Source organism: Anoplophora glabripennis, unplaced genomic scaffold (assembly GCF_000390285.2).
Source record: "Anoplophora glabripennis isolate ALB-LARVAE unplaced genomic scaffold, Agla_2.0 scaffold1072, whole genome shotgun sequence".
NCBI classification, from domain to species: Eukaryota; Metazoa; Arthropoda; class Insecta; order Coleoptera; family Cerambycidae; genus Anoplophora; species Anoplophora glabripennis.
The window spans coordinates 14,537-126,202 of record NW_019417159.1 but is presented as its reverse complement, the minus strand read 5'-3'; the positions used below and the strand labels follow the sequence as shown (position 1 = coordinate 126,202).

Here is a 111,666-nt window from a genome sequence, read left to right as displayed (position 1 = left end):
CAGTCATTATTACAGCCTTTCGCACGCATTTACCCATTGTTAGAGTCAGATCTATGTTAATAAATTTATATATATATATAACCTAACCTACCTCTTATCTATAAAAGAAAGGTAAAACGTCGCCCGGGCATTTATTTCTGACCCGCGGCAGACTCACATCACGGGCCAGCCCTATCACAAGTGTTAGATATAAGCTCTAGTGAAGTGCATCAAACTGCCCCTATAGTTATCAGAACTATATGAGCGTAGTGTTTACCTCTAGATATATATAATTATAAGAATTATATATACAAACTACCTAATCAACGGCTCTCATAGCCGCCTAAGCTCAAATATCAGAGATAGCGGGACGTATTGGCGCTTAAAGTCACTTTTCACCTATCTTTCCAATACCGATCCTATATCTCATATCATTCTTATCCAAATTCCCTTTGTTAGAGTCAAACCTCTCTTACATCCTATCTAAGGGAACGACAAGTTGTTACAAATTAGATCGCGTCCTCTCACCTAGCCATGCATAAGCGCAATATTACCAGGTTAGCTACATCTCGAGCAGAGTCCAGCGCGACAGCGCGAGAAGCATATAACATGTCCAGAAACCCTGAGAGCCGCAACCTAATGGTAAGTGCAACACGGGATGATGAGGTACGACGACATGGCGCCCAACGTGGGGCCTTTCGAGCTGAACATGAGCCGACAGAGGCACAAATCCGTCGTAGAACGATGTCGTTAGCCGATTTACACAGTCCGCCGACACAACAGGCGTTTTACCACAGTTTCGAATTGAGCAACGACGGTGCGTTCTACGAAGAAAACAGTTCACGCCGAGCCCCAAACAATAGCTCACGATTCGAAGAGACGAATCACGAATCCACACAAAACAACTTGTTTGACCCTCACGATGGGACTCGCCCCGAGCGAGATTTGAACTCCGGGTCCTCGCGGCCCACAACATCCACACTCAACGCAGAAGAGTTGCTCTGTCGAATGGCCGAGACCATGACGACCGCACTCAAACGATTCGCCGACGGGGAACAAAACCGCAGGCGTTGGAGAGGCACATCTCGTAGTTTACCATACAAATTTGCAGGTCAGGATCACGAAGATCCCGAGTGGTTCTTAGAAAGACTAGGCGAGTATTTCGCAGACACAGAAACGTACGACGATTCGGGCTTGGAGCTCTGTGCTGGATTTTGAGGTTTGGATTGGAAACATGGGTGAAAGTTTTACTTTTTCCTCTGACAGCGGCTTCGGCTTCAGAGTTAGAAACATTATGCAATTTAATGCTTTGCCTTCGATTTCTTACACTGGAAATCGGGCTTGGAGCTTGGTGCTGGATTTTGAGGTTTGGATTGGAAACATGGGTGAAAGTTTTACTTTTTCCTCTGACAGCGACTTCGGCTTCAGAGTTAGAAACATTGTGGAATTTATTATTTATAGCTTCGATTGCTGCTTGGACATCTCGCGCTGGAGCGTCGTCCTGGGCGTTGGAACTTGGATTCGAAAGATAGTCGAAATCTGAAGTTCGCTCGTTCAGATTATACGACAGCGCTGTCGTATAAAAAGACATTGAACAACCAGCGGTTTTTATCCAGCGCGTCGAAAGTCACATGCGCGATAATCGGATATCATTCAATAAATTTGCGCCTATTGTGCGGCGCGGTTTAGAGGGCGAAGCCCTAACGTGGTTTAGACGGGTAGAACGACCTGAACTCCCGTGGGAGGTTTTCAAAGCGGAATTCCTCGCGAAGTACGATTCGCTCGCAACGCGGGTAAGACTAAGAAAGCAATTGTATGGGCGACCGCAGTTCCAGGATGAATCGGCATATAGTTTCGCGATGGAAAAATGGGCATTATTCCGGCGTTTAGCAACCGAGACACCCACGCACGAATGCATGTCACTGATAGTAGAGCTTCTGAGACCGGCAGAGCGGGCTATTCTGCGAGGTCGGGTCTTCTCTAGCCTGGAGGCCTTGTTAAAAGCAGTAGGCCAAGTCGAAGGCGATGTACGAGAGGACCGCTCGCGGGGTCAGCCGCGAACAGCGCCACCAGCGCCACTTCCTAGAGAAGGACGAAGGCCACCACCAGGGACGAGAAACTGCTACAATTGTGGGGGCGATCACTTCGTTCGTGATTGTCCACAGCGAGGGCAGGGAAATGGTCCCGGGGCCGCGGTGCAGCCGCGCACCCGGCCCCCGAACCACTTAAATGGCAGTCCCAGTCAAGAAGCCGCGAGGGCGTCGCGACCAGATGGACCTCAGTAACGCGCGATGAATCAAGTATGAAAATTAACCCGGATACGACACACCTATTGCAAATCGAACGAGAAACTATCACAGAGATAGTGAAGAGGGCCCAGTTAGAGGATATATCAGTCGAACGGGATAAATTGAGGTTGTAAAGAATCCTTCTAGCTGGCCCACAAGACCCAGACGAAGAGCGTCAGACCACGGAATATATGGTGCGAGATGAAACGGGAGGGCGAATCGCTGAAAATGTACGTTCCTAAAGCAGCAAGAAGACAGGTCTTAGAGGAGTGTCACGATGCGGAGCTTGCGGGTCACCCAGGTAGCGAGGAGACGAGGAGGTCTGTCCGAAAACAATTTTGGTGGAGGAAGATGGACGAGGATATCAATGAATGGGTAAGGGCATGTGAGGTGTGCGCGGCGATCAAGATAGGGCGGCCAAGGAATAAGGCACCGTTGAGACCACGGACACCCCAGGCACCATGGCGAATGGTGAGCCTGGATGTCCTGGGCCCATTTGATGAAGTTGATAGGAATCATCGGTATTTGTTAGTGTTGACGGACATGTTCTCGCGGTGGCGCGATTCCGGACCAAAACCTGCGGATCAGGTATTTGATACGCCGACTACCTTGGTAAACGGCGTGGGTTCGAGCCGAGGCGCCGATTTTGGTCACGAAAATCAACTTGAAAAATTTGCGTTTCGCGATTCGGTTATAACGTGTCCCCAAACCAACACTAACGCGACGCCGCGACGAAGGAAGAATGAACAACCGCGCCGACGCCACGTACGAATGATAGCGCTTTCGCCACCACGATCGACGCCGCCCCCAGGAGCTGGGCTCCGTGAAGCCGTGGCCGATCGGTGTGCGGAAGCTAGCAGCAGTAATAGTCAGACGCGCGACGACATCCCGATTACGAAANCAAACCAACACCAACGCGACGCCGCGACGAAGGAAGAATGAACAACCGCGCCGACGCCACGTACGAATGATAGCGCTTTCGCCACCACGATCGACGCCGCCCCCAGGAGCTGGGCTCCGTGAAGCCGTGGCCGATCGGTGTGCGAAAGCTAGCAGCAGTAATAGTCAGACGCGCGACGACATCCCGATTACGAAATCTACAGCGATCTTTTCCCAATTGATGTCAGAACCTGGAGGTTCCCCAAGTAGTAGGAGCTACTCTCCCAAACTCCCGATAATAGACGAGCCTATGGTGATTGTAGGCGAGACGAAGGTTACCCAGGTACCCAGACCGATCCCTATGGAGATGCCGTCCATCCCAACCCGTAGCCCGGAAGCTACATATGAGGGATGCCGTCCAGGTGGCGGGTGCCACAGTCCTCCTTTGGCTGGCGTTAGGTTGCCAGCTATTGACCTGGAGGAAATTAGCATTGTTCCCGAGCCCGAGCAGCCAACTTCACCTTCCAATAGTAACCTGGAGGTTGCTTTTGTCAATGATGTCGCAGATAGCAGCCGCTATCTGGTGCGGCAGCGTGGCCGTGATGAGTCCCCCAGGCCACCCGAGAAGTCAAAGGAACTGTCAGATGACGTTAACTCCAGCACCCTGACACAACGTTTCCCAGACGAGCCAGCGCCCGCCAGAAGACGTTCACCTGGTACCCTGGCGTGGCGGGAGCGAGAGGTTGATGGTGAGTGCCAGATGAAGTCCACTGGCACCCTGGCACTCAAGCAGTGTGGTAAGGACGGGAATGCCGGACGAAGTCCACTGGCACCCCGGCATAGCGTCCCAGCGGAGAACGACGTCGACGTCGACATCGATGTACCATGGGGATGGTACTATAAGTCGCTGCCGAGGCCGAAATCGCCTCCCCAGGTGCCCCAGGACCAAGTGCGGTGGCCGCTACAATGGTAGCGAGCCTGAAGAGAGAATTTCGTTTTATTTTCGTTATTTTGTACCATTTGTGTTTATTTTGTATAGAGTTTTGAAGATTTATTTTGTGTTTTGTATATACCATTTAATCGTTTTATATTGTTCTAGTTTTGTTAACATAGGTTGAGTTGTACCAATAAATGGAGGTGCAACAGAAAAGCCCACACCAAAGCTTTTTTCGACGGGGGAGATGTCGCATAAGGTTGAGTTTTCGGTGCGGTGGGCGGAGCCTAGCTCTACCGCACCGAAACGTATAAAAGCGAGCCGTTGTACTCGCTTCTGTTATGTTCGAGCTCCTTGGGTTGGAATTTTTTATTTTGTTTTGTTTTATTTTGTTTTGTCTTGTTTTGTTTTATTTTATTTTGTTTTGTTTTGTTTTGTTTTGTTTTGTTTTGTTTTGTTTTATTTTATTTTGTTTTGTTTTATTTTATTTTGTTTTGTTTTATTTTGTTTAATTTTGTTTTTGTTTTATTTTGTTTTGTTTTTGTTTTATTTTATTATTATTTTTTTTTTTTTAAACAATGATGGCCTCTACTTCTGTAGTGGTGGAACCTCTGCTTCGGCGGTGGTGGAACGTCTGGATAACACTGGATAAACACTGGATACTTATTTCTAATATAGAAATAAAACTAGTAATTTTGTTTGTTTGTGATGCGGATGGCAGTAACTTGGAATTTTCGTTTGAATGAAGTTTCGAATTCTTTTTTGGATGTGAGATGTGATCTCGGTTGACTGCGATGATTTGGATACAGTGGCTGGACTGAGATGTGATCGAATTCTTTTTGATTGATCTGATGTCGAATTCTTTTTGGATGTGACGATGTCGAATTCTTTTTTTGATACAGTGGCTGGAGCGCGCTGTCTTCTTCTCAACCCCTCCACCGAAATCGCGATGAATGGATCGTCAGAATCCTCGCTGCTTCCATAGTTTACCTCGAAGCGTTTTCNGAGAAGTCAAAGGAACTGTCAGATGACGTTAACTCCAGCACCCTGACGTTTCCCAGACGAGTTAGCGCCCGCCAGAAGACATTCGCCTGGCACCCTGGGGGAGGGGCGGATTAGAACTCTCCGTCTTCTGATTGGCTGGGCCAAAAAAAGTGGTGGGGGGGTAAAATGGGGTGGGGGGGTGGATTAGAACTCTCCAACTTACACTACTGCCGATTATCTGCGTTAGTCGATACGGGGGCGTCAGAAAACTTTTTACGTACCAGCTGGCTTACGACGAAGGAGCGGCAAGCTATGTCAAAGGGTCACAATAATATCCGGTTAGGGTGCGTCGGGAAGATGGCCGCGGTGCGAGGGCGTATTCAACTTAATGCGTGTATCCAACAAGTTTTAACTCCAATGACGTTCACGGTGGTGGACGACCTACGCGAGGAGGTCGTGCTAGGTATGGAGTGGCTCAGGGCGAGCCAAGCGGTTATTGACGTTCAACGAGGATGTCTCTATTTTGGTTGTAACCCGCGGCAGATAGCTTATTGGGGCCAAAAGGTGGCCATACCGGCAGTCGAATCTCCGCCGGTACATTTAGTTGGACATTTGGAAAATCCGTGGCGGGAGAATTTTGCGCGGGTATTACGGAAGCACGCGCGGGCATTTAGCGAGATCCAGCGGCCGGCTACGACTTTGGCGGCACGACATAACATTATTTTGCGGGACGCAGTACCAGTGCGCAGTCCTACGTATAGATGCACGGAGGCAAGGAAACGGGCTATTAATGAAGAAGTCGCGAAAATGTTGCGATCCGGTATCATACGGAGGAGCGCGTCGGATTACTCCAGTCCGGTGGTGATGGTACCGAAGAAGGACGGAACTTACCGGTTGTGTGGACTATCGCGGTTTAAACGCCAAGACAGTGGCGGAGGTGAGCCACCTCCCGCCCATCCTTGACACGCTTCGGGAGCTAGGTGCAGCGCGCGTTTTTACCACTCTAGACCTGAAGAGTGGTTATTGGCAGGTGCCTGTGGCCGAGGAGGCTAAGCGCTATACGGCGTTCACCACTCCGGACGGGGCGTCCTTCGAGTTTAATGTGATGCCTTTTGGCCTCGCAGGGGCTCCTGGGACGTTCCAGAAGTTGATGGTGGGCGTCCTCGATGGCTACTTGCACCGGTTTGCCAAGGTTTACTTGGATGATATTATCGTTTACTCCAATAATCTGGAGGATCACGCGAGACACCTGGACCTGGTACTCGAGCGGTTGGGAATGCACGGGTTGGTGTGTGCGCCCACCAAGTGCGTGATAGCCGGTGGTCAAATCGAATATCTAGGACACGTAATTACGGAAAACGGGAATGTACCGCAACAGAAACACCTATCAAAAATCCGCGACTTCCCGGTTCCACGTAGTATGAAGGAGCTCCGGCAGTTTCTTGGCACTGCGAACTGGCTACGAGAATACATACCAAACTTCGCCACCTTAGCCGCGCCGCTGACGAAAAACTTGCACGCCGTCCGTAAGAAATTTAGGTGGACTTCGAGTGCGCAACAGGCTTTTGAGGCCGTTAAGTCCGAAATGTCGCGGCCATTGTATCTAAGTAGGCCGACCCCCGATCGCGATTTTCACCTGCAGACGGACGCCAGCAGTGTAGGTATGGCGGCCGTGCTGTTTCAACGAGACGATAGCGGCCAACGGAAGATCGTTTCTTATGCCTCTGCGAAATTCACGCAAACGGAGCTGAATTATCATATAAACGAGCAGGAGGTGCTTGCGGCAGTTTGGGCGATCCGCCGATACAGAATATGACAAGGCGAAACTAACCAGGTGGGCCATTATGCTGCAGGAATATAGTTTTGATGTTACCCACGTACCTTCTGCCCGTAACGAGTTGGCCGACTACCTATCTCGCCAACCGGAGGAGGAAGCGGGTGACGTTCAACCGCTGGATGATGAGCGAGCACATCCAGAAACAGCGCGACGCGATTTCGGACCGAAACCTGCGGATCAGGTATTTGATACGCCGACTAGCTTGGTAAACGGCGTGGGTTCGAGCCGAGGCGCCGATTTTGGTCATGAAAATCAACTTGAAAAATTTGCGTCTCGCGATTCGGTTATGACGTGTCCCCAAACCAACACCAACGCAACGCCGCGACGAAGGAAGAATGAACAACAGCGCCGACGCCACGTACGAATGATAGCGCTTTCGCCACCACGATCGACGCCGCCCCCAGGAGCTGGGCTCCGTGAAGCCGTGGCCGATCGGTGTGCGGAAGCTAGCAGCAGTAATAGTCAGACGCGCGACGACGTCCCGATTACGAAATCTACAGCGATCCTTTCCCAATTGATGTCAGAACCTGGAGGTTCCCCGAGTAGTAGGAGCTACTCTTCCAAACCCCCGACGATAGACGAGCCTATGGTGGTTGTAGGCGAGACGTCGGTCACCCAGGTACCCAGACCGATCCCTATGGAGATGCCGTCCATCCCAACCCGTAGCCCGGAGGCTACATATGAGGGATGCCGTCCAGGTGGCGGGTGCCACAGTTCCCCTTTGGCTGGCGTTAGGTTGCCAGCTAATGACCTGGAGGAAATTAGCATTGTTCTCGAGCCCGAGCAGCCAACTTCGCCTTCCAATAGTAACCTGGAGGTTGCTTTTGTTAATGATGTCGCAGATAGCAGCCGCTATCTGGTGCGGCAGCGTGGCCGTGATGAGTCCCTCAGGCCATCTGAGAAGTCAAAGGAACTGTCAGATGACGTTAACTCCAGCACCCTGACGTTTCCCAGACGAGTTAGCGCCCGCCAGAAGACATTCGCCTGGCACCCTGGCGTGGCGGGACCGAGAGGTTGATGGTGAGTGCCAGATGAAGTCCACTGGCACCCTGGCACTCAAGCAGCATGGTAAGGACGGGAATGCCGGACGAAGTCCACTGGCACCCCGGCATAGCGTCCCAGCGGAGAACGACGTCAACGTCGACATCGATGTACCATGGGGATGGTACTATAAGTCGCGGCCGAGGCCGAAAGCGCCTCCCCAGGTGCCCCAGGACCAAGTGCGGTGGCCGCTACAATGGTAGCGAGCCTGAAGAGAGAATTTCGTTTTATTTTCGTTATTTTGTACCATTTGTGTTAAGTTTGTATAGAGTTTTGAAGTTTATTTTTGTGTTTTGTATATATTATCTAATCGTTTTGTATTGTTCTAGTTTTGTTAACAGAGGTTGAGTTGTACCAATAAATGGAGGTGCAACAGAAAAGCCCAAACCAAAGCCTTTTTCGACGGGGGAGATGTCGCATAAGGTCGAGTTTTCGGTGCGGTGGGCGGAGCCTAGCTCTACCGCACCGAAACGCATAAAAGCGAGCCGTACGTAGGCTCGAGAGCTCAGTTGGCATCAAGGTATCGATGTGCATAGAGCTCCCCAGGGGCTTTGGTTGGGTTTCCTGGTGTACTGTTTGAAATTAAAGAATTCATTTTATTAGATCTGGGACCTAAGGGTAAATAATATTTTTCTGGATAGAAAAATAAGTTAAAGTTAAAAAAAGGAAAAAGAAAGTTCCTTGTAAAAAAATAAAGGCCAAAAGAAAAGAACAAAGGAAAAAAAATTAAATAAGGAAAAAGAAAGTTCCTTGAAAAAAATAAGGCCAAAAAGAAATACAAAGGGGAGTAAAACAAACTTAACACTCCCAGGGAAAAGATTAGCCCTAAACCTAGTAGAAAAGAGGCCATAGGCCCGAGTTTGAGGTTAGCTGGAAATAGCCTCACCCCCAAGTTATCCTAGGATAACTTAGTAAAGAATTCGGAAACTTGGTCTACATTAGAAAAAGAATTTCGATTTCGGGTTTCGCGTCTGACTATGGACCCAGAGTACATTGCGTCGTACGGCGTCGGTGGCTGCCACGCACGAGAGGGAGTTCTCACCGACTTTGGAGCTAGCGGGACACGTCCGATTGCGCCGGGGGTGGAACGTGCCACCCCCAATTTACGATTCAGAGGAGCGGCGGCGTTACAACGGCGGTTATTTAATGAATAGCGGTCGGACCGCGGACTGGACGTCGAGTGCGCAGCAGCCTGCTGTTCAAAAAGTCCCCTGGCAGAAAATCACGGGGCGCAATATTGGATTTTTTTGCGTCCCGTGACAATAATTTAAGCTGTTCACAATGTTCACGTATAGAAATTTAACAGACGTCAAATAATTTTTATACGCATTGTTTTTCATAAGGATGCCTGCCACCCTTAATACGGCTCAGGCATATATAAAAACATATAGGACTTTGTAGAGAGATAATTTAAGCTATTCGCGTATAGAAATGTAACAGACATCATCAAACTATTTTTATACGCATTTTTTTACATAAGGGGGCTGCCGCAATTATTACGGCCCGGGTATATATAAAAACATATAGGACTTTATAGAAAGAGATAATTTAAGCTATTCACGTATAGAAATTTAACAGACATAATCAAATTATTTGTATAAGCATTTTTCACATAAGGGTGGCTGCCGCCCTTAATACGGCCCGGGCATATACAAAAACATATAGGACTTTGTAGAAAGAGATATTTTATGCTATTCACTTATAGAAATTTAACAGGCATCATGAAATAATATATAAATTTACAATATTCACGTAAGGGCGGCATCAACCCTTACCTATGAGGGCTGCAAATATATACCCCGTATATTAATTCGATTTAATTAATTTTAAATTAATTTAATTCGAGTCATTTGAACCTATAAATGTTGAAAATTTTAACACCCCATGAACGAAAATCAGTATCTGAAAAAACCGTTGCTGGGAAACCGTTGCTGTATTCACACCCATATTTGTACTTCCACAATTTTGTACATAAAGCTAAAATAAAATTAATAAGGTTATGGATGGTAGATAAGTGTCGATGTTGTCACGTTCTCTATAAAGAATTAATGTACCACAGAAAAAATATGTTTTCTTTGTTTTGATGACATTTAAGTTACTCTGGCAACATTACACGTGTTATCCAGCCAACTTCAGATGTATGGTTAGCAATGATTGTTCGCGCGTATAAGATTAGATTATCCTTATACAGACCTGATCAGAATATCATTTTTGCTAGCAATATTGTTACCAGTTATAAGTTTAACAATTGCTACCATAAATATCGGCGCATGACAAAAGAACAGAATACGGCTGATTAACTAAAAATTACAACAATGTATTTAATGAAGATCAATGTAAAATGTTAATGAGCGATTCTGGTAGAGGCTATATTTGGTCTGAAAATACAATTCATAGTCTTAAAACTTTATATGGCTTATGGCACTAATGACTATGAAGAAATTCGACATCAAAAATTACCATACCCTGGCATTAGAACATTGCAACAGAGTTGAAATTTTGTCCAGGCATGCTGACAGATGTAATATTAGAAAATAAATAAAATGTCTTGAAATCTTCTGTATTAATTTTACTAACAATTGCTTAATTTATTTATATATTCAGACTAACATTATTTTGTGAATATTATTAATTATAGTTAAAAGTTAGGTTAGAACTGAATACAGTGAATATATGGTTGCATAGTTTGTGAAGGTAATAACTATACAGGGTGTCCCAAAAGTATGGAAACAGCACAATAACTTTCGAAAAATGCATTTTGAGGAAAAATGAATCAGACAAAAGATTTAGGATTTTTCCCTGGCTATTCAATGGTGACCCTAGATTTGACCTTGACCTTCAAGGTTATTTCAAGGTCAATTTAATTTTTTCAAATGAGATGCCCTACTTTTGACCCTGGAAATGAAAATAGCGGAAAATTTTACGTTCAGATATGTCCTTGACCATTTTCCGAATTTGACCTCTGGTGGTCATTAAAGGTCAAATCAAATATTCAGAAAAAGATTTCTGCAGTGTACTTTTAAGGACGGTAGCGCTATCTGGGTTAAAATGATGACTAATGTTATTAATTTCTTTATTCGAATGAATAACCGAATGATTAGTCAGTTCCGAGCTGAGTAGATGTGTCCCTGAAGTGAAGTGCAGTGCAAGGAGCAAGATCTACCTGCCTTTATTAAGGCTATCTGGAAAAAATCCCTTCCTTTCCTCTCAATTACCGACCTAATCCCGGCTTAAGCACAGAGGCCCTCGGCCGTTGTTACAGGTACCTGTGCCGGGGTTATGCCCAGGTAAGTCCCACTTTTACTTATTTATCAGTTATTTGCATTACTTTACAATACATTTCTTTAAAATTGCGACCCCCGACAAACAATATACCAGACAGACAAATTACACCAAGACACGTACGACGGGCTCCGGGCCAAAAAAATGGAACTCGTGGACATCTTGAACCGTCTAAACATAGACGTTATGGCTGTCCAGGAGACCTACCTCAGCGAGGCATCCCGTCGACCCGACCTCCATCCCTGAATATGACATATACAGACATGACAGAAACCGTAACGGGGGTGGTGTTGCACTCATAGTAAAGAAGTGCATCGACCACTATCTGCTGCAGTGGCTCCAAACTCAAAATACAGAGGCCGTGGCGATAGCGGTGAGATCGCTACGGAATGGAGACGTTACGGTGGTGTCCTGTTACCACCCACCCAGACTACCACTACTTGACAATGACTTAGACAAAATCCTTTCCTGGCCCCAGACAATTGCCATCGGGGACTTCAACGCGAAGTCCCCCATATGGCACAATGGGATGACGACCACAAGAGGTTGCATCCTGCTGAATTACCAAGAAAGACACGACGACTTGACGATACTCGGACCGACAAAACCGACACATTACGGACCCGTAGGACGAACCGACGTCATCGACATTACCCTCTTAAAATCTATACCGTTATATATATACCAAATATCCACCCAATACGAAGGGTCTTCCGCCCACAATCCAATATTTCTGGATCTGAAGCGAAGACAGAGATGTGAATATGACAGTGAACCTCCTTCACGAGGAGGTTCACTGACTGGGAGCGCTTCCGAGCAGTAATGCAAAGAAACATCGCGCTCCCAATCATCGAAACCACCCTTGATTTGGAGGCGGCATCCTCTCTCTTGAGACTGACATTAAAAACGCCCTGACTCAGACTACGACGGAGACTATTGTCCCCCGACTGACAAACCCCCGGGGCCCCCTCCCCGATGACATAAAAAACTTAATACGTGACAGACGACGTGCGAAACGGCTTGCCACCCGCACCGGCCTCCCCCGACTTAAACGTACTTAACAGACGGGTGAAGGCGGCTCTGGATGAACTGGCCCAGGACAACTGGGCTAGGCACCTGGAGTCGCTGGATCCACAAGACAACAGCCTCTGGAAAACGCAGAGGGCTCTGCGACAGACCGCTCGCCGTAAAATTCCTCCAATCCACGGTAGTGTGGGGGTGGTTTACACGAACCAGGAAAAGGCAGAGGCTTTCGCCGACAGTCTGGAACTGCAGTGTAGACTGCCTCAGCTGCCCGACGAAGACGAGAAATTCGAGACAGTGGCTGAGCGCGCGGCCCGACGCGTCAACAAAGACCCAGACAATGACATAATTCTCCGCGCAATACCTGACGAACTAGAACTGATAATACGCAGACTTAAAAACAGAAAAGCCCCCGTACCCGACAATATACATAACACGACACTTAAACGACTACCACACAAGGGCCTCATGGCCCTACTAAACATAACAGACGCGACACTCAGACTAAGACACTTCCCTACCCGCTGGAAAACAGCAAACATAATCCTTATCCCAAAACCCAACAAAGATCACACCTTCCCATCCAACTACCGGCCCATTAGCCTGCTCCCGGCTATGAGCAGTGGTAAAAAAATCATCCTAACTCGTCTAAGAACCCACTCCCAAGAACTGCGAGTCATTCCAGACGAGCAGTTCGCCTTTCGACCCAATCACTCCACTGAACTCCAAATCCTTTGCCTTACCGAGCACATCACGGCGGCTTTTAACAGGGGACAGTACACTGGTGTTGTCTTCCTGGACGTCGCAAAGGCCTTCGATAAGGTTTGGCATGAAGGCCTACTGATGAAAATGCTCACCATCCAATATCCCATATCCTTTACCAAACTCATAAAATCCTACCTACACTACCGAAAATTCCGCATCCAAATCCAAGACTCCCTTTGCACCACCCGTCCCATGGAGGCCGGTGTCCCCCAGGACACCGTCCTGTCCCCACACCTATACACCACCAAAACTCCTTAGACCAACTTGAAACCTGGTGCAACAGGTGGAAAGTCAAAATTAATCCCAACAAAAGTTCGGCTATCCTTTTTACCAAACGAAAAATCCCACAAAACCTCGATAGACCGACACTATCCCAGGAACCCATCTCCTGGAATGGACAAACACGATACCTGGGCGTGACGATGGACCAGCGTCTCACGTGGAAACCACACATCGTGGAGACGGTGGCGCGAGCGAAGACCACCAGGGCTAGGCTCTATCCCTTACTCAAAGGTGGAAACACCCTCAGTTTAAGGAATAAACGAACGCTTATCAAGGTGGTACTTCAACCGCAGCTAACCTACGTCTGCACGGCGTAAGAAACACTGACATATTACGAGACTTACAATACACAAACACTACACAGACAATAAGACAAAACGCGGAGAAAAGGTTTGACGTAGCCGCGAGACATGACAATCCCCTCCTTAGACAAGCCGTTGACTACGTACCCGACATGACCGACAAACACAAAATACCTAAACACCAATTTTTTGACCCTGGGTGACCACCCCAACGACATCCCCCCCCCCCTGCCCGCTAACCTTTTCTGTTTCAGAAACCGCCAGGATCAAGAAACGAAGACAACGACACACACACACATATACACACCCCCCATACCTCTTCCCTCCTGCGCTAGCCTAAGGGCCACCTTAGCAAAGCGCATCCCAGGCTGCATAGCCCCACTACCCTATCCAACCATACTACACATAAACATGACACTACCCCCGGGGTGTACACAGACGAGCCGGCGAAGCAAGAAGAGCGCCAGAAGGGCCCTAGCCGGCGGGGCACAGCCAGGACAAAAACAGGTCCTACAAAGCGCCTACAACGGCCGCATTTGCGGTCGGGGTAGACGACGGATGGGGCCCACCTACGAAGGCTGTCCAGGCCTACACGAGATGAGGCAGGATAAAAAGGGATAATCCCCCTCGATCCCAAATCATTGAGGCCAATTTCTAGCCATGGAATAATGGCGCGCGCGGCGCGAATGATTAGTGTTGGTGGTCATTTAAGAAAAAGTGTTTTCAGTTCGTTTTTTAAGTTTTACTCGAAAATCAGGCTTTTTTCGAAAAACATAAGAGAGTAGTAATTTGTACAAAATTGAAAGACGAGTCCGAAAATATCATGACTGTTATGCCCGTATGCATAGTCGATCGCCAAAGATTCGCCGTTCGCTGGACGAGATTTTCAATGTACAGTCGTTCGCCAGCTAAGTCAAGCATGCGCATTAGTGAAAGTTATAGCGAAGCGCCGGAGAATCGCCGGAGATTGCCAGTAGCATCTCCAGAAAGCAAGTAATCTATTTTCATTGTTTTTGAGATTGATCCAATAATGGATTGTGATTTTTGTGCAGTATTTTTCTCTATACGAGTAATAATATATGACTGATTGAATAATAAACTAATTATGGTTAACAGTGGACTGTATTTTGTATTTTGATGCAATTATATTACATAACAAACGTGGTGTCACTTTGACACTTCCTAGCCAACCAACATCTTAAGCTACAACAATTTTAACATGTTGTATAACGCAAACAGAGGTATTTCTGATATAGATATACTCACACCTATACAGGGTGATTCACAAACGGTAACCAAAAATGAAACCTAGTATTCTTTGGTGAATTTTAAGGGGAATCTATCGTATAAAGTTTTTATTTAGGACGCTTCGTTAAAAAGATACAGGGTGTTAAACTTAAAAAAACATTTAAAATTTTTTTTAATAATTTAAAAACTAGTAACTGAAATAATTTGAAATTGGGCACATGTATTTCTGTAAACATTGTCCAAAATCTGAGGCTTTTTCCGGCATATTTTTCTAAATTAAATCGTACGCCACTGCTTTACGGTCATCAATCATGATGTTTTCGAATTCATCTTTCAATTTTCTACTAATTACTACTCTTATGTTAATTGAAAAAAAGTCTGATTTTCGAGTAAAACTTAAAAATCGAACTGAAAACACACTTCGATATTTGAATAAAAAATTACATAATAGGTTGCAATAACAACTGAAATTCTGAGCAGTTCTAAAAAAGAATAAATATTGCTTTTCATCATATTCAAGCAACAATAAATTTCAAACAAATTACATTTTCGTTACTAAAAAGATGTCGCGCCTGTGTTCATCGAAATTGAGTACTTTTGAGCATTTACTAAAATAAAATCATTAAAGTCATGACTAATGTTATTAATTTCTTTATTCGATTAAATAATCGAATGATTAGTGTTTGTATGTTATTTAGGTAAAAGTGTTTTCAGTTCGTTTTTTAAGTTTTACTTGGAAATCAGGCTTTTTCGAAAAATCTGAATCTGAATATATTATGATTGTTACCATATAAACTGGCATACTATTTTATTTCAAAAAATATGTCACCGACACACTGTATCTACGTCACTGGGGAATCTAAATTTTAGAAAAAGGCCTCAGATTTTGGATAATATTCATATACTCAAGTAATACATTTCAAAGCACCATGCTATGCACAAACTCAGGTTAGAACAGTACGTATTCGATGTAAAATAGCATTGTGCATGCTTAAGCGCCTGAAGTTGAGACTATCACTCATCTGGCGATTCGCCAAAACGGAGATCGCCGGGCGAACGTCTATGCAATAGAAATTATGCGCCGTTCTTTCGCCAGCGACTCGCCAGAGATTCACCAGGTATAACTTCGGTGAGTCGCTGGCGATCGACTGTGCATACGGGTGTTGTTACCATAAACCACTGGAACATCTAAATTTTAGGAGAAGGCCTCAGATTTTGGACAATATTTACATAATGTACCAATTTCAAATTATTTCACTTACTAATTTTAAATTATTTAAAAAAATTAAAAACATTTTTTTTAAGTTTAGCACCCTGTATCTTTTTAAAGAAGCGGCCTAGATAAATTCACCAAAAAATACGAGGTTTTATTTTTGGTCACCGTTTGTGAATTACCCTCTATATTTTTTTCACCTGCACATCTAATGGCTCAATAAGTGACAGGACTCATAACGGGACACTGTCACGTTAGAAAACATCTAATAAGCTAATAGACGGAGAGCTAGCTACGTGTGGACTTCACTGATCGACTATAGTGGTGATTTTTTGTTAAAAGTTTCTTATCACATTGACAAAGCCAGAGCCCATCAGTCAGAAGTCGCGCTAGAGGTGGAGAGCATGGGCGGGCAGTTAAAAGTGTGAAGTTTTGTTAATAAAAAAATAATCGAATATAGTCATGAAAATTGGTACACTTATAGATTTTAAGTGGATAAACAGAAAAAATATTGTCAGAAGGCTAGGTGGTGGCTTAAGCGCTCTCAGAAGCGATAAAGTAGTAAATTGTGAATTGAAAAATAAATCACAATATATAGTTCTGACATTTTGTTTATTGTTAGTTTATAACACAAATAGACTATCTGTAAAGTTACAGAAGTTAAAAATGAGGCTAATAGCGAAAAAAACATTATTTATCACCGTGCATGCAAATTTTGCCGTGGCTGCTACGCCCGGCGCTTTTATTTTATTGTTGAGAAATGAATAAATATAGTTCTGGCATTTCACATAGCCACTCTTTACAGATATATATTTATGTTATGTTACGAAACAGAAATTTATTCCGAGATTAAGATTATGCCAGTCAAGTAAAGCGCGCAAAACAATAGCACAGGCCGACAAAAAAAATTATTTGTTTTTGCGACATGACCCTACCTATCTTTAGTAAAATTTTCCGCTGAATCCGAACCTGATAAAAAGAAAATTTTCTGATGTATGGATTTCCCTCACACACTCTCAATTCCCACCAAAAATTAAAAAAATCCAAACTGGCTATCCAACCTACCTATCTTTAGTAAAATTTTCCGCTGAATCCAAAATTGATAAAAAAAAAGTTGTGACATATAGATTCCTCCCACACTCTCAATTCCCCCTAAAAATGCAAAAAATCCAAACTGGTCATACAACCTACCTATATTTAGTAAAATTCGCTGAATCCGAAAATGGCAAAAATATTGTTTATTGGACGTGAGAGATGCCCCTACTCATTTGTATCTCTCACTTTCTTCTTTCAAAAATAAAAATAAATACAAATCAAATGTGGCAACCATTATAACTTTTATGAAAATCTGTCGATAAAACCAATACTAAAAAATATTTTTGAACTAAAAGTTCCCTTTGCTCGTACACTTAACCTCACCCCCAGATAGCATTTACAAATTACGGTGAGCATCCTAGCATTGATGAAATTTTTCACTGAAAGCTTACTGTTTTCCAAAATGTTTCAAGCTAGGTAGGTATTTTCTAAATCTAGGTTATAACTTACTCTGGGTTGTTAGATGCCTTGACGTGGCCCCAGGCCTTGTACTTGCATTTTAATTGAATGCGAAATTAAAATGCTAAAACGTTTTAGAAAATACCTTCCGTGTGCTACCTAGCTTAAAGTTACTTAAGAGCTTTTGGAAAACGGTAAGCCTTCACTGAAAAATTTCATCAGTGCTAGGATGCTAACCATATTTTGTAAATGCTATCTGGGGGCGAGGTTAAGTGTACGAGCAAAGGAAACTTTTAGTTCAACAATATTATTTAGTTTTGGTTTTACCGACAGATTCTATAAAAGTTATAACGGTTGCCATGTCGGATTTGTATTTATTTTTATTTTTGAAAGAAGCAAGTGAGAGACACGGATGAATACGGGGGATCCCTCATGTTCAAACAATTTTTTGCAATTTTCGGATTTAGCGAATTTTACTAAAGGTAAGTTGGATGGCCAGTTTGAATTTTTGGGAGGAATTGAGGGTGTGTGGGGGAGAGTCCATAAATTTTTCTTTTTATCATTTTCGGATTCAGCGGAAAATTTTACTAAAGAGGTTGGACGACTAGTTTGAATTTTTTTTAATTTTTGGGGGAATTAAGGGTATGTGGTCGGGAATCCACACGTAAGATTTTTTTTTATCATTTTCGGATTTAGCGGAAAATTTTACTAAAGAAGGGTAGGTTCACGTCTCAAAAACACAGGATTTTTTTTGTCGGCCTGTGTAGTCAGACCGTTATTCTGGCTTGGCTTTCAAAATAGTAACCAAGCGTGAATTCGCTTCCGATTTTCGCTCCAGTCACAGTTCTAATAGTGTTCACTACTTGTGCATTAGATTTTTCGTTAAATTGTGTTTTCAATTGCAGCTACAATGACAAAAAAAAATGACAGATGTAGAGTACAGCAGCGACGATGATACTCACAACGAATCATCAGATTGCGATTCAGAGTAAAGTGCACTGTGTATATTTCGGTAGATAAACCAATTTAAAACCATTGTGAAAACAAATATTACCAAATAAAAAAATTGTAGCAATTTATTCAATTGCACTTAAACTTATGTAGCTCTGGCATAGTCTTAACCTCTGAGTAAACTTCTTTTGTTTCGTTATAACAAACATATATAATATAAAGATTGGCTATGTAAAATGCCAGAACTGTACTTAATCTTTTATTAACAATAAAAGATCAAAAACGCCCGGCGTAACAGCGATGGCAAAATTTGCACATGCGATGATAAATAATGTTTTTTTGACTATTAGCCTCACTTTTAACTTCTGTAACTTTACAGATAGTCTATTTGCGTTTTAAACTAAAAATAAACATAATGCCAGAACTATATAATGTGATTTAATTTTCAATTCACAATTTACTACTCGCTTCTGAGGGCGCTTAAGCCACCACCTAGCCTTCTGACAATATTTTTTCTATGTTTATCCATTTAAAATATATAAGTGTACCAATTTTCATGACTATATTCGATTATTTTTTTATTGACAAAACTTCACGTGTTTAACCGCCCGCCCACGGTCTCCGCCTCTAGAGCGACTTCTGACTGATGGGCTCTGGCTTTATCAATGTGATAAGAAACTATTAACAAAAAATCACGACTATAGTCGATCAGTGCAGTCCACACGTCGCTAGCTTTTGGACTATAAAGCTTGTAGACAGTCCGGTCTGCCGAGGATGTGACTCGACGGATGAAACTTCTCTGCATACCCTGGGCCAGTGCCCGGGATTTGCAAGTAGTGGAATGACGCTCTTGGGGAGACCTTATTTGGAACCCAAGGAACTGAGAGAAGTGACAGCAAAGAAGCTTTTGGACAAAAAATGACAAAACTACTTGCTGAATAGGACTAATAGTGGGACGCACAATAAATCTAATTAGGCCGCGGTGCAATGGGACTTATTAGGACCAACCACTAGAAAGAAGGAGACGAAGAAGAATCGCTCAATAGCAACATCCTGTATATGTACTACAGAATAAGTTCTGAAGCCAGTGTCCTAGTTTAAGTAGTTATTTGTATAATACGAGTATATTGATAAGTCACTTTTATTATTATAGTACGCATTCTAATATAGGTCAGTAAAATCATGATTATAGTTAAAGAAGTAGACTAAAGGACTTCATCCAAGATTTTGATAGGGAGAACATGTATGTAAATATATTATAACATTCTAAGCAACATGATTATGTGCTTTAATACTAAGCACGGAACCTATATAAAATCCAAATAGCACAAAGCAAACCTGTACCGACCATAGGGTGTGGTGATCACATAATGTCGGACGTACACAATTCGACCTATAAATAGCAGCTTAATTGTGCCTTTTCACGAAAAATGTTTTAGATAATCAGATGGGATTGTAGTGAAAATTATGTCAATTTGACCATTTGACCATTCAGATATATTACAATTCCATCTGACTATCTAAAACATTATTTATTATTACATTACATTATTTTTGTTTAGCTTTACGAACTCGTTTATTGAAATTTATATGCAAAAAATGCAGAAATTATGAACTAACTGATTTTTTACGGAATACTATAAAGGATAAAGATCAAATAATAGATGACAAAAATGTAATTATTAATATGCTACAAGAAAAAGTCAAACAAGTTGAAGATAAACTTGCAAGTTTTACACAATTATCCTATGCATCTGTAACTAGTGCACCAGAGGTTAATAAAAGGAAAGAAAATCAGCCAAAGATCATTATTAAGCCAAAGGGGGAACAAGATAGTAGAAAAACTAAGTCGGATCTGGACAAATATATTAATCCTTCAGAATTAAAGATAGGTATAAAGCATTTTAAATCTACCAAATCAGGTTCTATCCATATCACTTGTCAAACAAAAGAAGAGACTGATATTTTAGAAAAAGCAGTAAAGGATAAACTAAAGGACAACTATTTAATTGAGCAAACAAAAATGAGAAAGCCAAGAATAAAAATTGTTAATTTTGATGGTAACATGACTGCAGATGAAATTGATAATAGTATTGCAGAACAAAATAATTTGGCAGGGGTCATTAAAACAACATATATTAGAAAAAAGAGTAGGGACCATCATACTATCTATTGTGAGTGTTCGGCTACTGCATTTAAACAAGTAATGGTTGACAGAAAATTATGTATTGGATGGGAAAGGTATTCAGTATATGAGGATTTGGATGTGCCAAGATGTTTTAACTGCCAGGGTTTTTATCATAAAAAGCAAGATTGTCGTAACAAATTAACATGCCCAAGGTGTAGTGAAGAGCATGAGGAAAATATTTGCCCTAAAGTGAAATTGTGTTGTAAAAACTGTGTTATTTCTAATGAAAAATTTAATACAAATTATAATGTTGAACATGCTGCCTCAGACCTGTCATGTGCCAGTTTAGAATTCCAAAAGTTGCTGTTACAAAGTAAAACGGACTATTCATTGGTATAATGGTACTACTCAATGAAGATTTAATTTTGCAAGAACTCGAATGCGTCGGAGGAAATCGCATGGGAAGATATGTTGGTATTAATGACAGTAAGGTACTGTTTGAAACAAATGCTGTTCTTAGGGTCTTTCATCTTAATATTCGTAGTATAAGAAAGAATTTTGATGAATTACTTGCTACTTTTGTAACCTATGAATTAGATTATAATTATGATGTTATTATCTTAAGTGAATGCTTTCAAGTGGATTCTATAGATCAGTTTAATATTCCTGGTTATAATACCTTTTACAATCATGCGGATTTTAATAAAAATGATGGAGTTATAATTATTGCAAAAAAGGGTCTTGAAACTTCAATCCATAATAAAAAGTTGGAAATAAGTGGGGTAACACTAAGCATTATGGAAATCAATATTGGTAATGTCCTTTTTAGGATAATTGCATTATATAGACCCAATCCAACTAATATAGGTGCTTTTATCAATGATATTGATGACTATTTAGACTTAAATAAAGCTGATGCCTGTTTTCAACTCATAGTGGGCGACGTTAATATCAATATATTAGAAGAAAATGAGTATGTGAACAATTATGTGTCAATGTTAGCTAAACATGGATTTGTGCCCTACATTCAATCTCCAACTAGAACTACAAAAGAATCTACTTCATGCCTTGATCATATTTTTGTAAAACGTAATCAGGGTGTCAATAGTTTTAAAATTGACTCCTATATACTTAAATGCTCCGTTACTGATCATTATGCTGTCATGATACATTTTAGTAAAGATTCTATAAGTTATGACACAATCAAGCAAATTAATACTAAAAAATTTTCTAAAATTAATATTAATAAATTCATTAATTTGATTAAAAATGAAAGTTGGAATCATGTTTTGCAATTAAATAATTCTCAACTTGCTACTAATATATTTACTGAAACATATTTAAAAATTGTATCTCAGAGTACTTATACCAAACCCACTAATAATAAAGTACCTAAGAAAATCAAACCTTGGATTACAATTGGTCTAACCAAGTCAATAATAATTAGAGATAAAATGAAAAAAAGACTGACAAATAGTTATTCTCAGGATTTGGAGATAGAGTACAAAACATATAGAAATAATTTAAATAAGCTGTTAAAAAAATGTAAGCATGAGTATTATAAAGATATTATTTTACTTAATCAAAACAATATGAAAAAAATTTATCAAGTAATATCTGAAGCTACCAATGAAAAATCTAAAAATAATGCATGTTCTTTTAATATTGCCAATGAAGATGGTCAACCATATGATAATAATAAAGATATGTCGAACTACTGTAATGAATATTTTGCTAACATTGGTATTAAAATGGCCAACAATATAAAGATACCTGATGACTTTTCTTCTCAAATACCGCCAATTAATAATTCATTGTTTTTAACGCCTGTTACAGAAAATGAAATAATATTACAAATAAATTCTTTGAAAAAAAATTCGGCTCCAGGTATGGATGCAATTACTGCCGAACTTATAAAGTCATCTCACAAGCAGATAGTTCAGCCTATTACACATATAATAAATTTAATTTTTGCCACTGGTATTGTGCCTTCTCAATTTAAAAGCTCTATCATTACTCCTGTATTTAAAAATGGTGATAATACGAGAATATCCAATTACAGGCCTATTAGCTTGATAAATAATTTTGGAAAAATTTTTGAGAAATGTCTTAAAACTAGGCTTGTAAGTTTTCTTAAAAATAACAATATATTGAGTCCACATCAGTTTGGTTTTTTGGAAGGTAAAAGTACAGAGGATGCAATGTATGAAGTAGTAAAGGAAATCACAGACAATCTGGATTCAAGTAGAAAGTGTGCTGCAGTGTTTTTAGACTTGGCTAAGGCATTTGATACAGTGCCTCATGACAAGCTTCTTAATGTGCTGCATAGTTATGGAATTCGAGGAAATGTGCTAAAGCTTTTTACTAGTTATTTAACTGATCGAATGCAATATGTTAGAGTTAATAATTGTCTTAGTGATCCCCAGGAAGTTAAAATAGGTGTGCCACAGGGCACTGTTTTAGGGCCCATACTCTTTATAATATATTTAAATTCTTTGTTATTCTTAAATACTAGTGGTAAAATACTGTCATATGCAGACGATACTGTAGTCATTTTCTCTGGTGATACCTGGGATACAGTTAAAGAACAAATGGAACGTGGCATAACTGCTATTAAAATATGGTTAGATGGACATCAGTTATCTCTAAATGCTGGTAAAACCAAATACATAGCATTTTCAATTACCAGCAAAAATAGGCCCAACTATGATAGGATTAATATTGAACGTTTCAGCATGGTAATAAATGAAGTATATTCCATAAAATATTTAGGTATCGTAATTGACAAAAACATTAAATGGGAGCAGCATATAAATAAATTAACAGCGAACACTCGAAAACTGATTTTTAGATTCTACAAATTAAGAGATATCTTAAGCAAAAAAATATTACTTATAGTTTATAAATCTCTAGTGGAATCCATTTATCGCTATGGTATTCTGGTATGGGGTGGTTTATATAATACGACTTTAAAACAGCTATCTGTTGTACAAAATTATATATTAAAAATCATTTTAAAAAAAAATAAATTATACCCGACCAGTTTACTTTTCAAGGATGGAATATGTAATATTAGATCTTTGTATTTCCATTCATTGTGTACAAATGTATTTAAAAATGAAAAACAGTTGATAATGAATGTTAGGGTAACTCGGAGTATGTCAAACGAAGCTTTACTAACACCTTTTAATAATAAAACCATAGGTTTGAGATTTGCGACACATTTAGCTCCCAAGACATACAACTTGTTACCCTTAGAAATAAGAAGAACCAAAAGCTTTAAAAAATACTCGCACCTCTGCAAAACATACATAAGTAACAACTATTTGTCTTTTTTGTCATTGATTGAATAATATCCTAGCTAATACGAAAGATGATAATAATAATTTGAATTTTACTCATATTATTGTATATACAGCATATACTTAATGGATTTTGTGCTTGCACAATACAAGTGTTAATTCACTTAGGTGCAATGTGTATAACGTTTTTGTTTCTTTTTTTTCTTCTTAGTGTTAATTTTAATATACTGTAATTGTACTTATTTAATATACTGTAATATACTTGTAATTGTTTTATCTGTTTTCTAAAAGTAGGCCTAACACCTAAGATACAACGTTAAATAAGATTTAACAAGTATTATTTTTTTATACTTAGGTTCCTACATGATTGACGTGTAAAAGTTATGTATGTGTATGTGTTTTAAAGTTAGCCACATTAAACAAAAACAAAAACAATAAACAATAAATTTGCGGTAAGGCACACTTAAATTGCTATTTAGGTATAGGTAAAGTTGTGTGCTTTCGACATTGTGTGATCACTGTAGCGCTTTCAGGATGGTAGGCTGTATTAATAAAATATTATAGAGCTGAAGAACTTGGCATCATTTGTTTGGCTACAACTACATACATGTACTTAGTATATAATTGTAGTACGCAAAAAGGGCACACCTTAATATATATTTTCCAATTATGTAAAGTGGATGGAAAGAAATATCAATTTATTCATGTTTGAAACCGGTGGGCTCATGTAATAAAATATAATAGCAGAACAGGTAATTATCTAAAATATTATTTTCAACTGGACAAACTAAAAATGCTATTTATAGGTCCGACATTGCATGATCGCCCCCGTTGTATTTTAGAGCAGTGGCCTACGTTAATAAAATACTACAAAACTAGAGAACACGGACTCATATATTTTTCTATAATTACATTCAGGTTGCAATAGTAATATGTAATTGGGCATGCCTGAACCTCCGTTTACTTATTAAATAAGGAGATATGAAAAAAAATTATGTCAACTTATTCTTGAATGAAGTTGATGGATGGATAAAAAAAATTAAATAAAATAGCATCAGAAATTGTTTACATTCTTCTATTCAAGAGATTATATTTAATCCAAAAAATGTTAGCAATCCTAGCACATAAGGCAAACCTAAGATGACATTTATAAGTCAACATATGCATTCTCAGCACAATGTGATCATTCTGTAGTAGTTTTAGGGTGGATTGATAATAAAATATTAAATTCATGGAAAAGATAGAAACATATGCAATACAGCACACCTGAAAATCTGTTACAGTAGATACTTTGTAGACCAAATGTTTATTTTGCGACAAATTATAGTCATTCAGTAGTAACTTCCATAGATTTGACCTCGGATATAACAGTTACTATGGATGAAGCCAAAGCCGACTTTCTGCGCCTTGCAGCTGTTTCAACATGAACAGCAAAAGTGGCAGAGATTGGCCCTAAGTCACGTGACCTAAGATACAAATCACAGGACATGAATTTTAAAAGAAATAATTTCTGATTATGAAATTTATTCTTTTTTGGTAGTAACGCAACAATTAAAAAAAATACTGCCAAATCTATATGTAAAATACGCAATACCACAAGTTACGTGATGTGAGGCTAGTATCATATGTCATCTCATTTTCCATCTTGACCCCTTGCCAACTCTCGATGGAACCAGCTCGGGAGATTTGAACTAACGGGGGAGGGGGTGGTGAAAGTCACTACCTACTACGAGCAATTTACCAATTTTCTTAATGACAATTTTTATTTTAGAAAGTCCGGAGAAATTATTGCATCCCGGGAGCTCAGGAGGTTGAGCATTATTCCTAGAGACTCCCAGGCATTCCGAGAGAGTTGGGAAACCTAGCCCTACCTTCTCTCTCTAAATTCCATCCATAGTATACTGTCAAATCTATGGTATAGTCTTTCCGATATTAATTGAAGAACTAAATCGTTGACAGTATGTACCAGGTTCAGTTACTGACGCAGCAACTTGGCATTGAAATATTTGAAAAACTTGTTCCCATATTTCTTTAGCCATACCCATATACAGGTCTGGTCAAACTACACGTGGAGGTGGTAGAAATGTATACGCCCAGTTGAAGAATGCGAGCGCAGGCAAACGAAATCTAATACAACTGTATTGGGCTATTGGGCAATAAATCTCAGCTTTTGACAAGTGGTTGACAAATTGCCCAGCAGTGCACTGCAGCAATGCGGAATTTGGTGTGATTTAGGTAATTTAAATTTTTTATAGGCACCTTCTATTTATATTACAATATTGTTGTTGACTATAAAAACAAACCATATACAAATTGTTGTTGATACAAAGATTTTACATAAAAGAACCTGCCTGTATAGTAAAATTTTAAATATATGACAAATTAGTGGTAGAAATTATTTATGAATTTTTGCGTTACTTAAAAACTAGTCTGACATTATAAGGGGCAATTGAACAAGAAGCTAGTAGCGATCCTATTGCATAATTTTGAAGAAAATATGTCAAAAAATTGTCCGTCAAACCCTGTTGCCGTTTCCTGTTTTTTAAACAAAAGTGACACTAGTGACAGCAGTCTATCAATTAAGAGTATTTGTGACAGTTATTAATAATTTCCTGATTGTAATGGATTCAACAAAATTTAAGTGGTGTTTTGTTCCACATTCCACATAGCCAATTGCATTATCTCCATAAGACTCCCGAACTGCACTATAATTTTCCATAAAAAAATATGTATTTTATAATATAAAATACCTATTTATATTATTTTTTATTTATTTTATTTATATTATAAATAAACACAATAAAATCATTCATTAAATATGTTGTTCATACCCGACTGCTTTTATACCTCTAATTTCGCCAATATTAAAATGGTCGTCTCTTTTTAAAAATTCAATTCATGATCATAAAAATATCAATTTTCAGTAAAATTTGCGAAGTAGCTTTCACAAATCCTGTTTCACACATTCTGCTTTAATTCTAAGGGAAGATATTAAATGATTATTACTAAATAATAATTTTACTTAATAAAAGAATTCGAAGATTAAGGAAAATAACTCGTAGACTTGAAAATATGAAAATGAAAATATTTTATGCGACAGTGTCACTAACAGACTGACACTACTGACAGTGTTGACAGAGCTTCATCTTCCAATATTTTTCCTTTACGCAATCATTTACACACAATTTCACTACAAAGTGCCCCTTATGATGTCACAGCCATTTTGAAATATTGTAAAAAAATCAGTTTTAAATAATTATTTTAAAACTGTTCCAACGCATTTCTCAATCTCTAATTGTGCATACACACTAATTAGTACGTGTAGAATTATATTATCTACTTTTTGAAATTTGGTCAACAACCCTATTGCAAAAGGGAGAAATAATATGGCATTTTGGAGACCTATTGAAACGGAACAAAACGAAATTTACCATCAATATAATAAAATTGTTTGAGGACATAAATAATTAAAATATGTTGTTGGTCAAATGAACATGTAATAGAAATTTTCTATACGTTATATACAAATTATTATAATGTTTCACCTTTTTTAGGGACGCCTATGAAACTCATTAAATTTGATTGCTCTGTTTTTTTATACATGTCCAACCGGCTTCGGAAAGACTCTAGCTTCGCATGTTTTATAATTTGTTTAAGTATCGTTAGAGACATCAATGTGCTATGTGCATCCTATATTTTGTCTTGACATGAGAGTTTTGTTTTGTTAAAAAATAATTGTTATTATTGATAAAAACGTGAAATGTAATCTTGTTTGTGTTTGTTTTGTGGAAAATATATTTTAAAAGAAAAGTACGTTGCGTTTATATAAAAGAGAACCTGAGTAGGAGCTGTACGAGCGGGTAGCTCACGTGGTTTCGACACAGAACAGGTATATTAATATAATTGTTTGAAGTGTTTTACCCCTAAGAGTCAAATGTAATTTGTAATAAATTAATAAAATAAAATCTAGGTTACCACTTATAATTAACTACGACCAAGGGTAATAAGGGTTTCTACCTGTTTCAAGAATCATTTCACCAATCTGTGAGCACCCCGTTAAATAGTTAAATGAAATATTTAAACACATTTTGCATAATTAATGGGACAAAACTAGGTTAAAAAGATGTAACTTACCCGAGGCTTCAGTTTTGTCTCTTCTTGTTGAAATTTTTGCAGGGTTCCTAAAAGAGCACCAAACATTCTCCTATTTCTTGCTCTAAATTTTTCATCTTTCTTCTGAGCTTCCAAAGCATCTTCTCTACTTGGAACTTCTCTTGAAGTAACAATAACTTTACTTATCAACTGCTTTTGTAAATTTTGATGTACATCTTCCTGAACTGCTGTCGACAATCTTTTAAATATTGAATCACTGTTTCGTCTCTTACTTACAGGTGTTTCTATTTCATATGTAATTTTACGTGCACGATTTAGAGTTTTTAAACCTGTTCGCACTTTTTCTTCAAACTGAGGTAATCTTTTTTTATTTAATTTTGACGGTAACTCCGAAGGATCTCTACCGATTATTTTTTTAATGTTATCATCCACACTCTTTAAACTATGTTTAGCCTCTTCCAGTTCAAATTGCAAATTACTAAATGACTTTAATACATCCATTTCTTCTATTTGGTTAATCATATCCGTTATCCCTTAATCGAATATGACTTTAAACCACAGATCTACACTTTATTAGATATCTTTAAATTATAGATTAGTATACTATGGACTATGGATGGAATGTAGAGAGAGAGAGAAAGGGTAATGGCATTTTTACGTGGTAAATTAATGGTTTATATTAAACACTACACCATCAACTTATTAAAAACTATTATCTATAACTAACTAATTACTGCAAAATACCCAAACAACTATGAAAGATTTACTTAAATACTTGGAAAAATGCAAAATTACTAGTTAAGTCGCATGTAAACAAACATGAATTCTAAAGGTTAGACATCTTGTGACGTAGTATAAGATAAGCCACGCCCATAATTTCTGTCTATTACTCGACCGTCTTTTTTATGGACCGTGTAGCACGCGCGATTTCTCATATCTATTAGATATTCGGCATGGTTATTAGGAACCGGAGTGACAAGAGTTAAGAGTAAAATCACGTGACTACCGTGCTAAAGGAGCTTTTTGTAAACGAACGGTCATAGCGTTTGGCGTTTTATGTTTTGTGATTATGTCATTGCCATTTCTCATTGCGTGGTCACTAGTGATGGGAATAATCGAATGAATTAAATAATCGAGAGGTTACCGTTCAAATTAATTTTATAATCGAATGATCATTCGAATGATATTACATATAATCGAATTTTTCACTTTGAAAATTTCCGGTCTATCTCAAATCATATGCGAAACATGTTGACGATAGGTAAATGAATGACTGTCGCGGATTGGGGCATTTTTTCCATATTTCTTCGTTGCCAGTTGAGTGGTTCAGCAGCATGTGTTTAAAATGAGTAGTCGCCGCCTAAAGAGGTCCATTGTTTGGGATTTTTTTGAAAAAAAAATATATAGAAAACATAATTTGGTATTATTTTCATTCATATGAATTTTTATCCCCGCTAAATAGAGCTCCCATCTAACCCCCCCGCGATACCTCTCATAAAATTCCTGCATACCTTTTTTCGTGTATGTCGGTGCGGTGATATTCGATTGTCTCATATATCCTCTCGGCCGTCTTATCTCGAGATGTTGTAGCTCGTTAGAGCGTTGGAACAATCGAAACATCTGCGCACTCGCTCGAGTAGTGCAGGTGTTAGTAACGCTGTGGCCACTGTCATTTGTATCCGAATTATCGAATGTTTCTATATGACCACTCGAGATATCTCGAGAGATTTTCATAATCGATATAATCGATAATTTTCATTCGAGTAGTCCCATCACTAGTGGTAACTCCTCATCAGGTTTTGTGGTTGTCTCCGATTTGGCCTGGAGATAAGCCATTAATTTGATTTTAAATTATAGTTCACAATATTAGAAATATTAGGATAGCTTGTTAGACCTGAACTTCCTTTTAGTATAAAAAGAAGGTGCTGGTCTAAGCGTGGGTTCTTTGCATTTATGAAATAAAACTCCTAGGAGAGTAAAAGAACAATCTTTTTTTTACTACTGGGGGTAGGATTGGTTCTGACGGAGCTTTAAGGTGAACCGTGATCCGAACAAATCAAGTGTTCTACTATTGCCATGATCTATGGTTGGGATTAATACAATAATCGATTTTAGTGACCTTCGCTGCCGGTTCGTGGTCTATGGTTGGTGTTGACAATAGTCAAAAGTACAGATGTCAGAGAAAATTATCTGCAGTGCTTATATATAAAAAAAACAAGCAATACTATCTTATATAATATTTTGTACAGTTAAGTGATAAATTTGTCAATCGGCGCTTTCCTAGGTACCTTGGTTTTCGCTTACAGAATGAGAAATTTACTTAAGGTAAGGATAATATTTACAATAATTAAAGTACTAAAGTAACCAGTTTTCACTTATTAATCTCCACTCTTTTTTTTCTTTTAGGTCTAGCCACGACAGCAGGGTAGCTGGGTAAATTATTTTACTTATTCTGGAAACTAGCCACAAGCATAGGGTAGTGCCTCAGAGCGATCATGCGTTAATGCTATAATGCTATTACCTAAACTAAAACATTGGTAGTAAGCCATGCAGTGAAACTAGCTATGAGGGCAGTGCACGGCAACAAGACTACAGCAAAGCAATGGGGAATAATACTATATCTAAATTGCCTGTATAGTTACTCGGACAAGTAACTATGTGTGATGTGCCCACGATGTAACAACTGAACTGCCTGGTGGATGTCTGGACCTGTCTGGTAGGTACGACTGCCGGGGTACTGGATAGCTAGGGCTGGAAGGGTACTTCGTAACCATATACTAAGGTAAGAGTTTCGGAAGTTTGATAACGGTGTATTTGTTGGCCTAAAAGGAATTTATCAATAAATTATTACACCATAGATGAGAGATATAGTTTGACTAAATGAGATTAAGGCTGGACTGGCTTACCGTCAAGATGTTGTGTGGCCAAGAAGTGTAGTCTTCTGACAAGGGCACACGGTGACAAAATTTTAATGCACAGAACCTCTTGATATCCAGCATATGCTGTTAAGTGCAGAAATGCTATCTGCCACTAAATGTGGTGCTAAATGCAATTTTCGTCGAGATTAGATCAGCTAAAGCTTGCTAAAGTACTTAAGTCTTTCTAGTTCAAAATGGTGCTCTCACCCAAAAGATAGAGTATAAAAAAACCCAGTCATAAAAACCCTTAAAAATCATAGAATTGGAAATATCAAATTTTAAACCATAGAAAATTGTATTATTTCAAACTCAAACTTCTATCTCTTTCTAACTTATTTATCTTAGGAGAGATACTTGGTGCAGATAATAACCATAGATTAACACCGTTTTGACAGTGGGACCAAAGAAAAGGTTATATTTACATATTTCTGACAATATGGGCTGTTATTTATTCATGTTGAGTATATGGAATTTCTTTCCTAAACAAAGCGATTTGTCTATTTCCACCACGATTGTACTGGCGCAGTACCTCTAACTTTTACTTGTTCCAGGCACCACCTGCGGGGAGGCCACTGGTTGGCCAGCAACAAGGAAAACATATGTGAACAAAACCAACAAAACTACACTAATCCAATCATTTGCAACCTACTATCTACTCTCCCCTCTTGGGAATGACCTTAAAGATGATAAGTTAGGCGCAATAAAATAAACCTGTAACAAGCTGATTCGGGAAGAATTGCTATTTTTGAATATGCTAGAAATATATTACAACATAGAACATATGTTAGAAAACATATTATAATCATTTAACATTTATAACCGCACTTTAAAAAAAGCTCCATTTGTTTTACCTAACGCAGGTTGAGCATACTGAGCGAACTCTTAATTAATCATTCTAGAGTACTCGAACGGCAACTAGTTAACTCTTTAGACTTTATATAGGCGAACGACAACTAAACCTTTGGGCAAAAAAGAGTGCACGGAACAGTGAAGCCGAACGCTACATACGTACGTGAACAGTGTTAGATTTGGTGATTATTCAATAAAAATTAAGTTTCGAAAAGTCCAACACAAATCTTTATTTCGTACAATTTACAATTTTCTGGCCGGTCTAACTCGAGCGAGCGTTCATTCAATAATAATAATCTCCTGTTGGAACCGCCACATCATATAGGGACCTAATCTTATAACTATAAACAATTAATATGTCTAAAGGCACAGTGAAGGCTGGCTATTCATGATATCATCGTCCCAGACCGTGGGTTTATTTGTTTTTTCAAAACCCATGAATGCTCACACGGCCAAACCTGATCCTTTAATTCGTTCTCGAATTAATTTTCTAATCTTGTTGGGAGTGATGACTTCGATCGATACTACCATTCATTCTTGGTAATTATCTGAAAAGAAAAACAATCACGGCATCAACTTCTTATTAATCATTACACGAAACATATTTTTTTATTACTTTTGCTATTGAATCATATTGCAAAGCGTTCTTTTGTCCTTTCAACAATTCACTCACACATTCATACAATACATTTTTACTATTGCAAAGCGTCTCCTTGTGCTTTCAACAATAGCTTCCTTTTTTTAATTTTATTGCAAAGCGTCCGTTAAGTGTTATTGAGTTATTTACATATAGATTTGAAGGTATTTTTTAATTGTTGTGGTACAACCGCCATTATTCTATGGCTAGAAGTTGGCCTCAATGATTTGGGATCGAGGGGGATTATCCCTCTTTATCCTGCCTCATCTCGTGTAGGCCTGGACAGCCTTCGTAGGTGGNCTCAGAGATGCTTCTCGTGGCAAGTCTCGACTGAGAGTGAGCTACCGAGGCAAAACTCGGCGATTATTTAATGAACAGCGGTCGGACTGAGGACTGAACGTCGAGTGCGCCGCAGCCTGCTGTTCCAAAAGGCCCCTGGCAGTAAATCACGAGGCGCAATGTTGGATTTCTTTGCGTCCCGTGACACTGAAAATTAAAATTTTTACTTCAAAGTTTCGACCAACTTTTAATGATTCATTAACTCTGTTGCGAAGTTTATTGATTAATAGTGCCTTCTTGATTATTTACGTCAAGGAGTCGATACAATATTTTCAGTTTCATGGTATCAAATTTATTCAACTTAGTGTATTGTAGCTGTAAAATGTATATCAGGAATAATCAATTAAACAAGAATTGCATGGAAAAAATATTTTATACATAAAACTTTATAAACACCTTAATGAACAAAGTTCTTAGGGCAACAACTTAAAATTATTAAAATATATTTACAAGTTTCTTTATAGTCTCATTTAGTTTTATTTCACCTTCGTCTGTCTTTGGACCTACTCTCCACCTTTTCCTCTTCTCTATGCCTAGATTTCTTATACCTGTCTCTGTCCTCCCTGGAATACTTGTCTTCTCTGTCTTTGTACTTGTCTTCCCTGTCATATTTGTCCTTTCTCTCTTTCTTCTCTTCGTACCTTTCCTTTTCGGAATATCTCTCTCTATCATCTTTGTACCTGTCTTTTTCATACTTGTCATTTTTCTCATATTTTTCATACTTGTCCACATAGCGGTCATTCTTCTCCCTCTCGTTGCTGTTCGACCTCGATCTTCTTTTGTCCCTGAATACACAGTAACATATAAAATGAATATTCATGAAAATATTTTTTTATAATACAAAGTGCAACTTTAAAAGGGTGTCAGTTTTTTAGGAATAACAGTATGTGTTACCAGAGTCTGAATATTTTTTTTTACATAAAAAAAATAGAGCTATAATTAGTTTTTAAAACTGCACTAGAACTCTACGTCACAGGGCAGCTCTCAAACTTGGTTGTATGAGAGTTCTTATCAGTGTAGCTCTTTTTAAATGAATTATCTGAAACTAAGGATGTGGCACAGAGCGAAACTGCAGTGAAAAAAATTCAATGCAAAAAATGCTCTTATATGAATTTGTGAAGTGTTATTTTAAAGTCACCATATTTTTTCTACATCAATACGGACATAGCAACATTCATAAGAAAAATTGAGTATTTCTGGAAAATGGATATATTTTATACCTTTCAATGTGAAATGTTAATTTTTACTGAAATCAAAACAGAATTTGTATAATGGTAATGTGTTTTATTAAGTCTAATTTTATACTAAAATTTAGTAGTACATATTTAGTGAAGTATAGTATACAGGGTCGAAAAGTCCCCATGGTTCATCGGCCGTTACGTGAGAGATAAAGAGTCATAGAAATCCGTGCGATAGAGAAAGATGGCTATAATGAAGGCGTCTAATAGTCACCGCCCATTTCGCCTTCATTATAGCCATCTTTCTCTATCGCACGGATTTCTATGACTTACTTTATCGCTCTCACATAACGGCCGATGAACCATGGGGACTTTGCGACCCTGTATAGGGCATTCTCTGTCAACTCGGCCACCCACATCCATTCTCAATTTTTGAGGTAAATAATTAAATTTGGACTTGAATATTTTGGTTAGACATCTACTTTTTAATGCCGTTTGGCGATTTTGACAAATTAAAGATGGCGGGACTGTATCAATCCATAAGGTATTTATTTTGAATACAAATAAGTACAAGTTTGATAACAAATATTTGAAAAGAATATAAATATGATTGTTTGTTAGTATGCTAGCGTTTTCTGGGTCACTTATCATGATTCTGAAGTCAAAATTTGAAAATTCAAGATGGCGGATCCAATATAGCGGCCAAAACCTTCGAAATCTGATTTTGTTGACGAAACTTGATGGAAATGAGTTCCTACAGGTTTTCGGGGTCGCCAATCACGATTCCGAAGTCAAAATTTGAAAATTCAAGATGGCGGGACCAATATGTGTGACGAAAAGGTCGAAACATAGAACTTTGTATGGATTGAAATTTGCCTGTTCCTCGTTACATTTTAACTTTGTTGCAAACTAAATTTTTGAAATAATGCATAAAATCTTGCAGATCTTTTATGTAGGTAACTTTGTTATCTTTGTAAATTCCATCGGCATTAGGATAAACGATATTTCAAAATGTCAATGCTTTTAATGGAATTGGAAGATATCATACAATTCTTACAAATTGCAAATAATATTAACAGCCGGCGAATGAGCACGAATTAACAAGATAGATTTTGAAAAATTAAAAGGCCTGACTACTAGATTGGACTCCTCAGAAAGAATCTAGTAGTCTTCCTTAGACGCCTACCAAGGAGCGGCTGAATAAATTGAACTAATTTGCTCTTTTGATGGAAGATGCAAGTGGAAGAGTCAGTTACTGCGCAGCTAAGCATCTCAAAGGTAGAAATCAAGAAAAAATAATTTTTATCCGAGATGGAATAAATCATATTTATTAAGAGCCGGTGAATGTCCACAGATTTACGAGATAACATAGATTTCGAAGGTTTTGGACACCATATTGGATTTGCCATCTTGAATTTTTAAATTTTGACTTCGAAATCGTGATCAACGACCCCGAAAACCTGTAGCAACCCATTTCCATCAAGTTTTGTCAACAAAATCAGATTTCAAAGGTTTTGGCCACCATATTGGATCTGCCATCTTGAGTTTTCAAATTTTGACTTTGGAATCGTGATCAACGACCCCGAAAATCTGTAGGAACACATTTCCATCCAATTTCATCAACCAAATCAGATTTCAAAAGTTTTGGCCGCCATATTGGATTTGCCATCTTGAATTTTTAAATTTTGACTTCGGAATCGTGATCGACGACCCCGAAAATCTGTAGGAACACATTTTCATCCAATTTCGTCAACCAAATCAGATTTCAAAAGTTTTGGCCGCCATATAAGATCTGCCATCTTGAATTTTCAAATTTTGAGTTCGAAATCATGATCAATGACCCAGAAAACATTAACATACTAACAATCATATTTATATTGTTTTCAAATATTTGTTATCGTATATGTACTTATTTGTATACAAAATAAATACTATATGGATTGATACAATGCCGCTATCTTTAATTTGTCAAAATCGCCAAACGGCATTAAGAAGTAGGTGTCTAACCAAAAATTTTAATCCCAAAATTAATTAATTATCTCAAAAATTGAGAATGGACGGTGGGTGGCCGAGTTGACAGAGAATGCCCCATATATTATGTGCATTTGTTTGTCATCACTGTTAAATTTCTGTGTAAAAATACAACAACAAGAACAAGTACAAATCAAGAAAGATGGGTTTGATAACAATGCATACCGCAGCTCTCAATTGGTTATGCTCTTGCAACTAACACGCACCTTTGTTTGAAGATATACTAGCCTATACTAGCGGCGTTGTATGAGATACTATATTAGTGATAAAAAAAATTCAATTTTCGTGACGGAATTTACAAAAATAATCTTATGTGTTTCTCATTCCAAGTTTTGCCCTATACAGGGTGTCCCTGAAAAGGATGGACAACGCTTGACCACAGGTTCCTTGGATGAAAACAAGACTATTTAGCCTAATTTACCTATATACAAAAGTGCACGCCTACTGAGATATAGCCTTCTAAATATAGAACAGATAACCTAGTTTTTTTCAAATAATTTAAAAACTGTTTTTCTTAGAAACTCCAAATTTGATACACATATTTTTTTATATAAGGGCAATGTAAATACAGAATTTGGTGAAAATACATATACAGGATGTTCTCTTTCTAGTGCCTGTGTGCCACTGGGAATCCCGTAATTTTTTTGTATGTACGCCAATGACGACAGAATTTATATTTTTAAAAATAAGCACTATTTTAGAAGATTTCTTGCCTCTTACAAAATTTTGATATCGTTTATGGATTTCGAGTAAAATTGGCATTTTTACGCATTTAATATAAAATCAGTTTAAGATAAATAGAACATTCTAGTACGAAGTGCCATATAACACAGAAACAAATTCATAAGGGTTCTGTGTCAAGCTAGCTGTGATTTAATTTTAGCTTACTTTGTTTTTTATTGCAATTTATACTTTTGCTGAACAAACTGATATGTTAGTAGTCTCGGGTTATTGTGAAGGAAATTGTTGTGCTACTGTTCGAACATATGCTGAAAGATTTCCTAATCGAAGAACTCCAAATCACAAAACATTTGATAATGAAAAGAGACGCCTTCGGGAAACAGGACGTTTTTTACCCGTAACATTAAATCGTGGATAATGTACGGCCGGAATTATTCAACTGGAGGAACAAATTTTGAAAAGAAGAAATTGCTCAAGTAAATAAAAGACGTTTAGGGGCAGAGGTTGGCTTTCAAAAAGCTCCTTTAAAAGAGTATTAAAAGACCAGTTATTACACGTAACAGGTATTACAGGGTACAGGTAGGTATTACAGGTTATTAAAGGTCTAACAGGTGGATAGGTAGAGGAAATAGTGCCCCTTTAAAATGGCCACCTCGATCCCCGGACCTAAACCCATGTAATTATTTCATTTGGGGAGCATTGAGGACCACAGTTTAAAATAACTTTTCAGTAAATACAGAAAACGAATATGGGAAAGAATACAACATGAAATTAATGTTATGAGAAGTAATGCACAATTATTGGATAATTTCTAATTTTCAAAGAACTAATATTTGCGTTTAAGAACAAGAAAGTAACTTTGAGCATTTACTGTAATATTATTTTAATGTGATTACAAATATCAGTTTATTTAAAATGTTAATGTTGACTTTCTTACATTATTAGTTGATATTGTTTATTTAAAATATTAGTATTCCCTGCTTTGAGGCTGCAGTTATAAATTATTTTTTATAAATCAGAATTTTTGCCGATATTTAATGTATAAAGAATGCGAATTTTACTCGAAATCCATAAACTATATCGAAATTTTGTAAGAGCAAAAAAAATCTTCTAAAATAGTGTTTATTTTTAAAAATATAAATTGTCGTCATTGGCATACACACAAAAAAGTTACGGGATAGCCAGTGGCGCACAGGCACTAGAAATAGAACATCCTGTATATATATTCTCTCCAAATTCTATATTTACCTTTGCCTTTATATAAAAAAATAAGTGTACCAAATTTGAAGTTTCTAAGAAAAATAGTTTTCAAATTATTTGAAAAAAAATAGGTTATCTATTCTATATTTAGGCTATATCTCAGTAGGCGTGTGCACTTTTGTATTATAGGTAAGTTAGGCTAGTCATATTTTCATCCAAGGAACCTGTGGTCAAGCGTTGTCCATCCTTTTCAGGGACACCCTGTATAAAACACTATGAAACAATATAATCTCAATCCACACCAAAAATAGCACAAGTACTAGCACTCAATTATATTTAATTTTTTTTAACAGATATTTACCTTTTTCTCGATTTAGAATGAGGAGTGTTGCTTCGAGACCTAGAATAGCTTTTCCTTTTGTGACTTTTCTTGTGGTTCCTACTTGCAGATCTACTTCTTGATCGGTGCTTTTTAGACCTTTTCCGGTGCTTATTTTCTGGAGAGTGAGTTGCGGACCTAGACCTTGAACGTTTTTCGCTGACTGGAGGTGCAATATGGCTTCCCGATCGGCTGCACAAGAAAAAATATTAGTAAAAAAAAAGTGTATACAAAAATGTTATATGTAAAGTGCGAGACAAAGAAAATAGTTTCCAGACCCTAAAGGGCACGTTGATAAATACCTAATAAAACCTCCCCAGGCATTATGAGCACCAGTAGTTTTTTGTTGGCTTGGACTAGATGAATCATTATTTGGTGTGTTGTTTCCTGAACTTCCCCTTGCCTTTGCCCTGGCATCTTGGTACTTTTTACAAAGTTCATCAACTTTTTTCTCTAAAGATTCGATATTGCCCTACAAATAAACACAAGTGTAACACAAAATATTAATAAAACGTTACCAAAATAGCATACCTTGGGCCGACTGTATAATTTTAGTATCCTAACAGATATATCACGGATATCCGTTTCGGCAACACCAAAAATTGTATACCAATATGGATTCTTTGGTAAAGGCAATTTCAATTTCCTAGCGGTGAGATATATACAGGCACATGCCACAACCTCGGGCTGGTAGCGGACAAAAACGTCAGTTCTCAACGAATCATTCATGTAATTCCACGAATATTGCATCAATTTTTGGTTATTTTGGAAACCGAGAACTTGTAGATACATGACGATTATCTAAAATTATTATTTATACAGAAATGTTTTACGTGATAAAATATCGAGAAAAGAAATAATTACAGTATGTGAGGAACTTAGACTATTGCTCCAATAAAATTGTATAGGACTAGTAAAAATTAATTAAAAATATTTCATATGATCATAGGTTGAAAAATGTTTTGTTTTTGAGATACAAGGCGATAAAAGTTTAATTTATTTTTTTTAAGCTAGTCCCAACTATTTTACAAGTTTCCTAATAGGTGATCAGATTTGCTTAAAGCTAGTCAACAGATCACCAAAACAATTACCATGTCAGAGTACATTTAGATTAATTCTTCCGACCAGTTAAATTAAAATTAAAACAAAGGTAAATAGACAACAGTCAATTGTGACAACAAAAGTTCAGGACTAGAGGATGATGGTTCCAAAGGAACCTGGTCGTCCTAATTATTTCTAATGGTAATCTATACAGCCCATCTTCAAAAGGGCTTAAACATGCCAAATTTCAATGATTTATCAAAAAACTATATACAGGGCGTTTCAGGAGGAGATGTACAGTGCCGGCCCTTTGAAAATGGACGACTCTTATAAGCAAATTGTCCATAATTGGCCTTTGTGAAGCTGACCTGAAAATGTGAGGTTCAAATCGGCTGTCATGTCAAATTTAATGTGTGTCTATCATACTAGTTCTAGTGAGCAAAACAAGTCCAAGTTAGATAGCAAATTATTTATTTTTCCAATACTGAAATATATTATACATTCTAACGGCCATTCATTCGCCGTCAACGAGATCTAAAAATGAAACACTTTTCGTCATCAAAAAAACGCAATTCGAGTAAAGTTAGTATTTTAACCAAGCACCATTTTTGTCTATAACACTGCAATCTACATGGCATTGATAAAATTAATGTTCTTGTTATAATCCTCAGTGACGTTATCCCATGTGTTTTCAATTGCCTCAAAAAGTTCTTCGACGTCAACTTGACGGAAGTTTCTGTCATAAATTTTTTTCACCATATATCCCTAGGACTTTGAGGGCCAAGGTAAAACGTCGATGTTGTTATCAGTGAACCATTCTGACACAACTCTTGAGGTGTGAATTGCACAATTATCCTGCTTGAAAGTGAAATTCTGAAGATACAGCATGGTCACAAGAAACATCAGGACTTTGGCAGCTTATCCAAGCCCAAACGTTAATGGAGAATCTATCGCTGCGCTGTGTGGGTTTCACATAAGGCTCCGAATACATTATAATCTCTGGTGGGTAGACACATACAGAAGCATCGGAGCAAGAATGAAAACATTTTTCGTCCGAAAATATAATATTCTCCCAGAAGTTGTCTGGGCTTCCTACAAATTGTCTTGCAAACTCTAACCTCTGTTCTTTATACTGGGGAGTCAAAGCAACTGTATTTGCGGCCACAAAATTCTTCAGATCCGAATCTTTCACCCGCTTCCTTGCAGTTCGCACTGATCCAAGAAAATTCATCTCAAAGGAAGCCGCTACTGCCATGTCAAAAGGATTTACTCTTAGGTGGTGCTTACTTTTCGACATCCACCTTCGTGAACATAACTTATGTGACCCTCCGCAATCCATTTTGAATGGCGGCGTCTTGAATTACCAAGCAAATTACTAATGACACTGACATATAAAAACTTGTCATAATAAGAAGTAGACCACATTACATTAGAAAAATAAATCGTCCACTTTCAAAGGGCCGGCATTGTACATACTTCAGTATGTTATTCTACGTTCAATTTTAAGCAAAAAATTTCCTATGAACAGGTCTGGAAACGCTTTGTTTAGCGATATACAGGATGTCAAATTAAAAAAAAATAATTACATTTTCTTTAATAACTCTCGACTACTTCGAGTTAAATTCATGAAATTCTGTATGCAGAGGTTTCTTTAAGTTTCTATGCAAGTTTTAAAAATGCCACACATCTTTACGCATAATGATAATGCTGATATGTTATTTTGTTACGGTTTTTCCAATGGAAATTCGCGGGCTACTCGTAGAGAATATCGCAGACAATTTCCTAATAGAACGGTTCCAGATGCAAGGGTGTTTTCTAACACAATTAACAAATTACGTGAATTCGGTTTTCTTCCAAGTAGTCACTATCATTATGAACGAGCAGATAACCGAAATGCCAAAGAAAAAAAAATGTACATTACTTAAAGAAGACTTGTATCCTTTCCACATTTAAAACGTACAAAATTTTCAACCAAGAGATCATGCCAGAAGATTGGAATTTTGTGAATAGATCAACGCTAATCGTCAACCAGTTCCAATGATGCGTTTTACTGACAAAGCTAATACATAATTAGCACTCTAATACATAATTATTTGCATGCATCAGCATCTTTAGATGAGTTTTTAACAGAAACGGCTGCTCCTAGAGATTTCAATAAGGTGTACATTTCTTAAGTAGAAAAGATAGGGGAAAATGTTTTCCTATTCCGAAATGACATACACCATGGCACAAAAAAGTTGAAGCGATTTAAAAGGATCCTAATGGTCGCTTGTGGTGCCCTCTCGGAGATACAGCCAATCGTCCATAAAATTTGAATTTCCCATCCCAAGAAACCTCCGCATACAAAATTTCATGAATAATAACTCAAAGTAGGAGTTAATAAAACGAATGTAATAAATTTTTTTAAATTTGACATCCTGTATATCCTAAATGAAGCATTTCCAGACCTAAGTTCATAGGAAATTTTTTGCTTAAAATTTAATGTAGAATAACATACTGAAGTATGTACATCTCCTCCTGAAACACCCTGTACATAAATTAGAAAAACTTAAAATAAAACATTATTAGTTTGTATTTCTTATTGTACCTAGAGAATCGCCTTTAGAATTTTTTCAGTTTAATCATATTGTAACAGCCATCACATAAACAAAAGATACAATACTGTTAAATATTTAAAACCAACTCATCACACATTTTATAATGTAACGTTGAATAAGTTTTCACTGTTTTCCACCAGATGGCGTTACCAGAACTGCAAGCGTGTAGTTTAAGATGGTACCGCACCTATAAAGAACTACTATAAGCAAGCTTGAAATTCGGTATGTTATTTCGCTGAAGTGAAAACTACTTTTTTATGTCAAATTTCGTGTGGAAAAAAAGTACTTGTGGGGAATTTTACTGCACTTCAAAAGAAATCTTCAGCTGAAGCACACAGAATGTTTGCCGAGACTTACGGCGACCATGCTCTGTGGCAAACATGGTTTAGATGCTTCAAAAGTAATGATTTTGAGTTGAAGATAAAGAACGCTCTGGCGAACCAAAACAGTTTCAAGATGAAGAATTGGAGGCATTACTTCATGAAGACTCATGTCAGACGCTAACTGAATTTACTGAATCATTAGGAGTTGATGACACAACAGTTTCAAAATATTTGAACGCATTAAAAATGATTCAATAGCAAGGATTGGGTGCCGTACAAGTCGAAGCCGAGAGTCATCGAACAGCAGCTTTATACGTGTGAACAGCTGCTTCAATTGCAGAAAAGGAAAGGTTTTTTGTATTGTATTTAACTGACGATGAAAAATGGGTACACTACGACAATTCTAAATGTAAAAAATTGTATAACAAGCTCAGCCATATGTCAAAATTGTCGGCAATGCCGAATATCCATGGTTCCAAACTTCTGCTCTGCATTTGGTCAGATTAGCTGGGTGCAGTTTGTTATGATCTGCTCAAACCGAATGAAACCATTATGGGAGATCGCTGTCGACTACCCCATATTCACCAGACATTGCCCCTTCCGATTATCACTTATTCCGATCGATAACACATGGCCTGGCTAAGCATTCCTTTGAAGATGCCAAAAAATGGATCGACTCGTGAATAATCTCAAAAGGTGTGCCGTTTTTCCGATGTGGAATTAAAATTCTCCTGGAAAGATGGGAAAAAGCCGTGGCTAGGGACGGACAACTCTTTCAGTGATGTTTCTTAATTTTCTTAAAGCATTAATTTACACAGTGAGAGCTTACTCAACTTTCTCAGGCTATGACATTAAAACTTTTATTAATAAATAGCACCTTATGCCCTTTTAGACTGTAAAATACAAATAAAATTACCTTGTGAGGATGTTTGATGTGGACGCAGAATCCCAATTCTTTTAACACTCTTCTTTCAGCTTTAATTACGAGGTTCTTAAGATGGGTATAATTTTGATCCAAAATTACGGGAGTGATGGGTCTGCACAAAATTGAAAAAAAAAATAGTAACAAATTAAATTATATATATTTTTTTATCGATTTAGGCCATGGAACCATCGATATTTGATAACAGAATTTTTAATTACTTCAATGTACTTCACCATATTAAGGTAAAGGTAGAAAAAAAAAGGAATAAACTTTAAGATGGTTCCACATATAACCTAATCAAATTGCTAAGACTCTGAAGGCATAACATTTCCTCAAGGAAAAGCATTAATATTTTTGGTACTTTCAACATTTTTTGGATAAATAGTCTTGCAGGTGATTCATATTAATTCATTCATTTAAAACTACCTTGCTAGAGTTTTACACATGACTGTATGTACAAATATACAGAAATTTTCTTATAAAATAAAACGCACCAGTGCACAGACATTACATTTGGTATTCTTACAACATGAAAATGTCCCATTTCAACTAATTTAAGATTTTTAAAGTTGAAAACTGTAAAGTAAACTACAGATTTAAATATCTTTATCTTAAAACTGATTGATGTTGAATATATTTTCATTCTAATTCTATTATTTTGCAAATTAGGTAAAAATAGTACATTAGCACAGACCGTGAAAGCCTTATTAAAATCACAATAAAAAAACTGGTTCACTGCCAAAGAGGTAACAATTTTTCTAATCATTAATAACAATAAAAGAAAAAAAATAAATTAAATATTTATCAAATTAATTTTTTTTACATAACCCTCATATTTGAATAGATTTTTTCAGAATTATGATTTAAGGTGTTATAACTATATCTAATGGTAAGGGAGACATGGATACTAGACCATACCGTACAAGTATAATGTATTAAAAAAAAAAAAAACTTAAGTGTGACTTATTGGTGGCTGCATTCTAATTATCATATCTACCTTCTTAAGGGACATGGACCCATCAAACCATACTATTGTAATTCTGAAAAAAGGTTCTAGTCAAATATAGAATAATAACAATATACTGCACAAAAAAATGTTACTTTGATAAATACTGAGTGGCTTAAAAGAGACGATTTTATCAATAGTTGATTTTCAAAATAAAATTGTATAATCTTTATTCACATTGTCAGGTCTAAAATGAAAAAGAAACTTTATAATTAAAAAACCATGAACTTCCTTTCTGTTGTGCCAATCTTTCAAATGTATTTTTTTTTCTATGAAAAAAATTAAAAAAAAAATGAAATAAACCCTTGAATCGAAGGGATTATTCAAGTAATATTTTTATGAAAATAGTTACCAAACACTGAAAAAATCAGAAATAGAAAATATGAAAAGACCACTTCAGTAAGTTGTTGATATTTCAAAAATCAATCTGTTTTTTTTTTCAATTTAAACTGTAATACGAAACAAAAAACTATTAAAATTAATTTAAAACAAAACATCTACAACTTGATGAACTGCACGATATAGTGATGTTTTTCGTATATTTATTTGTCTTGTGAGATATTTCATTACGCAAAACTATATTCATAAAAAATAACCCATTATCCTTTCGATATAACGATTTATATCATTAATTTTTAAATTTTTTTCAACAATATTCCCCAATAAGTAATTTCAAACGATATATTGTATACTACTCATATGGTAATTCATTAAGTCTTTCTTTAAATCGAGTTGCGTTTATATGAAAATTTCTGCATTACCTACAAAAATTAAACATGAATAGAACGTAACCTATAACTTTAGTTATACTATCATACGGCATAGTCATTTGACATGTAACTGACTAGCATATTTATGCAGGACACACAGAATGTACCTCCTAAACATAAATCATTCCTGTGTAAAAGAAAATAGTAATTGTTGTAACATTTTTACAATATTAAACCACCGCTAAATTTAAAGAATTGTTTTTCACAATTTTATATTTAAGACATCACATAATTACATCCCTCGAGGGTCGACATGACATACACCAAATTTTTCAAATGCCAAGGGATTTGCAAAAGTTAACATTTTTTAGAAATATTGAGAACACTTCAAAGTCGATATCAATAAACATATGTAATTACAGTGCTTGCCACAAAAAAGTTAAGAAATAGGCAAACATAAGTAAATAATGTAATTTGGCAATTATCTCAAAAATTATTAGTTTTATAGTAGATTTTGGATTTTGCCTTCTGGAGAAAATGTCTTTTGTGAAAAAGTAATATTATGTAAGTAAAAAATGAAATATAAACATACAGATTCGACAAACAAACTGTAGATTTAGAAGAGTTTGGTACTTTTTTTATGCCAATTAGAAGATACCAATACATTTCATTAACATAGGATTTTGAAGTTAAAATGATTACAAGTATAAAATATATCATACAGATGAGTTTAAAAATATTTAGCTTATGATATCCATATGAGTTTAAAATAAAAAAAAAAGATGTTTGATGTGCAAACAATAATACAGAAAGTGTATCTAACAAATAATTATAGACATACAGGATATAAATAAAACAGACACAATATCTATAGAGCAGAAGTAATTATGGAGAACTGTGTAGGTAATAATATCACACTGTACCTCCAGTCATATGAATGATTTTAAAAATATGTCTATAATCTTTTCTCTTTGTATAAAATATAAACAAAAAAGTTAGTTCTGAAGATAAAGTGTGACTCTTCCTCTGTTCTAAGACTAGTAATAATTCGCTCTACTTTGCTCGCAACTAGTTATCATATCAACTGTTAAATGATTATACAGGGTGATCCTATACATACATGGCAGCCTATAGAATATTTTACACTGAACAAAAAAGTTACTATAAATATGGGATTGAAAAAGCTTCCCTTACTAAGATATATTCGAAAAACCAATATTTTTCTACACTGTGCCAAAACTATGAGTTTTTTCGAAAAACACTTCCTAATACATCGCATAGCGGTTTTACATTGACAATTTATTCATGAATAAATTGATGAAGTTCTTCATGAATTAATTCATTAATTTATTGGTAAACAGTGTGGTTTTACACTGCTACAGACTTTGTCAAGTTTTTTGACGTATGAATCAGTTCTACCAATGAATCAAAGAAGCAAATAAATTTCAAAAATGTCACTTTTCCACTTATAATTGTAGTGATACAACAGTGATACCGTTCTAACACATATTATATAAATATTAGTTTTTGTAAGTAACAAATCAGTAAAAACAATGCAAAACTAGTACGACGCCACACAATTATTTACATATTCCAATAACATAACCTCATTACTGATCTGAGGCTGGAAATCTATTGGGTTGGTACTTCTGAACTTCACGAAGAAATTGATGAAAATTAAAACAAGCTCTAATTCGTCAAGAACTTGATGAATAAATTCATAAAGTTATTTGACAGCAGATTTGGTGCATACACTTGTCCAATTTCTTGATGAAGCGACTTCATGATTAATTGATCAATAAATTGTCAATGTAAAACAGCTATTATAAATTTAAATTTACTGTCAAACAAGATAAAGTCAGCCCAATCAGTTTAATATTGCATCCAATGTTTGGTACATTTTTAACAATACTAATAACTGTTTTTAGTAGGGAAAGCAAAGAAATTCAAATAATATGATATGATTCAGAGGCTATAAAAATTTAGGTGATATTTTTATAACGTACCATATTTCGGAAACGATGATGGAGATCCCTATGACAAAGTGGAGATTCAGCAAGATTGAGGTTCAGCAAGATTTCAAGTCAAGGGTTACTCGTCTCCTAGTTTAGGTGATAATAATACCAACAAACTCAGACTACAAATGACTGCTTTTTCTTGCATTGCATTTTTGTTAGATTTATCCACGAAATAACATTAGAAGTCAAAATTCACTGCAAACTATCAACGCTTGCCAAAAATTGATCTTTCAACCGATTCGGTGGACTATGAACTCATCCAACACAAATTCAATTGTTTACAAGATTAGACGTTTTTTGAAAAATTGTCAAAAAATATGTCTTTTACAGGTTTCTCATACTTATCATATCAGTAACAAAGCTTTTCCTATTACGAATTTTTTTGTTCAGGTTAAAATTTTCTGTAAGAGTCTTACATTTTTACGTTTCATACAGGAACAACCTATATATTACAAAAATATATATTTTCAGTGAATAAATGAAATGTTAACAACCTATACCTATTTTTATTAATAAATATTGTGGCCATCGCATAAAAAATAATATAGAAACACTTGCAACCATAATGAATAAATTCATACTTTTAATAACTGTTAAATCGGACCATTCTTAAGATTTCATGAACTTGATCGATTGACTTAATTTTATAGGATTTTATGAAAAAATGTTGAATTAATTAGAATTAGCTTAATATCATTAAAATAAAGTAAAAATACATCTCGATAGTCTGGCACCTTGTGACGAGTTCATCTTTCAAACTTTCAGCGAGTTATTGAGCACATCAATAGACTGCAAACTGTTTACGGCTAGCATCTAAACTGTAACTAAGTTGTTTAGTTTACAGTGTCAACGAATTTTAGAATTAAAAACTGATTTTGATGAATGGGGTCCCAAATTGTTTGGAAAAAAAACTGCTCCTCAAAATTTAAGAATTTACTCAAATTTGATATGAAAAAATAGAGCCATTTTTCTGAAATTTGATCTGGGCTACAATTTCAAAAACAGTTGAATTGTGAGACATATTCTCGAGATAAATATAAGAAAGTCTATTCTATTCCACTTCTCTCGATTTGAAAGTTATGATCATGAAAATCATTTAATTAAATTTAAATCTAAATTATGCATTATGTAGTAATTCAGTACTGCTTGAAAAGTAGAAATTTCATCTTGATTATGTCCTTTAACATTACTTTGGACTGAAACATACTATTAACACAAATATAAATTTTGCTTATAGTCTTTCCGATCTCAATTGAAGACCAAAGAGCTTGGCGGTATGTACCAGGTTCGGTCGCTAAGCGACAACTCGGTATTGAAATATTTGAAAAATTTGTTCCCACATTTATTTAACCACACCCATATACAGGTCTCGTCGCCCAGTTAAAGAACGCGCGCGGGCAAACGGCAAACAAACACAGTCGGACTGGGCGACCAGCCATAAATTTCAGTTGTCGACAAATTGCCTAGCAGTGCAGTGCAGCAATGCGGAATTTGGTGTGATTCAGGCAATTTCAGTCTATTATAGGCATCTTCTATTAATCATTCATATTACAATTGCGAAAGAGAGAAATAAGAGGGATATTTTGTTTACTAATATTATTACATGGCATTTTGGAAACCTTTTGAAACGGAACAAAACGAAATAGCGCCAGACAATATTGAATTAGTAGAACCGGTTGTTGATGAAACGAATTTAGAGTTTAAAAATAAAGATATACATGTTCAATGTCAGCATCTCATTTTAAATATTTATGATTGTGTAAAAAAGGAAGAAAATGAAAAACCAGATAATGAAATTATAAATAGAATATGTGAATATATATTAGCTAAAGTTTCAGTGTCCACAATTTTTCGTGTTATTAAACATAGTGTTACATACCATTGCGTAAAGAGGAAGTGAAAACATAAATTTTAAAATATCGATGACATGACGAGAGACGTAATTCGGCGGTCAATTTATAATTTATATAAAGAAAGTTCAGGACATAAATAATTAAAATGTTGGCCAAATGAACATGTAATGGAAATTTTCTACACATATACTTATTATTTTTTTACTTTAGCGGAAAACTTTTTTAGGGACACCCATTAAACTTATTAAATTTTATTGCTAGGCGTTTTTATATATGTTCAACCGACTTCGGAAAGACTATACCTCTGTTCTTTTACTGTAGTCATTTTACATGTATTAAAATTTGTCAGACATAAAAATACTTACATATTTGCACTATTTTGATACTATTCTAGTTAATCACAAATATTGCAGGCTTGTATAAATACCAGGTGTTCCAAAAATAGTTGACAGGCACATAGGGTAGAAAGAGGGTTGAATTCTGAGGTGAAAAGTCCTTTGGCATTTTTTTGTCTGATACATCCTTAATTAGTTAGGAATTAAATAAGGTACCCCATCAGGAGCATGCTTTACGGGAATGCCAAGCGGTAGGAGAAGCATGGGGTATCGCGGCAGTGGGCTTGCCCCATCACTGCAGAGAATGCCAAGGCCACCGAAACACAGAATAGCTTCAATTCAATTTATTACGTTTTATTTTATTAGCAAAAAAAATTTGAAAAAAAAATATTTTTTTTTTTTATGAATTATTCAGTTATAATTTGCGAAAGCCCAGTCTTCGAGTAAAAAGCGGAAATATTCAATAAAACGGAATTGGGTAAAAATACATGAAATGGTTCTTTATTTTTTTATATATAAAAAAAATTCAGAAGCCCGGACTTTGTAAAAGCGGGAATTTTTAATTTATAAAAAAATTAAATTGCCGACTTTTTTCACAAAAAGAAAAACGTAATAAATAATTGAAGATATTTCATGTTTCGGCGGCCTTAACGCTTTCCACGGTGATGGGGCGAGTCCACTGCTGCGGTACCCCGCTCGCCTCATTACAGACCATAACATGCTTCCCCTACCGCTCGACATTCCCTTAAAGTGCGCTCCTGATTGTATTCTTTATTTAATACCTAATTAAGGGTGCGTCAAACAAAAAAACGCCAAAGGTCTTTTTGTCTCAGAATTCCACCCTCTTTCTACCCCTATGTGCCTGTCAACTATTTTTGGGACACCCTATATATAAGATTGTATAATAAGTAGATTTACTGAAATTATGTTATCTCAAACACAATGTTCATTTTTCTTCTTGTTTACCATCTCGGAACAGTCACAAACATACTTGAAAAACTCTGCTACCTATTTGTAAATCAATTTGTACTACAAATCGAGTGAAATTAATGAGCACTATAAAGGAAAGATCAAAAATGATTAAAGTTTCCTAGTCCTCACTAAAAACCGTGTAAGAAAAAAAATAATAATTGCACTAGGATGGGGATTTAAAATGCAATAAAAGTATTTTATTTTGAAGATGTTTGTTCACTGTTCAATTTTCAGTTTGTCTTGATGTAAAAAATAATAAAAATCTTAAAAACTCAGGAATATTATTAGAATTTAGCTAGTTCTAACAACAAAAATAACTACTGGTACTGCTGTTCCATTTTAGTTTTTTTTTACTTCACATTTGTAAAGTAAATGTTCATCATCAAATATGAACATGTTTCTAATTTGTAGATTTATAACTATAACAAAGAGATATTTCAAAATTATTTATGTACATAAATTGAAATAAAATTGACCCGTCAATGCTGTTATTTTCAATACACACATTTTGATTTGCAACTGAAACTATTATACTTATTGCCCGTGGAGAGACTCGTCATCTAAAAATAATACAAGAACTTCGTAACATAGGTCTGTTTTTATTTCATTTCAGAGGTACAAGGTGTTGAGTTGAAGGTTTTTATCATTTTTTTTTCAAAACATCTCTGAACTTGTAATTTGCATTGAAAAAGTAAAGTTTGGTTATAACTACATCCCAACAGACAGTGAAATACTAAACAAATGATATAATCAGCAAACTGAACACTCATCTATATGAAACCAAACTCCTCTGTATTTGAAATAGTACATAACAGTTACATATGTAAAAAAAGAACCCCTTTCAACTTTACCTTCATTTCAAAGACTTATGTAGTTTAATTATACAGGGTAGTTAATTTCAAATTATTTTAATGGACTTAAAACATTTTTGATTTGAAAATTATGTATTAATTTAAAATGAATATGATAAAAACGGTTGTTTCAGAAAAATTTGTTTAAAAATTTTTATTATCCTCTAAGGGTAATGAGGTAAGAACGTACCCATGTTGACAGGAACCTTTCATCTTATTTTTGAATTAAGAAGCAATGGCACATTTCTTTCCTTTCACCCTGTATAAATTATGTAAAATACAGGACGTTTCTGAAATCAGTACACAACTGAGACAACACCTATTAAAATGTTAAAAAGAAAATAACATACAGGGCGTTATTCTCTGACAATACCTTAAATTTTTTGTATGTACGTCAATGCTGTTGCAATTTATCTTTTTTAATTCAAGTTATTTTAGATTTCAGATAAAATAAATAAATCTATAACATTAAGCATATGAAAATTCTAAACAAAAATAATATTAAATGCATATATTTCAAACATTGGTTCTTTATGAGCAAAATAAAATTTAAAAAAATATTAAATTTAAAATAGATATGCATGATTTTTTAATAGAAAACTTGTTGAGAACCGCTGTAGTATTTACGACTAACATAATTTGTCTTTTCTGAATGGGAGATCGACTATGCAGAATTGTTGGTATTACAGAGAACTCTTAAATTCTTAGCAGAGAGAAAAATGTAATAAATATTTTTTAGGCGATATATCTAACAAATTTTGAAATTGTATGTTCATGAAACTATAACGATATGATTTTCGGTTTGCTATACTACTGAATTCAATGTTCAAAATGAGCACTGCCATTTGCAGTAAACAAGTCAAGTGTGATTAAAAAATTAATTTCAGCAAGTTAAATGTGAAGTTTATTTATTATTATTTTTATGAAGTTTAAAATACCTATATTTAAAAAGCAAATGTGTTAAATTATTTAAAAATAAATTTAAGAAATAAATTCTTTACCTATATTTCGCGGTCGAAATTATGCAGTGACTCGGACAATATAAAAACACTATTACTATAAAGCGTATAAAATATAAAATGATTTTTATAACAATTCAATATTAGGTATTTGTCTTGTATTAAATGATGTGTCGCTCTCTATGCACACCGATAGGATCTATAATCGTCTATAGACTGAGTTAGACTGAACGTTGATCTATCTTCTATCTCTGACTAGTGCACTTATAATGCTTATAATGACATGCTTTTTTAGTGGGTGTAAACGGACGTATGTAGTACTTGATTTAGCCATCGTTAGAAATGCCATAGAATAACCCTAAGCACGAAGTGTTAATACATTTATAAATTATAAAAATACAACCCGAAAATTTTAAAATGTCAATAATTAAAATGGACCAAAGTACCGGTTGTAGTAAACGGTCTGCTGGTTATAAACCTATGCAATGGCATAATTTTATAGAAAATACTTAAAATTTTTAAACAAAATGTTGCTAAAATATTTTTGAAGTTTTCTTGATAAAACCTATAAAAATAATAGGTGTTATGTTTTATTATCTTTTTTCCATATTTTCTATATCTTGTTGCCTTCTAAACTGATACACCTATGGATTTGTGATCCTCGCGTGCTTCATCCTCCTTACTAGCCCCGAAGCTAGCAATGAGTCATAATTTCCATTGCGAAGTATAATCATCTACACGAGAGAAGTCAACATTTTACTGGTGTTATTGTAAAGATGTCTAACTACAGCACTACATTAAAAATAAATTTTAAAAATAGATTTTGTGCAAATAAATTTCCCACTAGTACAGAATGATCGTCAATAAAAAATTAGTTTTTGAGGTCATATTACCTACAAATTGTTAAAATGTTAAGACAAGACAATTTTCTAAATTTTTGGATGTAGATAATAAATTGCCTCGGTTAAGCAGAACAAAATAAAGTAAAATCCAGGTTCGAAACTCGAACAAATATCGCAAGTGAAAGAATTACATGTTTCTCTTCTGCCTTGTCTAATTACAAATGCAGTTACTATCAGCCCTCCCATAATTGATGTTTGGAGAATAGCTTGCAAATTTTCAGAGTTAATCATCAAAATAAATTGACCAATTACCGTCCGGTATATATGGAACACAGACGTTACCAAAACTCAAAACGGAATTCAGCTTTGGTTGCATTATATCGGTTATAAAGTCTTATTATTATCAACTAACTAAGACCTTTTGGGCACTGAAATGTTTTATTCTGAACATATTCAGGGGTCGTCAATGGATTATTAAGTTAACATTATTTCTTATAAAGAGAGAAATTTAACTCAGAAGTTGAAAAATTAAGAGCTAAACCTTCTTCAAAAATGGATAATTTTAAAGCTGAAGAACTCAGCGAAAGTTGTTTGATTTTTCCTTCTCATATCCCATGCATGGTCTACTTTCGATGGTTATGAAAATTATAGCCTAAAAAAAGTTAAGTTAGAATGGAAATCACAATCAGTTGGCTTCACTTTTAGTTAAATTGTGGTGGGGGTCGACAAACTCTTACCTTGGTATTCTTTTATCTACATCCAAAAATTTAGTATACTAGTCTTCTTACTGTCCAAGTATACCACTGAAAACTTCATTAATTATACAGGGTGTTTCACTAACCTTTTTGTTGGAAATTGTATTTACGAGATATTCATTTTTAATTAAAATGTATGTATTTTTTGATACTTTAACTTAAGCAGTTTTAAAAATATGTATCTATGTTAAACAATTTTGGGACACTACAAAAGTATTGTTACAAAATATCTCGGTTACTATTATTAGAGATGAATTTTTGAATATACATGAGTTACAATTTGGCAATACACCCGGCATTTTTTTTAGTTATAGCAGTTATCACATGAGATCACATTAAGTTTAAAAAAAGTTTTATAATAGTTATAAAATTTATGTAATCACAATTTTGTTCTCTCTAATTCTAAGTACCTCTTAGTTCAGAGAACAGTATTTTTAACAGTAACAGATATTTTAGCAGCAATGCTTTCGTATTCAACCAGTATTTCTTCACAAAAGCCATTAAAAAAATCTACTGATTAATTAATCTGATTTATAAAAATAATTTAAGAGTCCCTCAAATCAATAAGAAATATTCCATGACAAGACGAAGTTTCATTCTACAACATATTTTAATTGACAATACATTTGTGGACTCTCTCTCTGTTGACAATAATATTGTTGAAGCCTCGCCACCCTGGCAATATTTCATGTTACTTTAAAGCAGATTCTTGATTACAACATAGAGGCGAGATTTCTTTTTGAGAGAACAGTCAGTATCGTAAAAAAATATAATATACAGTTTTGTTTTTACCACAGAGGTTTGTTTCTGAAAACCTCTGGTCATATTTGAAAAAACTGAATGATTAACATTAAATTATTAACCAACCCAGAAGTATTTGTTGTTACAGAAAATATTAGGAAAACCACTGACATGACTAAATAGGCAAATTATTTAATTATAATAGGTCAAAAACTATTAACTGTTCTTTTTGATAATTGTCTTCTTCAGGACAACAACAAAACATGAAACTGTATGCAACACAAAAAAATTGATCATCATGAATTGTTAAGATATGTTGGTTTTAAGGTTTTAACGGCCTGTGCTGGTATTTAAAGAACCATAGTTTTTCAGGCCGCTATGGATGGAACAGAGCAATTCCATCCATGGCCTTAGAACTAACAAGAACCAAAATCAACATAAGGCTGAGCCTAGGGATTCCGATAGCGGATCTGCCCCCACAGAGCCTAGCCCAAGAACAAGAGCAGGTCAAGGATACCTAAGCTAAGGAAGTGTAAACACATAGGCCATGACATAACAACTTCAAAAACTATGGTACTCTTAGATATATATTTTGTAAGTATACATACTTTATTTTAAGATGACATTGAAAACTATCGCGTAAGATTTGAACGATGAGTTTGAAATTGTCATTTTCCTTAAAAAAGGATCATCCGGAAAATAATAATGGAATCTTCTTAAAATATTTCCATAACTTAATTCAATTGATATAAGGATCAATCAGATTTAATGATTTAACGTCAAAGCAAAGAGTACTTTTGAAGAAAAATTAAGTTTTCATGTGCACATTTTTCTATGAAATCCAAGGTGACCAAGTTTCCAAAAAATATATATTTTTTGTATTTCCCCAACAATGGAAATTAATCTTTAGATTATTTTTCTATACTATTTTTAAAAGTGAAATTCGCTCGATATATTCCAAATCGTCTTCTACTTGTAATTCAAAATACAAATATCTAAACTGCCGTGAAATTGTGACAAATATAAATATCAAGATACACTTATCACAAAGAATTAGTAGCTTCATAGAAAATGTGAATCATTAATTTTTAGTTGAGCTGAATCTTTTTTTTACTTAATTAATTATAGATTGATTGTCGATATCTCTCTCGCTACCCATTTCATCCTATATCCCAAAGTTGAAGCATTTTTGGAATAATATTCATACAAAAAATCCATGCAAAAGTACCAGAGGTACATCCCCAGATCTGCAAATCCCAAAAAAATCCCAAAATCAAATTGATTGTGTTTGACTCTGATAGTTATTAGTCGAAGTGGTAACGTTCTCCAAACAAATTTATGCTTTGTGCCAGCAGGCAGTAAGGGGAAAACATTAGGTTAAAAAAAAAATCCGAATTTTTTGAATTGCATAAATTGTTAGTATAATTATTCAATACACTGCCAACATTTCAAAACAAAATTCCTATTCATTCAGATTTTACGAGCCTAAAACCGAAGCCCATCGGGTCAGCGATTAGGCACACAGCAGGTAGGGCGGAGTGTTTGTTCAGGTAGTCACTTAATTTGGCAAGAAAAGGACAGATGCAAGCTCAGAATGATACCTATGAAGGACTGTTATATGACATGGTGCAGGAATCACTGATTCATCGGTAAGCACTCTATATTACTGATAATTTTCTGAAACTTCTAGTTTTCGGAAATCTTCAAATGCGTTTTTCTCAAAATGACATTTTTTGATTCACGGGAATTATAACCCAAAAAGTTAGGAACCGATCGTTATGAAAATTGAAAGTGTGTTTCTTTATGAAATTACAAACACGATCACCACGAACAATTTTGATATCATAATTTTAAGTGTTTTTTTATTCAAAACATGTGAAAAAAATGGTGAAAATCGATACATTTCACTTCAATTTTCACAATTTTTACCCGCAATGAGGTTCATATTTTTAGAAAAGATGTTAATAATGCACGAAAACAACCATTTTGCTTTCAGATCAAAATTGTGACCTCCACATTTCCCATGAACAACCTGGGACGATGACGTTCATTGGACAACAGCCCATAACCTCGGCATTTTCAACACAAATGACGAAAAAATTTGTAAATATAGTTCAAAATATTAATAAAATGTCAAAGTTTGATCAAATCAAAAAAATTCATGACAAACGCCAGAAAATCAACCCCGTAATGTCGTTTCCCCCTATGTAATATATGACACATGCTTTATAGGTTATATCTCACCCATGATCTCCAAACAGCTTAGAAAGTGTTCACACAGATTTTCCTCCAATAAAATCATTTTCGACTAAAATCTGTCCACATTAAGTGATAAAAACGTTATCTAGTCCAACTTTAACTTCTACCGACTGATTTGTCTTTTACATTTTTTTTTTAATTTTAGTCTGTAGGTCTGTTCTTTAACTTCCAATATTTACTAGGTACTACAACTTTTTTCCTTGTTTTAATTTATCAGTGTTCTCTACACTAAACATTTATAGACTTTTGCTATCTGTGCTACAATGAAACAGGGACCTGTTTTCATTGAAGTTATCTGAAATATTTTCACGTTTTTACTATTTTTACTTCTCTAAGACAACTTGTGGATGTATACAGTTCCCGTAACAAAGAATCCCGCTCAAAATTTTAAGATCTTGTCTTGTAAACTCACATGTTGATTTGTAGTGTTGGCTATGGCTCGATTACAAATCTCATTGTAATGAAAAAACAGAAATAATGTACATCTTTAATGATAAACAAAGAGAATTAAAGATGCATTGTTACTAAGTATCTGACGACAGGGACTCGACTCGCTTCACTGCTAAAATCAAATAGTATATAGTATGTAACTCCTTCCTTAAGCATAACTCTCATCATATGCACTGTTCCCTGCATTGTAATCCGGAAACTAAGAATTACAATTTGTGTATTTGACAAAGAAATAGATCTATAAAATCTAAAAATGGCAAAATATGGATCTGGTTTCAACTTCTCCAGCCTCGCATACTTATTACCAATAAAACTTTTATGAATATATCTATAAGATAGAAAAGGTCAAGGTCGGAGATCGAAAACATGTAATACATTATCAAGTTTTTGAATATTAGTAAGCAAGGTTAAAACACTATGAAGGCCATGCATCTATAAAGCGGCCATCTTGGTTCTTATATTCTGTTTTTGACATCGTTGACGATGATGATGACTTACATGGCTGCAAAATTACAGATGTGACACCAATTTGCTTCAATGTATTTTATATAACAAATAACTTTGCACTCGAAATAACTCACGAATATCAAAAACGAGAACCAAAATGGCTGCTGACGTTAATACCTCATTTTTATATTAAACAAAGCTTTTATAATAACCCCTGAGCTAAAGAAAAATTGATACTTTTTCCTTTATGATTCTGACACCATTTTCATTAACTGCTAAATATTATTAAAGATTGTTAAACTACTTGAAGGATTTGCTGTTGAGGAAATGAACCAAGGGTTAGCACACTATAAGTACAACTTTTAAACTTAAATTAAACAAGTGAACAATGTTGTCAAAATGTTCGGCATGAGTTTCCTGTTGGTTATACCCCAACATCTAATGCTTAACTCTCCACATTGTCTTTTGGTTGTTCTTCTGGGTTCATCTAAGACTTTACTATATTTTGGCTAAAACTCAAAGATCTGTATATTTATTTCTTTACAATAACAGACTTCTACTGGCTGTATCTATTTTATAAAGAAAACTGTGCAAAAAAAATGTGTATGTATTATCAGGGCAGGCCTAGGGGTACTGATAAGGGGTCTGCCTTTACACAGCATAACTGTTATACAGGCTGTTACAAATTTGCTTCTCACTACAGGAATCTCGGAAACAGCAAGAGATACAAACTAGCTTAAATTGTGGCAAAGTTGCAAAATCAGGGGACCAACATTATGCTTCTAAAAGATCAAGGCTAACATGATTAGTTTTCGAAATATTTAAAAAAAAAACAAAGTTTTGGAAATCCGTTTTTGTTTCATTTCAGCCTTGTTTGAGGTGATATTGAAAAAAGAAGAACACTTTCTCATGGTCACTTTTTGCCCTCTATCGAATGGCATAGTCAGTTTTTATTTTAAGCCTTCATGACCCCCAATACTGTACTGCCTCAGCCCGAACCAAACTCAGATGTTTTATCTCGAAAAATTCATCTTCAGTGTATTTGTTCCAAATTTGTCTAATTTTTTTATTTAGATTTCTACTTTTATTGAATTATCGTACACTATAAGTGTGATTACATCCTGTAAAATTCACATAGTTATTTAAACTATTACCATCACACGTTACAATAAAACATTATTAGTCTCTATCGTGTACCCATAGTTATTTATAGGTTTCTCGAGTGCTCAAAATTCAATTTCACAGGGTCTAATGACACTTAGAGTGTACGTTAATTCAATAAACATACAAATCTAAATTAAAAATTTAGATAAATTTGGAATGAATACATTGCAAATGGATTTTTCAAAACAAAAAGTTTGAATCTGGTTCGGGTTGAGACAGTACAGTATTGGGGGGTCACGAAGGCTTGCAAAAAATGAAATAAAATTTCTAGGGCCGTATTTAAATAAATGAAGAAGATGGTCCTGGAAACATGAATCATTACATATAAAAATTGATTATGCCATTCGATAGAGAGTAAAAAGTTGGCATGAGAAAGTGTTCTTCTTTTTTCAATATCACCTCAAACAAGGCTGAAATTAAACAAAAATGGATTTCCAAATTTTGAAATATTTCAAAAACTTATCATGTTAGCTTTGATTTTTTAGAGGCATAATGTTGGTCCCCTGATAACGCAACTTTACCCCCATTTAAACTAATTCGTATCACTTACCGTTTCCAAAGTCCCTGTAGTGAGAATGTAACAGCCTGTATATGTATAACTGGCAGCGACGACTAGGTATATAGGCCATATCATAATATCCCAAAAAAAACTCTACTTTAAATAGCAGCATGGGCCATAAAAGCCATAAAACCATATTTTTCAACTTATAAAAATCGTGATATAAGTTCTTATCTCCACTTTTCTGAAAACCTAATATTACGAGTAGTATACCCATTATTTTGCAATTAATGTTTTGCTATAACTTTAACTTTTTTTCAGTCTAGCAGTTGTTTTCAAATTTGCAATAACACTTATCAATGGTAATAAACTGCACCTATAAACCAAAATTATCAAAATTCTAAAGTTCCAAATGGGAAATGGGCTTTATTAATAAAATCATTTTTATTTACTTTTTTCAAAAAAATTTATTCTACAAGTTAGATAATTTGAACCACTTTTAATTAAGAGTTGCCCCAAAACATTAAATGGATTTTCTTCTTGGAGGCAGTTAATGTAATTAACATAAAACAAGCTGATCTTTTAGTCGTTTTTTTTAATCGTTCTTAATATCACTTTCAATTTTATGATCAATTTTAGAGTCAACTAGGATTTTTCAAACTCCCTTTAGGTTTTAAAATGTTAATATTTCTTTAATAATGAATGATATACCAAATTTGAATAAAATTGTATAACTATTTATAGCAAAATAGTTAAAATGAAACCACTTTAAAGAGTTATAACTCCAACAATATTGAGTTTTCAGAAAAATATACGGATTTATTAGTGACAGCTGATGAAAATTATTAGTCATATTTTATTAATGAGACCCACACTATTCTTTAGGGAAAGTTCTAATTTTGTGACGGAAAAATTTCCAGACATTGACGAAGTAATAAATTAAAATAAGGATGGTAAGATCTTGAAGAGGTTGCACATCTAAACATAAAATGTTCTTTTTTCTCATAATCGACTGATAGATACAATCATTTTTTTTAGTTTTCACAAAATTAAATTCTTTTCATCCTCAGATCTATCTAAATGTTAATTTGACATTAACATTTAATTTTTTAAACTTCATAATGCTGTAAGTAGAAGAAAAATTAATACTTAGTGAAAAATAAGAAAACGTTTGCATTCACCAGTTGAGTATGAAAGAAAATATATATTCTGCAAAATATGCAACACTTTTTCAGTCCTCAGGGTCTGCAACTTCAACTTTAATTAATTTATAGTTTATGCAGGCCTAGAAATCACCCCCAAAAGCATTTTACTGATCATATCATCACCCAACATCATTAAGAGGTCCCATGCTTCATTATCAAAATATGACTAAATTTTTTATCATTGGAACATACCATTATATTTCAAATCAAATTTTTTACTCAGTTTAAAGATATTTAACAACTTCAACAGTATATTTCAATATATCGTAAATGATTACTTGGAAATTAAATTATTATTGTTTAAATGTCTGTGATACGAGTTAATTTAAAAAAAAAAACAATTTATGAAATAACGAATTTGTATGTTTCAATGACAGTTTAAAATGTATATGAATTTGTATTCAATTCATTTTTGTAATGTAAGTTTTCATGTAAATATAATAAAATAATAAAAATATTTAAAAAAGCTAAATTTGAATAAATTATAATACAAGGTGTTAACGAAATAAGTACTCAAAATTGGAGAGTATGTAAAACATGTCGAAATATGACGAAAACCTTAGTAGAGTTTTTGTCAGTGGCGGCCCCTAAGGGAGATACAGTCCCTTGAAGGGGTAACTCAGGAAACGGTTTTTATTTCACAACTTCAAAACGGTTTAATATTAAATCACGGAATTTTGGGGTTGTACTACTATTTATATGCATAATAATCGGCATAATAAACAAATCAAAATTTGCTACAGGGGCCTAAGAAAATACGGGATCATGGTTTTTTTTGTATGCAATTTATTCTACTTCCTGAATCGAAAATATGAAAATTTATCATATTTTGCATAAAAAAGGTACCCTTGTTAGATTTTAATAGCATGAACCGTTTTCTAGTAAAATCTATTTCAATAATTCATTAGTCGCTCAAAATTCCTACTGCAAAATAAATGTATCAAATCGTGCCATGAGAAAATTACTTTTCATTATATTTCAACATGTTTTACATACTCTCCAAATTTGAGTACTTATTTCGTTAACACCTTGTATATTCAAGGCATGTCCTTTAATTATAAAATTTTGCAATAAAAAATATAAGGAAACACAGGGTGTCCTGCAGAGGGCAGATTCTTCCATAGCTCCTGGTAATATCAATAATACAAAAAATTGTTTCAAGTAAAATGTTGCACCAAATAAGTTTCTTTGCCTTTTAAAGCATATGTTTTCAGTTATACAAGATGTTTCAGTTCTTCTGGGCATTACCCAACTTCATTTTTCAAATGAAACACTGTGTATATTATTGCATTTTTAAATTCCTTGCTGAATTTAAGCTCTACTTTGATAAACAAAGATCGCGTCTAGGTCATACCATTTCAATGATATTAGATATTCTTTTAAAAAATTAACATTTGGAGCATCCTCAAAAATATCAAATTTATGCCAAACTAAACATGATTAAATGCGGCCTTCGCCATTTGTTCAAGAATAAGAAAGCCTATCTTCTGCATTACTTACTTCTCTATTTCTAATATTTTATTTTTTTAACTTAACAGAATTTGAAACAGGTAGATCAAAAATTTAACTTTCTTTCAATTTTATTAGGATATGTTGGGGCCAAATTAAAAAATCAGAATACCTGTGATTGCAAACTTTGAACTTCTGTGTTCTGGAATTATTACTTTTCTATTTGAAATGTGATGCAGAAAACAGGTTTTTTATACTTAAATGAATGGTTAAAACTGCACTTTGTATTGTTTAAGGATGCTGCAAATGTATTTTTTTAAAAACATCAAATACCGCAATAGTTAGGAGAAATTAAAAAAATGAAAAAAAATACAAGAAATAAAATTAATAACACTCAGAAGAAATGAGACATTCTGTTAACTGAAAATATTTAAAAACCTAAAGAAATTGATTAACGCAGCTTTTACTTGCAACTTTTTTTGTGTTGATTGATATTATCAGTGTTGTGAAAAAATCCATCTTTTACGTGAAAAACCTGTAAACAGTGAGCCAAATGGGTCACTTTAGAGGAATTGCCTTATTTCTCGAAAATATATGAAAAGTTTATATGTTACATACTCGATTTTCGAGGAAAGTTAAACGGTGAAAAAAGAGATACAGGGCGTTTTTTAATTTTGGCTACTTTCTATGATGTTAATTAATGTGTGTAAAGCGTTTTTTTTACAATTTTTTAAGTAGAATTCAGCGGACTAAGCAATATTTTTCTATAATTTCCAGATTTTCAATTATATCGCAAACTTAATATTTTTAAAAAGGAACACATGTATTTTACTACTTTTGAAATTTGTGTAAAATTTCTTTCAAATGATGTATCATACACACAAAATAATTTTTTTTCAGACAGTTAATGTGCCACGGATGTTTTAATGTACGGACGAAAAAAAAATGGATTGTACACTGAATTGTACCAAAAAACGTTACAAAAAAAAATAATTTTTGGCATTTATACCTTGAAACATATTTTTGTGGAAATACATCTACTACATCATTTAAACAAAAATTTTATTCAGACTTCGAAAATAAAAAAATATATAGATTGTTCAATTTAAAGAAATAAATTTGTTATAACTGAAAAATGTTTATAAACAAAATCATAGAGCATAATAGAAAATGGCCAAAATTAAAAAACGTCGTGTATCTTTAAAAAAAAATCAAGAATTCTCATTCAACATTTCTCAAAATTCAAGCCTGTGACATCTAAACTACTTTTTTTCATATTTTCAAGAAAGGAGAAGCCTCCTAAGTGTCAAATTCGACCCACCCCGTACATAGTTTCTATCCTTTTCATTGTTGCTTTTCAACTAGTTTTCCAGCCTGTAAAAAATATATTTGGGAATAAAAACATTACCCAATGATACTGGAAATTTTTCCATTAACATATTTTTTATGGCCTAAACATAAAATTCAAAGGTTGCGTTGGAATGTTGTATATTGAAGAAACATTATTATAATAAACATTCAGTCATTTCCAAAAATATTCAATGTATCTTTGAAAATAAGAAAAATATATGTTGCCCACATTATATTATAAAAGGAATTATGAGAAAATAGCAGTAACTATTTCACAGTGTAGCGACATACATGATCAAAATAAAATTTTACTAAAACTTTCGCAAATATGAAATTGAAATAAAATCCACACATAATATAGTATACAGGGTGGTCACTTTTAAGGTTATCATTATTAGTATCTACTGAAGATATACAGGGTTGGATAAATTACAAATAAATTACATATTTTCATGACATTTCGGATTATGAAAAGAAATTGGAGCTAAGTTGCACCATTCCTCAAGTAAAGCTAAAAGAAATTAAAACTCGGTTTTCTTCCATATCTTTTTCATTATTCAAAATAGAGTAATGAAAATCGGTATGTATGTATGTATATACAGGGTGATTCATTAACAATGGGAAAATCGAAAGCTGAAGACACTACACGTGAAATGGTGACCATTGGCGCAAACATGCCTTATCCGAAAGTTGATAGTTACGGAAATACAGGGTGTTGAGTTAAAATTTTAAATCGTTTTTTTGCGATTATTCTGAAAATATCTAGGTTAGTTCCACTTTATTTAAGAAGAGACATGTGGTTCATGCACGACGGAGCTCCACCACATTTTTCTTGGCCAGTGCGTGCATATTTAGATGCAGTTTTTCCAAATCGCTGGATTGGCCATGTAATCATTTTTGATTAGCCATCCAGAAGTCCGGATTTCAATCCTCTTGATTTATCTATTTGATCTCGAATGAGATATAGTTTAAAAAGAATCTGTTGGCTCCTGTGAAGAGTTGTGGCAAAGTATACAAATCGCTGCCAACGAAGTCAGACGCAATCCCAATATGTCGTTTCAAACTTGAAGATCTCTCAGAAAACGTGTAGTGTATCAGTGTCGACGGTGGATTCTTCGAACAATTACTTTAAATCATAATTACGTATTTTATTTGTTTTATTGTTAATTGTTGTAATAACACGAAGAAACACTTGGTTTGTTTCGCTTTTAATTTCTCATATTATCGAAACATAGTGTAAGTTAAATCGAGTTTTCTCGAAAACGGATACGATTTAAAATTTTAACTTTCAACGCCCTGTATTTCTGAAACTATTAACTTTCAGATAAGGCACGTTTGCGCCAATGGTTACCATTTCACATGTAGTATCTTCAGCTTTCAACTTTCCCATTGTTAATGAATCACCCTGTATAAGGCAATATGCTCTATCTATTGCAAGGTTGAAACATCTTCCAAACCTCCTATATTCTTATGTTTTGATAACTAACTTTTGATATGGATGGGCGCCATATTGGATTTTTGCACTATTATATAAAGCATTAAATTTCTAGTTCAACGTTCAACGTTCAATGTATAATACTTTAGTGAAGAGATTTTATTAAAGGCCAAAAAATGACAATTTTATTATTTATTAAATTTTCGTAGTAGCCATTAAAAAACAAATGAAAATTTTGACATTTCTGTTTAAAAGTAAACAAACCATCATTTGCTGCTGTAAATAAGTGTTCAAGTGTTTTTAAAATTTATTTGTGTATCGAACGATTGCAAGTAAAAATAAAAGAAGTGCTTCAATCAATTCCACCGGAAACAATTCAAGATTTATTAAAAAACATAAGTTGTAGAATACTCCTTTGCATTGAACACAGAGAGAAATAATTTGAACAATTTATATAATTTATATTTACTTCTCTCTATTAATTATTAATTTGTTAATTTTTCATAATACAACGTAAAAGTGTCTAGCTTTTCACTTATTGAATATTGTGTCATTACAAATAAATAATAAAAACACATGAACACTTATTTACAACAGTAAAAGATAGTTTATTTACTTTTAAACAGAATGTTAAAATTTTCGTTTGTTTCTTCATGGCTACTACAATAAAATTGAATAAATAATAAAATTGGCATTTTTTAGCCTTTAGTAAAATCTCTTCGCCCAAGCATTATACATTATTGAACTCGAAATTTAGTGCTTCATCTAATGTTGCAAAAATCCAATATGGTGTCCACAAGAAAATCAAAAACTGATTACATAAGGATAAGGATCTAGGTCAGATGTTTCAACCTTGCAATAGATACAGCATATCGTTTGTTGTATACACAACGATTTTCATTACTCCGCTTTCAATAAAAAAGATATTGGAAGATATTAAGAAAAGACAAGTTTTAACTTTTTTCAATTTATTTCAGGAACAACTTACCCCCAATTTCTTTTAGATATACAAATTTTTTGTAATTTATCCAACTCTGTACATCTTCTAGTTCAGTACACCTTAAAAGTGAGCACCGTGTATATATGTAATTGACTGCTGTATTCTCAGAATACATATATTGAATTATTTTAAATTCGCATGAAAATAAATTCATTTGTTTTTTAAAGAACAATAAAGGAGTAACTATTTTTCTAATGCATTTTTTACCATTTCCAGACTAGTTAAAGAAACAGGTTAAAGAAATTTTTTTCCATATTTACTAAAATACATAAATCATAAAACTGAAATTTTCAAGAAAATGCAAAATACCAAATTTTCGGAATATGAGTATATATAACAATAGTTTACAAAAAAAATATTTAAAAGGGTATAATGCAACATGTTTGCTATATTATTTTTAAATAGGCCAGATTTATATTACACAATGTTATAAAAGATACTATTTTAATCCACATTTCCGTACTTTACCTGTTCACATATCAAAATTGTACTCAAGTATTCCTCGTAACCCACCTTTTTGATATTCCATATGATCCATTAATAAAAATACTACTTAAGTATCCAAAAAATGTTGAGATTAAAGTATTGCGCTCACCAATACCGTGATTTAAGCTGGAAGACGATTTACTAGTTGTATTCATGTCTGGTGGTTTTTTTTAGGTTCCACTCAGCTTCATGAAGAATTTCACACACAGAGGCCCTTTAGAGCCATTTTGGGAGCCTCTGTAAATTAACAATAATATTTGAGTATTTCTTAGGCACACCACGAACACAAGAACCGATTACGGATTAGGTTATTAGGTTTCCAAATTTTGATCTCGACATTTAAAATTTGGAAAACCTTCAGATACAATTGCAGAAATATGTCATAGGGTTGCCAACCTTGTAGATAGATATGTTAAAAAAAAACATATTCGTGCAAAAACTGTGACAAATGTATTTTTCGATTTTTAACATAAAATGATTGTACAGAACTAATTAGCCGAATAGTAATATATTTTGCAATTTGCAACTGTACTAGCTGTACCTTGCTTAATATATGAGATAGATATAACATTCTCGACAACTTGATGCTTAAGAATCCATCACAGCTTCATTATCCTAATTATTAATTAGATTGACAGCCCTATTAATGTAGCTAATAATTTTAGAGCATTTTAAATAATAATTACCTTGCCAAATGACTTTGTGGCAAAGACTATGTGGCAACTAGTCATGAACTACAATATTAAGTTACGTTTGGTTTACTAAAGACTAAATTGTCCTCTCTGAGTGAGCAAAAGAATACATAAAAAAATGTATATTACAGATGCTTGGAACCTCCAAATTTCCAAAATAGTTGATGTATTTTCTTTCTGGCTACCTAATGTATGATTATTAAAACTGCAGATTACAAATTTTTATAATCAAATTCAAGAGGAGACATTAACAACGCTTCCTCGAATTCATCATTGCATATTTTGTTACAAAAATATAATCAGATTAAATAGAAAAGGAAATTGTTATGCCTCAGAAGTCAATTTTTAATAGATAAATAGAATGGTACAACTTACTTGTTCGAGTTAACTTGGCGTATGTGGGTAAAGACATTGATCACGTCTCTAACCCTTCTCGGAGCTTCCTCTATCTTGGAAGCTAAGCAGACACAAGCCATCGCTGTGTGATCAACAGGATGGCGCACGAGGCTCTTTGAGTAATAAAACCGTTGTAATAGAACTTGCCCAGTAGCCATTGCCACCTACAAAATATCGGCCAAATTTATTAGAAAAATGACCTCCAATAACAATTTTAAGTCTATTAATAAACTTAATGTACCTGTGGTAATTTTAATAATATTCCTGCCGTCTGTATTAATTCACAACCATAAATTCGTAAATCTGTTTCTGTGTCACTACTCAAACCATCTATTTGAGACGGAGTTGGGGAAAGTTTTTCTTCTGGTAATAATTGATTTTTCAACGTAATCAATACTTTCCCATAAGGTTTGCCATTATTTTTAGAAGAATTTGATACAGGATCATTCTTTGTGGATCCCATTGTATTACGTTATAAAACGAAAGGTTTGCAAACGCACAACACAAAATCAAAATGTCGCCTTCTTACTATCTTGCTCTTGCATGATAATGAATGAAATATAAAAAAATGACAACGAACCACAAACGTATCATAAACCACAAATCATTGGAATGGAAGAAAATTATTAGTTGGCAACACACAATACCCTTACAGCATGTACTACATCGCGCCATTATTCCATGGCTAGAAATTGGCCTCAATGATTTGGGATCGAGGGGGATTATCCCTCTTTATCCTGCCTCATCTCGTGTAGGCCTGGACAGCCTTCGTGGGTGGGCCCCATCCGTCGTCTACCCCGACCGCAAATGCGGCCGGTGTAGGCGCTTTGTGGGACCTCCTTTTGTCCTGGCTGGGCCCCGCCGGCTAGGGCCCTTTCTTCTGGCGCTCTTCTTGATTCGCCGGCTCGTCTGTGTAAACCCCGGGGGTAGTGTCATGTTTATGTGTGGTATGGTTGGGTAGGATAGTGCGGCTATGCAGCCTGGGACGCGCTTTGCTAAGGTGGCCCTTAGCCCAGCGCGGGAGGGGAGGGGAAAGGAGGGTATGGGGGGTGTGTATGTGTCGTTGTCTTCGTTTCTTGATTCTGGCTGTCTCTGAAACAGAAAAGGTTAGGTTAGGTTGGGGGGGGAGTCGTTGGGGTGGTCACCCAGGGTCAAAAAGTTGGTGTCTAGGTCTTCTGTGTTTGTCGGTCACGTCGGGTACGTAGTCAACGGCTTGCCTGAGGAGGGGATTGTCATGTCTAGCGGCTACGTCAAATCGTTTCTCCGCGTTTTGTCTTATTGTCTGTGTAGCGTTTGTGTATTGTAAGTCTCGTAATATGTCAGTGTTTCTTACGTACCAGGGCGCGTCGGTGGCCGTGCGGAGGGCTATGTTTTCCACAGCCTGTAATGACTTTAAGTGGCTTTTTGCCGCGTGACCCCACGCCGTGGAGGCGTAGGTTAGCTGCGGTTGAAGTACCACCTTGATAAGCGTTCGCTTATTCCTTAAACTGAGGGTGTTTCCACCTTTGAGTAAGGGATAGAGCCTAGCCCTGGTGGTCTTCGCTCGCGCCACCGTCTCCACGATGTGCGGTTTCCACGTGAGACGCTGGTCCATCGTCACGCCCAGGTATCGTGTTTGTCGATTCCAGGAGATGGTTCCTGGGATAGTGTCAGTCTGTCGAGGTTTTGTGGGATTTTTCGTTTGGTAAAAAGGATAGCCGAACTTTTGTTGGGATTAATTTTGACTTTCCACCTGTTGCACCAGGTTTCAAGTTGGTCTAAGGAGTTTTGGAGGAGGGAGACGGAATATCTAGGATCTACGGATTGGGATGTGATTGTCAGGTCGTCGGCGTATAAGTATATGTTGGTGTTGGGGGGATGTGGGATGTCGGAGTTGTAAATGGTGTATAGGTGTGGGGACAGGACGGTGCCCTGGGGGACACCGGCCTCCATGGGACGGGTGGTGGAAAGGGAATCTTGGATTTGGATGCGGAATTTTCGGTGGTGTAGGTAGGATTTTATGAGTTTGGTAAAGGATATGGGATATTGGTTGGTGAGCATTTTCATCAGTAGGCCTTCATGCCAAACCGTATCGAAGGCCTTTGCGACGTCCAGGAAGACAGCACCAGTGTACTGTCCCCTGTTGAAGGCCGCCGTGATGTGCTCGGTAAGGCGAAGGATTTGGAGTTCAGTGGAGTGATTGGGTCGGAAGGCGAACTGCTCGTCTGGAATGACTTGCAGTTCTTGGGAGTGGGTTCTTAGACGGGTTAGGATAATTTTTTCTACCACTTTGCTCATAGCCGGGAGCAGGCTAATGGGCCGGTAGTTGGATGGGATGGTGTGATCTTTGTTGGGTTTTGGGATAAGGATTATGTTTGCTGTTTTCCAGCGGGTAGGGAAGTGTCTTAGTCTGAGTGTCGCGTTTGTTATGTTTAGTAGGGCCATGAGGCCCTTGTGTGGTAGTCGTTTAAGTGTCGTGTTATGTATATTGTCGGGTCCGGGGGCTTTTCTGTTTTTAAGTCTGCGTATTGTCAGTCTTAGTTCGTCAGGTGTTGCGGGGGGGATTATGTCATTGTCTGGCTCTCTGTCGACGCGTCGGGCCGCGCGCTCAGCCACTATCTCGAATTCCTCGTCTTCGTCGGGCAGCTGAGGCAGTCTACACTGCAGTTCCAGGCTATCGGCGAAAGCCTCGGCCTTTTCCTGGTTCGTGTAAACCACCCCCACACTACCGTGGATTGGAGGAATTTTACGGCGAGCGGTCTGTCGCAGGGCCCTCTGCGTTTTCCAGAGGCTGTTGTCTTGTGGATCCAGCGACTCCAGGTGCCTAGCCCAGTTGTCCTGGGCCAGTTCATCCAGAGCCGCCTTCACCCGTCTGTTAAGTACGTTTAAGTCTTGTCTGTGTCGGAGGAGATCGATTTGAGCATTTAAGATAATTCTGAGCACACCCTTTATTGGCACAACTGATATTCTTCTTTACCGGCATACATGAAACGTCATGAGTTGCATTTTCAGTTTTCTTTGACATTCAACTGAAAAGTGAAAACAAAGTAATTGTAGTTAAGTTTTTGGAAAGTGTAAGTCGGTGACTAAATTAAGTAAAAAGGTAGAATAATTACATCGATACATCATTGATAACTGAATGATTAATATACAGTTCTGTTAATTTTAAAGCATGGATCGCTTGTTACGTCTCGGTGGCGGTATGCCCGGGTTGAGCCAGGCACCACCCCCGTCTGATGCCCCCGTTGTCGACACTGCCGAACAAGTCTATATATCTTCCCTAGCCCTCCTGAAAATGTTGAAGCACGGACGTGCAGGAGTACCCATGGAAGTTATGGGTCTTATGTTAGGTATGCAATTTGAGGTTAAGATGACTTGCCCTTTTAACTTACGAAATTTCTAGGTGAATTTGTGGATGATTATACAGTTAGGGTAATAGACGTCTTTGCTATGCCCCAGACAGGCACAGGGGTGAGTGTAGAAGCAGTCGATCCAGTATTTCAGGCAAAAATGTTGGATATGTTGCGACAAACAGGTAGGCCTGAAATGGTGGTTGGGTGGTATCATTCTCACCCAGGTTTTGGGTGTTGGTTGTCTGGAGTGGATATTAACACACAACAGAGTTTCGAAGCTCTTTCAGAACGAGCTGTAGCTGTAGTCGTAGATCCCATACAGTCGGTCAAGGGAAAAGTTGTTATTGACGCTTTCAGGTGAGAATTTATTTTATTGTGCTTATAATATTTATTCATAAACAAAATGGGTCCTGACTCATAAATAAGCAAAAAAACTATTATTTTTTTAGATTAATAAATCCAAATATGATGGTTCTGGGTCAAGAACCGCGCCAAACAACATCAAATTTGGGTCACTTACAAAAACCATCAGTGCAAGCCCTGATCCACGGGTTGAATAGACACTACTACTCGATCAGTATAAACTACCGAAAAAACGAGCTCGAACAAAAGATGTTGCTCAATTTGCACAAAAAGTCCTGGATGGACGGCCTCACTTTAGCGGACTACTCCGACAATTGCAGTGTCAATGAAAGAACTGTCGCAGATATGTTAGACTTGGCGAAGAACTACAACAAAGCCCTGGAAGAAGAGGAGAAAATGACACCCGAGCAGTTGGCGATTAAAAACGTTGGCAAACAAGATCCAAAGAGACATTTGGAAGAAAAAGTCGACATTCTCATGACGAATAACATCGTGCAGTGTCTGGGATCCATGCTGGACACCGTTGTGTTCAAATGACTTTATTTATTTATATACCGTTTATTTCTATTTCACCAATTTGTAACATTAAATTATGTTTATACCGTATTTTTTCAATAAATTTAATTTCTTTTCGGGGTTTTGTTATCTTGTCACATTTTATGCTCCTCGCTAAAATTTTTTCCAGTTCTTTGTCAATTTTCTAGATATTTTGACGATTTTATTTTAAATAAAACGGAATATATTGACATCTGTACTAAATAGAAACTGAAAAAGAGATAAACAATCTTGGCATTATTACCAGTAAATACCTTCTTCCTTAAAAATAATTGCCACAATCGCTATCAGCTCTGCCCACAAAAATTCCCTAAAACTACCAATTGCAACAACCGAGTCACTAATGCGCATGGTAGCGAATATATATGGTTTGAGCAGCCTGATCCAATTTAACTATTCATGCGAATTAATCCGTCTGGAGCAGTTTGAGCCCTATAAATTTTTAGCGAATATATACGTCTGGAGCAGTGAAAGGGTTAAATTTGTCTTAAGAATTTATGACCAAATTTTGTTGTATGAATTTCGGGACACCCTTTATTGGAAATTATTACTATTGTTTTTATTCACACACAAGCTATCATTCGGCGTATTCAGAACTCTGTGCTTGCTGTTAGAAGCAAGAGGTTGTCCCAAATTATTTTTGGTTTATTCTTTAATATGAGACATCTTGACTTAATGTGACATACTGACGAGTTGAAATGAAAACACAAATTACTATTTTCTGAAGAATTTCAAATAACATCCTTTATTTTAGATTTTTAAAAAGGTGGTTGAAAATTTCCTTACTTTGTCGAGTTCTATATCGGGTTAAAAGGAATATCCTACCTTATGTCATACGAACACTAGGAACTTTTGTTTTTAAAATACGAGCTGTTAAAAGTTTTGGAAAAATGTTACATCTTTACATACCTTCCAAAGAAAAATATTAAGATGAAATTTACACAGCACAATTTGCATAAAAAGGGTAGTCAGTGTGCAGAAATTAATTCTCAACCCAAGCCAGTGGATATGATGTAAGTCGGTTACATTTTCCTTGAGAAAGTTATTCGGATTAAAAATGTTTAGTCATTTTTGAAATGCAAACTTTTATTTTGGATGGAGAATGGTCTAATGAATTTTACAGTGAGGAAATTTCTCTTGTATTTCCTACGGTACTGAACGAAAAATTTCTTGGGTTATAGATGCAAGAAGTGGACCCCTAGATCACCAGATCTGAATATTTTTTTTGGGGGGGATTATCTGCAGGTATAAGATGTCATAGCTTATATACATCCTGTTGTAGCATTAATACAAGAAAATGTGCTATAGATATATACATTATGCAAATGTTTGTTTTAACATAGGAGGGACCTATTCAACACATATACGGACGATATCTTGTTTTCTAATATTTGTTTTTAATTACGGTCAATTCCAAAATTTTGTCATCGTATTTGTTTTGTTTTAGCTGCCTAAATCAAGTCTTAAAAGCACGAGCTTCAATTTTTTTTTTAACCCTGGGTAAAGGGTGTATTTTAATGAAGGAACAGGAATATTAACAGATAATTTTGATACCAAAATAATTGGGATAAATATATCAATCCAAAGTTGCTGTTTGCAGGTTACAGGATTTGATATTCGAGATTATGTTTGACGTAAATTAATGAAACTTAAGCTAACTAAATAAAAGTCCATTGAATTTGTATACAATTATATCGATATGGACCAGGGATAGGTACTGGGAATACTGGAGATATTGGGAATGTCAGAATTTCAAATTCCTAAGAAAAAAATGTTTAAGTATATTTTTGTTGATTTTTGTAACAAATGCAGTAAGTAATTAACAATAATAAAAAAAGATTTACTTAGCAATTATAACAGATAGAAACATATTTCTATGTCACTGAATTTTTTGGACTCATAATGATTAATTTTAATGTTTCGAGTATGGGAGATTTTTTTTCTTTGAAATACAATTATGTATCAAATGAACATAACAAATTTCCAAAATAGTCAATTACAGCACATTTATAAGGTTTTTTAAAATTTATGAAAAGGCCTCAGATTTTGGACAATGTTTAAATAAACACATGCACCCCATTTCAAATTATTTCACTTACTAGTTTTTAAATTATTTAAAAAAATTAAAAATATTTTTTTGAGTTTAACACCCTGTATCTTTTTAACAAAGCGTTTTAGATAAAAACTTTATAGGAAAAACCCCTTAAAATTCACCAAAGAATACGAAGTTTCATTTTTGGTCACTTTTTGTGAATCACCCTATATGTGCCAAAAATTATTTTTCTACAATCATTTTGACTCACACATATAACGGGTTCTTTAGGTAATGCCCTGATGAAAAAATTTTACCTGAAACATATCTAATAATCACTTCATTTTTTTTTCGACGATTTCAAGGACACAATTACTTATTTTTTAAATGTGAACCAAGAAAATTTTTAACACACATTACATCCTGTATAAATTTCCTTCTCATCTTAAAGAAAACAGTCAAAAATTAAAACATTTATTTTTTAAATAAAAATACATAATCTAGATATACGTATACCGAAAAAATTAACCCATTATTAACAGAAATCCCCAACATGTTCAAAAATCAAACTAAACTCAGTCTTTCTCGTGTAGACTGTCCCTAGACTCCTCATCGGGAAGTTTCCTGTCACTTTTATGGCTTTCAGAATCCGATACTTCCTGTATAGAAACACCCCCCTCCCCCGTCTGACTGGTACTAGTTCCAGCTGATGTCTCACCTCTGGCAGTGGTAGGAACGGTACCGTCACCTCCTGATGACCCCGGATTGGCAACTTTCGGCTTTTGCTTGCTGTTATAAATGGGCAGTCTCTGTCTGTACGGTGGAGGATAAGGAGCCACCATCGGTATCCTAGGTGGGATGATAATGGGCGCTCCTGGCATCCTAGGGAAAAATGCTGGGGGGTAATAACGGGGGATACCCGGAAAGCCTGGACGGATTGGGCCGGGGATCCAGTATTCGCTACCTGGGATTCCCTAGAGAAAAAGAAACTTACAATAATTATACCAACATTTTATATAGGGTTTCCGCAAATTAATGCAGCAAAATTTGGTCACAGATTCTTCAGACAAATTTAGAGGACCCGTATTTTTTATTTTTGCCAAGTGGCCCCCTTTTTCAGAGATACAGCCCCCTGAAATCTGCCCCTAAGAATAATTTTTTTTTATTTATATCTCAAAACCCTGTTGTACGAGAATCACTAAATTTGGTACATGGGGGTTTTATGACATGTGGAATCTGATGGTGCTACGCTTTTTGGCTGGGAACCCCCTTAAGACAAATTTTCGTGCACCCCACAGTGGGAAATATTGGAAAAAATTCGAGCCACACGTCAAAACTAAACAAATAGTACCGATTTTTTTTTATTCTTTCCGAAATTACCTGTACCATAAAGTTGTGTCATCATTTTTAGGAAACGTAAGATGAACCTGGCGAGCTTGGTTGTAAATCAGAGACCGTCTCCAAAAAACAATTAAACAACAGTGGCGCGCACAGATGTAAAATATAGTACATATGTGGAATTGAAAAAACAAATTGGATTTATAATAAATTGCATTTAAAATAAATAGTTTATGAGAATAAAGGAATTTTTGAAGGAACAGGGGTGCCAAACGTAAACTGATCCCTTCATCCCTTCATAATGCATAAAGAAATTATTCAATTTCTAGACCCCTTAAAACCGTACTGTACTGTATCCCCTGACAGGCAATGATTTATTACTTTGCATCGAATATGATCCTACTATAGTTTTTGGAAATCTTCAAACACATTTTTCTCAGACATTTTATGAAATGTGAAAAAAAAAATTGTGAAAATCGATACATTTTAAACACTTGTAAAAACTTAAATTTTCGCAAATTTTATCCGCATTGAGGTATGAGCATATTGTCACCGAACCAGGGATTTTGCATTAAATCTAATGTAAAATAAGCACAAATCATTTCACGCACAGGGGGGCCTACAGAACATCGCTGTCAGCGGTAAACGGCGCTCAGTCTCCCATCGGACCGAAATTGGGTAGGCTGGCTCTCTATCGTCATACAAAAAAAGGTAGCCAGATACGATATCGCACGGCATAGCATTCGCAATAAAAAGAATTCAATTCATCCAATTCGTCCAGTTCCTTCAGTATCCAGTTTTCCGTGATAAATCGATTTTAGACGTTATTTCGGGCAACGCAGCAAATAAATCAACTCAATAACACTGCGCTCCAGACATGAATCGACTACTGACTTACGGACAGCGTTAAAACCATAAATTGGACTTTATTTTAACATCAAACAATCTTCTAAAGTTTTTGAGACTTCTTTACGAAAAGTCTCAACCCCAAAAGGAATTTGTACAAAAAAAAAGAAAGTAAGCAAATGAAAGTTATTTCGTCAAATTTTAATAAAAATTACTATTTTTCTCAGAGCAATACAACGTTTTACGCCTCCCCAGGAGTCTCACTAGCCGCGGATTCGACAAATTCGCGCAACGAAACCCAGCAGCGAAACGGAGGCATAGACAATATTTTTAGAAAACATATTAATAATACCGGACAACAATTTTGCTTTCAGATCAAAATTGCAGCCTCCACATTTCCCGAGAACAACCAACTCGGACGACAAGCTTCGAACAACAGCCCATAACTTTGGCATTTTCAACACATATGAATCGAAAAAAATTGTAAATGTAGTTCAATATACAGTAGAACCCCGATTATCCGTGCGTGGCTGATCCATCCGGTGGATTCTTCGTGCGCTGCAATATTTATGATCATCCGCTAATGAAGTTCCCCCCCCCTTAATTGCTGTATTTAATTTTTTTTAACTCACAAATGTCGTTCTATAGACAACTGCCCTTGGTAGAAACGATGGTAATAAATATGTCGTACTCCAGTAGAATTGCAACACGATCATCCTCATGAATTATCACAATACTTATGTATGCTAAACAATTAAAAACCAAATGGAAAAACCTAGAGAAAAGTAACGTAATAGAAAAAACATTTGCGACGACCAACAAGCATCATACCAAACTTTTGTATATCAATTAGAAGATTTTGATAAATTTTTTTTCTCGAAAAAGGTTATAAAAGATTTTTTTTGACTATTTTGATGTGTACTGTTTATTAAAATTATGGCAACCAAACTTCTAACACGCCTGAAAACAAAGTTTGCTATCTAGGAAGAAAGAAAAAATTACCTCATAAAATGCAAATTCCGGTTCCCTCTCTTCATGGGGAGACCTACTCCTACGTTTTCTGGGCGAACGACTTCTGCTCCTTCTATATTTGTGATACTCCCTGTCTCTATCGTATCCTGGAGATCTACTTGTACGCCTATGACTGCTTCTACTAAAAGTGACTAACGGCGGGTGCGGAGACCTACGTCGTTTATCTGGAGAGGATCTGTGGCCATCGTGCCGACCTGGTGAACGACTATACCTCCTCAGTGGGTATCGTTCGTATCTACCAGGCGAGCTAAAAGCCAAGAAGAAATAAGGCTTTCATGGTTAAATTCATGCTTAGGAAAGTAACTTACCTTCTGCTCCTGCCACTCTCCACGTATCGAGGAGATCTAGATCTCCTTCTCTCCCTCTCGTATCTAGAAGGACTTCTGCTCCTCCTCTTACCGGAATCCTTATAACCTGGCGACGGTTCTCTTCCTCGCTTATCGCCGTAATGTGATCTCCCTGGCTTTGTCGGAGATTTTGATCTCCTACTCTTTGACGTTTCATATCTCGGAGATTTCTGTCTGTCCCTCGAAGGTGTAACGGACCTTCTCGGTGACCTGCTGGGTTTTCTGGAGGTAGAAGGCTTATGGTAGTCGACAGAAACTGACCTGCTTCTTCTGGAATGTGTCCTGAAGATGTACAGCGTCATTCACGTAACATTCTATACCCCTCTTTTACTTCTCTATCTAATGAAAAATGAATAGACCAAAGACTTACAAAAATTTTTCGAGATTTCAAAGAAATGTATTTAAAAAAAATCAATTTACTGTTATATTTCAAAGATTAAACGTTTGCTTTTTTTAAACGGAATACCCTATATATTTCTCTTTTTTTTAATCCCTCTCTTTGTGTCAAAGCATATACAGGGTGTTCCTAAATAAGTGTCGCAACGGAAAACTGTAAATTCCTCGTGAAAAAAGAAACATTCTTTTCCTCTTCCATTTTTCTCTTCGGGCTTTTGTTTTCGAGATACACAGTGTCTAAACTTTCATTTTTTTTAAATTTTTTGCCAATATCTTAGGAACCGTTTGAACTACAGGACTGATTTTTTGTACACGCATTACCACTATTAATTGCTACTTTTTCGCACCCTTATCGAATTCATTGAACGTGCCAGTGGTGGAGATTTTAAGGTATCGTAAGGGTTTTTCCCCCCTCAAACTTTTACGCCACTGGAAAAATTGACATTTGACAGCAAATTCTGAAGCACCAATGAATTTTACACAAAAAGAGTTCTCTTGGTTCATTGATCTAAAGTCAACCGTTTTCAAGAAAAATGACTTTTTATGAACAAAAACAAACATTTTGCTAACGTTTCGAAAATCTTTTGAAATTCAAAAGATAGATAGTAATAATTAACAATTTTAACGAAATTTAACAACATTTGCAACAAGTAGCTATTAATAGTGGTAATGTGTGTACAAAAGCTCAGTCCTGTAGTTCAAACAGTTCCTAAGATATTGGCAAAAATCTGAAAAAAAGTTTTGACACCGTGTATCTCGAAAACGAAAGCCCGGAGAGAAATATGGAAGAGGAAAAGAATGTTTCTCATTTCAAGAGGAATTTACAGTTTTCCGTTGCGACACTTATTTAGGAACACCCTGTATATATGACATGTATATACAACTGTAATTAGAATGAGGAGAGGATTCCAAAAAGCAACTAATATACAGGGTGTTCCACTAAAAAATAACAAAAGTATGGCTTGTACCTTCAAAATACAATAGTCAATTGTTTTCTTAAATATTTCCTTGAAATCTCAAAAAAATTTCCTAAAACTTTGGTCTTTACCATTTTTTCCAAGACAGAAAAATTTAAAAAACGAGAGGTACAACAAAAAAATAGTATCAATAGTACATAAATTATAAAGCCTCAACTAGGTAAGGTAATAACACAAATGCTATAAATGTACATATAGTCCAAACAATATTGCCCCGTAGCGCATACTGCAGATTTAGTTATAAATAAAACAAAACTGTATAAAATTTTATGAAAAATGTTTCATTAATATTTATCTTATAAGAAATTAAATTAAAAAGTAAATGTTGCCTGTTCAGAAGATTTTAAAATAGCATATTATTACAAAATGATAACTAATAAAATAATCATTATAATAATGATAATGATGTGGAAATAAAGGGTTAGACAGAATGAAGTATACATTTTAAATTTGGTCGTTTTAAATAGTGACAAAATTTTTATTCAAAAATCAAACAAAAGGATTTATTTCCATGTAGTAGAATGACGCTCACAGGAAAACCTTTTTTGAAACCTAAGCAGCTGAGAGAAGTATCAGCAAGGAAGCTTTTGGACTTTATTAAGAACACAGTTGCTTGCTGAATAGGTTGGTTGGAACACAGAGAGATGATATGCCTGATAAGGCTCTGGTGCTACTGAACTTGAATAGAACCATCCTCGGTGATGATTTTGTCAAATAAGTTCTCCTCCACACCCAAGTGGTCCAACAAGTCAGGGCAAGTGCCGTCTTTGATTAGAAATCAATAAACGGGAGACCAATTGTGCCACGATTCATCCCTTTTGTAAATATTCGGCTAAAATGTTTTGCACGGAACTCCACGAAAGGCCAAATAATTCAACAAGTACATCAATAGTATCCTTGTACGTGGAAAGCCGACCTGAGTGTTGAATATCTTCGATTGACATGTCGCCGCATTTGAATCACCACTCATACACTTGAGTTCTTTTAAGGTATGTTCTTTATATGCTGTAGACAATATATCAGCCACGTCTGATACACTTTTAACGAGCAGAAAACAAAATTTGAGTGCCGCATGCTGTTCTCGAATATCAGCCATATTAAAAAATCGAAGACATCGAAATAGTGGTACGAAAACTGTCTCAGAGGCGCGCTACAACCGTTTCAAGTGATGCCACTTGGCAGACTGACTTAGGAGGGGTTACATAATATCTATCTAGCGGGAGAAGCCCGAATTACAAAAGCAGCATACGCAATGAATTTCATCTGGTTATAGACCAGGGCGGATCTGTCGACATATCGCACTTCTTGGAGGGGGCAAGCTAATATTGGCTGGAATTCCTTCAGTACAACTCACATAATAAAAGTGTAGATCCCTATATCTGGGCGAGATCCGGAGCATTTTCAAAATTCCAAAAATGTTTAAAAAATTTTAAAAATGCCTATTTTATCTGAGTTTTTTACTGATATCTTAGAACCTATGCATTTTGGAAGAATATTGAAGAGGAAAAAAGTTTTAGAATTGAATTTTGCACAATATACTGAAAGTTAAAAATGTTTAAATTTGTTACCGATGTTGCAAAATAGCAATAATTGAAAAAAGGCAAACACAAGTTTTTTGGATAATTTTTTTTAAATGTTTTAATTGCTCCAAGGGCATTCTAATTTTGGTAAAAAAAACTTTATAGTATAATAAAGCAACACACCAAATTTCATTAAAATCGGTGCTATAGTTTTCGCAAAATATATTTTTTAATTTTGAAATTTTTTTTTCGAATTTTCAACATTTTTTACAGCCTCAAATAAAGCATCTAGATCAGGAGTCGGCAACTGGCGGATCGCTGTCCAGGTCTGGACCACGGAAGGTAAAATACTGGACCGCCAAAAATTATTTTAAAATGAGTGATTTGAGTTCTTCATGGTTAGTAGATAGATTAAATTTGTGCAAATTAAAAAAAAATAGTAATATTTTTTGGACCTCGTTAAAATTTTTCAAAAGTATCCGGACCCCACCTAAAATTACTTTCAATTCGTTTTTGAAAAATTGAAATCGGTTGATTAGGCTACAGTAAATTTTTAAAGTTAACACTCGTTTTTTTTATTTTTAAACAATTAGATTACATTCATCAATTTGCAATATAGTTTTTTTCACAAATTATAATTTTAAAGTACTCGGAAAGCCCCCATCCCCTACTTTTCGTGTTTTGAGTCACTTTTCACGCATGCGAGAAACAGCTTTTCGGCTGATTTATCTATGTTGCCGATAACTTATAGATTTGAAAATTTTTTCCATCTTAAACTAAGAAAAATTTTTTCCAGCTTACACTCAGAAATACAAAGTCACTGGATCTAAGATTATTGCTAAATTGTTTATAAATTAACGGTAAATGCCGATAAACTTTGATCGCTTATATCTCAAGAACCTATAAACGGAGTTTAATTTTTTCTTTTAAAAGAGGTGCCTTTTCGAGTACTTTAAAATTGTAATTTGTGAAAAAAACTAAATTGCAAATCAATAAATAATCTAATTGTTTAAAAATAAAAAAAAAAGTGCTCACTTTAAAAATTTACTGTGCTGTACTAATCAACCGATTTCAATTTTTCAAAAACCATTTGAAAGGTTGAGCGGTCTTTTCTATGTGAAAAAATTTTCAAGTATCTAGATACTTTATTTGAAGCTGTCCAAAATTTTGAAAATTCGAAATTTTTTTTTATTTTATACAAAAAATTATTTTGCGAAAACTATCAAACCGATTTTAATGAAATTTGGTCCACCTCAAAACAGACCCGCCCTGACCTATTATTTTTGGGTCCCCCCTCATATAACCGAACTCCATTGCTTGTCACATTTATTATTTTTAATTATTGCACTACTTACCAATAACATTTCATTTAAAAATTAAATTTACCTGTATTTATCTCGAGTATGGTCCCTCTCCCTTGAACCGGACCTGCGTCTGGACTCAGAGTGTGACGGTCTGTACTCCCCAGGTCTCAAAGGAGTTCTAGATCTCCTCCTATATCTTTCCTCCTCACGATCCTTAGAATGAGGCCTACCCTTGTACGGTCTTTTATCTCTGTCCCTCTCCGAACTCCTCTCTTTCTCTCTGTCAGGAACTCTCCCTCGTTCTTTCTCCAAGCTTCTCCGAGGATCCACACTTTTTTTATCTCTGTCGATATTTTTATCCCTATCTCTTTCTCTATCTCCAATTTTACGTCTGTCTCTGTCGGTGGTCCTGCTGCGCGATCTGCTTCTGCTCCGTCTTCTCGGAGTGCCCGAATGGGAGCGACTGTATGTTACGGAGTTGTGGGGCTGCCTAGTCCCCGATCTGTCGGTTTCCGTTGACACAAACCGTTCCTCTGGATTGACGACAATATCGTCCCGATCAAAAATACCCCTAGGTCTTCTCTCTTCATCTGAAATGGTATAAATACTTTAATTGTATTGCAATCTGAACGTTCAATCTTAAATCTAAATTTACAAAAATGAAAATTATAAATTTAAAATTTTTTATTATATTGTGTATTTCTATAAGCATGTCTATGAGCTTCTGTTTCTTTTTCATCTTCATGTATTGCTTCTTTCTTCAAGTTCTTCAATTCAATTTTAAAAAAAATCATATGAATTCAATTTAAAAATTATAACAAATGGAAATTGACATTAAGTAAAGATTTACATGGATAAATTTCTATATGAATGACTCCTTTAGTTACTCATTTTTCTAATACAAAAAAATAATGAAATATTCATACTTTCTTCACCATGACTATCTTCATCTTGCGTTGAGTTTATCTTCGATTTATGCAGGTCTTCAGTTCTTCTTTATAGTCTTTCTCTTATATTTTTAAGTGACAGCAAATTAATTCTTTAATTACTTATTTCTACGTTATTACCTATAAAAAGTAAAATTTGTAAAATGAAAATTACTTACAATCAACAACAGTAATGACGTTTTGAAAATTCTGCATTGAATGTCTTCTTCATTCTTGGAATGACTTGAAAAAATGTCGTTACAGCAGAACCCATCTTTTAAAATCATTTTCTTTCTTAAGTTTGCTTTGATGCGTTGTAAGGTTTTCTTATTTTCTTGAAGTAATTGAAAAAACCTACAGGATTTATAGAAATATACTATATTAAATGATGTACATAAACAAATATATGTTTAACGAATAAATTATGATTAATGTGAGGTCTGACAAAGCGCCAAGTATTTTTTGTCAATCCCCACTTAACAGCACATTACAAATTTCTTATTTCTAGCAATTTCAATCAACGAACAATAACCTGAAAGAAATAAAAAAATATAATGCACAATAATAAACAAATATATAGGATCCAAAAAGTTCTGTTATTATAAAAACAAATAAGTATTTTTTAAGCCTTATAAATAACTGATAACTTTTTGAATATGTAGCAAAAATTATCGATATATAGACATTTGCTACGTGTCACATTATTTAAATGATAAAATAATCTGACTTAAAGAATACCTAAACTGTGGTTTTTATTGATAAATTAATAAACTTATTTTATACCAGATTCTATAAATATCTACTTCTAAAGAAATACTTTTTTTATCAGAACAGTTACAGGCANATATATATATTTTTTTATAAGTAAATATATTTGATTATTTCTTTTTGCTCATTTTAATACCGTTCGTCAACCAATCTAGACATAAAGTGTCACAGACAGGAAAAGGATTTGTAAATTCTCTAATAGATAAAATACCGTTTGAATTACATTTACCGGGCTATCAGTATTGTGGACCTGGTACAAAATTTAAAAAACGGATTGCACGTGGTGACGAAGATATTAATGAACTTGATAAATTATGTATGACTCATGACCAAAGCTACGAGAATTATAAAGATTTACCAACACGACATAAAGCAGATTATGAACTAGAACAACGTGCATGGAACAGAGTGAAATCAAAGGACGCTAATTTGAAAGAAAAGGCAAGTGCTTGGTTAGTTACGAATATAATGAAGGCGAAACAACGTCTAGGCATGGGTTGTAAATCCAAATCAGTTACCAAAAGGAAGACAAATAAAAAGAAGAAGAAGAATATTAAAAAAGTCAACTTTGGGGGTGCCATTGTTCACAAAGTACGACATGAAATACGAAAAGCTGGTGGTAAACGTTTCGTTTCTAATAACGCACAAAAAGCAACACAATACGCTTTGCGAGCAGCACGAAAGTATGTGAAATCATCGGGTGGTAAAAGAAATATTTGCACCCCACGAATTATACCGATCCCGAAAGTTGGTGGAGTTTTACCCATAAAATATATAATAGAAGAAAACGGAGCACCTAAGAAAAAGAGAGAAACAGAACCGTAGCGAAACTACCGGCCGTCAGGGTGAACTAAAAAGGCCTTCGATGGCAGGCCGGCCTTGATGATACATAACTGGGTCATTTCGCTTTTATTATACAGGGTGGCTTGTAATAAAGGATTGCAAGTAATATTTCTGTCACAAATAACCGAAATAATTTTTAAAGTAAAAATATTGATATTAAATATGAATTCATAAATTCAGTTATAATACCAATAAAACATTTGAAAAATGTTGATATCAACAATGAATTTAATAAATTCATATTCACAATTTTGTGTACTTTAAATTACATCAATTATTGGCGTCAGAAATACTACCTGCTGAGATAGGTAAAACTACTAGGTATTATTGAAAATATATTTAAATGTAACGATTTTTAATGAATAGTTATAGAAAAAAATAGGTACACGTAAATTATATGAACACGGTGAGAGTTCATAATCAAACAAAATTGTTAGAATACACATGAATTACATAGCACATTAACCACTTGAACGCCTTGATCCGTTACGAGAAGTGCACTCTTTGCTGGCGTTATCCCTTTTTGACCTAGCATATTCGTCATATTCAGTTTACAATAGAATTGTGGTTGTCACAAACAGTATACTGCATTTAAATTTTAAGAAAATAAAAACAGAACAAATATAATATTAAAATTGTTGCAAATACATATAATTCTTGCAATCAGTATATAGAGAAGGAATTCGGATTCTCGTGTTACCGGTAAACGGAAAAATGGGACAAGCAATACCTGAATATGTACACATAACCTCAAGCGGTTCTGACTCTATTTCAGTTAATATATTGCTAAATCGTTATAAATATGTATGTAAAACTCGTGAAACATATGAGATACAATAATATTCCCGTTCAAAGATCTACACCGTTATGAACAAAACAACTTATACCACACTAGTAGCTATCGATCTTCATAGATAATAGATATGCACAAGCAAACTTTTCCATCGTAAGCAGACACAAATTATTTAGCAGCGTATATACCCGTCATAATCACTATTTATTTATTGACTTTGCTCATGCCAATTATATACATCATAAGCATTCAAGAGATTAAACAACAGGTTGGTAAATGCCTTATAACAAATTCGAGGAAATCTTTGAAAAAACAATGTGAAACCAAGAATTTTTTCAATTTCCGAGAATTTATTATACACTTAGGAGACATATCTTATATTTATTTTTTTTCACGATTGAAAAATGTTTTCATGAAAATGTATTTAAAAATTGCAAAACAATTTAAACTCTGCATGTGTATAGTTAACATTACAAATTATTACATGGTAAATTCTACTTATAGGGCTTGTCAAGCATCTGACAGTAATAAAATAATCTCAATCGTGTGAAAACATTTTTAATTATTACATTTTTCTATACTGACATCTTTCTCAAAATGAATTTCAAAACTAATTTAGATTTTATCTCACTGAATTAAAATTTATGAAGTAAGATAATTAAAGCTAAGCTTTAATTTTTTGTCAAAATTAGAAAAAAATCACATTTGATATTACATACTTTACGATACATGATTTTATGCAACTCGTGTGATATTCCGGGATCTCACTTCACTTGTCCCACAAATTCACCCCTTAAACAAAGTCACACTCCCTAAGTGCTTACATAGTTATAATTCAAATGTAGGCAGTTAATAAATGCTTAGATTTATGGTGCGGATAAACCCCAGCAATGATTGCCCGGTGATGGATATTTAACATTCGGCATTAAAAAACGCTTTAATTAAATTCATTGTAATATATTCTGGTAACGATCATTAGCTGTCATTGTCGATGTTCGTCAACACCTTAAAAACCAAGCCTTAAATTAAGATATGCCTCCCTTGTAATTTTGTGTGTACAGCTATTTTCTTATAAATATATAAAATTTTTTAAAATATACAATTTTAACGTAAAAACAAACATTATATATGAAAATATAATTCAGCCACAGAAAATAATTTTATTCTCTATAATTTTACTCATGAATTATAGATATATTGAAATTGTAATTTTATAGTGATAATCATATTTTTAAAGATACAATACAACTTGGATACCTAACGTTATCGCCAACCACTTTCTACTCTCGTATTCCATTTTGAAACATTTTATTTCCTAACCATTATTAATTTTCTCTTAATGTTCTCCAAAGCCTTCACTGAAAAAAAATTAAAAACAAATTATCAGTTATACAGAAATGAGGTCCTATTATACAAAGTTCAACAATATTTACTTTTTATTTTTTTAGTTATTTATTACTTTACGCTAACAATTTCAGGGTGATAAAAAAATGGAAGAAATATATTAAAGAGAGATATAACACTATCAAGTTTATTTACTTATTATATGATTTAGTTAAAAATATTAATATGTACAAGGCAAATATGGATGAAATAAGTTATAAAAATTTGTTTAAAACGATTTCAAAATCTTCAATAGATATCGATTATCAATTAGAGCAGAGTGATTATAAAAGTATTAACTACTAATTAAACATAGATACGTACTAGGACATTTCTTTTTATGCATCATCCAATTTCGTCATAGAACTCCCCAAAAAGTACATTACTATTTATATGTCCACGACTCAAGAACTTCAATAAATTTCATTTGCTTAATATCCATTATAGTTCATTCAGAAGGAAGTTTTTCTTTTCAAATGCCAAGTATACTGCAAAAGAGATTTTTTTACTGCACAAATTTTATAGAATATTTTAAATTACTGAATAAGAAAAATATTTCGTCGCCGTCTTCAAAATATGACGTGAACTTCATCAAATTGTTCAGTGGAGTTAAGAAACTGTTTCTTGACTTTTTTATTCAAAAATTACAATTTTTTATTTCACCGCATACAGTCACAATTCTGTAAAAAATAAGATAGCTGTTTTTTAACATATTATGCGTTTTGATGTTGTTTATCGAATGTGCAGAACTTAACGCGTTTTACTGAACATATACACGTCGCATTTTGAAGACGTAACGACGATATAAACTTACCAGACATTTGGTCTGGAACTTCGAGTATCAAGTCAATAGAGAATCTTGATTTTTTTTGGCAGGCAGGAAAGAATTATTTATTGATACGTTTTTCTTCTCTGTTTAACTAAAATCGATACTATGCTCTACAACAGCTACCGTATCTTAAATATAACACATGTTGTGGTAATCGACAACATAGATGATATTGAAACACAGAGGTTTTATCATTCAGTGAACATGTTCTTTCTTGAATTTTTCAGTTTCCTGCTAATAATTCTTCATATTTTGCTTCTCTTAAATATTGCACTTGAAAACAGTATCTACAAAGATGCTTGCATTAGTAAATAATTACATATATTACTTTGGAGTTTATTCCATCAGAAAAATATTGCAAATTATTGTAGAATATAAAACATAAACATATTTTTCTTTATCAAATATATTTAAGTGGATAATAAATTGTATGCATCAGATCAGTAATAATTATTAATACTCACCAAAATATTAACTATGCTAGCCTTCTCGTTAGATCTTCCAACTTTATGGTATTCTTTCCAGCAATACTCTGTAAATATTTTTTAGAACAGCCTTGAATTGTGTCTCTTGCAAGTTCATATAGCATATGTATCAATAACTGTCTGTCTTAGAGAATTTTTGTCTAGATTACAACTCGAGCCAACCTAAAAAAAAATGTCCATTACTTTATGCGTTCTTATGTTAATTATTATATAATGTATTTTGTAGTACGTAAATGCATGAAACTAACGGTGTTGGTTGCTTTGAATCTAATGTAAATTATTTAACATTACAATTTATTTATAAAAAAGTTTATCATTTAGAAACAATCGCTTTGGTGCTTGCCCGAGAGCTTGCCATATATAATAAATAATATAAAATTTACCTTATAATGTGCATTCTTGCCATCACAGTAAAACAAATTTAAGTCAGACGATAGAAACTAATCGCTGTACTACTCCTGGAAAACTACTCCAGCTATGTGATGATAAACAATTTGTCAGGAACTAATTACTGTCTAATGAATTGTCAAGAACCAAAGGTCGGAAGAGAGGCTGGACATTACACTGCTTACATTCCAATTCTACTTCACACCCTTGGGTAGCCGTAATACAATATAGTGTACCATATTCCACTTCTTTTCTATTTTAATCTAATCGCTGATGAACGTGGCAATTATAAATATCTGTAAATAAGTTTCTTTAAATTATACGAAGATTTTAATTTCATTACTATCACATTTGTTAAACATACTTCCATTTAGGAGTTTTATCAAAATTATATTTTTGTATTCTCAAATGTTTGAACTAAATTAAAACAAATCACACTAAATGGATTGTCATTTCAATACCGTAATAGATTTTATTAAACAAAAGATTAATATGTTTTGTGTGAGAAGAAAATTACTGAAAGTTAATACAACGTTTTTTTTACGTATATAAATGGAAGTGTAAATAGGTATTAATGTTTTTCTTCCTAATATGAAATATATAAACAAATGCATTTCTAAAAATGTCATTTATTATTTTCAAAAGTTGGATAATCTAGATAATAAACATAGGAATAATAATCAAAATTTAAATTTACCCTGAAATTCACACCAAAACAAAACCGACATATTTCCGACAGATGACAGAAATTCTGGATCGCGCTGTTTCCGATTTACGAATATTTTGTGACAAATTTGATAAGAACCAATGGTTAACTAAATAAATCTGTCAGGGTGCAATCGTCATCCAGCAGGCTGTCAGCCACCAATCATAAAAACCTTGTCAGGCCGGAAGTGATGTCACGTTGCTCATATCCCCATTCTAGTTTCACCCCCATGGTTTTACACCTAATTCCAATATTTGCAGGACTATCGGCGTTGGGAAGTTTAGCTGGCTATGCTGCAGGTATATAAAACAATCAACGAAGTGAGAAATGCCAATCAACGACTATCTGAAAAAACAAATAATAAAAAAATTGAATCTGTATCCCTGGGAAAGAATGGCGAAGGATTATATTTAAAACCATATCGAACAGGTTTAGGGCTTTATTTGAACCCAAGCAATTCAAAAAACTTCTAAAGTCTCTACCTCGAAGAGCTCTCAGCAATATAGATATTATCTATTATGCAGATATCTTAAAAATTCCACATTTTCGAGGTGTATTTATGCGAGACAATCTTCCTGAGAGAGGTGCCCGACATAATGAATCGGCTGTTTTGAATTTAGATAGTATACATGGTCAGGGAACTCACTGGGTGGCATACAAGAAAATCGGTAACATTATTAATTACTACGGTAGTTTTGGAGATCTTCCCCCACCCAAGAGCTTGTAAAATATTTCTACATAAAATCAAATCCAAAAATAAAAATTTATTATAGTTACGAGCGTCAACAGAGCTACAATACAGTGTGGTGTGGACATTTGTGTTTAAAATTTCTGAATAATAATGGATTGTGCAACAACACCAAATCAAGAACGTGAAAAAATTAAAAGGATGGCTGATTCTGTACGAGCTTTCTCCAAGCATCGAACTCTTACAAAATTGACTAAGGAACAATTAGCGGATTTTCCTAAAGAGGTTATGATTACATGTGCTTCCAATGAAATCGCATGGGTGTGGGATAAATTACCGGAACATCTAAAAAATGACATTGATATATTGAAATATCAATACTGTTTGGAACATCACAATGACGATAACACATCCCAGTCTGTTGATGTGAATGATGGACCTGCACCAAGAAAATTTTTGTGCTGTTATTGCAATGTACGTGATATTACAGTAGCATCCGAGAATAATCTTACTGCAAGGGTTAATATGACGTTCCCCCCAACATCAAGAGATGAAGTACATCTGAATTGTTGCTGTAAACAACAATAAAATAAAGTGTTAACAAGTTATATGCGTTAGTCATGTCCCGTACATTCACATTATCTGGACACTCGAGCGTGCTAAGCTCTAACTTCTACCCCCCAATTGAGCTGGACACAAGTTGTCGATATGGATTGGGACTACACGGATTCTACTCATACAATTCGATATTAAATGTTGATGAGAAAAATAATGTTATTGGATTCAAATTGAAGAATAAATTACCTACTACTTTTATTGAACTACCGCCAGGAGCTTATGAGCTTAATGAAATAAATAAGCAATTCAAGGTATTTTAGAACTATAATAAGACGCAATGTCAAGGACGACAATTTTATAATTGATAAATATTTTACATTAAGAGCCAACAATAACACTCTGAAATGTGAAATTGTATCGAGATATGATATCGACTTGGCTCATCAGCATTCATTAGCAAGCATATTAGGATTTGAAAACAAGTTATATGGTGGTAATATTGCACACAAATCTTCGCTACCAGTAGACATTATGAAAGTAAGAATAATTCGTATTGACTGCAACATCGTATCCGGAGCATATGTGAATGGAGAAGAAGTCCACACTCTATACGAATTTGATATAGATGTCGGACCAGGCTTCAAACTGTCCAAGGAACCTCAGAATATTATTTATATACCTATAAGACCTGAAGGACGTCAGTTTATCGACAACATTACATTACGTATATTGGATGATAATGGTATTCTAGTAGATTTTCGTAGTGAGAAAATTATTGTGAAACTAGAACTAAAGGAATGAAATTGATATATCGATACGGAATGGGGTTTTGTTTTAATCATAGAAAACAATCATCATCGTCATCGTTATCATCATCAACACAAGTAAAAAGTGATAAAATTTTCAGCACATACGAGAACAAATTTATTCCAAGCAAGAACGTTAAACTGTTAACACCTAAGTTGTCTGCTAGAGATCGTATTTTTCTTCAGTCAATTGGGTTAAAACTTAAACCTAAATATTTGTAATTAATGGCGTGGACAAGTGCAAAGTTGGATGTGTTTGATGAACCTTTGTTCGACAATTCACTTGTGAGTTTACACGAACATACATACAAACCATATGAATCACCATACTACAGAAATTCCGATGAAATACGCATTCCTATTCACTTCCAAGATCTTATTCTTGACATTGCCGAAAGTTACATATATATATATTGAAATGATACGAGACTAGAAAGGAGTCGAGACTAGACAGCTATTCAGAACAATGAAAATAAAAATAAAAATTTTATACTATCCATTAAGTTTTAAGATGTAACTCTGTCAACTGAACCAGTAACCTTGAAAAAGATAATAAATAATTGTCGAAAGCTTGGTTTAAGTTAAATAAGAGTTTTCTTTCAACCATCAATTGACGACATCCCCAATATATAATTTTTTTGGTATATATATATACAAGCCAAATTTACCCCTAGCGATGCCAATAAAGTGTGCTACTTATCCAACAACGCATTAGCATTTTATTTCGATGAAATTCGTTATGAAATGGGTGGAGAACAAGTAGCCGTCATTCGAAAACCTGGTATAACAACAACAATGAAAATAATGGTTTCATGTGGCCAAATGCAATTAAAAACGCTATTATCTTACGGATGGGGACTAACAGAAGAAAACAAGATGTTTTTAGTGGGAAATTACCTCTAAAATATCTTATGGGTTTTGCAGAAGATTATACCAGGGGCAATTTAAATGTCAAGCAAGAGCTTATACTGATAATTCCCCGATCTTTTAAGAATTGCTATATGGGAGAAGTCGATGCCGACCTTGAAATTAATAAAATTGAATGGAAGATAAGGCATATTGTCCCTGGAGATATACAAAAATTAAAACTATTAAATCGTATTAATAAAGGTGGCGCTAATGCTACAGTTAAGATGGCATATCGTATGTGGGATTTATATGAATTACCAACACTCCGAAAAACCGCCACTGATATCTGGGCTATAAAAACAACAAACAGTTTAGAAAGACCTCGATATATCATTATCTGTTTCCAAAGTACTGATTGCTATGATAATAACAGGTGAGTCAATGAAACGGGATGATTTAAAAAAACTCAGAAAACATTAAAAGAACCATTTTTTGTAAAGTTTATTGATGAAAACATGATCTACAGGAATGGAAGTATTATGTTAGTGCACAATCGTTCATTTTTTAAAAATAATGTCCGAAAGGTGGCCTCCATTGTTTCGCACACATTCTTGCAGCCTCGTTGCAAAGTTCCCCATAACATTGCGCAGCATTTCTAGCGGTATTGCGGCTATTTCAAGTCTAATCATTTCTTTTAATGCCTGGATAGTCCTTGGGGGATTACTTTGAAACACTTTTGTTTTTAGGTACCCCCAAAGAAAAAAGTCGCATGCCGACAAGTCCGGAGAGCGAGGTGGCCAGGGAATATCGCCGTTCTTGCTCATAAGACGACCGGGGAACAATTGTCTTAGTAAACCCATTGACACTCGTGCTGTATGGCATGTCGCACCATCTTGTTGGAAAATCGTTGTTTCATTTCTGTAGTTCTCGATTGCAGAGAGATAAAAATTGTTCAACATATTGACGTAACGATCAGAGTTCACTGTTACAACGTTCCCAGCTTGGTTCTCAAAAAAATAAGGGCCGATTATCCCTAACGAAGAAACCGTACACCACACGGTTACTTTCTCTGAATGTAGGGGTCTTTCGTGTAATTCTTGAGGGTTATTGTCTAACAATACCGAAAATTTTGTTTGTTGACGAAGCCAGTAAGATGAAAGTGGGCTTCATCGCTCATCCAAAGATTATGCAGTACGTTATCGTTTTCATTGATATGCTCTAACGTTTGTTCACAAAACCTTAATCGAGTAGCGTAATCTCGAACGTTGAAGATTGCTCAATCTGAATTTTATATGGATGGTGGTGAAGGTCTTTATGCAAAATTNTTTAGCAAACTAACATTATTTTTGATAATGTATTGATTCCTGAAGTTTGATCGAAAAAAGTGGACTACCCTGTATATTATTATTATTATTATTATTATTTTAATCAGTAGTAGTAGTAGTAGTAGTAGTAGTAGGCTTCGCTTGCGGGTAAATAAATATAGAAAATCTTTTGTAAAAAATATTTTTTGTAAATAAAAAGTGTCCTATGTTACTTCCAATACCTCCAAGAATGTGTGTACAAAGTTTCATGATGATCGGTTAAATAGTTTTAGCGTGAAAGCGTAACAAACAAACTTGCAATCACATTTATAATATTAGTAGGGATTTATTTTTAAATGTGTTATTGTAAAGTGTAGTGTTATTTCAAATCGTTATGTAAATTGTATATCATATTAGTGAATTTTAGAGTATTAAATATTTCCGTCTTATTCTTACAATTATAATGTGTTATATATAAAATAAATAAATGATTTTAAACTTTTATTATTGACTTATTTGTTACATGGGTACAGAAAAATACATATAAATAGGTTAGATAAATACCTAAAAATATTAAATCAATAACATATAAATAGATTAGATAAATACATAAAAAACATTAAATCAATTACATATATAAATACATTAACACAAAAAAAATTGTTGCAACTTGTACAATGTTCGTTAGATTACTTAAATCCATTATGTACAGAACCATCCAAAGCATTGTATGTCAAGTAAGTATCGTGAATTATCAATGCATAAACTCGTGTATTGTCAGGAAAATGTCTTTTTCGAGTTTCAAACTCTAGTTTTATGTCTACAGTGGATGATTTCATGGCATCTGGTTGATGTGAACAATCTATAACAAATAGAGGATTTTTTCTGAATTCTCCAATATCCATCATCGGTTCATGATTATATTTATCATAGAAACTGCATCTAAAGTTTTCGTAGGCGTAGTAAGCTGCGGAATCTAGTTTCTTTTCGAAATCCAAATTCCAACGTTCATACGGATACACTTCTGAATTTAAGTATAACCGAANATCCCTACTAATATTATAAATGTGAATGTAAGTTTGTTTGTTACGCTTTCACGCGAAAACTACTTAACCGATCATCATGAAACTTTGTACACATATTCTTGGAGGTATTAGAAGTAACATAGGATACTTTTTATTAAAAAAAATATTTTTTACGAAAGATTTTCTATATTTATTTACCCGCGAGCGAAGCCTACTAATAATAATAATATATAATAATATAATAATATCCCTACTTAATACTTAACCGATCATCATGAAACTTTGTACACATTTTCTTGGAGGTATTAGAAGTAACAGGATACTTTTTATTAAAAAAAATATTTTGTACAAAAGATTTTCTATCACTCTGCGAGCGAAGCCACGGGTAAAAGCTAGTTATGTCATAATATAAATAACACATGCAATGATATAATTGTTAGGTACATTTTATTACAAATAATATAAAATTAAGTTATATACAACAATATAATTTTTTTTCCAGATAATTATGGATTTTCCTGTTATTCGATAATTTCTTCAAGTGCCCGAATTAAATTTTGTAAATTGTTTTCCAAATTACTCATACCAGCGGTCTGGCTTATGACTGTCACGAACCAATCAAAATTTTTATCGTATTCGGTTTGATAGAACTGGATATCATTGTGATCCCAGGGTAAAGTTGAAACAGTATTGGGAATGATGAAACGCTTATCGTCATAATGAGAGAGAGAGCCACTTTGTTCTTTAATTCCGTATAAAAGTTGTGTAACTCTCTACGGAAAGAGTTCATTTTTCTGAAAATTAAACCGCCTCGATCTACGATTTTCTTGTAATCGTCCACGGTCAAATTGTTTTTTATAACAGACCTCTTATCTCCTTTAGCTTTTTTCAATTCACTATTTATAGATTTTATGTAATATGCTTTAGCTCCCGTGCCATAGAATTCTGTTATCGGATCAGATGGAAATTCGTCTTTGAAATTGCCCAATATCGAGCGAGATACTGGAACATCAAACTTATTTCCATCATTGTAGTTTGACATATCGAAGCGATCTATATTCGATTTCATGAAAGCATAAAAGTTATCGGTATTTTGATTATTAACGAATCGGTGTCAGTATACAATAAAGAAGCTTTATTACCGAAATTAGTTTTTATTGTGTCGTAAAAAAAATTGTACAACACCGTTTTAGATAATTCTAATATACTAAAGCCTAGGTATATAGGTTTGCTGTAGTTAACTTTCAATATGCCCATATGTATAGCCACGAAATCTTCTGAAAAAATTGTGCATGTCTTAAAATTCGGTCGAGCGATTAACGTGTTAGCCCCAAACGATTGACGAATTTTTTTCCCAGTGAGTTACAAGTTTAATATCTTTCCTATTATCAACATTTTCTAGGCTTTTGCCGTACACAGCATTGTTCATTAATTTATAGAGATCTCTTTCGAATTTATTATTTGTGGCATTTCTCATTTCTGTGTTAAGATCGATATATACTTTCAACCAAGCGCTCTGATTAAATTTAATTACGTGATGTATTTTCGTTACCTTCAATCCGTTTCTAATTGCAACTTTCAAATTCCTAAAATGTGCTATATATTTACTTTTGTTATTTAAATTTGGAATTAATTTGGAAATTTTCGATTTTGCACCGGGTGGAATCATATTCTCAGCCAAAAACGGTAAATCCGCGTGAGCATCGTGTAATTCTTTAGGATATTCTACTTCTAATGCACAATCATAAGGCCCTTCGTCTGGAATATCAATAACATCCAACTGGGAGATTTCGGATTCTGTTAACCACGTAAATCCCCCGGTTGGTAAACACTGTGACATACTATGCCCATATAGATTCGTCGCGTCCAAATATGTTATAAAAGACGAAGGTTCGTTTGGATTAAAATTTGGAAGAAACTTGTTATTTGCGATATGTTTTCTACCGGAACATTGACTGATTCCACCGCGAATACCTTTTTTAAAAAAATGTATCATTTCAATGTCAGTTAAAAGCTCCAACTCTATTTTTGTTAATCTCAACATGGCTCCCACCCTAAACTAGGTGCACTCAGATACTGACATGGATCTAGTTTATATTTGTTCAAAGACAATTTTCTAAAGTTTTCAAATACATCGCATAATATTAACACATCTGATTTCAAGTATATATCGGAATAATCACCCAAACTTTGACAATTAAACATATTCCACGTTTTCTGTGCTCTTTCGTATTCATATCTGTTATATGAGTTTCGTTCAATTTATCATAAAACTCATCCTTTGTAGGCAACTCGCTTTTATTCAATTTATTAATATCTGTTAGAAAACTGTATGGGAAAACACCTTTTTGTCGAATTAAGTTGAAGCGCTCCTGATCCGGAAAATACTTAACGGTTTCCTCGAATTGACTATCATTTAAATTTGCCGCTAAGTTTTCGAGAGATGTTGATAAAAACCTGAAACTATCTATAAATCTCATTTTTAAATAAGCTTTCTTTGTTTTGCCGTCGTTTCCAACATAATCGCACATATAAAGGTGTTTTGTAAATGAAATGTACTTTTCCTTACTTTGAGCAATAACGTCGATTTTATCTTTATTTGAGCACAACTCGCGTACAAATAAATGTGCATCATATCCGGAAAAGTTGTGTAATATAATGGGAATAAAGTTCGGTATTTTATAATTTAAATTGCAAACCGAATGACTGGCCCCAAATCTTTTCTTTCCCGTTAAATGGCAATGGTCCTTTATCTTTGGTTGCCACATTTCGAATGGTTTCTCACATATGGCGCAAACCTTTGCATTATCGAAATCTTTCTGCTCTTCCTCAGACAAAGGTGTCATTGGCACTATATTTTTCAAAAAATTGTTATATAGTTCGGTTAAATCTGACTCTAAACGTTCTACAAATATTTTTGACGCATTGTTCCCTCTATAAAACACAAATTTCGATAGTGAATCATTGAAAGAGCACTTTATCAAATAAGCAAACGAAAATGGATCGTGGATGAAAGTTTCGCATGTATAAGATTTTCCGGGGTTGGGTTCACACGTACCAATAGGTTTTAAAATAGACTCAAAGTCTGCATACACCACGAACGGCACTTTCATTTGTTTTTCAAAATTTTCAAATTTCAATACATTTTCCGGAACACTTTTGCCAAATTTATCTACACGCAATTCCAAACTAGGTGTAGTGGTGTAAATATGATTACAATCGTGTCTTTTGTGTCGCAATAACAGACTCTCGTTACCAAAATTCATTAAACATCCGTCACAAAAATATTTCTTATGCTCGTGATTGTTAATCTGACTAGAAACCAACCTCGACAAATCTTTAATCCAACAGTAATGACTTTTCGAACATGATACGGTACAGTGATGATTTTGGCCACACTCCTTAGTGATAAGCAACAAATTCACGTGATATCTCAATTTATTTTGTGAATAACGCAAAGGTCCCACTATTTCATATTTTAGCTTATTCTTTTCGAAAGTGCTATCTAAACCGTATACGTTCACAGATATGTTGTTCATTGTTTCAAATTTTGATATGTCTTTCAATTTAACTGGAAAATCCATACCTACCAAATTTAAAGGTGAGGACATCTCATGGACTGGACCCCTGGGTGAATATAATGCCGAAGTTATTGTCCAGGCAAAACAGCACTGGTCTTGATTTTTTATATTTATTACCGCTCTCTTGTTCTCCAAAAACTTGGGTAACTTCATATAAGAGAATCCACTAAGTGGGCTGTTCTTATTTATATTCACCTCCACATACAATATTTCCTCGATGGCCCAACCTATAACAATAATTTTATATATAAGTAAACGACCTTTGTTCCTCGTCTTCTAATAATTGCTTACCAGTATCTTTCTCCTCAAATTCACTTGTTTGCGATGTCATCATATCTATAAATTTTTGTAAAATGTCATCTAAATCCACAGACTCGTCCAGAATCCTATTGGAACTATTAAAGGATTTTATGTCGCAAGTGTCACGGGTTTGTAGAATGCATTTTGCGAACGTTTCCATGTTCACTTTTATTGATTTATGTACATCAATGACATCCTCCAACAAACTTATTATTTTATGTTTCACATTACTAAAAAACTCATTAAAGTCTGTATGTTTTGATTCACTATACACCCTGTAACTTATTATTCTGCACTTAAATGCCGTATTAATAATTTGAACGCCATCAGATTTAGGTGTACAACACAATGTTTTATGTTCCAATGACCTTCGATGCGCATGTATTTGACTCCTGGGTATTTGCTTATCACAACATTTAATTGTTTGATTGTTCGCTGATTGCTCATCATGTTGTAATTTCAATCGTTTTGCCATAGGTTCACTGGGAGTACAAGATTCCCTTTCATGGCGACGCAAGTTGTCACTACGCATAAAGGTTTTACCACAGGTACCGCACAAAAGCATATTTCCTTTTGTTTTGGTATATATCACTCTGAGATCGTTATTCACAAATGAATTTCGTACATACTCCATTCCTTATATATACAGCTGTTCAAGCATGCGTTGTATTAATTCCAATATCACCCCAATATCAAAGCCAAATTCTCAAGGTGATATTCTAAAGCAATATTTATCTATAGCATTTAACTGAAATATATTTAAAATGAAGGTCATGCTGTAGGTATCATTCGCACCAAACAAATTTAATTTCAAGGTTAACTGCAACGTTTTTAAAACACAAGCAAATTTGTTGTTATTGCGATATTTTTTAAATTTATTTTGAGCGCATGATGTTATATTTTGAATTATTTAACTCGAATCCTAGTAGGCGTGACCAAATGTATTGATCATTTCGCTTTTAGTTGCTGCTGCTGACGCTGACACTGTTGACGCTGTCAACAGTGCCATATTTAAATTTTATTATAGCGCCAAACGTATTCGTGACATAAATATCGATCGTAGTGTGTTCAAGGTTAAGCTGTTGAATTTTATTTTAACCGACATTTTAAGTATGCGTGGCTATTTATTGATCGTTTCGTTAGTTCTTCTTTCATCCGCCAAATAGATGACTATGTATACAAGGGCAGGCATATGAGGCTTTTTACATCTTAAATTATATAAATTCGTTACAAACTTATGAAGTTAGAGCTATGGTTACACCATAATGATGGTATTTAAAAATAGCATTTAAATATATTAACTGAAGGTTACCTCCTCATGTATCATTTCTTCCTATATCACATTAGACAAATGTCATTTCAAGGTTAATTATTCTATTTATATACTTTTTTCTCCTCTCATTTAACAAATAAGACAACAATAAAAGTTTAAAAATATTTATATTTATTGTTTATTCCACATTACAATAAAAGACAAATAGTTAATACAATAAAATTTGTTAATATTAGATATATAATATTATACCATTTTAAGATAATATATAAATTACATAAAAATTTAATGATATGTTATAATATATCATCTTCATTACCAGCATTATTTTCTTGAGCTGCTAATTTGTATTTTACAACAGTTGCATATGGTAGATAATCCAACAAATTAGAAATAACAAATTGTTTTAGTCCTATCTCCACCATTTTTACACAAAAATTATCCAAATTTATATTTTCACTTAAATAATTACTACATAATGATGCACCACGGCGATGTTTTTCATAATCCTCCTCCAACTGTTTAATTTTTTCTTCAGAGAAGCAGTAATTCATGTCATAATTAGATGCGTGAAGACAATCTATTGCCACACAATCTAGCTCGTTCATCAATCTCTTTACGGCTGACTGGAGGTCCTCGGCATCGGTCCAATTTTGACTAGCATAATGCATCCACATTTTCAATAGTTGTTCTATAAATAAATAAAAAAAAATGATATGAAAACTGGTATTATAGTAATAAGATTAAAAATTATTCATTACCTATTGGAATTATAAAAACATTAACAGAGAAGCCACCTTATATTATTATACTGACTAAATAGTGTAAATTACTTATATTGACTAGAATATACTCTATATATAAAACATATTTGTTACTACTAGATATATTTTTTTTATTTAAATTAAATAAACAAAAATTAAATGACAATTCCAAATTTTAACAACGCTATACATTTACCATCTTTAAATGCAGGGTCACTTTGACCTAAATAAGTTATCGTATATTGTTCCCAAGAGGAATTTGGTAAAAAACACTTGAAATTTAAATTACACTTTTCATCAAACAATATAGCTAAAATGGACTTTCCAAAACGTGTATTGACAAAAGATAGTTTTTTTATCGGATATTATGTATCAATTTCCAACGAGGAAACTGACCTTCGCATAATATCATTGAATTCACCGTTAATATTACTATTTATTTTATTTTAATTCATCAATTGATAATGTCATTTTTATATTATAATTCCCTATAATATCTAGTCAGCAATAAATACAATAATTGTTCTCACTTCAAAAAATTTGTTTGACACAAAATTTACACTATTGTAGATGCTCACTGTAGGGTTGGCACGCAACGAAATGTAATTCTACAGTCTGATCTCCTCTCTTATATAGAAAATACATTGTAAATGCACCACGTCACAATGTATACACAAAATTAGAACAACTATTTAATTTCAAGGTTAAATGCTCTATTTAAAGGTATATCAAGCGAATGACGTCACATAATGTGATATTTTTTCGTCTTTTGAACTAGCTCAAGGTCGCCACACCCTCATAAGATACTTATCCACACCGATAGATATTTCAAATTTAATTTCAAGGTTAACTGTAACGTTTTTCAAACACCAGCAAATGGTACGATATTTTTTAAATTTATTTTAAGCGCCAAAATGCATTTATATAAATAGATATACCTATTTTAAACGATTGTTCTAATTCATAGTATACATATATAATTTCAGGGTTAACTGTAATGTTTCAAATGTGTAGGTATCAAGCGAATGTCATCACATGATGTGATATTTTGAATTAATTAACTCGAGTCGCAGTAGGCGTGACCAAATGTATTGATCGTTTCGCTTTTAGTTACATAACAAACCACTGTCGACAGTGCCATATTTAAATTTTATTTTAACGGCGAAATAGGCGTGACCATATGTATTGATCGTTTCGCTTTTAGTTACATAACAAAACGCTGTCGAGAGTGCCATATTTAAATTTTATTTTAGCGGCAGACATATGCGTGATATCGATCGCAGTCTGTTCAAGGTTAGGTAAAAAACAATGTGCTTCTCGCGCGTTTTTCCTCTCGTGGATTATTTGAGATCGTTCGTTGAATAGTTTGGCATTGGTAATCGTAAATGCAACACTCGTAAAATATTTGAATTGTCCTTTGAAGGTTATATTATATATAGAAATATTTAAATTTTATTTTAACCGACATTTTAAGTAGGCGTGGCTATTTATTGATTGTTTCGTTAGTTACTCATTCATCCGCCAGATAGGTGACTATGTATACGAGGGCAGGCATACGAGGGCAGCAGAATATTTTAGGAATTGTAATAGTTCTGCAGGGCTGGCACACAACGAAATGTAATTCTTCACTCTGATCTCCTTTCTTATATAGAAGATACACTGCAAATGCACCACGTCACAATGTATACACAACATTAAAACAACTATTTAATTTCAAGGTTAAATGCCCTGTTTAAAGGTAAATCAAACGAATGACATCAAATAATGTATTATTTCTTCCTCTTTTGAACTAGCTCAAGGTCGCCACACCCTCATAAGATGCTTATCCACACCGATAGACATATTTCAAATTTAATTTCAAGGTTAACTACAATGTTTAAAGCGTGAGAAAAATGCATGTCATAAAACAATCTTCCTTATTCGCATCACACTACACAAATTTAATTTCAAGGTTAACAGTAAAGCCAAAGTAAAATGAAGGTCATCTTCTCATCTAAAACTACTCCTCTCTCAGATACCATACAAATATAATTTCAAGGTTAACTGCAATGCAGAGGTCAAATGAAAGTCACCAACCTACATCACTCGGCTTTCAGCCTCAAGGTCATCCATACACCAACGTCATCGGCCTTCGGCCTCAAGGTCATCCCAAGCCAGAAAGTGGAGGGGGGAGACTCCCTGCCGGCTAAAATACCCTACTAGTGACTAGTATTTTTACACTGCCCCGCCGCATCAGAACAAAATGCAAACGATATCGGTTCCAACTGCCAAAGCGCTGCCAATATTAAGCAGCGACTTAGGTCATCGTTAAAAGTCGCAGTGACTTGAAAGTCGCTGTCACCGGTATACGGGTGACTTGAAAATCACCGTTAAGCTCATCAGTCATCACTACCACAGAGCAGGTACAGTAAGAGAATACCACTCAATGTACTTTCCCTATCTCTCAAGTTTCATTTTTTATGGTAACCCCCTAGCACATGCGCAGTGCGTATAAACATGAGATGTCAACCGTTGCTTAGCTACCGACACAACAAGGTTTCAGCGATCTAAATAACACAGGGCTGGCTTTACCCTTAGTGTATTACGTCAAACAAATTTTATGAAAAATAATCGTTTTTCGACAAGATCTACATTTTGCAGAATTGATAAAAAAAATTAAAAATGCCAAATTTAGTTATTTATTTTTAGTAGTTATTATGGGGAAGTTTTTAATAAAAAACTTCAAAATTTTGCGCTTAACTCAAATCAAACTTACTTTTTTAATATTTATAAATCCAATAAATAGGTGGTCATTGCTTCCATGGTTGGGTTAGAACCTTTGGTGCAAAGTCCTCAGTCAATGAAATTTCGACAAAACTACTTTTACCCTCATACATTTTAGCAACCAAGTTACCATCATCAAATTTAAGTTGATTCTAATAATCTTCAGATGGTGGTTACCAAAACGCACGTCGAGAAAAAATAGTAATTTGGAGTTCTGTGGATAATTTATCAATTTTGTGTTCTTGATGTTATGTACACATCAAGAACACATGTACATGTGTACATAATAAAACACAGTTATGATAATAAAATGTATTTTATTACAGATTCTTAATAATTTTCAGTTTGTCATTTGATAGCTTTGACTGAATTATATTTCTATTAGTATATTTCAAAGTATAATAAATTTTTAATCTAGTGTATAACGACAAAAAGAAATCGTTAGGGAAACTTTGACATGGATGGGGATTAGCTATTGTTATTAAGTTATTTTTTATATTTACACCAACATTTCTCTCCATGGCATATGTTTCAAATGTGTTAGAAAAAACTTTTTCTAGTTCAAAAATATAATGAATAAAATTTTCGGGGGGCAATAAGAGATTTCCGAACGTGTCCTTCTCTTTGTTTTCATATGCTTTAAAAAAGTTAAAAAAAAACATCTTCCGATAATTGGAAATGTTGTTTTGAATATTCTGCACAAATATTACATTTATGTTTCTCTAAACTCTTCTTCAACAAATATCCAGATACGTAATTTAGTGCATTTTTTATAGGCATATCTATATTTATGTAATCAGTTGTTCCTATTTCCAAGTTACAGAATTTCATGTTCTCATTTACCACTAGAATATTTTGATTAATTTGGTCTTTAGTAACAGATCCCAAAAGTACATCAAAATCTTCAATACAATTTCCTTTATCCGAATGTTTAAAGTAATCCAGACAAAACAATTTTTTGAATCCTTGATTAACTTGTGTAGGTGTCGGATTTCTAGCATTCCCTCCTTGTTGTCTCAAAGTACCAAAAAAATTCTCTAAAGCGTCTTGATTCAATCTTCTAGTATATATCGTATTATATTTATTTTTTACATTATCATGTAAGGCTATTAATGATTTTATAGATAATTTCCAACCGTTCAAAAATTTTACCGATGAAGTTACATCTTTATTATTTTCATCTTTTACTTTTACACTTGAAAATTTATTAAACATTTCATTTAAAAAATTTAATTGCTTTTCACTCCCTGTGAATGGCTTATTAAATTCTTTGGAATTGTGAATTTTACTACTATTAAAAATATCAAACAAGCGGTCAATTTCATCAATAAAAGTTGCTGTAGCATAAGCGCCTGCAGGTAATGCATTTAAAGCTATATATGTGTTCAGTGTTGCAGCAACCGTACTACTAAATACTTGAGCCGCCAACTTTACCTTCATTTTTTTAAATCCATTGGGATAGATATGATCATCCGTTAATTTGGGAGCAAATCTTAAATGTAATGTTTTATCTTTATTATAAAAATTTATGATGTGATTTTTTTCAGCAGCATCATCGTCAAACACAAATTTATATTTAAATAAATTATTTCTTGTAGATTTTAATAAATGAGGAACATCAAAAAAATAAAAAAAAATTTCCCCATTTACAAGAAAATAAGGTTTTTCTGGGCATATACGTTGTTTTCTAACAAACTGAGCAAAATTTGATCCCTGATCCGACACAACAGCTTGAACTTTTATATTTATATTCTGCAGTCTACAAATTGCCTCATTTAATATTTTCGAAATTTCATCGGAACCAATAGTATCAACAAAAAAATACAACAGTGGTTGTTTGTACTTTGCAAAAATCCCTCTTAACATAATTACCAGTACACTCTTTGCTGGCTGAAATTTTTTTTCCGAAAAAGTTTCATGAAAACCAATGATGCAATCTTTTTTTCTATTATAAAAAAAGAATTTTTTTATAGACATTTCGTCTATACATAACATACAGTTACGTTCCATGTCACTCATATTATTGGTTCGCGATTCGGCTACTGAAAACATAAAGTCATTAAATCCAGGTTGGATGTCCCAATTTCTCGTAATTCTATATAATGTCATTTTTGATGGCATATTAAACATTTGTGCCAAATATTTATAAACATTAGGCCCCAAGAAATACACCGTCAATGCAAAATTTTTGTATTCTTGGCTGTACCGATAACCCTTAGGATCTCTGTGATGTAAATTTAAACACGTCTCAATGAAAGTCGTTAGGCCTTCATTGAAGTTTTCCTTAAAGTAGGCTATTATGTCTTCTTTGTTCAATTTTTTTCGTTTTACTGGCGGAGACTGCTCCTTAGATTTTTGTTCTGAAGACAGTCTCTTAATTTTCAATCTTAATTCGTGTTTTCTTGGACTGTCCCAAGATAATGATTGGGGAGTTTGAGTTGAATCTGAAAAACGAAAAGAGACGATATACTAAAATAATATGTTAAGGGCTAATTTCATTTTTATCTACCCAATGTCACATTTTATATATGGTGAGTTATACAGTTCTAATTATTTTTTAAAATGTTGAATAATTGAATATTACTTCAATTATAATAACTTGTTATTGTTGTGAGAAAAGAAAATATAGTTTTCCAAAAATTCATGTTATAGTTACTATATTGTTTCAATAAATCTTTATTGTGGATTGATTAAAATCATGAAACTAAGTAAAAGTTGTNGAGGCTTTTTCATTCTGCCCGGCCGACGGCGATTGATTTCACAACCGTGGCGGGTTTTTGGTTTGAATTGGAAAGGTAGGTGAATATGATTGTTTCGCCTCCTTTTCAATTCAGCGGTCTCCGGCATATCCGTAGGTACAAGATTATGACTTCTATGAATATACGGGGTGTTCTGAAATTCTGGAGCTCGCTCGAAGGGTGGAATACGACAAACTTATTATTTATCAGTTCAAAATCAGCTAGATTATGTCGCCTGTGTAATATTAGTCTGTCGATTCGCCCGAATTTCAGTTAGAAATCTGTAATGTGTCGTAGTGTCGCAACGCTGTTGGTATTTTTAGAAAACAAAGATTTCAAGTTGCAAATGTCAGTGATATTTCAAGCTTTAATACATCTAGAATAGTTCGCAAAAAATGTAAATATACGCACCAAGTACCTCTTTTTATTTCCATAAAAGAAACACAAGTGTTACGATTTCACATATTTTTCAAAATTTTAGAAGAAAACGTTAGTAAATAAAAGCAGTAACCACGAGATATAACCTCATTATTTTAAACACGAAAGTCAACACAACACAAAGTCGTGAACAAGTGCAACAGGGAAAAGGAACAGACTGGAAATTGCACAGATGCTTTGATTTAGCAGACTATGATCAGACATAAGAAAAAAATATATACCTTCAGTTCTGAATTGATCCGAAGGTTCAAAATCAGGCGACTTTGAGGTTCCTGGTTTAGGTTCCCACGATAACGGTGTAATATCTCTCGAGACAGTTTCTGAAAATGTTTACATTAATTGATCACATTCAATTCATTAATATTTATTTAGAGGTCAAAACAAATCATAGGATTATTTATAGGTTTTACCTTGACTCAAATCAGTAGATTTTGAAGTTACTAAAAGTTACCCTCTTTGTGAAAATATTTCCATTTGGTTTGGATTTATATTTTCCTTTGGATCATCAACGGAATGTTCGTTCTTCCTCGTAGCGTCATCAGATTCATCTAAAAAGAAATTGAAGATTATCAGAAGTTAATGCAATATGCAATTTTCAAACGAAGATATGTCGGACTGATAAAATTCAAAATGTTATTCTACGTCATACTCTATAATCGTTTTTGTTTACATAAACAGTACTTAACTATATATGACAAAATTCTGGTTCGTGCTATCTTTAGAGAGTATGGGCATACAATTGGAAATTTACTTAACTCTAAATTCTAGATTTCCTTATTAAAAATGTTACACAATTTTAATTTAAGTAGGTACGTAGGCATATATTTCTAATTTACATAAAACTAAATGTTATTCTAAACATTCACTATAGTAGGATCATATTCGATGCAAAGTAATAAATCATTGCCTGTCAAGGGAACCAATGAAGTACGCTTTTAAGGGTTTTACAAATTGACTAATTTCTTTATACAGTATGAAGGGAGGAGGGGATCAGTTCAGGTCTGGAACCCTTGTTCCTACAAAAATTCCTTTATTCTCATAAACTATTTATTTTAAATGTAATTTATTATAAATGAAATTTATTATAAATCCAATTTGATTCCTAAATTCCACATATTTACCACATTTTACCTCTGTACGCGCCACTGTTATTTACTTGTTTTTTGGAAGCGCTCTCTAATTGACGGTAAAGCTCGCCAGGTTAGTATTTGACGTATAACCGACCAGTTCGTACACTCGATGTACCTGGGCGACTACAGCTACTACCAGAATACAGTGCGTATGCAGCGGTATTTCAGATTTTAGATTGAATTCCATTTTAAATTTGAAATGATTTATCTTACGCCTCCTAAAAATGATGACACGATTTTCCTTTGATAAAAGACCGACAACTTTTTGCTGTACTTTGCATTGAATACGATCCTACTATAGGTACTGTCGATGTAGAAATAAAAATACACTTACCAAACGTGATAACCTTGGGGACTGCATTTTCCCTTTGTTAAATCTCCAAGGGGGCCTGCGAACATATTGTTATGAAAATGGACACCACATACTTTATAATTTTCATATACACTTTTCACAATTTCAAACACCTAAAATAGTATATATTTAATCACTATTTATGTTTATGATAAAATTACTTATACTCACCTTTCTGAATCTTTGGGGAATCTGAAAAATGATAAATTGAAAATTGTGGAATTATTTCCACAACCCTTTACACAGCAGTATTTACCTATTTCCTTTTTAGGAGGCATTTTAAAATGTTCTTTATACACTAAGTACAAACAAAATAGTCACTAATAATAATATCACCTGTAAATCAAATATACAGATACACACAAGGTAAAATAAGATTCCAAAAATCACATAAACTCTCAACGAACACAGGCACAACAAATGGATCACACAAATATGTCCCTGACTGACCTGATATAAATCGGCCGAAATAAGTAAGATCTACTTAATATACTCCGTCTCAATTTTCTAGGTAAACGCGATGTGACTAGAAGAAGACAAACAATATATACATTTATTAGTGCTAACAGCTGCGCGTAGGATTACAATTTTAGAACGATCTAGAACTACCCTGGCGCAATTAGAGAGAGAGAGGGAAATATATTCCTGAAAACTGGTGGGAGTGTTATCTCTTATTGTATATGCTCGCTGTCACTACTGAGGATTTTCGTCTAGGAAAGCTGGTTTTATCGCCTTGATCCCCTCCTGAATTCTTAGTAAGAGGATGCGCGCCGGAGTGGAGCAAACGGACAGTTTTAATCGGCGCGCGGATAATTGCTCTTAACCAATTACTCTAATTAAGAAAATAAATAGCGAAACCCTTACACAAAACTGAAAATTAATTCTGGTTCATTACACTTAAATTTTTTCAATGAATCCTTACATGCAGCTTACCTATGTTCAGAAATTATTGCTGCTGTTTCAATAAGTGTTAAATTTGTGTAACTGATGTGTGTGACTTGTCTTCACTATTTTCTGTATTTATGTCATTTTAGGTAGGTACCTATATCTTTTTGGAATTAAATTTTCAGAAAATTTAGAAATACTTTGTTGGTTTCTATGAGCAAAAATGTGTTTACAATGCAGCTGCATCTCTAAAAGGAACAAACATTCACATAGGTACCTATATCTCTTCTAACATTTAAATTACCATTTGATGATCTGAACAATTATAATCTAAAAAAAATCTTTATTTATTATGTTTTTACATCGCTTTCTCTGGTGTATCTTTCCGATTTATGAACCAAAACTAAGTTCATCGAGGTCCATTTTTTATTTTAAAAAGATCTTGTTATATTATATCCATGAAGAACGACTGCTTTTTGCGCAAGCATGAATATTTCGATCTAAGTTTTGCGCGAGATGTTTACTGAACGAGTGACTGAAATAATACACGAAATAACGTACACTTGTTTTTGTTTCCAAATTCTTTCTACTTTTATTGCCATTTCTTGATATTTTTCTTTGTTTTCGAAGCATTGTATTTTAGTTGAATGATACTACATATACAGGGTGTATTTAAATGGAAGGGCACCAATGATACCGAGATTCCATGGGTGAAAGTAAGTCGATTTAATCTAACATACCTATATCCCAAGTCGCATAAAAAAAAGATACACGGTGTCAAAGTGAAAAATAAAAAATGATTTTTCCTTAATAATTTCTATAATTTTAGTCAGAAATGTTCCAAATTTTCAACAGAGAGGTTTTTTAATGATTGGAAAAATAATATAATATTGGTTTTTGAGTGTCGAGTACGAGGCGCCCTCTGCAGGTAACGTTATGCATTGAATATGTAGTAACTTTTTTTCCAACCCCCGTATACAGCTTTTAGTAACAAAATATTAAATATTGGACTTTTTTTAACAAAAAAGGTATACTTATTGAAAATGGCTAAAGCCAACTGTTGGGGAGATATTTTTAATTTCATAAATTAGTGTTACGGATTTATACCTCCCGAATACCAAGGTTCGAGTTGCTTAAATGAATAAAAAAAATCGAGTAGGCAAATGCCATTTGATAATACTCGTAAATTGCAATTTTAAAGTATTAGTTTAAAGTGTTAATTGATTTTGGTCACTATTTAACTGCGTCCTAGATATTAAATAGTTTTGGAATTGAATAAAATAACAAATTATGTATACTAATGACGAGTATGTCGATATGTTGCAAGTATTTTTTGAATGTTACAAGAACTGTGCTGCTGCTGTATGACTTTATCATGCCAGATTTCCCAATCGTCGTGTTCCTGCTAGAAAAACTTTTGCGACGGTAGAAAGAAGACTTCGAGGAAACGGACACATTCAACCTCGTCCTGAAGGTACTGGCAGAAGACGTCTTATTCGCGATGTGGAACTTGAAGGAAATTGTCCTTGGCAATTTACAAGATTAGAATTCTGAAATTAGTACCAGAAAATTGGCAACACAGTATAAGTTTCACACAATACGATTTGGAAAATTACGAATGATAATCTTTAATACCCCTACCATTTACAACCTGTGCAGGAATTGACTGGTGCGGATTTACCTAACAGGATAGATTTTTGTCAATGGTATATGAATATTTCAAGGGAAAACAGAAATATTTTATTCAGTATTTTGTTTGGTGATGAAGCATCACACAATAATCACTTATGGTCTGACGAAAATCCTTACCAAGTTTGTACATCCAAATTTCAACATAATTTTAGTTTAAATGTATTGGCAGGAATCGTAGGAGATTATCTTATTGGTCCGTTTATTCTTCCTCGCGTCTCGGCGGAGCCGAATATTTAAGATTTTTAAATGAGCAACTGCCAATATTGCTTGAAGACGTGCCACTAACTATCCGTGAAAACATGTGGTACGCACATNCCATTTACAAGAAAATAAGGTTTTTCTGGGCATATACGTTGTTTTCTAACAAACTGAGCAAAATTTGATCCCTGATCTGACACAACAGCTTGAACTTTTATATTTATATTCTGCAGTCTACAAATTGCCTCATTTAATATTTTCGAAATTTCATCGGAACCAATAGTATCAACAAAAAAATACAACAGTGGTTGTTTGTACTTTGCAAAAATCCCTCTTAACATAATTACCAGTACACTCTTTGCTGGCTGAAATTTTTTTTCCGAAAAAGTTTCATGAAAACCAATGATGCAATCTTTTTTTCTATTATAAAAAAAGAATTTTTTTATAGACATTTCGTTTATACATAACATACAGTTACGTTCCATGTCACTCATGTTATTGGTTCGTGATTCGACTACTGAAAACATAAAGTCATTAAATCCAGGTTGGATGTCCCAATTTCTCGTAATTCTATATAATGTCATTTTTGATGGCATATTAAACATTTGTGCCAAATATTTATAAACATTAGGCCCCAAGAAATACACCGTCAATGCAAAATTTTTGTATTCTTGGCTGTATCGATAACCCTTAGGATCTTTGTGATGTAAATTTAAACAAGTCTCAATGAAAGTCGTTAGGCCTTCATTGAAGTTTTCCTTAAAGTAGGCTATTATGTCTTCTTTGTTCAATTTTTTTCGTTTTACTGGCGGAGACTGCTCCTTAGATTTTCGTTCTGAAGACAGTCTCTTAATTTTCAATCTTAATTCGTGTTTTCTTGGACTGTCCCAAGATAATGATTGGGGAGTTTGAGTTGAATCTGAAAAACGAAAAGAGACGATATACTAAAATAATATGTTAAGGGCTAATTTCATTTTTATCTACCCAATGTCACATTTTATATATGGTGAGTTATACAGTTCTAATTATTTTTAAAAATGTTGAATAATCGAATATTACTTCAATTATCATAACTTGTTATTGTTGTGAGAAAAGAAAATATAGTTTTCCAAAAATTCATGTTATAGTTACTATATTGTTTCAATAAATCTGTATTGTGGATTGATTAAAATAATGAAACTAAGTAAAAGTTGTATTAGAAGCTGTTAGTAGCGAAATGTAGAAGCCAAAAAGCTAGTAGCAATTGACCGGTAGATGTCATTCTTTAAATTTTAAGAATTTGCCAATAAAAAAAATTCTCTAAGGGTGTGTTTAAGTTGGAACTGCGATAAATGATAGGAGCTGCGATAAGAGCAACACTCTTATTGGGTCTTAAGGAACAAAATAATGAAGTCTCTTCGTTTTGCTTGTATCGCTGTTATTATCGTCTATCGCAGCTCCAACATAAATGCATCATAAAATGAAATATTTACTTAAGTAGAATCGACCATTAAAATTAAATAGAACTTGTCATGAAGTATGATCGATGGGATCAGTAACAACGGCATGGGCCCTCGGTGGAGACCTCGGGAGTTCTAATCGAGCTCCACGTTGAGCGCCATGTCGCGATATAAGACCGTTTGTGCCTAATGTTTGAGAATTGTGCAGGGAATTAGCAACATGAGCTCGCCGCGAAGACGTCGAAGCAGGACTTCGAGCCCCACGTCGAGCGCCATGTCGTGGAATATGATCTGAATATTGTGTTTGGTCGGCATGGGTCCTCAGTGGAGGCATCGGGAGTTCTAATCGAGCTCCACGTTGGAAACCATGTCGCAACCTGTGATCTGGGATGTTAGTTCCCTTGACCGGGTTCCGCGGCAGAAACGCACGGAGTTCACGGGGATCGTCGCTATCGACGCCCGGTCGCACTATATTCTCTGACGATTGGAATCTGTGGTGGATATGACCTACAGACGTGGTGTCTAGGACACGAGCTCGCGGGGGAGATCTCGACGAAGAAGGTCGAGCTCCGCGTTGAGCGTCGTGTCGGGTTAGACTTTCTTGATATGGACCACTTAGGCGATGATCGTATGTTCGGGGGAAATCATGAGAATGGACGGGCGACGTACAAGTATTGTTTTGATAAAAAAGGCCGGCTTCGTCA

General features: G+C 34.6%; 4 protein-coding genes and 4 long non-coding RNA genes across 11 annotated transcripts; 3 read left to right on the top strand and 5 right to left on the bottom strand.

The window, feature by feature from the left end:
- Nucleotides 1–27,920: 27,920 nt before the first annotated feature.
- Nucleotides 27,921–28,619, bottom strand: LOC108913847 (pinin). Its single transcript, XM_018719491.2, has 2 exons — nucleotides 28,067–28,619; nucleotides 27,921–27,974 (listed from the first exon to the last, which is right to left on the bottom strand). The coding sequence occupies exons 1-2, from the start codon at nucleotides 28,565–28,567 to the stop codon at nucleotides 27,921–27,923; spliced, it is 555 nt and encodes a 184-aa protein (XP_018575007.2). The 5' UTR covers nucleotides 28,568–28,619.
- A 1,117-nt stretch (nucleotides 28,620–29,736) lies between these two features.
- LOC108913852 lies at nucleotides 29,737–34,415 on the top strand. The gene is made up of 3 exons (XR_001964646.2): nucleotides 29,737–29,826; nucleotides 34,118–34,121; nucleotides 34,404–34,415. It is a non-coding gene; the product is annotated as an uncharacterized LOC108913852 (long non-coding RNA).
- Nucleotides 30,140–32,018, top strand: LOC108913850. The gene is made up of 3 exons (XR_001964644.2): nucleotides 30,140–30,370; nucleotides 30,452–30,827; nucleotides 31,515–32,018. It is a non-coding gene; the product is annotated as an uncharacterized LOC108913850 (long non-coding RNA).
- On the bottom strand, nucleotides 30,446–31,229 carry LOC108913851. Its single transcript, XR_001964645.2, has 2 exons — nucleotides 30,952–31,229; nucleotides 30,446–30,867 (listed from the first exon to the last, which is right to left on the bottom strand). It is a non-coding gene; the product is annotated as an uncharacterized LOC108913851 (long non-coding RNA).
- Nucleotides 32,756–67,545, bottom strand: LOC108913849 (cyclin-L1). Of its 2 annotated transcripts, XM_018719493.2 has the most exons (7): nucleotides 67,259–67,545; nucleotides 66,997–67,181; nucleotides 43,135–43,255; nucleotides 38,789–39,058; nucleotides 38,560–38,729; nucleotides 38,240–38,449; nucleotides 32,756–33,573 (listed from the first exon to the last, which is right to left on the bottom strand). In XM_018719493.2, the coding sequence occupies exons 1-7, from the start codon at nucleotides 67,478–67,480 to the stop codon at nucleotides 33,270–33,272; spliced, it is 1,482 nt and encodes a 493-aa protein (XP_018575009.1). In that variant the 5' UTR covers nucleotides 67,481–67,545; the 3' UTR covers nucleotides 32,756–33,269. The 2 variants fall into 2 exon arrangements, with proteins under 2 accessions (XP_018575009.1, XP_018575010.1); XM_018719494.2 differs by lacking the exons at nucleotides 66,997–67,181; nucleotides 67,259–67,545 and adding an exon at nucleotides 65,957–66,164.
- A 2,441-nt stretch (nucleotides 67,546–69,986) lies between these two features.
- LOC108913846 (26S proteasome non-ATPase regulatory subunit 14) lies at nucleotides 69,987–71,329 on the top strand. 2 transcript variants are annotated; one of them, XM_018719489.1, is made up of 4 exons: nucleotides 69,987–70,099; nucleotides 70,168–70,346; nucleotides 70,400–70,706; nucleotides 70,799–71,329. In XM_018719489.1, the coding sequence occupies exons 2-4, from the start codon at nucleotides 70,169–70,171 to the stop codon at nucleotides 71,247–71,249; spliced, it is 936 nt and encodes a 311-aa protein (XP_018575005.1). In that variant the 5' UTR covers nucleotides 69,987–70,099; nucleotide 70,168; the 3' UTR covers nucleotides 71,250–71,329. The 2 variants fall into 2 exon arrangements, with proteins under 2 accessions (XP_018575005.1, XP_018575006.1); XM_018719490.1 differs by having other exon boundaries at nucleotides 70,151–70,346.
- Nucleotides 71,330–73,780: 2,451 nt separating this feature from the next.
- Nucleotides 73,781–82,521, bottom strand: LOC108913844 (serine/arginine repetitive matrix protein 2-like). 2 transcript variants are annotated; one of them, XM_018719488.2, is made up of 5 exons: nucleotides 82,165–82,521; nucleotides 81,142–81,649; nucleotides 76,824–77,132; nucleotides 76,486–76,762; nucleotides 73,781–74,273 (listed from the first exon to the last, which is right to left on the bottom strand). In XM_018719488.2, exons 1-5 carry the CDS (start codon nucleotides 82,199–82,201, stop codon nucleotides 73,875–73,877), a joined length of 1,530 nt encoding a protein of 509 aa, XP_018575004.1. In that variant the 5' UTR covers nucleotides 82,202–82,521; the 3' UTR covers nucleotides 73,781–73,874. The 2 variants fall into 2 exon arrangements, with proteins under 2 accessions (XP_018575004.1, XP_018575003.1); XM_018719487.2 differs by having other exon boundaries at nucleotides 76,824–77,144; nucleotides 82,165–82,518.
- A 4,170-nt stretch (nucleotides 82,522–86,691) lies between these two features.
- Nucleotides 86,692–87,619, bottom strand: LOC111692173. Its single transcript, XR_002763162.1, has 3 exons — nucleotides 87,470–87,619; nucleotides 87,066–87,248; nucleotides 86,692–86,888 (listed from the first exon to the last, which is right to left on the bottom strand). It is a non-coding gene; the product is annotated as an uncharacterized LOC111692173 (long non-coding RNA).
- Nucleotides 87,620–111,666: the final 24,047 nt, after the last annotated feature.

Coding starts and splice junctions, on each gene's coding strand:
- LOC108913847 (XM_018719491.2), bottom strand. CDS start 28,567: ATGATTAACCAAATAGAAGAAATGGATGTATTAAAGTCATTTAGTAAT. Junction 27,975..28,066: donor AGACAAAACTGAAGCCTCGG/GTAAGTTACATC, acceptor GGGTGCTCACAG/ATTGGTGAAATGATTCTTGA.
- LOC108913849 (XM_018719493.2), bottom strand. CDS start 67,480: ATGGGATCCACAAAGAATGATCCTGTATCAAATTCTTCTAAAAATAAT. Junction 67,182..67,258: donor TATTATTAAAATTACCACAG/GTACATTAAGTT, acceptor GATATTTTGTAG/GTGGCAATGGCTACTGGGCA. Junction 43,256..66,996: donor CGCCAAGTTAACTCGAACAA/GTAAGTTGTACC, acceptor AATTTTGTGCAG/ACCCATCACTCCCGTAATTT.
- LOC108913846 (XM_018719489.1), top strand. CDS start 70,169: ATGGATCGCTTGTTACGTCTCGGTGGCGGTATGCCCGGGTTGAGCCAG. Junction 70,347..70,399: donor AGTTATGGGTCTTATGTTAG/GTATGCAATTTG, acceptor CGAAATTTCTAG/GTGAATTTGTGGATGATTAT. Junction 70,707..70,798: donor GTTGTTATTGACGCTTTCAG/GTGAGAATTTAT, acceptor TTATTTTTTTAG/ATTAATAAATCCAAATATGA.
- LOC108913844 (XM_018719487.2), bottom strand. CDS start 82,201: ATGCAGAATTTTCAAAACGTCATTACTGTTGTTGATT. Junction 77,145..81,141: donor CATACTCGAGATAAATACAG/GTAAATTTAATT, acceptor GTACATCTTCAG/GACACATTCCAGAAGAAGCA. Junction 74,274..76,485: donor CGGAATTTGCATTTTATGAG/GTAATTTTTTCT, acceptor CTTTTTCTCTAG/GGAATCCCAGGTAGCGAATA.